Consider the following 144,179-nt stretch of genomic DNA (forward strand, 5'->3'; position numbering starts at 1 on the left):
GAATGGGATTCTGCATCAGATGACTGTTAAATGAGAATACACACAGTACACACAGGTAACACACACAGTAGACTATATAATGTATGTTGTAAATTACACTGTCCAACACAGTGATAACATTTGATGTTTCTTACACAAGTAGCTGTCAGTAGAATGTAGGCATATTGTATATAGTGGAAGATGTATAGTAATGTCTGCATCTGTGTCCAGTCTCCTGTACATCTCAGCAGCAGCTCATGGTATTCAATCTCCTGTACATCTCAGCAGCAGCTCATGGTATTCAATCTCCTGTACATCTCAGCAGCAGCTCACGGTATTCAATCTCCTGTACATCTCAGCAGCAGCTCACGGTATTCAATCTCCTGTACATCTCAGCAGCAGCTCATGGTATTCAATCTCCTGTACATCTCAGCAGCAGCTCACGGTATTCAATCTCCTGTACATCTCAGCAGCAGCTCATGGTATTCAATCTCCTGTACATCTCAGCAGCAGCTCATGGTATTCAATCTCCTGTACATCTCAGCAGCAGCTCACGGTATCCAATCTCCTGTACATCTCAGCAGCAGCTCACGGTATTCAATCTCCTGTACATCTCAGCAGCAGCTCACGGTATTCAATCTCCTGTACATCTCAGCAGCAGCTCACGGTATTCAATCTCCTGTACATCTCAGCAGCAGCTCACGGTATTCAATCTCCTGTACATCTCAGCAGCAGCTCACGGTATTCAATCTCCTGTACATCTCAGCAGCAGCTCACGGTATCCAATCTCCTGTACATCTCAGCAGCAGCTCACGGTATTCAATCTCCTGTACATCTCAGCAGCAGCTCACGGTATTCAATCTCCTGTACATCTCAGCAGCAGCTCATGGTATTCAATCTCCTGTACATCTCAGCAGCAGCTCACGGTATTCAATCTCCTGTACATCTCAGCAGCAGCTCACGGTATTCAATCTCCTGTACATCTCAGCAGCAGCTCACGGTATTCAATCTCCTGTACATCTCAGCAGCAGCTCACGGTATCCAAGTGTGTGTGTGTGTGTGTGTGTGTGTGTGTGTGTGTGTGTGTGTGTGTGTGTGTGTGTGTGTGTGTGTGTGTGTGTGTCTGTTTCCTCTCCTGTGTGTAGGGTAAATGTGCAGAGACAGCCTCTGGCAGAACAATACAAACTATTTTAAGAAGAACAGAGTCACACACACTGGAAAATCTGTAGACCTCCTTTCCAGTGGGCACAAACTGGTGGAATCAACGTTGTTTCAACGTCATTTGTCAACATACTGTGATGTGGAATCAGCGTGGAAAATACACTGTATTTTAAAAGTCATCAACCATTACTGTTTTCATTTCATTTCAACCAGTGTTGTAAACATTGAAATTAGGGTAAAACTTTAACTTAAAACATTAACTCCTAAGTCAAAGGGTGTTTATAGTTTCTGATGGCACCTTACATGTCTAATTAAAGCTAGCACAACCAGTCAGCTCTCCATATACATGTAGGAGTGTATGGAGGGGAGGACGGAATAGAATGAAGCTCTCTGTGGTTTGAACCACGAGTAAGTATCCTTGCCTGTGAAATGGAGATTCAGAGTTAGAGCTCAGCAGGGTAGCACAAACTCCCTGCAAACCTCAAGAGCCACAATGGTCTGTCCCTAGGCTGAACCCTAACACCAGATGAACCATAAACACAGCTAATGCACACATCACTTCACAGTTAACCTTATAGTATACACTGCTAGAGGGGCTGGAGAGATAGCTTATGGCTGCATCTGTCTGGGGATACTGTAGATATTAGAAGGGTCTCCACCAGATTACAGAGAGAGATCCACATTATACATGGCATCAGTGGATTGGATAGATTCCCCGCCGAGGTTTGGTCGGGGGGGGGCGGGTTCCATGCTCTCTGCGGTCAAGGATCAGGATGAACGCAGGGGTCATAGGGGTCGTGATAAAACATAGGTGTGGTGCGACAATCATAAATCAACACAGGGATCACGCCAATCGAGCGGAGTGGACGGACAGCAACTACTCACGTCAAAACTCAAACGGGGAGATATACGACCAGTCTTGCTGTTTTAGAAGCTCAACCATTAGCCATGGATGCATCCCAAGGTTTACACATGGTTTTACGGGCTGTGTGTCAAGTTGCGTAATGGCCACCATGGATGTTTTAAATCGCCACTTTTCCCCGCATTCACTCAGGCCACTCTCAAACTTAACTTCGATAGTGAGGGAAGCGTTTGGGGAATTCGGTCAAAGGCACAGAGTAGAGTAACAAATCTCACTTTGCCAGAGAGCTTTCCCATCCCAATCCACCGTGCAAGAGGTCTTGATAATTATTTTAACACAACCCTCACCTTTTATACAGTACGACGCAAATCAAGATTTATGGACTTCAAGACCAATCTGAACAGCCAGCTCAACCTGCCCCGGTTATCAAACCATATGTTTTTCGCCTCTCTATAAAAAATCATAATTCACAGGAAATTATGAAACATTTACTGTCCTGTGCAGAAAGTTCAGAGAGCATTCATAAAATATTTTTTATGAAACCTTTGTGATCATTTCATTATAGAAAAAGACACACACACACACACACACACACACACACACACACACACACACACACACACACACACACACACACACACACACACACACACACACACACACACACACACACACACACACACACACACACACTGTAAAAGTCCTCTGTGCACATCTGTGAGGCACAGAAAGAGCAGTTTCTGTCATGAATGTCACTAATCACCAATACTGGAGATTTATACTCTCTTGGCCGAGCTACACAAAAATACTAATTTAAACCATGGTCCACAGATGAGCTACAGACACAGTTGTATACATGTGCACATGCCCACACACACTCAAAATGCTTGATTCAAAACCAGGTTTATGAAGGCTATTTTCTACATACAGTACCATTAAGAAGTTTGGACACACCTACTCATTCTAGGGTTTTTCTTTATTTTTACTAATTTCAACATTGTAGAATAATAGTGAAGACATCAAACCTATGAAATAACACATATGGAATCATGTAGTAACCAAAAAAGTATATTTTAAAAATATATTTTAAAGTTGAGATTCTTCAAAGTAGCCGCCCTTTGCCTTGATGACAGCTTTGCACACTCTTGACATTCTCTCAATCAGCTTCATGAGTTAGTCGTCTGGAATGCATTTCAATTAACATTCTTTCCTTCATAATGCGTTTGAGCCAATCAGTTGTGTTGTGACAAGGTAGGGGTCGTATACAGAAGATAGCCCTATTTGGTAAAAGGCCAAGTCCATATTATGTCAAGAACAGCTCAAATAAGCAAAGAGAAATGACAGTCCATCATTACTTTATCAAATAAAATAAAATTGTATTTGTCACATGCGCCGAATACAACAGTTCACCTTACAGTGAAATGCTTAGTTACAAGCCCTTAACCAACAATGCAGTTTTAAGAAAATACCTACAAAAAAAGAAGAGAGATAAGAATAACAAATAATTAGAGTAGCAGTAAATAATGATAGCAGGACTATTTTTTATTTGTTTTATTTCACCTTTATTTTACCAGGTAGGCTAGTTGAGAACAAGTTCTCATTTGCAACTGCGACCTGGCCAAGATAAAGCAAAGCAGTTCGACACATACAACAACACAGAGTTACACATGGAATAAACAAACATACAGTCAATAATACAGTAGAAAAAGTCTATATACAGTATGTGCAAATGAGGTAGGATAAGGGAGGTAAGGCAATAAATAGGCCATGGTGGCGAAGTAATAACAAAATAGCAATTAAATACTGGAATGGTAGATGTGCAGAAGATGAATGTGCAAGTAGAGATACTGGGGTGCAAAGGAGCAAGATAAATAAATACAGTATGGGGATGAGGTAGTTGGATGGGCTATTTACAGATGGGCTATGTACAGGTGCAGTAATCTGTGAGCTGCTCTGACAGTTGGTGCTTAAAGCTAGTGAGGGAGATATGAGTCTCCAGCTTCAGTGATTTTTGCAGTTCGTTCCAGGGGGTACCGGTACAGAGTCAATGTGTGGGGGCACCGGTGTCGAGGTAATTGAGGTAATATTTTATAGTTATAAAAGTGACTATGCATAAATAATAACAGAGAGTAGCAGCAGCGTCTCAGAGGGGATGGAAATGCAAAAAGTCTGGGTATCCATTTGATTAGCTGTTCAGGAGTCTTATGGCTTGGGGGTAGAAGCTATTTAGGAGCCTCTTAGACCTAGACTTGGTGCTCGGCTACCGCTTGCCGTGCGGTAGCAAAGAGAACAGTCTATGACTAGAGTGGCTGGAGTCTTTGACCATTTTTAGGGCCTTCCTCTGACACCACCTGGTATAGAAGTCCTGGATGGCAGGAAGCTTGGCCCCGGTGATGTACTGGGCCGTTTGCACTACCCTCTGTAGTGCCTTGCGGTCGGAGGTCGAGCAGTTGCCATACCAGGCAGTGAAGAGACCAGTCAGGATGCTCTCCATAGTGCCAGCTGTAGAACCTTTTGAGGATCTGAGGATCCATGCCAAATCTTTTCAGTCTCCTGAGGGGGAATAGGTTTTGTCGTGCCCTTTTCACGACTGTCTTGGTGTGCTTGGACCATGTCAGTTTGTTGGTGATGTGGACGCCTAGGAACTTGAAGCTCTAAACCTGCTCCACTACAGTCTCGTCAAAGAGAATGGGCACATGCTCAGTCCTCCTTTTCCTGTAGTCCACACTCATCTCCTTTGTCTTGATCACGTTGAGGAAGAGGTTGTTGTCCTTGCACCACATGGGCAGGTCTCTGACCTCCTCCCTATAGGCGGTCTCATCATTGTCGGTGATCAGGCCTACCACTGTTGTGTCATCGGCAAATCTCATGATGGTGTTGGAGTCGTGTCTGACCATGCTGTCATGAGTGAACAGGGAGTACAGGAGGGGGCTGAGCACGCACCGCTAAGGGGCCCCCATGTTGAGGATCAGCGTTGCGGATGTGTTGTTACCTACCCTTACCACCTGGGGGCGGCCCGTCAGGAAGTCCAGGATCCAGTTGCAGAGGGAGGTGTTTTGTTACAGGGTTCTTAGCTTAGTGATGAGCTTTGGGGGCACTATGATGTTGAACGCTGAGCTGTAGTCAATGAACAGCATTCTCACATAGGTGTTACATTTGTCCAGGTAGGAAAGGGCAGCGTGGAGTGCAATAGAGATTGCATCATCTGTGGATCTGTCGGTGCGGTATGCAAATTGGAGTGGGTCTAGGGTTTCTGGGATAATGGTGTTGATGTGAGCCATGACCAGCCTTTCAAAGCATTTCATGGCTACAGACGTGAGTGCTAAGGGTCGGTAGTCATTTAGGCAGGTTACCTTAGTGTTCTTGGGCACAGGGACTATGGTGATCTGCTTGAAACATGTTGGTATTATAGACTCAGAGAGAGGTTGAAAATGTCAGTGAAGACACTTGCCAGTTGGTCAGCACATGGTCGGAGTACACGTCTTGGTAATCCGTCTGGCTCCGGTTTGAAGGTCTTACTCACATCGGCTGCGGAGAGCGTGATCACACAGTCACCCATGCATGTTTCAGTATTACTTGCCTCGAAGCAAGCATAGAAGTCATTTAGCTCGTCTGGTAGGCTCGTGTCACTGTGCAGCTCTCAGCAGTGCTTCCCTTTGTACTCTGTAATAGTTTGCAAGCCCTGCCACATCTGACGAGAGTCAGAGCTGGTGTAGTACAATTTGATCTTAGTCCTGTATTGATGATTTGCCTGTTTGATGGTTCCTCAGAGCGTGATTTCTTATTAGCTTCTGGGTTAGAATCCCGCTCCTTGAAAGCGGCAGCTCTACCCTTTAGCTCAGTGCAAATGTTGCCTGTAATCCATGGCTTCTGGTTGGGGTATGTACGTACAGCCACTGTGGGGACGACGTCCTCAATGTACTTATTGATAAAGCCAGTGACTGATGTGGTGTACTCCTCAATGTTATCGGAAGAATCCCAGAACATATTCCAGTCTGTGCTAGCAAAGCAGTCCTGTAGTTTGGCATCTGCTTCATCTGACCACTTTATTATAGACTGAGTCACTGGTGCTTCCTGCTTTAATCTTTTCTTGTAAGCAGGAATCTGTGTGTTGTAAAGGTGGTCTGGAATTTTTTCCCCCTCTGGTTGCACATTGAACATGCTGATAGAAATGAGGTAAAACTGATTTAATTTTCCCTGCATTAAAGTCCCCGGCCGCTAGGAGCGCCACCTCAGGATGACCGTTTTCCTGTTTGCTCATGGCGGTTTTAGTGCCAGCGTCAGTCTATGGTGGTATGTAGACTGCTACGAAAAATACAGATGATAACTCTCTAGTAGTGTGGTCTACAGCTTATCATGAGATACTCTATCTCAGGCGAGCAAAACCTCAAGACTTCCTTAGATATTGTACAGCAGCGGTTGTTCACATATATGCATAGGCCCCCGCCCCGTGTCTTACCAGAGGCTGCTGTTCTGTTCTGCCGATGGAGTGTTTAACCCACCAGCTGTATGTTCTTAATTTTGTCGTTCAGCCACGACTCTGTGAAACATAAGATATTACAGTTTTTAATGTCCCGCTGGTAGGATATACGTGCTTTCAGCTCGTCCCATTCATTTTCAAGCGATTAGCAGGACGGAAGGCAAGGGCAGATTAGCCACTCGTCGCCTGATCCTCGCAAGGCACCCTGATCTTTTTCCACAAAATATCTGTTTCCTTCTCCAGCGAATCACGGGGATCTGGGCCTGGTCGGGTGTCTGTGGTAGTATATCCCTCCCATCTGACTCATTGAAGAAAAACTCTTTGTCCAGTTTGAGTTGAGCAACTGCAGTTCAGATGTCCAGAAGCTCTTTTCGGTCATAAGAGACAGTAGCAGCAACATTATTTATTTTATTTATTTTATTTCACCTTTATTTAACCAGGTAGGCTAGTTGAGAACAAGTTCTCATTTGCAACTGCGACCTGGCCAAGATAAAGCATAGCAGTGTGAACAGACAACAACACAGAGTTACACATGGAGTAAACAATAAACAAGTCAATAACATGGTAGAAAAAAAGAGAATCTATATACAAATTGTGCAAAAGGCATGATGAGGTAGGCAATAAATCGAATAATTACAATTTAGCAGATTAACACTGGAGTGATAAATCATCAGATGATCATGTGCAAGTAGAGATACTGGTGTGCAAAAGAGCAGAAAAGTAAATAAATAAAAGCAGTATGGGGGTGAGGTAGGTAAATTGGGTGGGCTATATACCGATGGACTATGTACAGCTGCAGCGATCGGTTAGCTGCTCAGATAGCAGATGTTTAAAGTTGTTGAGGGAGATAAAAGTCTCCAACTTCCGAGATTTTTGCAATTCGTTCCAGTCGTAGGCAGCAGAGAACTGGAAGGAAAGGCGGCCAAATGAGGTTTTGGCTTTAGGGATGATCAGTGAGATACACCTGCTGGAGCGCGTGCTACGGGTGGGTGTAGCCATCGTGACCAGTGAACTGAGATAAGGCGGCACTTTACCTAGCATAGCCTTGTAGATGACCTGGAGCCAGTGGGTCTGACGACGAACATGTAGCGAGGGCCAGCCGACTAGGGCATACAGGTCGCAGTGGTGGGTAGTATATGGGGCTTTGGTGACAAAACGGATGGCACTGTGATAAACTGCATCCAGTTTGCTGAGTAGAGTATTGGAAGCTATTTTGTAGATGACATCGCCGAAGTCGAGGATCGGTAGGATAGTCAGTTTTACTAGGGTAAGTTTTGCGGCGTGAGTGAAGGAGGCTTTGTTGCGAAATAGAAAGCCGACTCTAGATTTGATTTTGGATTGGAGATGTTTGATATGAGTCTGGAAGGAGCAAAACAAGTTATGAACAACACGAAAAAACAAACAAAATAGCATGGTTGGTTAAGAGCCGATAAGACGGCAGCACTCCCCTCCGGTGCCATCACACAGGAAGGCCAGTCAATCCGGAAAATGTCAAGAACTTTTGAAGTTTCTTCAAATGCAGTCACAAAAACCATCAAGCGCTATGATGAAACTGGCTCTCATGAGGACCGCCACAGGAAAGGAAGACCCAGAGTTACCTCTGCTGCAGAGGACAAGTTCATTAAAGTTATCTGCAAAACAGATTGCAGCACAAATAAATGCTTCACAGAGTTCAAGTAACAGACACATCTCAACATCAACTGTTCAGAGAAGACTATGTGAATCAGGCATTCATGGTCAAATTGCTGCAAAGAAACCACTACTAAAGGACACCAATAATAAGAAGAGACTTGCTTGGGCCAAGAAACACAAGCAGTGGACATTAGACTAGTGGAAATCTGTCCTTTGTTCTGATGAGTCCAAATGTGAGATTTTTAGTTCCAACTGCTGTCTTTGTGAGACGCAGAGTAGGTGAACGGATGATCTCCACGTTTGAGGGAGGAGGTGTGATGGTTCTTTGCTGGTGACACTGTCAGTGATTTATTTAGAATTCAAGGCACACTTAACCAGCATGGCTACCACAGCATTCTGCAGGGATACACCATCCCATCTGGTTTGCGCTTAGTGGGACTATCATTTGTTTTTCAACAGGACAATGACCCTACACACCTCCAGGCTGTGTAAGGACTATTTGACCAAGAAGGAGAGTGATGCAGTGCTGCATCAGATGACCTGGCCTCCACAATCACCCGATGGTTTGTGATGAATTGGACCGCAGAGTGAAGGAAAAGCAGCCAACAAATGCTCAGCATATGTGAGAACTCCTTCAAGACTGTTGGAATAGCATTCCAGGTGAAGCTGGTTGAGAGAATGCCATGCGTGTGCAAAGCTGTCATGAAGGCAAAGGCTGGCTACTTTGAAGAATCTAAAATATAAACTATATTTTGATTTGTTTAACAATTTTGTGGTTACTACATGATTCCATTTGTGTTATTTCATAGTTTTGATGTCTTCACTATTATTCTACAACGTAGAAAATAGTCAAATAAAGAAAAAACCTTGAATGAGTAGGTGTGTCCAAACTTTTGACTGGTACTGTTTGTGAGAATGAATCGCTCCCTCCATTGACACTGCTGTCCTCTCTAACCAGGTACCATTGCACAGGTGTGTTTGACAGAGAACGACACAGTATGTGGGTGTTATGAGAGAATGACATGGGCCTTGACCAACACTAACACTTACCTGGACACCACGCTCAAATTGTCTCAATCGAAATGTAGACGATGCCATTCATTTAGGTCAAAGTCCCATAATAAGACCGATCAAACATTTATCTGTGTTTATGATGTTTATTTATTCATAAAATACTGAAGGAAATATGTGTGATAAGGAATTACATATCAAATGTAGACCTATTGAGACACCACTTTGTTGAGTCCTCGTACCACCGTAGATGTATTTTAAATAGCACTGCCCTCTGGAGGATAATAGTGAGAGTGAATGACAGAGTACTCAGCAATCTCTAACATGCAGACCACACAGCCTGCGTCGCAAAATAAATGTACACATACATGTTATTCAATCATTGCACACACACTGCTCGCTCGCATCAACGAGTGTCTGCGTAGCCAGGCGTTAAAATAGAACTTGGTTTTATTTGTGACGCTTGAGGCACTGCAAGTCCCGCCTCTCCCATCTCCTCGTTGGTTTTTAGGAGCATATACCCACGTGGGTGATTGAAAGATGAACTGAGGTCCACACTCCAGTCCAGTTAGTGGTGGTAATGCACCTTAAAGTTGATTACCAACCACCATATAAAGTCCAAAGAAGAAGAAGAAGCCTGAAGGAGGAGAGATTACTAGAAACTAACTCGGTTTACCCTTTTATCTGTGGATTCATTGTCGGAGTAGAGGACCTTGTGCATTTCAGGTAAAATAACAACCCAATGTTTATATCCCAGGACAAATTAGCCTGCAACAGTAAGCTAGCTAAATAGGACAAATTAGCCTGCAACAGTAAGCTAGCTAGCTAAATTTCCATAAATGTTTAATACTTTTCGACCTGTCCCCCAAATTAATATAGTTGGTTCAGAGTTCGTTTTGATATTTCAACCTGCGTGTCCTGATCGGTTTGGTGTGGGTGGACAAAATCCACATGTGCGCGGACGCAGGCGGCGCCTGGTCTAGTCAGCATGTAAGAAATCTTCAATTAAAAAGAGTCATGACAAGTTGGTTGTAAAATACATGTCTATTACAAAATGTTACATACAGTGCATAGTTACTGCAATATCAAACTTCAATATTTCAAATTCATGAATCTTTCTACTTGGTCTTCACCAAGTCTCCCGAGCCAAATATACTTGTCATTAACTTAACCTTTACAAGTGTTCCCATTTTGTCAACGCAAAACCTCATACCGTTTTTTCATCTTGGTGACAAACCACACATGCGCATAATTGTTGACCACATGTCCCGGATTGTGCGGAACAGTCCCACATTTTGGCATTTTGTCCCACTTCCCGCAAACAATCATGTCCCGCATTTTATCAACAAATTAAAACCCCACTAATTTACTAAAGGTAGATTTGTCCCCGTATTTCACTCAGACGTCCTATTAATTTGATACGAATTGATTCCAACCTGTCTTTTGCAGTCACGTTGCGTTTATGAACGAGATTTAGGCCAATGTCATATCGTCAACCAATCACATTTGTCAAATCTTTTCGGGCTAAATTCTAGTTACTTGGAGAGGACAGTTACTACTTACAATATGTGTGCTTCTAACGAAGAGCTACAAAACTAAGTAAAAAAACTTGTGATGCTCATTAGTTGCTCATTCTAGATATTTGCTGCTACTTCACTCAATCCCGTTTTAAGTCTCCCATCCTAACTGTTTTACATTCCCTGAGACCAACAAGAAACGTTTTCTTGGCCAAATATTTGCAGATTTTCATAAAACAGCCACAAAAGTGGTCTCTCGTTTCTGTATCACCAAATTTTGCGCGAGGCAAAAGACTATGCTACGTGCTATTCAATTAGCTCTGTTGGTGCAGCGGGAGGGGGATTTGTGTGTAGGCTACATTGTCACTCGAATATCGCGCAAATCATACCGCTGTCCCGCATTTTCGATTTTTTTTATGTGGTCAACCTAACATGATGTATATACCAAAATAATGTAGTTCCTCCTTTCGAATATACCAAATCAAGATGTATTTGCTGTATAATAACTGCTAAAGTTTAAAAACGAGCATACAGAAGAAGAAAAAAATCCACCCAAATATGTTGTGGTCAGCAACATTTAGCCAAGCAGGGAGAATGACGGTAGCACCAATAGTGTCAATATTGACCAACTGTACATAAATGTGGCATGTCTCTTAAATCTGTCTTGTTGAGAATTGTGAAATGCACTGTAAATTAAATGTGCTTGATTTGACTTGCCTGGTCTTTGGTTTGGACAGTCCTATACACTATTCCCTTTAACCTGAATGAGGGCAGAGTAGGACGATTCTGTGTAGAACTGAAGATAATCAGTTAGAACAGGTCAAACCTGGTCAGAACCAGTCAGAACTGGTCAGAGGTTCTTGCAGCAGGTACTGCGTTTCTCCTGGGTGTCGCTAGCTGGTCCAATAGTACTGGACAGGGTCACGGCAGTGATGGACACGCGGGGCACCTCTCGACTGGCCACCTTCTTGTGGATCGCTGGGGGTAACAGATATCATCACGTCAAAAAGTGATGCTGGTCTTACACACACACGTCACAGAAAAGGTGCATGGCAGAAAAGTGCACCAAGTACAATAGTAGAGATCCACATGACATGGTGTTGTCTAACGTTTTCTAGATAAAGGTATGAAGTACAAGAGCAACATAATAAGAACCTGTGAGAACTTCCTGGAAAGCAGCTTCAACGTTGGTAGAATCCAGAGCTGACGTCTCCATAAACAAGAGGCCATTCTTTTCTGCATGAGAAGGAATACCTTGTTGACTATATTCTTACGGACATCATACTCAAAACCAACCTTAGAATTCCTTTTCATTGATGCAAAGTTGGTCATTTCTTTTACATTACCATCAGACATTGATATTCTATTCAATGGAAAAGCAATATGAAACATTTTGCAATATTCTGCCACTTTCTGTCATTGACTGCATATTGCACACTTGTGTAACTAGTAACTAAGTTACAGGTAACTGGTAAGTAACTGGTAACTAACTAGTAGCTAAGTAACTCATAACTGGTAAATAACTAGTAAGTAACTTTTAACTAACTGGTAAGTAAATTATTACCTGTGAAGTCCTTGGCCTCCTCGGTGGGCACGGTCCTCAGGGTATCCAGATCACACTTGTTGCCCACCAGCATGACCACCATGTGGGGCTCAGTGTGGTCGTACAGCTCCTTCAGCCAACGCTCCACACTCTCATAGGTTAGGTGCTTGGTGATGTCATACACCAGCAGAGCCCCCACCGCCCCTCTGTAGTACCTGGAGAGAGAAAGAGAGAGAAACGGAGAGAGGGAGAGAAAGAGAGAGAAACAGAGAGAGAGATCGACAGAGAGAAACAGAGAGCAAGAGAGACCGAGAAACAGAGAGAGAGCGAGAAAGAGAGAGATCGACAGAGGGAGAACCAGAGAGAGAGAGAACCAGAGAGAGGGACATCTAAAGTGAAGTCAGATGTTCACTTGGTGGGGGGGTTGTGTTTGCATAAACAGTGCATTCGTGAAGTATTCAGACTCTTTCATTTTTTTCACATTTTGTTACATTACAGCCTTATTCTAAAATGTATTAAATTGTTTCCCCCCCCTCCCCAATCTACACACAATACCCCATAATGACAAAGCAAAAAAACTGGTTAATATACATTTTTGCAAATTGATATAAAAAAGAGTGAAATATGACATTTACATAAGTTTTCAGACCCTTTACTCAGTACTTTGTTGAAGAACCTTGGCAGCGATTACAGCCTCAAGTCTTTTTGGGTATGACGCTAAAAGCTTGGCACATCTGTATTTAGGGAGTTTCTCCCATTCTTCTCTGCAGATCCTCTCAAGCTCTGTCAGGTTGGATGGGGAGCATCGCTGCACAGCTATTTTCAGGTCTCTCCAGCGATGTTCGATCAGGGTCAAGTCTGGGCTCCGGCTGGGCCACTCAAGGACATTCAGAGACTTGTCCCGAAGCCACTCCTTCGTTGTCTTGGCTGTGTGTTTAGCGTCGTTGTCCTGTTGGAGGGTGAAACTTCACCCTAGTCTGAGGTCCTGAGCACTCTGGAGCAGGTTTTCATCAAGGACCTCTGTACTTTGTTCCGTTCATCTTTCATCGATCCTGACTAGTCTCCCATTCCCTGCCGTTGAAAAACATCCCTACAGCATGATGCTGCCACCACCATGCTTCACCGTAGGGATGGTGCCAGGTTTCCTCCAGACTTGACGCTTGGCATTCAGGCCAAAGAGTTCAATCTTGGTTTCATCAGACCAGAGAATCTTGTTTCTCATGGTCTGAGAGTCCTTTAGGTGCCTTTTGGCAAACTGGCGGGCTGTCATGTGCCTTTTACTGAGGAGTGGCTTCCGTCTGGCCACTCTACCATAAAGCCCTGATTGGTGGAGTGTTGCAGAGATGGTTGCCCTTCTGGAAGGTTCTCCACAGGGGAACTCTAGAGCTCTGTCAGAGTGACCATCGGGTTATTGGTTACCTCCCTTTCCAAGGCCCTTCTTCCCTAATTGCTCAGTTTGTCCGGCCAGCCAGCTGTAAGAAGAGTCTCGGTGGTTCCAAACTTCTTCCATTTAAGAATGATAGAGGCCACTGTGTTCTTGGGGACCTTCAATGCTGCAGAATTTTTTTGGTACCCTTCCCCAGATCTGTGCCTCGACACAATCATGTCTCTGAGCTCTACGGAGAATTCCTTCGACCTCATGGTTTGGTTTTTGCATTGTCAAGCATTGTCAACTGTGGGACCTTATATAGACTGGTGTGTTCCTTTCCAAATCATGTCCAATCAATTGAATTTACCACAGGTGGACTGCAATAAAGTAGTAGAAACATCTCAAGGATGATCAATGGAAACAGGATGCACCTGATCTCAATTTCGAGTCTCATAGCAAGGGGCTGAATACTTATGTAAATAAGTTATTTCTGTTTTTATAATTTTTTTATACATTTGCAAAAACCTAAAAACCTGTTCTTGCTTTGTCATTATGAGGTATTCTGTGTAGATTAATTAGGGAAAAAATTATTTCATAAATTCTAGAATAAGGCTGTAACGTAACAAAATGTGGAAAAAATCAAGTGGTCTGAATACTTTCTGAACACATTGTATGTGTGTATCTATCCACACTGAGGTGATTGGCTCTCTAGCACTCTAATGTATGTGTTGTGTACAAGGAGTGTGTGTGTATGTCCATGCATGCGTTCTGGTGTGTGCACGTATGTGTGTGTTGAGTGCACGTGTGTCCTGATGTGTGTACCCACGCGGAGGTGTTGGCTCTGTATCTCTCCAGCCCTGCCGTGTCCCAGATCTGAGCCTTGATGGCGAAGTTATCCAGCTGAACAGTGCGGGTGCTGAACTCCACTCCGATGGTGGTGCGGCTGTCGTGGTTAAACTCATTCTGGGTGAAGCGAGACAGCAGGTTGCTTTTCCCAACACCAGACTCACCAATCAGAACCACTAAAGGATGACAGATATCATGGAAACACTTGAGTAAATGAGGGATACAAAGTATATTGAAAGCAAGTGCTGCCATACAAGTGTGGTTCCTGTGTTAATTAAGCAATTAACATCCCATCATGCTTAGGGTCATATATAAAAATGCTGGGCAGGCCATTATTTTAGTCATTATTTTGGCTACCATGGTTATGCTCCCATAGGATGATAATGCCCCCATCCACCGGTCACGAATGTTCACTTAATGGTTTAATGAGCATGAAACGATGTAAGTCATGTGCCATGGCCGTCTCAGTCACCAGATCTCAACCCATATGAACACTTATGGGAGATTCTGGAGCGGTGCCTGAGACACCGTTTTCTATCTCCATCAACAAAACACAAAATTATGGAATTTCTTGTGGAAGAATGGTGTCGTATCCATCCAATAGAGTTCCAGGAACTTGTAGAATCTTGTTGCTGTTTCCTTTATTTAGTCAGTTACTTATATCATTATTACGTTTCTTGGGTGCAATGTTAGATGTTTCAGGTACAACAGTACCATCTACACTGAGTTTATAAAACATTAAGAACACCTGCTCGTTCCATGACGTAGACTGACCAGGTGAATCTAGGTGAAAGCTATGATCCCCTTATTGATGTCACTTGTTAAATCCACTTCAATCAGTGTAGATGAAGGGGGGGAGAAAGGTTAAAGAAGGATTTATAAGCATGGATTGTGTATGTGTGCCATTCAGAGGGTGAATGGGCAAGACAACATATTTAAGTGCCTTTGAACGGGGTATGGAAGTAGGTGCCAGGTGCACCAGTTTGTGTCAAGAACTGGAATGCTGCAGGGTTTTTCACACACTTTCCCGTGTTTTTCAAGAATGGTTTCAAGAATGGTTCACCACCCAAAGGACATCCCGGGGGATTTGTTTACATATAGAATCAGCTTCTTTGACAAACAAGACTCACCTTTGAAGACAAAGTTGTAGCTTTCGTCACCCATACTGTGCCGTTGTTGAGCCCTGGTGGGTTCCTCCTCCGCCTGGTAGAGGAGTGCTACTGCATTAGGTCCCAGGAGAGGGAGAACGAGAGAAAAAAAGAGAGAACAGCAGAGACAAGCGCCTCTCTTGTCTCCCAAGGCGCCAACGTAGTGAGACAGTGTAACAGAAGTGAAAATGAAGGAGAAAGAGAGAGAACAGGTTAGAGCTAGGCTAACACTGACACTCCTCTTTCTTTATCTGTAGATGGGGGCAGTTTGTCTATGGACAGACAGAGAGACGATCCCTGCTACTGCCGATTCCTCCTGTGGCTCAGCTGACACATGGGAGAGGCAGAGGCGGAGGGGGGAAGTTGATGTCAGAGCAGGTGTAACAGGTAGAACCACTAGCATGTACAGTTATCACAAGAGAATAGACTCCACCCTCCCTCCCTCCCCATCTAGTCTGTCTATTTCGTCTGACAGGTGCATCTTCAGTGTATGATAGGTGAAGCAGTGCTATGGTGAATAGGAGAAACTTGTCCTTAGACACTGATCTAAGATCATTTTTGGTTTCCTCCTCAGGTTATGATTTGTGGAGGGTAATTGGGTCCTAGATCAGCTGATCCTGAGGGCAACTCTTACCTCTGGTTGTTACTACAGACGTGCACAGATAGGGCTATGCCCCTTTGCCTTTCCACTCTCTAAAGTGTCCTTTTGGGTGGTGGTATAATTTCCCCCAAATTGTATACATTTGTCATTAACTGTGTTTTCATTAACTTGTCTAGTAATTTTTGTTGTTGTTGACATTTAGAAAGTTTGCATAGAAAATAGATGACATTTGCCTGCTAGGGTGCGTTTCCATTTAACTACTGTATCTTGTATTTGTATTTATTGTGGATCTCCATTAGCTACTCTTCCTGGGGCCTGGCAAAATTAAGGTAGTTATACAATTTTAAAAACATTACAATACATTCATAACAGATTTCACAACACATTAAGTGTGTGCCCTCAGGCCCCTACTCCACTAGCACATATCTACAACACTAAATCCATGTGTACATGTGTGTATAGTGTGTATGTTATCATGTGTGTGTATGCATGTGTCTGTGCTTATGTTTGTGTTGCTTCACAGTCCCCGCTGTTCCATAAGGTGTATTTTTTATCAGTAAAAAAAAAAATCTGATTCTACTGCTTGCATCAGTTACCTGATGTGGAATAGAGTTCTATGTAGTCATTGCTCTATGTAGTACTGTGCACCTCCCGTAGTCTGTTCTAGACTTGGGGACTGTGAAGAGACCTCTGATGGCATGTCTTGTGGGGTATGTGTAACAGTATAACTTTAAACCGTCCCCTCGCCCCGACACGGGCGCGAACCAGGGACCTTCTGCACACATCAACAACGGTCGCCCACGAAGCATCGTTACCCATCGCGCCACAAAGGCCGCAGCCCTTGCAGAGCAAGGTGCAACACTACTTCTAGGTTTCAGAGCAAGTGACGTAACTGATTGAAACGCTACTAGCGCGTACCCGCTAACTAGCTGGCCATTTCACATCCGTTACACTCACCCCCCTTTCAACCTCCTCCTTTTCCGCAGCAACCAGTGATCCGGGTCAACAGCATCAATGTAACAGTATAACTTTAAACCGTCCCCTCGCCCCGACACGGGCGCGAACCAGGGACCTTCTGCACACATCAACAACGGTCGCCCACGAAGCATCGTTACCCATCGCGCCACAAAGGCCGCGGCCCTTGCAGAGCAAGGTGCAACACTACTTCTAGGTTTCAGAGCAAGTGACGTAACTGATTGAAACGCTACTAGCGCGTACCCGCTAACTAGCTAGCCATTTCACATCCGTTACATATGCATGGGTGTCTGAGCACGCAAGGTCCCCCTGCTCAAGCCAGCGCATGTTCAGGCCTGTCTAAAGTTTGCCAATGACCATCTGGATGATCTAGAGGAGGAATGGGAGAAGGTAATGTGGTCTGATGAGACAAAAATAGAGCTTTTTGGTCTAAACTCCACTCGCCGTGTTTGGAGGAAGAAGAAGGATGAGTACAACCCCAAGAACACCATCCCAACCGTGAAGCATGGAGGTGGAAACATCATTCTTTGGGGATGCTTTTCTGCAAAGGGGACAGGACGACTGCACCGTATTGAGGGGAGGATGGATGGGGCCATGTATCGCGAGATCTTGGCCAACAACCTCCTTCCCTCAGTAAGAGCATTGAAGATGGGTCGTGGCTGGGTCTTCCAGCATGACAATGACCCGAAACACACAGCCAGGGCAACTAAGGAGTGGCTCCGTAAGAAGCATCTCAAGGTCCTGGAGTGGCCTAGCCAGTCTCCAGACCTGAACCCAATAGAAAATCTTTGGAGGGAGCTGAAAGTCCGTATTGCCCAGCGACAGCCCCGAAACCTGAAGGATCTGGAGAAGGTCTGTATGGAGGAGTGGGCCAAAATCCCTGCTGCAGTGTGTGCGAACCTGGTCAAGAACTACAGGAAACATATGATCTCTGTAATTGCAAACAAAGGTTTCTGTACCAAATATTAAGTTCTGCTTTTCTGATGTATCAAATACTTATGTCATGCAATAAAATGCAAATTAATTACTTAAAAATCATACAATGTGATTTTCTGGATTTTTGTTTTAGATTCCGTCTCTCACAGTTGAAGTGTACCTACGATAAAAATTACAGACCTCTACATGCTTTGTAAGTAGGAAAACCTGCAAAATCGGCAGTGTGTCAAATACTTGTTCTCCCCACTGTACATCCAAGGGACAGCCGTGCTGCCCTGTTCTGAACAATTGCAAGTCCCTCTTTGTGGCACCTGACCACGCGACTAAACAGTAGTCCAGGTGCGACAAAACTAGAGCCTCTAGGACCTGCATTGTTGAAGGTAGAGCAGCGCTTTATTGTAGACAGACTTGTCCCCATCTTAGCTACTGTATCAATATGTTTTGACCATGACAGTTTACAATCCAGGGTTACTCAAAGCAATTTAGTCACATCAATTTGCTAAATTTCCACATTATTTATTACAAGATTTAATTTAGGTTTAGGGTTTAGCGAATGATTTTGTCCCAAATACAATGCTTTAGTTTTTGAAATATTTAGGACTAACTTATACCTTGCCACCCATTCTGAAACTAACTGCAGCTCTTTGTTAAGTGTTGGAGTCATTTTAGTCGCTGTAGTAGCTGACGTGTATAACACACCCAAAGCCAGTAGCATGTTGTTAGTAAATATTGAAAAAAGTAAGGGGCCTAGACAGCTGCCCTGGGGAATTCCTGATTCTACCTGGAGTATGTTGGAAGAAGAACACTCTTTGTGTTCTGTTAGACAGGTAACTCTTCATACACAATATAGCAGGGGTTGTAAAGCCATAACACATACGTTTTTCCAGCAGCAGACTATGATCGATAATGTCAAAAGCCGCAATGAAGTCTAGCAAAACAGACCCCCCCCACAATCTTTTTATCATACATTTCTCTCAGCCAATCATCAGTCATTTGTGTAAGTGCTGTGCTTGTTGAATGTACTTCCATATAAGTGTGCTGAAAGTCTTGTCAATTTGTTTAATGTAAAATATCATTGTATCTGGTCAAACACCATTTTTCCCCATGGAAACAGCTGGATGTAATGTCACACCCCCCAAAAAAATTACATTTTAAGTGGTTGAAGTGTTTCCATTATCCATTTAGGAAAGTTTCTAGTTAATATGAGGCTTAAAAGTTAGTTAGACAGAAGAAAAATGTACCCCTGTCGAACGGATGAAAATATTGTCGATCTTTAGAACATTTCTCCTATTGACCTATCTGCCGTTTCCATTACACATGTCACAACATTGATTTTATCGAATAAACCTGGGTCAATGGAAACCTGCCTCGTGTTGTTCGAAACCCACTGCACGCAAGTTGTCAAGTTTGCCACTCCACACACGGTCCGTTGGTTGCCAAGGCCAGGGACCGTGGCAAAGTCTCAGCTCAGTCAACAAATAGCTGCAGATGACCATTTGCCTGTTAGCTCTTATGGGAATGATCTGAATACCCCCTCTGACTTTAAATCTCATAGGGGGCTTGGACTAATGCACCTAAATGTGTGAAGTATGATTAAAAAAATTGACACAATTGACATTTGGGTACAGGACTCATATCCTGACATTCTGGTTCTCTTGGAATGTATTTAGATGTGACAGATTACAGAAAGGGGGAGGAGTGGCCATATATGTAAAATCTCATTTCATGGCATCTCAATCTTTAAATATTTCTGATCCTAAGAAATTTCAGCTCCTGGTTGTAGATGTGTCCATAAATCAGAATACACATTTATTTGTTACTGGGATTTCCTGCCCCCCTGCCGCCATGGTGGATGCTATTGGTGCTATATCGGAGTGTTTAACACCTTTTCTGTTCTCGAAGTTGGTCATTTTAGGGGATTTGACTCTGGATTGGCTATCTCCGGCCTCAGATCAATTTAAAAGTATATGCATTAATTTGAATCTGACTCAAGTGATCTGAAAACCCTGTTCTCTTTTCATTAATTAATTTAATTATTTAAAAAAACAAATATTTGTCTAGTGGAGTATTTGCATATGATCTCAGTGATCATTGTCCCATAGTATGTATTAGAGCTGGTGTACTCAACTCTTACCCTATGAGATCCGGAGCCTGCTGGTTTTCTGTTCTACCTGATAATGAATTGCACACACCTGGCATCCCAGGTCTAACTCAGTACCTGATTAGAGGGGAACAATAAAAAAAATCCAGTAGAACTGGTTTCGAGGTCCAGAATTGAGTTTGAGGGCATTAGAGTCACAAAACACCAAAACACTTATCTACGTTTAAGAAAATACATTTTTAAATGTTTTCTGCTCAAGGGTTTTTACATGACATAGTCTGCTTTGATTTAGCCACGGTCTCTTGTATTTCTGACCCTGAGTTGGCTACAAAAAATGTCTAATCCATATTTATTCCTCTGACAGATAAGCACGGCCCTTTTAAACAATTAACTTTTACTGCCTCAGAAACCCGGATCCGGGAGCACCCCCCACCCCCCCCCCCACTGACTAGCATAGCTAGCATAGCGTCACAAGTAAATTGTAGCATCTAAATATCATTAAATCACAAGTCCAAGACACCAGATGAAAGATACACTTCTTGTGAATCTAGCCACCATTTCTGATTTTTAAAATGTTTTACAGGGAAGACACAATATGTAAATCTATTAGCTAACCACGTTAGCAAAAGACACCATTTTTTTTACTCCACTATTTTTCCACTCCATCACTAGCTATCACCAATTCGACCAAATAAAGAAATAAATAGCCACTAACCAAGAAAAAACCTCATCAGATGACAGTCTGATAACATATTTATTGTATAGCATAGGTTTTGTTAGAAAAATGTGCATATTTCAGGTATAAATCATAGTTTGCCATTGCAGCCACCATCACAAATCTCCCCAAAGCGACTAGAATTACTACAGAGAGCAACGTGTATTACCAATTTACTCATCATAAAACATTTCATAAAAATAGACAAAGCATAGCAATGGAAAGACACAGATCTTGTGAATTCAGACAATATTTCAGATTTTCTAAGCGTTTTACAGCGAAAACACAATAAATCGTTATATTAGCATACCACATGTGCAAACGTTACCCCAGCATGAATTCAAGGCAAAGGGAGCGATAACGTTATCATCACCAAAATATATTAATTTTTTCACTAACCTTCTCAGAATTCTTCCGATGACACTCCTGTAACATCATATTACAACATACATATAGAGTTTGTTCGAAAATGTGCATATTTAGCCACAAAAAAACGTGGTTATACAATGAGAATAGTAGCAAAACTGGCCTGAAAATGTCGGGCGCCATCTTTGAGAGTGATCTAGTCTAATCGATAACTAATCATAAACTTGACTAAAAAATACAGGGTTGACAGGAATCGAAAGACAAATGAGTTCTTAATGCAATCGCTGAATTACATTTCTAAAATTATCCTTACTGTGCAATACCGGGTCCGCCAAAGCGAAGCTACACAAAACAAAATGGCGATATATGCGTTTAACATTTTTCAACAGAACAGCGATTTATCATCATAAATAGTTCTTACTATGAGCTGTTCTTCCATCAGAATCTTGGGCAATGTATCCTTTCTCCGGTCTAATCGTCTTTTGGTCGAAAGATGTCCTCTTGTCCCGTCGAAATGGCCACTAACGTTCGGTATGTACAGGAAAAGTGCCCAGCTCATGGAAGGACGTCACAAATAAATGCCTCAAAATCGCACTAAACGGATATAAATTGCTATAAAACGGTTTAAATTAACTACCGTATGATGTTTTTAACACCTATAACGAGTAAAAACATGACCGGCGATATATTACTGGCTAAACCAAGGCTTGGAAAGAGGCCAGTCCGACGTCCATCGTGCGTCGAGCGCAGGGTCCAAAAGAAAGCTCCTTCCGGTCTTTGGTGTTTTATACAGGCCCTGATTGCGCAATCGACTCCATTCAAATTGTCACCACTTACTGACATCTAGAGGAAGGCGTAGGCAGTGTTTGTATCCTCATAGCATTCACAGGGACATTAAAACTGACCTGGGACCAGAGGCCAAAATTTCTGAAATCTCACTCCCTGTCAGGAAAAGTGCTGTAGAATGAGTTCTGTTCCACTCAGAGACATAATTCCAACGGTTATAGAAACTAGAGAGTGTTTTCTATCCAATAATAACAATAATATGCATATTGTACGAGCAAGAATTGAGTACTAGGCAGTTTAATTTGGCAACGTCAAAAAAAAAAAAGTGCTAACAGCTCCCCCTATTGACAAAAGGTTTTAACAGTCAGAGATAGATCGAAGCCTTGGTTTTCTTCAAAGTTATCTAAGCTCATTCAGACGAGAAATCAGGCCTGGGACAAAGCAAGGAAAACTGACTCCGTAGTGGACTGGCAATTTTTCAGACAATTGAGAAACAGATGTACTATCTCGATTATAAAAGCTAAATCAAGCTACTTTTTAAGCTCTCTCTCTGACTGCTGGTGATCCTTCAAAATGTTGGAAAACAGTAAATGCACTGAAGCTTACAAATTCCTCATATTCCCTGCCTAAGCAAGTTCTGTCTGACTCTGGCATCATAACTGAGATGAATGGGATAAGTTATGCTTTTAATCATCATTTTTATCTCGGCAGGCTTTTATTTGAGAGAAACGGTGATGTAGTTGACCCCGGTCAGTCAATCAACTGCTCTTTTCTCTGCCAGCCTCTAGCTGACTCCACAGTTAACCCTTCAACTTCAAGTGAATCTTTTGTTTATATTTCAACAATTTACTTGACAGACATTTTATTGATCAGCATTTGCAATAATGTGTATCCATATCCACTCGCACTGATATGATTCATCCATTTTTGCTGCAGCTCTCTGCCCCCCGATTGCTGAATCATTAACTCATATTTTTATATCCCCAAGAACCTGATGGTACTTTCCCCAAGATTTGAAAGGCGGCCCGTGTGCTCCCCCTTCACAAAGGTGGTGACCCTTGTGACCTAAATAATTATCCGCCTTTTTAAAAACTTTCTTTCCTAGCTAAAATATTTGAATCCTTGATTCTTTCTCAGCTAAGATCTTTCTTACCTTTGAAATGTATTCTAAATGTACATCAGTCGGGTTTTAGACCAGGTCATAGCACTGCTGCATCCTTAGTTATAAATTATGTGGTTAACAGTATGGATAAAAGGCAACATTTTGTTGCTCTCTTCATTGACCTGACAAAGGTTTTCCATACTGTTGATCACTCAATGTACAGTGCATTCGGAAAGTATTCAGACCCCTTGACTTATTCCACATTTTGTTACGTTATTCAAAAATGGATTAAATAAAACAATTCCTCAGCAATCTACACACAATAACCCATAATGACAAAGCAAAAATAGGTTGAGAAATTTGCCATTATATATCTTTATAAAAAATAAAAGAAACTGAAATCACTTATTTACGTAAGTATTCTGCCCCTTTACTATGAGACTCGAAATTGAGCTCAGATGCATCATGTTTCCATTGATCATCCTTGAGATGTTTCTACAACTTGATTGAAGTCGACCTGTGGTAAATTCAATTGATGGGACATGATTTGGAAAGGCACACACCTGTCTAAATAATGTCCCACAGTTGACAGTGTATGTCAGAGCAAAAACCAAGCTATGAGGTCGAAGGAATTGTCCATAGAGCTCAGAGACAGGATTGTGTCGAGGCACAGCTCTGGGGAAGAGTATCAAACATTTTCTGCAGCATTAAAGGTCCCCAAGAACCTGATGGTCACTCTGGAGATGGGAGAACCTTCCAGAAGGACAACCATCTCTGCAGCACTCCACCAATCAAGCCTTTATGGTAGAGTGGCCAGACGGAAGTCACTACTCAGCGGCAGGGACTGGGAGACTAGTCAGGATAAGGGGAAAGATGAACAGAGCAAAGTAGAGAGAGACCCTTGATGAAAACCTGCTCCAGAGCGCTCAAGACCTCAGACTGGGGCGAAGATTCACCTTCCAACAGGACAATGACCCTAAGCACACAGCCAAGACAACGCTTCGGGACAAGTCTCTGAATGTCCTTGAGTGGCCCAGCCAGAGCCCGGACTTGAACCCGATTGAACATCTCTGGAGAGACCTGAAAATAGCTGTGCAGCAACGCTCTCCATCCCACCTGACAGAGCTTGAGAGGATCTGCAGAGAAGAATGGGAGAAACTCCCCAAATACAGGTGTGCCAAGCTTATAGCGTCATACCCAAGAAGACTCGATGCTGTAATAACTGCCAAAGGTGCTTCAACAAAGTACTGAGTAAAGGGTCTGAATACTTATGTAAATGTATTTTTTTCAGTTTTTTATTTTTTGCTTTGTCATTTCGGGCTATTGTGTGTAGCTTGATGAGGGAAAAAAACACATTTAATACATTTTAGAATAAGGCCGTAACGTAACAAAATGTGGAAAAAGTCAACTGGGTCTGATGGGCTATCTTCTGTATACCACCCCTACCATGTCACAACACAACTGATTTGTTTCAAACGCTTTAAGGAAAGAAATTCCACAAATTTACTTTTTAATAAGGCACACCTGTTAATTGAAATGCATTCCAGGTGACTACCTCATGAAGCTGGTTGAGAGAATGCCAAGTGTGTGCAAAGCTGTCATCAAGGCAAAGGGTAGCTACTTTGAAGAATCTTTTAACACTTTTTTGGTTACTTCTGTACATGATCCATGTGTTATTTCATAGTTTTGATGTTTTCACTATTATTCTACAATGTAGAAAATAGTAAAAATAATGAAAAACCTTGTAGGTGTGCCCAAACTTTTGACTGGTACTGTTCATAATATCTATGCCACAAGAGCATTAGTGACGTGGGGCACTTATGTTGGGGGTTGAGGCCTGGCTCGCAGTCGGCGTTCCAATTAATCTCAACTGTGTTCGATGGGGTTGAGGTCAGGGCTCGGTACAGGCCAGTCAAGTTCTTCCACACCGATCTCGACAAACCATTTCTGTATGGACCTCGCTTTCTACACGGGGGCATTGTCATGCAAAAACAGATTTCCCTTCATACTACAAGTCAGGATGGTCACAATTTGAAATAGGGTTCTTATTGACCAACTTAGTTTTATTTTGTAGTACAGTACTGTTAAAAGTTAGTTCAAACATGTTGAATTGGGTATGGATTTTCAGCTGAGGCCAACAGACAAATCACAGCTATGGAAGCCATTGCCAAGGTTACCACAACTACAATGCTAAAATAAAAGCAAAAAGCAAGAACCTAATTTACAACAACGTATGGTGCCACACCATACCAAAAATGTAAAGCCTTTTTTCATAATATTTTATTCATACATTTTCCAGGAAGAGTTTTGTTTAACGATGAGACAAAACAGATTATCTATAGGTAGGTACGACTTACACCTCAAATTAAAAAACATAATGAATCAGATTAAAACGAAAAGGAAATCTGTCTCGTCTTTCTGTGTCTTCCTCAGAACCACACATTTCTTCCTTCATTAACGATTATCATGACATTTCTCAAAGGTCTCAATCTTGTGGCACCGCCTGTGTGAAGTCAATCTACACCGGCAGACTCATTTGATTTGACTAGCCAGGGTTTGATCAAATCCATCCATTTGATGGGAGTGGTTGTTGTTAAAGGGGTTTATTGAAAACAAGGCACCGTGCGTGGAGCCTGGGGGGAACAACTCACGGCTGAGAAGAGATGGATATATCCTATCTGGAATGACAATTTTGCAATTTTAGGGAAGTGTGGGGGATCTTTTCTTTTCAGCAATAGCAATAAATAGAAAGGGTTTTGGACGGTTAAAGTCGTGGAAAGAGGGGGAAGGGATTGGGGCCTGATATCCGTGTGAGATTGACAAAATAGTTTTGTCATTCTCTCTTCCTCCCCTCTCCATATACCCTGCACATCAGGGGTTTGGTCAAAATGGTGGATTGTTCACATCACTGTAGACAGAAATGCAACATATAGACAGGAAACAAATGCGTCATAACAGCTCTATGCAATGCAGTGAATGCATTTCTATCTGGCGCACTCTGAACTCTCATCTCATTGAATAAACCCCTCAGATTTATTAGAGAGGAAGACGGATGAGTGAATCTTGTAGGATAAAGCATCTCTGTTTAAGAGAGGGTGCCTTTCGCCCCCTTCCCTTTCGCACCCCTCTGTTGAGATGGTCTGGTCAGTCTGGTTCTGCTGGGCAGAGCTCTGTGGATGAGGCTAAGAACAGGGGATATGGGGGTGGGGCATGATCTGACAGGAGGCTGCGGTGGATGTTTAGAATGGTACATATCCTGACCGGGTCTCATCTGTGTCGGTTTGGGACGGTTCATTTCACTTCTTGGTTCTCTGTAGACAGTATGTGTGTGTGTGTTTATCCCTTGCTACCCAGAGCTGGATAGTGTGTATGCGTGTGTCTGTATTGACGTATGCTTATATACGTAACTGTGTGTGTGTGAGTGTGTCTTTATGAGGGCTGAGAGCCCAGCAGTCTCTCGATGGCAGCGTTGACATCTCCTCCTGTAGCGATGAGGGCCTGCAGGTTGGCCTCTCGGTTGATGAAGCCCATAGCACCCAGCTGCTCCAGCTGCTGCTGGAACTGCACCTCCGGGGTCTGGCTCTGTAGGGGGAGGATCAGTCACAATCACTCAATCAAATCAGTCAACCAATCATCAACTAATCAATCAACAGTAAAACAGAATGAGGGAAAACAGGATATGTGTGGTAAGTACCGAGGCATTCCCTCCTGCGAACATTTGGAGCATCTGCTGCATCATCAGCTGCTGGGCGGGGTTTGTCCCAGCGCTCGGCGAAGAGGCGGGGTTCTCTGGAGCCACACCCCCTCCTACGGACAGGGGGGTTGTGGGTATTCCACCTGGTAATCCACCTACTAGCCCCCCTGGTAGACCACCTGGCAGCCCACCCGGTGCCAAACTGGGAGACACAAAGGGGTTAGTACAGACTCCGAGAACATATTGCCTAACAGAGTATTTAGGCTACTACCCAAAGTGTGTCTCAGTGTGTGTGTGTGTGTGTGTGTCAGTGTGTGTGTTCGTCAGCGGAGGCTTCTGAGGGGAGGACGGCTCACAATAATGTCTGGAACAGAGCGTTTGTTGTATTTGATACCATTCCGCTCCAGCCATTACCACGAGCCCATCCTCCCCAATTAAGGTGCCACCAACCTCCTGTGGTGTGTGTGTGTGTATATGTCAGTGTGAGTGTGTGCATCAGTGTGTGGGTGTGTGTACATCAGTGTGTGTGTACCTGGGCATGAGTCCTGGTGCTTCTGTCTGCAGCGTCTGTAGGCCCTGTTGTATCTGGAGGAGAGCCTGCATGGCTCGGGGGTTGGTCATGACAGAGAGCGCCTCTGGGTTCTGCATCTAAACAACAGTCACAATCAAACTAACAATGAATCAATTAACATTCTGAAACAAATCATCCAGTCCAGACTCAAACAATTCAATCAAGTCCTTGGGACAGGTTCAGCTCTGTTATACATTTGTCTGTTAGAGTGTGTGTGTGTGTGTGTGTGTGTGTGTGTGTGTGTGTGTGTGTGTGTGTGTGTGTGTGTATACCTGCTGCAGGAAGACAGGCAGCTGGCTCCTGAACTGTTCCTGCAGTTGGGGATTTCCAGCAAACAGGGGATTATTCATCAACACCTGCGGGAGACACAGAAGGTGAGAGAAGATCAGGGTCCTGTCAGTCACCCTCTTCCTCACATCGGTCTATCTATATGGAGATAGGTACCGCACCGCCAGCCAGCTGGACCTCTTCTAGATACCTCGAGGTACAGCACTGCCAGCCAGCTGGACCTGTTCTAGATACCTCGAGGTACAGCACTGCCAGCCAGCTGGACCTGTTCTAGATACCTCGAGGTACAGCACTGCCAGCTGGATCTGTTCTGTACAGCTGCCAATTAATTACAGACAACCCATTCCCATCGATTCCTATGGATCCCCCTGCGTTCAGATTATTTGTGTCCCAAATGTCACCCTATTTATAGTGCACTACTTTTAACCATGGCCCCCATGGGTAGTAGTGTACTATAAAGGGAATAGGGTGCCATATGACACACTTAAAGTGACTTTATGAACCATGATAACCCCCACTACTCTGTTGCTACAGACCTGAGAGGCCATGTCTGGGTTCTGGGCCAGAGACTGCATCATACTGCGCATGTAGGGAGCAGACAGCATGTTCTGCATCAGCTGGGGGTTCTCTGAAATCTGCTGCATCAGACTCTGCATGCCTGGACTGCTGAACATGCCTGGGACACACACACACACACACACACAGAGAGAGAGAGGTTGATGGGGGGTGGGTAAGTGCAGTTGTGTGTGTGTGTGTGTGTGTGTGTGTTTACAATCCCCAACTTGACATACAGCGCATTCGGAAGTATGCAGACCCCCCTTGACTTTTTCCACAATCTGTTAGGATACAGCCTTATTCTAAAACTGATTAAATAAAAACAAATCCTCATCAATCTACACACAATACCCCATAATGACAAAGCGAAAACAGGTTTAGACATTTTAGCAAATGTATTAAAAATAAAACAGATACCTTATTTACATAAGTATTGAGACCCTTTGCTATGAGACTTGAAATTGAGCTCAGGTGCATCCTGTTTCCATTGATTCCATCCATCCTTGAGATGTTTCTACAACTTGACTGGAGTCCACCTGTGGTAAATTCAATTGATTGGACATGATTTGTAAAGGCACACACCAATTTCTGCAGCATTGAAGGTCACCAAGAACACATTGGCGTCCATCATTCTTAAATGGAAGAAGTTTGGAACCACCAAGACTCTTCCTAGAGCTGGCCGCCCTGACAAACTGAGCAATCGGGGGAGAAGGGCCTTGGTCAGGGAGGTGGCCAAGAACCCGATGGTCACTCTGACAGAGCTCCAGAGTTCTTCTGTGGAGATGGGAGAAACTTCCAGAAGGACAACCATCTCTGCAATACTCCACCAATCAGGCCTTTATGGTAGAGTGGCCAGACGGAAGCCACTCAGTAAAAGGCACATGACAGCCCGCTTGGAGTTTTCTAAAAGGCAACTAAAGGACTCTCAGACCATGAGAAACAAGATTCTCTGGTCGGATAAAACCAAGAGTGAACTCTTTGGCCTGAATGCCAAACGTCACGTCTAGAGGAAACCTGGCCCCATCCCTACGGTGAAGCATGGTGGTGGCAGCATCATGCTGTGGGGATTTTTTTTCCAGAGGCAGGGACTGGGAGACTAGTCAGGATCAAGGGAAAGATAACTGAGCAAAGTAGAGAGAGATCCTTGATGAAAACCTGCTCCAGAGTGCTGAAGAACTCAGACTGGGGCGAAGATTCACTTTCCAACAGGACAACGACCCTAAGCACACAGCCAAGACAACGCAGGAGTGGCTTCGGTCTCTGAATGTCCTTGAGTGGCCCAGCCAGAGCCCAGACTTGAACCCGATCGAACATCTCTGGAGAGACCTGAAAATAGCTGTGTAGCGATGCTCCCCATCCAACCTGACAGAGCTTGAGAGGATCTGCAGAGAAGAAAGGGAGAAACTCCCCAAATACAGTTGTGCCAAGCTTGAAGAAGACTTGAGGCTGTAATCGCTTCCAAAGGTGCTATAACAAAGTACAGAGTAAAGGGTCTGAATACTTACGTAAATGTGATATTTCCGTTTTTAATTTTAATACATTTTCAAAAATGTCTACACTTGTTTTTTTTCTTTGTCATTGTGGGGTATTTGTCATTATGGGGTATTGAGGAAAAATATATATTTAATCCATTTTAGAATAAGGCTGTTACGTAACAAAATGTGGAAAAACTCAAGGGGTCTGAATGCACTGTATGTATGGGTGTCAAGAATTGATAAGTATGCATTTAAGAATTCACGTCCACATGTGCTATTACAGTATGTGAAGCTGTAGTATATCAACTGAATGCTGTCACTTCAACAGGAAGTCAGTCTATGTATTACCGTACCATTTCCCAGACTGGCAGAGTTGACACCCAGAGGGTTGGAGACACTGGGGTTGGTGCTGCCAGTGGTAGACGAGCCTGTGGTGCCCGTGCCCCCTCCACCCTCAGAGGGGGTGGTGGAGCTGGGGGGGCCCCATGGGTTGGGCAGCGGTTCCCGGTTCTCTGTCCTCGACGGCTGCACCCCCCCATCAGAGTTGCCCCCCAGGGCTGAGAAAGGGTTGTTTCCAAACTGGGAGAGAGGAGAGAAATAAGTCATTATCAACTTGTTGAATACCATTGGAGTTTATGTTCAGCACTCTCCATGGGATAGCTTAGAGTTTGTTTCTGAGGCTGAAAAACCTTTCAAAAATGGGTGAATCCCTGGTTTGAATTTTAACTTAGTCGTGATGTCAATTGATTTGAATTAACTGTCATCAGTGGGTACCTGGTCTCGTGCGGCGCTGAACATGGGTTCCTGGATGTCTGTGTACATCCTTCGCAGGGCGTTGTAGCCCCCCGGGATGCTCTCCAGGTTGCTAAGTGCCCGGTCCTGGTTACGCATCATCTCCTGCATCATAGCAGGGTTCCTGGCCAGCTCCATGGTCTGAGGAGAAGGGAACAGGAAGGTGTTGACAGGAATTTTTCAGCTAGGCTGGGTTCTGGGGTACAGGGACTCAAGAGGGGTAAGCTAGACCAAACATATTTTCCAGACACAGATAAGGCTAAACCTTATTATGGACAAAAATTATTAAAATTTTTCTCACTTTCTTATTAGTCCAGGACTAAACTTAATCTGTGTCTGAGAAACCTATTTCTTTAAATAATTTAGAATGCAGCTAAATGTAAAGATGCCTCTCAAAAAGCAGTAGACTTCCCAAAGTTAGAAAAAAAAATTGAAAAAAAGCAGCTGCTAAATTATTAGCCAAATCTAACTTCTGTGTACACTCCAGCCAATCCCAACCTGTCAGTAACACAGTACACTCCAGCCAATCCCAACCTGTCAGTAACACAGTAAACTCCAGCCAATCCCAACCTGTCAGTAACACAGTAAACTCCAGCCAATCCCAACCTGTCAGTAACACAGTACACTCCAGCCAATCCCAACCTGTCAGTAACACAGTACACTCCAGCCAATCCCAACCTGTCAGTAACACAGTACACTCCAGCCAATCCCAACCTGTCAGTAACACAGTAAACTCCAGCCAATCCCAACCTGTCAGTAACACAGTAAACTCCAGCCAATCCCAACCTGTCAGTAACACAGTAAACTCCAGCCAATCCCAACCTGTCAGTAACACAGTACACTCCAGCCAATCCCAACCCGTCAGAAACACAGTACACTCCAGCCAATCCCAACCCGTCAGTAACACAGTACACTCCAGCCAATCCCAACCTGTCAGTAACACAGTACACTCCAGCCAATCCCAACCTGTCAGTAACACAGTACACTCCAGCCAATCCCAACCCGTCAGTAACACAGTACACTCCAGCCAATCCCAACCTGTCAGTAACACAGTACACTCCAGCCAATCCCAACCTGTCAGTAACACAGTACACTCCAGCCAATCCCAACCTGTCAGTAACACAGTAAACTCCAGCCAATCCCAACCTGTCAGTGATCCAGTACACTCCGGCCAATCCCAACCTGTTAGTGACACAGTACACTCCAGCCAATCCCAACCTGTCAGTAACACAGTAAACTCCAGCCAATCCCAACCTGTTAGTGACACAGTACACTTCAGCCAATCCCAACCCGTCAATGATCCAGTACACTCCAGCCAATCCCAACCCGTCAGTGACCCAGTACACTCCAGCCAATCCCAACCCGTCAGTAACACAGTAAACTCCAGCCAATCCCAAGCCGTCAGTAACAGTACACTCTAGCCAATCCCAACCCGTCAGTAACACAGTACACTCCAGCCAATCCCAACCCGTCAGTAACACAGTACACTCCAGCCAATCCCAACCCGTCAGTGATCCAGTACACTCCAGCCAATCCCAACCCGTCAGTGATCCAGTACACTCCAGCCAATCCCAACCCGTCAGTAACACAGTACACTCCAGCCAATCCCAACCCGTCAGTAACACAGTACACTCCAGCCAATCCCAACCTGTCAGTAACACAGTAAACTCCAGCCAATCCCAAGCCGTCAGTAACAGTACACTCCAGCCAATCCCAACCTGTCAGTAACACAGTACACCTCCAGCCAATCCCAACCCGTCAGTAACACAGTACACCTCCAGCCAATCCCAACCTGTCAGCAACACAGTACACTCCAGCCAATCCCAACCTGACAGTGATCCAGCAACCTCCAGCCAATCCCAACCTGTCAGTGATCCAGCAACCTCCAGCCAATCCCAACCTGTCAGCAACACAGTATACTCCGGCCAATCCCAACCTGTGTGTGACACAGTACACTCTAGCCAATCCCAACCTGCCAGTGTACTGTGTCTCCAGCGCAATTAAAATGGCCTTCCATTCTGTCTACATACCACCACAGACTGAGACTGGCACTAAGACAGCATTGAATGAGCTGTATTCCGCCATAAGCAAACAAGAAAATGCTCACTAGTAGCCAGGGACTTTAATGCAGGGAAACTTAACCCGTCTGGCACCAGTGGGACGGTAGCGTCAGACCTCAACAACAGCAAGTGAAATTGCAGGGCGCCAAAAAAAAAAAAAACAGAAATCCCATAATTAAAATTGCTCAAACATACAAGTATTATACACCATTTTAAAGAAACTTCTTGTAAATTCAACCACAGTGTCCGATTTCAAAAAGGCTTTACAGCAAAAGCACACCACGCAATTATGTTAGGTCAGCGCCTAGTCACAGAAAACCATACAGCCATTTTCCAGCCAAGGAGAGGGCTCACAAAAGTCAGAAATAGCGATTAAATTAATCACTAACCTTTGATGATCTTCATCAGATGGCACTCACAGGACTTCATGTTACACAATAAATGTGTGTTTTATTTGATAAAGTTCATCTTTATGTCCAAAAACCTCAGTTGAAATTGGCGCGTTATCTACAGTAATCATTGTCTCAAACAAACATCCGGTGAAATTTCAGAGAGCCACATCAAATTACAGAAATACTCATCATAAACATTGATGAAAAATACAAGTTTTATACATAGGATTAAAGATAAACGTCTTGTTAATCCAGCCGCTGTGTCAGATTTCAAAAAGGCTTTACGGCAAAAGCACACCATGCGATTAAGTTAGGTCAGCGCCCAGTCACAGAAAACCAGTCACAGAAAACCATAATCATTTTCCAACCAAGGAGAGGTGTCACAAAAGTCAGAAATAGAGTTAAAATTAATCACTTACCTTTGATGATCTTCATCTGGTGGCACTCCCAGGTCTCCATGTTAGACAATAAATGTTTGTTTTGTTCGATAATGTCCCTCTTTATGTCCAAAAACCTTTTTGTTGGTGCGTTTAGTTCAGTAATCCAAAGGCACAATGCGCGCCCTCAACATCCAGACGAAAAGTCAAAAAAAGTACAGTAAAGGTTCGTAGAAACATGTCAAACGGTGTTTAAAATTAATCCTCAGGTTGTTTTTGTCATAAATAATATTTCAACAGGACAAAAGCTTCGTCAATAGAAAAAGAGAAACAAGAAAGGCGAGCTCCCGATCACACGCTTGGCTCATGTCTGGAAATGTCCACTGTCCACTCATTGAAAGTGCTGTATCTCCCTAATTTTTCAGAGTAAAAGCCTGAAACAATGCCTAAAGACTGGCCACATGTAGATGAAGCCATAGAGATCGTGAACTGGGTCCTAAGTCTTTGTATGGTGGATAGGCTTTCAATGGAAAAACAGCCTTTCAAAATAATAGTTCTTCCTGGATGGATTTTCCTCAGGTTTTCACCTGCCATATCAGTTCTGTTATACTCAGACATTATTTTAACAGTTATGGAAACTTTAGAGTGTTTTCTATCCAAACTAATTATATGCATATCCTAGCTTCTGGGCCTGAGTAGCAGGCAGTTTAATTTGGGCACGCTTTTCATCCAAAATTCAGAGTGCTGCCCCCTACCCTAGTGAAGTTAAATCCGTTTTACCAAATTTCTATCAGCATGTTAAATGTGCAACCAGAGGGTAAAAAAAAAAAAACTCTGGACAACCTTTTCTCCACACACCGAGACGCATACAAAGCTCTCCCTCGCCCTCCATTTGGCAAATCTGACCATAATTCTATCCTCCTAATTCCTGTTTACAAGGGAAAATTAAAGCAGGAAGCACCAGTGACTAGATCAATAAAACAGTGGTCAGATGAAGCAGATGCTAAGCTACAGGACTGTTTTGCTAGCACAGACTGGAATATGTTCCGAGATTCCTCCGATGGCATTGAGGATTACACAACATCAGTCATTGGCTACATCAATAAGTGCATCAATGACGTCGTCCCCACAGTGACTGTACGTACTAACCCCAAACAGAAGCCATGGATTATAAGCAACATCCGCACTGAAATAAAGGCTAGAGCAGCCGCTTTCAAGGAGCGGGACTCTATCCCGGAAGCTTATAAGAAATCCCGCTATGCCCTCCAACAAACAGGCAAAACGTTAATAAGATTGAATCGTACTACATCGGCTCTGACGCTCGTCGGATGTGGCAGGGCTCGCAAACCATTACAGACTACAAAGGGAAACACAGCCGAGAGCTGCCCAGTGACACAAGCCTACCAGACGAGCTAAACTACTTCTATGCTCGCTTCAAGGCAAATAACACTGAAATATGCATGAGAGCACATGCATGAGATCACCAGCACGCTCTCCGCAGCCAATGTGAGTAAGACCTTTAAACGGGTCAACATTCACAAGGTTGCAGGGCCAGACGGATTACCAGGACGTGTACTGCGAGCATGCTTAACTAGGCAAGTCAGTTAAGAACAAATTCTTATTTACAATGACAGCCTACCCCAGCCAAATCCGGTAGACGCTGGGCCAATTGTGTGCTGCCCTATGGGACTTCCAATCACGGCCGGATGTGATGCACCCTGGACATGAACCAGGTACTGCCTGGTTTGCATACCACCCCAACAGATCATGCAATCTCTATTAGAGGTCAACCGATTATGATTTCTCAACACCAATACCGATTACTGGAGGACCAAAAATAGCCGATACCGATTAAATCGAACGATTTTTATATATATATATTGTTGTCATTTATTTCATAAATATATATACAGTGGGGAGAACAAGTATTTGATACACTGTCAATTTTGCAGGTTTTCCTACTTACAAAGCATGTAGAGGTCTGTACTTTTTATCATAGGTACACTTCAACTGTGAGAGACGGAATCTAAAACAAAAATCCAGAAAATCACATTGTATGATTTTTAAGTAATTCATTTGCATTTTATTGCATGACATAAGTATTTGATCACCTACCAACCAGTAAGAATTCCGGCTCTCACAGACCTGTTAGTTTTTCTTTAAGAAGCCCTCCTGTTCTCCACTCATTACCTGTATTAACTGCACCTGTTTGAACTCGTTACCTGTATAAAAGACACCTGTCCACACACTCAATCAAACAGACTCCAATCTCTCCACAATGGCCAAGACCAGAGAGCTGTGTAAGGACATCAGGAATAAAATTGTAGACCTGCACAAGGCTGGGATGGGCTACAGGACAATAGGCAAGCAGCTTGGTGAGAAGGCAACAACTGTTGGCGCAATTATTAGAAAATGGAAGAAGTTCAAGATGACGGTCAATCACCCTCGGTCTGGGGCTCCATGCAAGATCTCACCTCCTGGGGCATCAATGATCATAAGGAAGGTGAGACGATCAGCCCAGAACTACACGGCAGGACCTGGTCAATGACCTGAAGAGAGCTGGGACCACAGTCTCAAAGAAAACCATTAGTAACACACTACGCTGTCATGGACTAAAATCCTGCAGCACACGCAAGGTCCCCCTGCTCAAGCCAGCGCATGTCCAGGCCCGTCTGAAGTTTGCCAATGACCATCTGGATGATCCAGAGGAGGAATGGGAGAAGGTCATGTGGTCTGATGAGACAAAAATAGAGCTTTTTGGTCTAAACTCCACTCGCCGTGTTTGGAGGAAGAAGAAGGATGAGTACAACCCCAAGAACACCATCCCAACCGTGAAGCATGGAGGTGGAAACATCATTCTTTGGGGATGCTTTTCTGCAAAGGGGACAGGACGACTGCACCGTATTGAGGGGAGGATGGATGGGGCCATGTATCGCGAGATCTTAGCCAACAACCTCCTTCCAACAGTAAGAGCATTGAAGATGGGTCGTGGCTGGGTCTTCCAGCATGACAACGAACCGAAATACACAGCCAGGGCAACTAAGGACTGGCTCCGTAAGAAGCATCTCAAGGTCCTGGAGTGGCCTAGCCAGTCTCCAGACCTGAACCCAATAGAAAATCTTTGGAGGCAGCTGAAAGTCCGTATTGCCCAGCGACAGCCCCGGAACCTGAAGGATCTGGAGAAGGTCTGTATGGAGGAGTGGGGCCAAAATCCCTGCTGCAGTGTGTGCAAACCTTGTCAAGAACTACAGGAAACGTATGATCTCTATAATTGCAAACAAAGGTTTTTGTACCAAATATTAAGTTCTGCTTTTCTGATGTATCAAATACTTATGTCATGCAATAAAATGCAAATGAATTACTTAAAAATCATACAATGTGATTTTCTGGATTTTTGTTTTAGATTCCGTCTCTCACAGTTGAAGTGTACCTATGATAAAAAATGACAGACCTCTACATGCTTTGTAAGTAGGAAAACCTGCAAAATCGGCAGTGTATCAAATACTTCTTCTCCCCACTGTATATATTTGAATGAATGCTTACGAGCCTGCTGCTGCCTATCACCGCTCAGTCAGACTGCTCTATCAAATCATATACTTAATTATAATATAATAAACACACAGAAATACGAGCCTTTGGTCATTAATATGGTCAAATTCGGAAACTATAATTTCGAAAAACAAAACGTTTAATCTCAGTGAAATACGGCACCGTTCCGTATTTTATCGAATGGATGGCAACCCTAAGTCTAAATATTACTGTTACATTGCACAACCTTCAATGTTAAGTAGTAATTATGTAAAATCCAGGAACATTTATTACGGTCTTTGTTAGGAATAAATGGCCCTTCAACAGTTCGCAACGAGCCAGGCGGCCCAAACTGCTGCAAATACCCTGATTCTGCTTGCACTGAACGCAAAAGAAATGACAATTTTCCTAGTTAATATTGCCTTCTAACATTAATTTACTTTAACTGCATATGCAGGTTTAAAAAATATATACTTGTGTATTGATTTTAAGAAAGGCATTGATGTTTATGGTTAGGTACATTATTGCAACAATTGTGTTTTTTTTCACGAATGAGCTTTTGTTAAATCATCATGTTGAAGTAGGCTGTGATTCGATAATAAATGAACAGGCACGGCATTGATTACATGCAACGCAGAACAAGCTAGTTAACCTAGTAATATCGTCAACCATGTGTAGTTAACTAGTGATTATGTGAAGATTGATTGTTTTTTATAAGATAAGTTTAATGCTAGCTAGCAACTTACCTTGGCTCCTTGCAGCCACAAGGTCATTTTGATGCAGCACTCGTGTAACAGGTGGTCAGCCTGCCACGCAGTCTGCTCGTGGATTGCAATGTAATCGTCGTCCAAAAAGGCAGATTACCAATTGTTATGAAAACTTGAAATCGGCCCTAATCAATCTGCCATGTCGATTAATTGGTCAACCTCTAATCTCTATTGCACTCCACACTGCCCTTTACCACCTGGACAAAAGGAACACCTATGTGAGAATGCTATACATTGACTACAGCTCAGCGTTCAACACCATAGTGCCCTGAAAGCTCATCAATAAGCTAAGGACTCTGGGACTAAACACCTCACTCTGCAACTGGATCCTGGACTTCCTGACGGGCCGCCCCCAGGTGGTAAGGGTAGGTAACAACACATCCGCCACGCTGATCCTCAACACAGGGGCCTCTCAGAGGTACGTGCTCGGTCCCCTCCTGTACTCCCTGTTCACTCATGACTGCACGGCCAGGCACGACTCCAACACCATCATTAAGTTTGCCGATGACACAACAGTGGTAGGCCTGATCACCGACAACGACGAGACAGCCTATAGGGAGGAGGTCAGAGACCTGGCCGTGTGGTCCCAGGACAACATTCTCTCCCTCAACGTGATCAAGACAAAGGAGATGATTGTGGATAACAGGAAAAAGAGGACCTAGCACGCCCCCATTCTCATCGACGGGGCTGCAGTGGAGCAGGTTGAGAGCTTCAAGTTCCTTGGTGTCCACATCACCAACAAACTAACATGGTCCAAGCACACCAAGACAGTCGTGAAGAGGGCACGACAAAACCTATTCCCCCTCAGGAGACTGAAAAGATATGGCATGGGTCCTCAGATCCTCAAAAGGTTCTACAGATGCACCATCGAGAGCATCCTGACTGGTACACATCACTGCCTGGTATGGACACTGCTCGACCTCCGACCGCAAGGCACTACAGAGGGTAGTGTGAACGGCCCAGTGCATCACTGGGGCCAAGCTTCCTGCCATCCAGGACCTCTATATCAGGCAGTGTCAGAGAAAGGCCCTAAAAATTGTCAAAGCCTCCAGCCACTCTAGTCAGACTGTTCTCTCTGCTACCGCACTGCAAGCGGTACCGCAGCGTCAAGTCTAGGTCCAAGAGGCTTCTAAACAGCTTCTACCCCCAAGCCATGACTCCTGAACATTAATCAAATGACTACCCAGACTACTTGCATTGCCCCCCCCCCCCCCCTCTTTTACACCACTGCTACTCTCTGTTGTTATCATCTATGCATAGTCACTTTAATAACTCTACCCACATGTACATACTACCTCAACTAACTGGTGCCCCCGCACATTGACTCTGTACCGGTACCCCCCTGTATATAGTCTTGCTATCGTTATTTTAATGCTGCTCTTTAATTACTTGTTACTTTTATTTCTTATTCTTATCTGTATTTTTTTTAAACTGCATTGGTGGTTAGGGGCTCGTAAGTAAGCATTTCACTGTAAGGTCCCTCACCTGTCTCATAAGCTCGGGGTTGTTGAGCATGTGGGAGATCTCGGGGTTGCGCTCCATCAGCTGCTGCATCTGAGGGTTGGCCACAATCATCTGCCTCATCAGGTCTGGGTTGGACATCATGTTCTGCACCAGGGGGTTCTCCATGATCTGAGACAGCATCTCTGGGTTGGACATCAGCTGGCTCTGCATTTGCTGCTGCAGCTCCATGAAGTTAGCTGAGCCCATGCCCATGCTGCTCAGACTGGACAGGTCACCGAACCCGGCTAGAAGGGAGGGAGAGGGGCATGGTCAGAGGGTGTGATGGTGATAGTAATGATCTTTGGAAATTGTTGTCGATGTCTTTTTCAGTATAAACTGTTGGGTGTGTGTGAGGGGGTGGGTAGATAAGATTAGAAGTGTGTACTTATTTAGCTTTGTAAACTCACTCAGTATGTTGGGGGTCTGTGGGGGTGCCGAGGCAGGGCCTCCAGTGGTCCCTACTGTGGAGGTGTGGACTGCAGAACTGGGGCCCGAGGAGCTGCCACTACTGCTGCCCACCTGGGAGGTGCAGGAACTAGCGCCATCTCCTGCCCTGGAGGGACAATGCACTGATCAGTAATTTTTCCATAACCCCATTAAAGCTACAATATGCAATATGAATTTGGCGACCCGACCAAATTCACATAGAAATGTCAGTTATAGATCTGTCGGCTCAAACTAGTAATACTATTCTGCAAAAACACGTGACCGCCCGCTTTAATACATCCTAACCAGTTGCGTCACCGAAAGCTATTCGACGATGCAAGTGGAGACACTACATATAGCCTATTCACCTATTCAAAAGTTGACCAAGCAATTCCTTTTCCAATTCCAATTCCCATTTTCCCTTTCTGCCAAAAGTCCGAAGAAGACGACAGTATCCAACTAAAACACAATATCCATTTTGCATCATCTTACTTGTGTGCCGTCTTTATGACCAGGTGGACTGTCAGGCCGTCCTTGATGCCGTGTTGGTTGAGCGAGTCCCCGTCCTTCAGGATCTTCCCTGCAAAGATCAGAACCAACTGATCCTGCTTGGCTTTGAACCTCCGCGAGATCTCCTCCTTAAACTGGGAAAGGAGAAAGATATATAGAGAGAGAGGAGGGATGGACAGCAAGAGAAAGAGGGCGGCAGATGAGGGAAGAAAGGGAAACAAAGAGACGTAGTCAAACAATTCTCAATTAACTGATTTTAATTCTAAAGTCTTGTTTCTGGGTAAATCCTCATTGCTCATCTCTGGGTAAATGCTCATTGCTCATCTCTGGGTAAATGCTCATTGCTCATCTCTGGGTAAATGCTCATTGCTCATCTCTGGGTAAATGCTCATTGCTCATCTCTGGGTAAATGCTCATTGCTCATCTCTGGGTAAATGCTCATTGCTCATCTCTGGGTAAATGCTCATTGCTCATCTCTGGGTAAATGCTCATTGCTCATCTCTGGGTAAATGCTCATTGCTCATCTCTGGGTAAATGCTCATTGCTCATCTCTGGGTAAATGCTCATTGCTCATCTCTGGGTAAATGCTCATTGCTCATCTCTGGGTAAATGCTCATTGCTCATCTCTGGGTAAATGCTCATTGCTCATCTCTGGGTAAATGCTCATTGCTCATCTCTGGGTAAATGCTCATTGCTCATCTCTGGGTAAATGCTCATTGCTCATCTCTGGGTAAATGCTCATTGCTCATCTCTGGGTAAATGCTCATTGCTCATCTCTGGGTAAATGCTCATTGCTCATCTCTGGGTAAATGCTCATTGCTCATCTCTGGGTAAATGCTCATTGCTCATCTCTGGGTAAATGCTCATTGCTCATCTCTGGGTAAATGCTCATTGCTCATCTCTGGGTAAATGCTCATTGCTCATCTCTGGGTAAATGCTCATTGCTCATCTCTGGGTAAATGCTCATTGCTCATCTCTGGGTAAATGCTCATTGCTCATCTCTGGGTAAATCCTCATTGCTCATCTCTGGGTAAATGCTCATTGCTTATCCTATTACAGGAATCATACTACCCTATCACAAATACCAAATCACTCTTAGTGTTGTGCCTCCAGTGATCAACAAGAATACTACACATATGAGAGGCACATTAAACAGGAGTAAAATAAGCTGTAGGCCATTAAGCTGTTCAGGATATCAATCAGGACTGGAGTGACAGGACAGGAAGAAAAGAGACATTAGCTGACAGATTCATAACACATCAGCTTGAATGTAACAGGGGGACTTGTGTATGGGAGAGATGATTCACATGGACAGAAATCTAAAGTCCAGTAACTGATATTCAGAACAATGAGGTGCCGTTACATTCTGAAGAAAAAGACTGTTTATAGAGTACCAAGGCCAGCACAAAGTTGTTTCTGGAGAAACAGCTAAGAAACTAGATAGCTAACGTTAGCATTTAGCTAACAACATTTATTCAACGTTAACTAACAATTTACCTAGTTAGCTAACTACTTAGTTAAAATATTGTTTTTTTTATGACTAACATACAGAAGTCACACGACACATTGCCTTGACTGTGCAGGGAATCAGCTGTCATATGTTGAGTTGGAAAGCCGGTTAGCTAACGTTAGCTAGGCTACATAAAACAACTAAGCACCTAACAATATGGAGGACTAGAGTAGTTGAGAGTGGTATTATAACAAAGTTAGTGAATAGTTTGCTATAAATATCGCTACACCGTCCAATTCTATAATGTTAGCTCGCTAACTAACAACATGCTTAACCCCACACACACACACACACACACACAAGTGGGCAGGGGCATGATGATGATGTAGCAAAGCAGCTAACGTTTGTGGCCGCTCGCTAGCAAGCTACGGATTAACAAAATGAACGAACCTGAGTGACCGAGGCATCTTCCGAGATGGCGATTTCTTCCTTATCTTTCGGGGTTTTGACTGTAACCTTAATAATAGATCCCTCAGAAGATACCGTTGTATTATTGTTGTTATTAACAGGATCTTCACCGCCGTTGTCCTCCATGTTTACTCCTCCGATAGAATCGCTCGGATTTGGCGTCCAATTCCGGGTCAATATAGGTCACCACTTCCTTTCCAGAAAAATTGCCTCATGATGACGGATAATTTGAACCAAACACAGACCGATTGCCTTTGCACAGAGACGATAAAGCCGGTGCCTTAGCATTGTCGTCTATGGTAGGCTAGTGAAATATGCCAATGCACAACATTTAATATATACACTACACTTGGCAACAGGGGCCTGTTGCACAAAACTAGGATAAGGGATTAAGCCAGGATATCTTGGTGATCCTGGCTCAATTGATCCGTAATCCGGTTGCACTAAAGATGGATAGGGGGCAGGAGGATATGTTATGGTATAAATTACCATGATTTATTCTGTGGAGCTAGCCTGCTCCAGACCAGGCTAAATTCCAGGATCTATTTAATCTCATCCCTAATGTCAGTCAGCAGTCACCACAAATGGAAACCAATAGTTATTTCACTGCTCACTATACATTGTTATCACATATAACTAGACCCACTGTTATTATTTAAACGTTTGTGATCATTAATTTCAATGATTTTGGATAAAAAATTATTTTTAGATGATGTTGCTATCATTAGATAATTTAGTTTCCCATAGACTATAAGGCTATATATAAAATGATAGAATATTAGGGCCACAGAGGGGAAAAAAACACAAGTCATAATATTGTAACCAGTTGTTTTAAAGGAGGACAGTTGTTAAAATGACAGATGTGGGGCATTTCGTGAAATTGTACTTCAGTATGGTTTCATAAACAAAGACATGCTGATGTGCCAGAATATTAAGTATCACATTGTCATAAGTATCAAAACTGTAAAAACAATATGTAGCTTTTCTGCAGAAAGAACCAGCCTCATAAATTTATGACTTTATCCTTTTTCTTCAGTGTGGCCCTAGTACTCTGTCATATAAACAAATACACATTCCATATGAATATAAAAACACAATGTGTAACATTATGTTCCTTTATTGAATAAGGACAAAACAAAGCAGGTAAACCATCAGCTCCTTTCGAAACTGAAGTCACAGTGACTCTACAAGATGGAAAGCACAGAATCCAAGCATATTATACAAAATGATACATACACATTCAAAGGTCTGTATATAACACACCCTGCATGTCTGCACACTAAAATAAATGCAGGACAAATCCATACACATCAACTGAACAGACAAATGAATGGATGCAGTAGCCTCCCTGCAGCCTTGTATTACACACAGTATACCGCACAAACATCATAAGAGGCCAAATTCGTCAAAAAACGAACCCAAAAAAACCCAAATTCCTCTGCCACCGCAGGACATATTTAACCAAAATTGAAAGCACACATACTAACTAAAATAATTCAACACATATTGGTCCCTCAGCAGCCGACCACTGTCGTCATCAGGGAAGATTGCCGGATTGTCCCAGTCCATGGCTGGTGGCACTCTGGGGGCCCTCTCCTTCCTCAGGCAGGCCACATTGTGGAGGACAGCACAAGCCACAGTAATATCACATGCCCTAACAGGGCTGACCCTTAATTTGTGAAGGCAGTGAAAGCGTGCCTTCAGGAGGCCAAAGGTCATTTCAACTCTGGCCCTGGTCCTGGCATGGGCATGGTTGTAGGCCTGCTGTGCTTCCTGGGGGTTTGTGAAAGGTGTCAGGAGAAAAGGCTGGCAGCCATACCCCCTGTCTCCCAGCAACACACCAGAGAATTCACCTGTCAACACAAAATCTCATCATTACTACCTCATAAACACAGTGATATTCTTGACACAGCCATGATGGTTATAAATAGGGGTTGTGTGGCTTACCTTGTGATAGGCACTGATATATTTCAGAGGCCCGAAAGATTCTGGAGTCATGGACTGAGCCAGGCCATTTTGCCACAACATTGCTGATCACACAGTCAGCATTGCAGACCATCTGAAATCATAAGATGAGGAATATTACACCAATCAATGCACATCACTGGCAATGCAGAGTGTTCGTCAATGGACAATATCAAAAAGTTATGTTCACCTGAACATTAATGCTGTGAAAGGATTTCCTATTCACAAAATCGGCCTCATGGGCACCTGAGGGGGCTTTTATCCTTATGTGTGTGCAGTCCACTGCACCAATGACATTGGGGAAACCTGTCACACAAAGTAATGAGTATCCTACTATGTGTTAACAGTTGTCCTGTAATTTGTAGATCCTCTTACCTGCAATCCTATAGAACTCCTCTTTGATGTCACAGAGTCTTCTGTGGCCAGGGAAGGAGATGAAGACATCTGCTAATGCTTTGATAGCCAGACACACACTCCTTATTGTGCGGCAAATTGTGGCCTTGTTCAGCTGTTCTGCATCCCCCACTGAGTACAGGAAGGCTCCACTAGCAAAAAAGCGCAAGGCCACACAAACCATTTGCTCCACACTCAGTGCATGGCTCCGTGCAGTGCGGTGCTTAATCCTGGGACCCAGTAGTCTGCATAGATACCTGATGCCATCTGCAGAAAACCTGTATCTTTCATATAGATGGTCATCAGGGAAGGCCAGTGGGTCCAACCGGTCCCTGAAGACCCTTTCTCGCCTGAAGGCTCTCCTCAGCACAAGTGCTTCTTCATCCACCACATCTCGCACGAATGGGCATGCCATTGTCAGAGCAGAAAGGAACACACAATTTTGGGCCTTCATATAGGCTAGTGGCCACACCTGGTGCTGGGGGGGTGGGCAAAAGAGGGCGATGCCTTATAACGATGACTTGGTTGTACTGATTGCTGGGAAAATAAAAAAAACCTTAGAAAGATGCCACCGTCCTGTGTGCTCACAATAAGAGCTCATATGTCATGGCTCACTTGACTTTACGAGAATATACCTAATTTTTATTTTGAGCTGTGTCATCTTCTTGGAGCTGGGGGAGGAAAGAAAAATAATGATTAATACATTTGTGTTACAGTTAGCATACAGTGTACATTGAAGGCATATCTCACCTCCCTCTCAAGTTTTTTTATTTCAAGGTCCAGTTTCCTAATTGTCCTCTTTTTTATTTCGGACTCCAGTGCAAGATTTTCCATCTTTTTCTTCTTGTACTGAATGTCTATGTCTGCCAGTTCTATTTGGCGCCGGAGGTGGTTGCCATACAACTTTCTGATAGCTTGTGAGCTCTGTGAACACAATACAATTAGCGCAGCTGGAATTTGGCAGGATGTGGTGTCCTTTTATTAATACGCACTATGTTGCCAGGCTGGTTTTCCCACTGTATAGCATCTGGGTCCTGTAAAAGAAATTAGATTTTTTGATTTTGATGAGGACTCCTCACCATTGTAGAGTAAATAGTACTTTCACAGTCTTAACATGATACCTCATGCCTTCTGGAATCCAGAGAGATGGTCTCCTCCTCATCATCGTCTCCATCATGTGCTGTTGCTGCTGCACTGGGGCCTTCACCCTATCACATTTAATCGGATTCATATTGAAGCTAGTAGACAAGACATGCCAGGCCTACAGTATGCCTTTGATGGAGTACTCACTGGATCAGCATCGTCTGGTGCTTGTGCTGGTGGCTCTAACAGGAACACAGTGCTGCCAGACACTGCAAGGCAATAGGTAAACCAAAGTCAGACAGTCCAAATTGATTCAATATGAATGTGGTTGTATCCCATGTAGAGATGGAAGGACATACCTTGAATGAAGCGGGTGGCATCTTGGGAGGAACCTATGCTCGTCTCTTTCCCCCCAGGGATCCCCTCTAAGACGGGCCTGCCTTTATTTAGCTCCAAGGCCATGTCCTCTGCTGGGGTAAGGTCAGCCTTTGGTGACCCACCACCCGTGCCTTGTCTGTGGGTATTCTTTTTCACTGCTAAAACAGTACAGACAATGTGTGAGCAGGCACCTTCTGGGTACAATATATGCTTGTGCTTTGTTAAATATTAGTCAGGGACCATACCATTCTGCAGAATGTTCTTGTATTTGATTTTGACCTGCTGCCATGTCCGTTTTGGCCCGTTCATGTTTAATCTACACACACACACACACACACACACACATTTAATGGAGTCACACTGCAAAAAATTACTTGGTATTTTTGTCTTGTTTTCAGTAAAAATATCAAAAAATGTATCATAGCTTTATACAGTGTGATGGAGTTACTTTACACAATTTCACTCATATCTGCAGTGCATTTCAATTAAAAATTTAACCGTTTCATAATTACAGTACAACTGCATTTTTGGAGATGTGAATTAAATATTTGAATTGTAATTGTGATGTTTCAGCGGAGCGGTGAGTGTGTAATTGTGCACTACTTACGCATTCAGGCGGTCTGCAATACTTTGCCACGCTTTTTCTCTTTGCTTTATCACTGTGGCGGTGTTGCCTTTCTTCTTAATTATATCTTTTACCTCCTCGTATGCCTCCATGAGGATTTGTGCTTCCGACGGGGAAAAGTACGCGGCTCTAGTTGCCATGGTAAATCAGTTAATCTGTGATCTGTGGCGGGGTCTATTTGAGTGAGCCGTGAGCGCGCACCTATCCAGGATTGGTTTCACCTGGCTTAATGAATCCGTGTCTGCTCATCCTGGCTTGGTCTTTGTGCAACCAATTAAGCCTGGACGCACATGTTTTGGCTTCATTGAGCTCAGCTGAGTCATTTATCCCGGATGTCTTAATTCTACTTTTGTGCAACAGGCCCCAGGTGGTAAGCCATCCTCAAACAAAAATATACAATTGCAGGTTGACAGCAATGATGTATACCGTGCAAAGGCTCCCTAAATGCACCAGACCGGATGACAAAGCACTAATGTAATAACTTTTTCACTCCACAAGGGGGCTGTACCTGGTCCTGATGACTATCTTACCTGTTGATTTGACTGGCAAAGTTTTCTTTGTGTTCCAAACTTATTCAAATCAATATTTTGAAGTTGTATATGTCAATATAATCAATATATAACTGTTATAATATAAACATGTATTCTTGTGCTAATCTCTTTCCACAGCTGCTGACACAACAAGTGCCCCTGGAGGAGCGCCATGAGTCTGTCTAGCAAACAAGAAGACTATGGTGTCTGTAGCCTACCATACAAACCAAGCGTGATTTGGAGTTCCAGTTTGAAAAAGCTGTTGTAGCCTAATTTTTTCAAGAAAAATGCCAAAATGCCAAGCAGATAGCATATGTACCTCCATATGCACAGCCTTAAAAAAAAAAAAAATCACACCACTTTTCACACCGTCAAAACATGTCCGGAAATTGTCAACCAGCGCTTTTACTTTAAATTATCCCCACCACTCACCTCCTTGCATAATGAAGCAGTCATAAACAGAACCTCATCTGCATGTTTGGCGTCTGCATCCTCTGGACATAAATGCTAATACTGATGTATTGGGAAATTAAATGGCAGTCATAATTGCTATGTTTTGATCCACTGATTCCGTTAAATGACACATTGATGTTGGCTTTTGATGAAGGGTATGACATTTCTGTCACTGGAAGATGGCCTATCCCTTAATCAGACCTCACAGACTGTAGCTGTCTTTAGATGGCAGTTTGTGAGCGTGTGTGTGTGTCTCTAAAAAATTCACTGTATAAATACTGTCATGGAAAACTATGATCACAGAGTATTCAACTTACAGTGTATTTAAAAACAGTATTATGAGGAAGCAGGTGAGCAACATATTACAGATGTATTCTGTATATTAGAGAGAGGACAACCAGATAGACAGAGGGGCCATCCCTCCCTATACTGTATGTGTGTCTAACTGTCTATCCATGCCGCCACAGCCACACATCCATTGAAAGAAAAAATGTTGGCTTCAGCATGTTGCATTGACTCCAACAGTACTGCATACCTATGCACATCCACAATTCTAGAACATACCAAATACAAACCAGCCAAAGCCCCTACCCTAACCCCCTGACCCCCTCCCAGCCGCCTACACTGAAAGGGCTGTGGGGGTCACATGATCCCGTGCCACTAGCGATGGCTTGTTCAATTGCATCCGTTACATGGGGACTGATTGTTTAAGGATTTTGCTTCCATCAACAGAGGGGATAGCCCAGTGGAGTTCTCTTCCACTCTCCTATCTCTCCTCCTAGGCTTGCAACGTCTCTCCTCTCTCTCTTTCCCTCTATCCCTTTCTCCCCAGAAAGGTAAACGGTTAAGAGGGTGTTTTTACTGAAGAAACAAGGTAAGGGGCATCCTAAATACAGTATATCTATATAATGTTCCCTTAATAAAAATGTATAGTTGTGCCAAAGACACAGTTACGCAGTAAACTGAAGTCTGAAAAGAAGACAATAGTGAACTAGTGGTTGAATAAACACTGATCAAACTCAATTAAGTGCTTGGCAAAAGAGCTGTTTAGGAATACTAGTTGTAAACGTGCATTCTATGACAATGTAAAAACTACATGCGTGTTTGTTTATGCTATATGGAGCAAATGTTCATATATGTTAACAGGTGTCGTATAAAGCTTAGATTGTATCTGACTTATTGTCTGTGCCATAGCATTATATGAAGTAGTGCTTATGAGTGAGCTCAACTGATAATTATAAACTCTGTAATATATATGATACCAAAATTACCAGTATTTTGAGACTACTGTGATTCAGCAATTTGTACTTTAGCTTTCAAATATTGCTGTCCATGTAACAGTTATATCCGGTGTCAAGAATCGTACTGAACTTATTCCTGTTTCTATTACATTCTAAACAGTATGGAATAATTATTATTAAAACTGAGTGTGTTCTACATACGTAGATCATACCAGATAGGTACAGGTGTGTGTGTCTAACTTCATCATCTCCCTCCCCAGTATGAGGAGCTACGAAGTGGCCAGAGCAAACTGAGTGTGTGTCATACAAAACATTGTATAATCCAGGTGTGTTTACCCACCCTCCCTCGTCTTCCCATGCAGTATCAGGTACCACACAGTGGCCACAGCAGCATCTCTTAGGATGTACAGCTTCATGGGAGGGGGCCTGTTCTGTGCCATGGTGGGGAACATCCTGCTGGTGGTCTCCACAGCAACAGACTACTGGATGCAGTACCGTCTGTCGGGCAGCTTCGCCCACCAGGGCCTGTGGAGGTACTGCATGTCGGGAAAGTGTTACATGCAGACGGACAGCATCGGTGAGAACACACGTCAAGCAAAACCTCCCAAATGGCACCCTATTCCCTATGCCCATAGGGCTCTGGTCTAAAGTAGTGCACTATATAGGGAATAGGGTACCATTTGGGACACAGCCTAAGAGATCAATAGTATTTAAAACTATGTTTACCACTCCTGTACATGGCCCAAGAGAATAGGCTACCAGCAGCATCTCAGTAGTTAATAGAGGCTTCCTCCTAGTCTATTTAAAGTCATTTGTCAGAGACATCTCATCAATGGCTGCTTTGTTTCATGTTACAATCCTGTTGTCACAAACCTGTTACTGGAATGTATTTTAGAGTAATGTTGCACATGAGGAGAAATATGGCGCCACCTAGAGGCTGAGAATGGTACTAGGTTTAGTTGTCAAACTTCCTGAAGGAGGGATGCTGGGGCTCTGTTGTTGTCATCCTGCTCACTACTCTGTCTGTCCCCTTCTAGCATATTGGAATGCCACCCGGGCCTTTATGATCCTGTCAGGGATGTCGTGCTTTGCGGGCATCATCGCAGGCATCCTCTCCTTCGCCCACTTCTCCGCCTTCGAGAGGTTCAACCGCTCCTTCGCTGCAGGGATCATGTTTTTCGTCTCCAGTGAGTCTCACACATGCACACACGCACACATACACACACGCACACATGTTTAGTACAGCATATTTACCTATTATATTCCCCTGCCTTCTCCCAGCCTTATTTGTTCTTCTGGCAATGGCCATCTACACGGGTGTGACAGTGAACTTCCTGGGCAAGCGTTTCGGTGACTGGCGTTTCTCTTGGTCCTACATATTGGGCTGGGTGGCACTGCTCATGACCTTCTTTGCAGGTAAGAACTGACATACAGGGTCAATCACAGTACTCAAAACTGGCTCCATACCAACATGCCCAATATTTCTATTGCCCGGTCCAAAAACAACTCACAAGCCATTAGTCCCCCAGCGTTAGCAGATCTGAAGAGTTTGATGAAAGCAATATGGTGATGATTTTCCCTAGCCTTCCAATGGGTTAGGGGGACCTTGCTCCATCATAGTGCTGAACCTTCAGACCTGATAGATAGTGTAGGTGCTGAAGGGAGGCTTGTGGTTTTTTGGGTGTCTACAGCTGGTTTCTAATGTCCATTGTCCAGTAACCTGTGTGTGTTCTGTGTGTTCCAGGGATATTTTACATGTGTGCCTACAGAATGCATGAATGTAGGAGAGGAGGCGGCCCTACACGCTAGAGAGAAAGACACAGCAAATCGCACAAACTGTTTAAAAAAAATAAAACATTTAACACTGAATGAATGACCTTAACATATGACAGAAAGCCTTCGTGCCTACATGGGCCTCCATCCCCTGATGCTTCCAATGGATTTCCTGGATAAATAAAGACTTGATAGAAAAATATACAATAGCTTTCTGCCATTCACATGAAAAGAAGAATGATAACAACTTTATTTAGAAAGACAATTCCACTAGCTTCTTTATCTATGTACAGTAAACAGGAAAATATGTTTCAAAATGGCTGGCACTGCAATGGTTATGATATCTCCTTAGTGCCCTTTTCAAGCATATATGCGAGATGAGAACAGGCATGTTGTACATGCAAATGTAGCCTATTGTAGTCTTGGTTAGGAATATGGGCAGGTGGAGCCATTCTGACTAGGCAAGTTCTCATATTTTCCAATAAAGTTCCTCTCTAAATGTTCTGTTGTCTCTATGTTGATACTCAGTGCACAGTCCACCTTTTTAGGGTGTATTTTCCTTATGTACATCCCTTTCTGAGAAGGGGTTTTAGTTATGGGTTGTGTTAGTGATGGCTGTCTTATACATGATGCACACAAAGTTTTACCACAAGATGGCGGCCCTAAACCAGCTTTTATTAGCAGGGCTTCTTTGCACATACTGCTAGACAAGTTGCTGGGATGCTTCTGTTGCCTGGCAAATCCCAAAGCCAAAGCAACTGCCTGGAGGTGAGAGTGCCACATCTTGCAAAAGGTAAAGATTTGTCATACAGCTTCTGTAAGATTGACTGGTATTGTGCAGATTTTTCCTGTTCAATATATACCACAATTAATCATGTTTTACTTTCCCCGAGGCGAAAAGCTAAGAAGTGGACCCAAGGTGGCCCCAGTCACAAGCTAATACATGAGACCTCCAGGACATGTTTTTGCATTGTTATGTATAGTCTGTAATGAAGAAACTACTGCACAACCAAGTGGAAAACAATTCCCTAGGGCTACATTAACTGGCATGATGTCAACACTAATAGGAGATAAGAGTCCCACACGTTAAGGGAAACCAGTCTCCTTTATTTCACAACTTAGTTTTTTGTGAGAAAAGGCTTCCACCGAACCCCAACCCTCGTCCTGTGGAAACTCCTATTGTCTTTTACAGTTGTTGACATCTTCAAGAATAGTCTAGGTTTCACATAACTACTGAAGGAACCCATGGAGGGTTTTAGAAAACCCTGTAGACAATGAGAGAAGAATTGGACAGAATGTGATGGATAATTCCTGGACCACTGAGGTGGGGTGGCGATGTGTTTGTTGCAATGCCTATGTCTACAGTCACAGCTTACACCTCGATTGAGATATTTGGCAGTTGTCATAATCTGGAAGGTTAAAGAAACAGTAGGCGTTGAGGTAATGGGTGATTGGGCTATTCCTGAACCAGGAACAATGGGAGAAATGTAAATATGTTGTTATCGAATGCATGCCTCTGTACACATTTCCTTATGCGGTACCTTTGGCATCCTTACTTGGCCCCCTTGGTCCACACGGTGTACTGTTCTGGACAGATTTATTAATTGCCAAAAACAGGAAATCTAAATAAGCAAAAATGTAATGTGTCCGCACTGAAAAATACGTTACATAAAGCTTACTTTTATTAAATTAATTTCAATGTATCATGGATAGCATATCTGTTGTTTTGTCTTAACAGCCATCTCAGCGTGAAGGTCTTCATAACACCAATAACAGTCAGTTCCCTAGCTACATATGAGAAAAAAATAAACAAATATACAGTATCAGTTAAAAGTTTGGACACACCTACTCATTCAAGGGTTTTTCTTTATTTTGACTATTTTCTACATTGTAGAATAATAGTGAATACATCAAACCATGAAATAACACATGGAATCATGTAGTAACCAAAAAAGTGTTAAACAAATCCAAATATAATTTATATTTGAGATTATTCACAGGAGACACCGTTTGCCTTGATGAAAGCTTTGCACACTCTTGGTATTCTCTCAACCAGATTCACCTGGAATGCTTTTCCAACAGTCTCGAAGGAGTTCTCACATATGCTGAGCACTTGTTGGCTGCTTTTCCTTCACTATGGGGTCCGACTCATCCCAAACCATCTCAATTGGGTTGAGGTCAGGGGATTGTGGGGCCCAGGTCATCTGATGCAGCACTCCATCCCTCTCCTCCTTTGTCAAATAGCCCTTACACAGCCTGCAGGTGTGTTGGGTCATTGTCCTGTTGAAAAACAAATGATAGTCCCACTAAGCCCAAACCAGATGGAATGGTGTATCGCTGTGGAATGCTATGGTAGCCATGCTGGTTAAGTGTGCCTTGAATTCTAAATAAATTACAGACAGTGTCACCAGCAAAGCACCCCCACACCATCACACCTCCTCCTCCATGCTTTACAGTGGGAAATACACATGCAGAGATCATCCGTTCACCCCCACTGCATCTCACAAAGACACAGCATTTGGAACCAAAAATCTCAAATTTGGACTCCAATTTCCACCAGTCTAATGTCCATTGCTTGTGTTTCATGCCCCAAGCAAGTCTCTTCTTATTATTGGTGTCCTTTAGTAGTGGTTTCTTTGCAGCAATTCGACCATGAAGGCCTGATTCACAGTCTCCTCTGAACAGTTGATGTTGAGATGTATCTGTTACTTGAACTCCGTGAAGCATTTATTTGGGCTGCAATTTCTGAGACTGGTAACTCTAATGAACGAACTTATCCTCTGCAGCAGAGGTAACACTGGGTCTTCCATTCCTGTGGCGGTCCTCATGAGAGCCAGTTTCATCATAGCGCTTGATGGTTTTTGCGATTGCACTTGAAGAAACTTTCAAAGTTATTGAAATTTTCCATTTTGACTGACCTTCATGTATTAAAGTAAAGATGGACTGTCATTTCTCTTTGTTTATTTGAGCTGTTCTTGCCATAATATGGACTTGGTCTTTTACCCCCACCACCTTGTCACAACACAACTGATTGGCTCAAATGCCTTAAGAAGGAAATACATTCCTCAAATTAACTTTTAACAAGGCACACCTGTTAATTGAAATGAATTCCAGGTGACTACCTCATGAAGCTGGATGAGAGAATTTCAAGTGTGCAAAGCTGTCATCAAGGCAAAGGGTGGCTACTTGAAGAATCTCAAATATTTGTTTAACACTTTTTTGGTTACTACATGATTCCATACGTGTTATTTCATAGTTTTGATGTCTTCACTATTAGTCTACAATGTACAAAATAGTAAAAATAAAGAAAAACCCTTGAATGAGTAGGTGTTCTAAAACTTTTGACTGGGAGTGTATGCAAATGAACTCACACCCTCGTTCCCTGTTCCTTGGTCTGTCTGTCTGTCTGAGTTATGACTCTCAGTGGTGGAAAGAGCTGCTACAGCACTGTCCTATTCAAACTGTCCTCATCCCACCCTCGCCCGTCCCATGAGCCACTCTGTGTCGATACCCCCCTTACCTTTGTATTATCTCGGTATTGTCTTCCATTATTAGACAATGAGTCAGACAGGGATGGTTGTTTTAAGAGACTTTATTGTGCCACACAGGTAAAAACTATGGGGGGGGGGTTTCATTTAGTGCACACAATACAAGAGACAGATCATAATAATAATAAACATTGCACAGAAAATAAAATATATCATTTATACATCTTGTCATAAATAAAGTCTATGTATCAATGAATATGAAGTGGGTCTTTGACTTTGAATACACAACTTCTGACTGGGGTTCTGTGGTTTTGAAGGAGTCCTATAGTATAAAATACATGTTTGGTTGAGTGAGTGATTGGCTCTTTAATCTCAGAGTAACTTTAACCTCTGAATACCATCCAAATAGTTTTTTAAGACTGACAGACAAAACTCTCATTGTTTGTCAACTGGAGAGTGTCTTCTACAGATCTTGGCACCTTGAATGGCCAGACTAAAGATGGAACCCAGTGAATCACACTCAGGATTCACTCAAACTCAAAAAGAACAGTCAGACCAACTTGGATCCAGCTTTGGCCAAATTCCTTTCCTCCGCATGACTTGGATCCAAACGCCTTCTCCTCCCGTCCCATTGATCCAGACAGGCTTATCTGTCTATCACTGGTTTATCCCTATAAGGACATAACTATCTGGATGACTGCATGGGAATGAGGATCCATCTGATTAGCCAACAGATTGACAATAACCTTATACAGTAGGCCTAGCTGTGTCCCAGGACACTGGTCAAAGTAGTGCACTACTGTATATGGAATAGGGTATCATTTAGGACAGAGCCCTGGGGTTTTTCATTGGCTAGGGGCTGTATCTCAGACTAATGGGATAGTACTATAACATTATTTTAAAGGATAAAACTGATTTGACTTGCACCAATAAACTACTAGGTCTATGAACAGTTATGGTAGCTTATAACGGTAATGTAAAATCTAGAATAAATTAATAATGCGGAAACACCTCCCAATTCTACTTGTTAATATTTAGCAAAATGTAAGAAATTATGACACAATGACATGTAGCCTTCTTTATTGCCTAGCAACGCATAAGCAGATTCCTTTCGTATTGCTTTTAGAACTCACGCAATTTTAACAATTGATTTGTTTTTATTAAACCAAAAAGGGTGACATTTTATGAACGCAAGAAAATTATGTAATGTCTACCAAAAAACTAAAGGATGTTGCACATCAGCTTTCGCTTGTTGATTTGTTGCATAGCTATGGCAGTGGAGGCTGCTGAGGGGAGAACGGCTCATAATAATGGCAGGAACGGCGCAAATAGAATGGCATCAAACACTTGGAAACCATGTGTTTGTATTTAATACCATTCATCTGATTCCGCTTCAGTCATTACCACAAGCCTGTACTCCCCAACTAAGTTGCCACCAACCTCCTGTGAACTGTGGCTATGTTTGGCATGAGTCCGTCCATCGTGTGACTATTGAAGCCTCAGGGGTTAGAACCTATAAAGGATTAAAAGGCAAGTGAAAAACACAACTAAGGGCTCTATTCAATACATATTGCAGAAAACAGCGCGTTCTATAACGCTTCAACGATACTGGCTTAACAAAGCCCTAAATAGTGCTAAAGTTTTCTGTTGTACTCATTTCTAAACAACACGATGTCATCGTATCCGTTTTCAGCTCTGTTGACTCCCTCCCCACCTCAACCCCCACCTCCATTCTTTCTGCACTGTCATGCCTCGTGAACCCATGATGCACCTCACCATCCCCCCATTTGATCATACTCATCCTCTCTCGCTCCGTTTGAAGTGAAAGTAAATATTCTGTAGACCGCATGGTTCACATAACATGCGGCTATGTCTGCCCTACTCCTATAGCCTAACCTTCCTCCACATTGAACATTGCTTGTCCATCCACACATGTCTGTTTTCTTGCGTCTCTGTCCTTTTCTCAGAGGTGATGGTTGTAATGGGGGTTTAAAACTAAAGGCCTACTTGAAATGTATGAAATGGTGTAGGCTTATAGGAGCCTTGGCTGAGTTACAGTAACAATGTAACAACTGTAAGCCATATAGGAACGGTGGCACAGTTGAAAATACATCACTTCTAGGAAGCCATGCAGTTTATTGTGGAGTGAGACTGTATATGATGTGGTCTCAAAGGACAGTTGGCGCCTCTGGAAACTGATACATTGAAAACTAATGACAAACTATATTTCAAATTTGAACAAAATTGCCAAAATTAGAGAGACAGTATAAAAAGAGCACCTAGGGCAACATTACATAAGGTAGTTATATCAAGTTAAATCAGTATATCAGAACCTGTGTGTTCACTGGCTTCAGTTGAGGCTTGAGCTACCTACTTAAAAGTTTTGGGGAGACGCACAACCTTTGAAACGTCACAATGAGTCTGTTGTATATGCCTACACATGCCTACTGCTAAATACTGAAGTGTTAGTGGCATGTTGTGTTAGGCTAATACCATCAAACTGACAAAAATACAACAATGAAACAGCACTGAACAGACTTTGGCAGCTGAGTGTGAACTCCTCCTCACCTTTTGATTTGTGTGTGTTCACCTTGCAAAAGAAGAATACGCACCTCTTGAGCACCCTTTAAAGCTCCTCCCTTGTACTTGATTGATTAATTAAGTTCACTAATTAATTAGTAATTAGTAACTCCCCTCACCTGGTCATCTAGGTCTTTATTGAAAGAAAAAAAAAAACAGCAGACAGTATGGCCTCTTATGGAATGGGTTTGACACCCCTGCTTTAAAGCAACTGGTCAGGGGAGGGGGCAGTTTGTGTGCGAGACAAACACATCTCTCAAAGCAACTAATACACAACAGCAACAATAAGAATATTTTCAGCATAACCATAACACTGTGTACAGGAGGCCTAGTGGTTAAGAGCATTGGGCAGTAACCCGAAAGGCTGCCGGTTCGAATCCCCGACATGAAAAATCTGCCGGTGTGCCCTTGAGCAAGGCACCTAACCCTAATTGCTCCTATAAGTTGCTCTGGATAAGAGCGTCTTCCAAATGAATAAAATGTAAATACACAGAATGAAATAGATTAAGACTATAATACACAATGGGTCCTTTCAACCAGAGGACCTAAAAAAAAAAAGCATATATTTCATTAAGGCATTTGATAACCCATAAGGTTGTCACGTTGAAGCATCATCAAAGATAGTGGATAACTAAGATGGTTTCCTCAGGCTGTTTACCATTGAAAAAAAATTGTCACGGTTCCCTCTCTTGCGTGAATATGCTTTCCTGTGTGAGCTCACAGCTTCTCCATAATGTCTGGCATGCTCAAGTGAGCGAGGGAAGAGCTGGCTCTGGTCTACTTAGTGTCCACTATTGCTCGTCCCACCCACCCAACCAGAAAAAGTGAGACGGGCCAATAAGTAGCCCAGTGGCCCCGCCCTGACCAGAAAAAAGGAGCCAGTGAGATGTCTCTCTCTGGGGCATCCCCTCTGTGGGCGGGACCAATAAGTAGACCAGAGTGGCTCTACCCCGATCAGAAACAAATGAGGGAGTCAAGTGTCTCTCTTCCTCTGGCTTCATCTGGTGGTGACCATTTCACCTTCTTCAAACCAAAAGGACAACACTGTTATTTCAATCAATCTCATATTTTTCCAAGATATGTTTTTATCAACCAGTTGATTTAATAAATGGAATGTGTTTTTCAAAGGCTGTTTTTTTAAGCTCCGCGCTTGCTACAAATCACATCTACACATATTATACATGCTTCATCTCTGCTTTTATACATACTGTATAAATAGTAATAAGGGAGATTTATAAACGGCTGATACACTAATATTATTTCTAATGAAAAGTTGTGTTCAAGCAGTTAGTTTCAGTCAAGAGCTGTCATGGTCATGAGATTGAAGTTGATTTGATATCTCTTCCATAAACCGATAGATTATGTGGTACTAAAAACTCAAGAGAAATTTGGCATTGAGTTTCACTTCCAGAGCTTGCTGAAATGCAATACTGTACTGTGCATTCAATGCAATTAACCTAAAAAGAAAACAGCAATTTTTGGTAAATGAGGGAAATTAATTATTGGTCAAACGGACAGCTCACTAAACCCTCAACCCCACCTACCACCAAGCTTCTAGCCCAACACCCTTTCCAGTGTAAGATTCTGCATTTTTGGAACATGTGAAGATATGTGTGGCTACTGCAACTGCACTAGATCTGCTGACAGTAATAGAAATACATTAATCAGCGACGTAAGTAGCTAGACAAAGTTAGTGATAACATTAAACTAAACTGTAGTAGATTGTTAGTTTCTCTCGTCTCTTGTTGTGGGAACTGCCCAGTCTGGTGCCTGTATCATCTACCCCTCTATCTCTCTGGTTCTCTCCATCCCAATCTGTCCCTAAGGGGTTGGCTTTCAAAATACACAACAACAGAGAAACACAGAGAGGGTTAACCAAGACCAGAGATAGATAGCCACCTGTCATGGCAGCCAAATGGATAGCCACCTGTCATGGCATCCAAATGGATAGCCACCTGTCATGGCAGCCAAATGGATAGCCACCTGTCATGGCAGCCAAATGGATAGCCACCTGTCATGGCAGCCAAATGGATAGCCACCTGTCATGGCAGCCAAATGGATAGCCACCTGTCATGGCAGCCAAATGGATAGCCACCTGTCATGGCAGCCAAATGGATAGCCACCTGTCATGGCAGCCAAATGAAGAGCTACACAATGAGAAAGAGGAGAGTGAGAGAAATCAGATTAAGACAGTTCTTTCATCATTATAGCAGTAGAAGTGAAGACTTAAGAACAGAAGTAGGAAGTAGACAGTCTATGCCAGGCCGAAGCCGAGAAGTCTGGGAAGGATGGTCTTTGGAATAATGAGTCCTGAGGTGCTTATTGCTGTGTCCTGAAGCCAGAGGAAGCTGTATGGAGAAGCCTCTCTCAGCCTGCAGGCCTGGAGCCTGTTTTGGTGCCATCAACTTTGAGTTGGGTTGGGGGGCGGTTGGGGTTTCAAAACCCCTAGGCTGCCGTAAGGGGATATGGGTGCAAGGGGGTAAGGGGTTAAGAGTTGGAGTTCTTAGGGCAGTTGTTGCTGGTTCCCCCAAAGGTCAGAGTGGGAACTGGTTGAGTTTTCCCCCAAAGTTTAGCGTGGGAGAAGGGAGTAAGAGCAAGGTCTCAGGGGCTGGTTGGGTTGCTCCCCCAGGGTAGGGAGGGGAAGAGGGTATGGGATGAAGGGTAGGCACTCTGGGGCTAGTTGAGTTGCTCCCTCAGGGTAGGGAGGGGAAGAGGGATGGGCTGAAGAGTGGGCACTCTGGGGCTAGTTGAGTTGCTCCCTCAGGGTAGGGAGGGGAAGAGGGATGGGCTGAAGAGTAGGCACTCTGGGGCTAGTTGAGTTGCTCCCTCAGGGTAGGGAGGGGAAGAGGGTGCTGGGTTCCTGGAGTGTATGCCTCTACTTGCGTCGGCGGTGATGGTGGCTCTGCATGTCTTCCATAGTGACCCTGCCCCACGCGCCGATCACGAACGCCTCGATCTCACACTCGTTCTCACCGCGAGCGATACGGAAGTAGCCATTCTCCCCCCAGTTCTTCCCCCACGAGTTGGCAGCGATCTGGAAAAGTCAAGCGTTATTAGGAAGAGTGGCATGGGTTAGAATGTACTGTAGATATAGTTGATACATAATAGACAAGAGAGAGAATATGTGATGAGATAGGAGTCCTTACTTACCCAGAACTTCTTTGTTGTCCCATCATAGTTCCTCTCCTCTCCCCACCTGGAACAGAACACACAGAGATGGATTACGGACATGATTGTTTTCCACTAAAGGGCACAAACTGGAACTAAAAACAATCGGACAATGAAGATGTGTGAGAACACAAACACACAAGGGGACGAAAAAATATTATCTTCGATCTTCATAATATGCATGCAGGTTGTTCCACCAAATAGGTGCCCTTTGAATAGTGTATTTTTATTTATTTTTATTTTACCTAATTTTAACATTTTGTCATATAGAGCACATGTTTAACTTCATTAAAAACCAGTTTTTCCATCTCAAGAGGTTAAATAAAAAATGACAATAGAAAGTGCCCATTAAGTGCAAAATAAAGTAACAGGGTCGACCGTAAAAGTGTTGACGAATGCATCTTAAATCCGCCATAAATCCCCTTGTGACAGGGGGAATGGAAGTTTCTTGTGTGAACAGGGAGGGGAAATTGAATACAAGCTTCACAAAAAAAAATCAATTGTGAAAACATTTCTAGTCTATCTATAGGTAACAGGGTTGGCGTGTTATGTTTGACTCGCTCAGTTTTCCACCACAAAACACCAGAAAATTGTCAGAAAGAGTAGAACCAGCTCACCTGCATTTACAATATGATTTTACTATTAGATGTGTAATGTTTCTTTTGAAAAAATGATTTAGAAAGGAATAGTTTCACTTTATAAAAATGAGAGTTCAATTCACGTAAAGTGGTTGATCTTAAAATGAGGGGACAGGTTATTTTTTTTACCTTAAAATGAGTCACTAATCAGATTAAATAAATATGAATCTTTAGAAATGACTTTGTGAAAGCATCAAAATAAGTAGGGCTTCACAATGATGGTGAAATGTTGGGGTTAAGTGGGTTCAAATCTTTCTACACTCTAAGAAAAAAAGGGTTCCAAAAGGTTCTTTGGCTGTTCCATAGGAGAACCATTGGTTCCAGGTAGAACTATTTTCGGTTCCAGGCAGAACCCTTTTGGGTTCCAATGTAGAACCCTCTGTGGAAATGGGACAGCCAATGAACCCTTTTAGGTTCTAGATGGCACTTTGTTTCTAAGAGCGTAGAAGACACAGGGGATGCAGAGAGGGACATATCAATTTTCCATATGGTCTATATTAAAGGGCACTCATTTAATATAAAATGTCATATAAGTGCACAATTTCTACTTAAATATGAAGGGGACGCAAAAGGCACTCATTTCATGGAACGACCCATGCACTGATTTTCAATCATGCCATTTTTTTTAATTTTTTTTTACATATACAGTGGGGAGAACAAGTATTTGATACACTGCCGATTTTGCAGGTTTTCCTACTTACAAAGCATGTAGAGGTCTGTAATTTTTATCATAGGTACACTTCAACTGTGAGAGACGGAATCTAAAACAAAAATCCAGAAAATCACATTGTATGATTTTTAAATAATTAATTTGCATTTTATTGCATGACATAAGTATTTGATCACCTACCAACCAGTAAGAATTCCGGCTCTCACAGACCTGTTAGTTTTTCTTTAAGAAGCCCTCCTGTTCTCCACTCATTACCTGTATTAACTGCACCTGTTTGAACTCGTTACCTGTATAAAAGACACCTGTCCACACACTCAATCAAACAGATTCCAACCTCTCCACAATGGCCAAGACCAGAGAGCTGTGTAAGGACATCAGGGATAAAATTGTAGACCTGCACAAGGCTGGGATGGGCTACAGGACAATAGGCAAGCAGCTTGGTGAGAAGGAAACAACTGTTGGCGCAATTATTAGAAAATGGAAGAAGTTCAAGATGACGGGCAATCACCCTCGGTCTGGGGCTCCATGCAAGATTTCACCTCGTGGGGCATCAATGATCATGAGGAAGGTGAGGGATCAGCCCAGAACTACACGGCAGGACCTGGTCAATGACCTGAAGAGAGCTGGGACCACAGTCTCAAAGAAAACCATTAGTAACACACTACGCCGTCATGGATTAAAATCCTGCAGCGCACGCAAGGTCCCCCTGCTTAAGCCAGTGCATGTCCAGGCCTGTCTGAAGTTTGCCAATGACCATCTGGATGATCCAGAGGAGGAATGGGAGAAGGTCATGTGGTCTGATGAGACAAAAATAGAGCTTTTTGGTCTAACTCCACTCGCCGTGTTTGGAGGAAGAAGAAGTATGAGTACAACCCCAAGAACACCATCCCAACCGTGAAGCATGGAGGTGGAAACATCATTCTTTGGGGATGCTTTTCTGCAAAGGGGACAGGACGACTGCACCGTATTGAGGGGAGGATGGATGGGGCCATGTATCGCGAGATTTTGGCCAACAACCTCCTTCCCTCAGTAAGAGCATTGAAGATGGGTCGTGGCTGGGTCTTCCAGCATGACAACGACACAAAGCACACAGCCATGGCAACTAAGGAGTGGCTCCGTAAGAAGCATCTCAAGGTCCTGGAGTGGCCTAGCCAGTCTCCAGACCTGAACCCAATAGAAAATCTTTGGAGGGAGCTGAAACTCCGTATTGCCCAGCGACAGCCCCGAAACCTGAAGGATCTGGAGAAGATCTGTAGGGAGGAGTGGGCCAAAATCCCTGCTGCAGTGTGTGCAAACCTAGTCAAGAACTACAGGAAACGTATGATCTCTGTAATTACAAACAAAGGTTTCTGTACCAAATATTAAGTTCTGCTTTTCTGATGTATCAAATACTTATGTCATGCAATAAAATGCAAATTAATTACTTAAAAATCATACAATGTGATTTTCTGGATTTTTGTTTTAGATTCCGTCTCTCATAGTTGAAGTGTACCTATGATAAAAATTACAGACCTCTACATGCTTTGTAAGTAGGAAAACCTGCAAAATCGGCAGTGTATCAAATACTTGTTCTCCCCACTGTATAGTTAAAATGTTGTGTATTTTTACAAATAGCTTTTTAAATATATCCCACCCCATAGGAATGTTAAACCTGAGAGTGTTTTGACACAACTGACGGTGAATTCTAGGAAGAGCTAAGTAGAGCTGATGTACTGGGTACAAAACAATTTTCATCTCTTAAATAGTATCCTGAAAACAAGAGGTTATTTATGACCATGGCTAAGAAACACCAGAGCAGTTATATTACCCACACACATGCACACGTACACACACGTCTCCCCTGCATCCCACATCATTCAGATTCCTCAGCAGCACATGGAATTCCCCCCTCTGCCACTTCCCCCTCGCAGCACAGGAAACAGGAAGGAGAGGGACGGCCAGGGAGGAAGTGGTCACCGCCCGACTCCGGTCATCTCACAGACAACAACATTGCTGAAGGTCGAGCGAGGCTCTCATAAATAAACCTTACCCCTGCAGAGGAATCTCTTACTCTCTCCCTGTCTCTCTCGCTCCTTCCCTAACCAGCATGCTTTGATCTCAAGAAGTCAAAGGCCCATACATTCCCATCATCCTTAGCTTCTGGTCCTATCTGGTAGTTACCCCCAGTTGGAGGCGGCCCAGCGTCTCAGACCGACCTTCCCTCCCCCCTTCCTCACTCCAGTTCTATTCCCATCCTGTTTCGTGAACACCATGCCCTAGGGCCTCTAGGAGCCTCCAAGGGCGACTTTGTCCTTTTATAAAAGAAAAGGAATGCTGGGAAAGAGATGTGATATTTTCAGTCGTTTCCAAAACATTGGCGAATAATGCCAACCTTCAATCAGCAAGTTTCTTTATTAGTCGAGTCTGGTTCGGACAAGAGTTCAAGGGTCATCATGCTCTGAATAGGCAAATACAAACACCTGTACACACTGAGGGTCAAAGATTTGGGGCTGTGTGTGTGTGTGCACGTGCATGCGCCTACTTGTGGGTGTGGGTGCTTATGTGTGTGTGTGTGTATACAGGCAAAGCCAGAGAGTCAGACAGAAACGGACCACAACGGAGCCCTTATCTCCCTCAGTTAGCATTGCTCCTCCAGGACAATGAGGGACATACCAGCCCTCCCCTCCCCTACCCCTGACCTCCTCCATGGGCCTGATCCTCTCTCTGTCCCGTACAGTTGGGATCAACGCCCCAGACAATGCCTTTTCCACCAGAGTGGACCTCTATGCACTAAACACAAACTTTCCCAGGCCCTTGGCTTAATAGAATGCACTGCAGCGGGATTTCGGCTGTAAAAACAGTGATTGGTGTGATGGTCAGGCGTAGAGCACCCTGGCCCTCCTTTCTTTCCCCCAGCCCATCCCTAAATCCATACCCTCGGTGCCCCCCGAGCCTCACGTTCGCAGCCCAAACCAGCGAAAGAACCGCAGTGTCAGCGGAGGAGGGGGGAGACAAGCTTCAACCGTCATCATCATCAGTGGAGCATGCTGCTCAGACCAGACACCAGCAACGTGCCAGGACAGACCAGACACCAGCAACGTGCCAGGACAGACCAGACACCAGCAACGTGCCAGGACAGACCAGACACCAGCAACGTGCCAGGACAGACCAGACGCCAGCAACGTACCAGGACAGACCAGACGCCAGCAGTGTGCCAGGACAGACCGGACGCCAGCAGTGTGCCAGGACAGACCGGACACCAGCAGTGTGCCAGGACAGACCAGACACCAGCAGTGTGCCAGGACAGACCAGACACCAGCAGTGTGCCAGGACAGACCAGACACCAGCAGTATGCCAGGACAGACCAGACACCAGCAGTATGCCAGGACAGACCAGATTCAATGTGCATCCCAAATGGCACTGTATTCCCTATATAGTGCACTACTTTTGCACCAAACCCTATAAAGGGGATATGGTACTATTTGGGACTCAGCCTTATGCTATTGGCATCGATATACCAAGACCCTAGACCAGGGGTTCTTAAACCTTTTCAGCCTGGGACCCAAATTAGAAATTCTGTGTTTTCCTGGGACCCAAGCTTAGGAAAAAATGCAACTATACGTAAATATCGGTACATTTCATTGCCTTTATGCCAAAAAAAAAATGCAATATAGACAAAAGCAAATAATGAAATATCCATAAATATATTTTCATGTTTATTTTTCCCCATTACAAACACTCTTACATACCTGTCTAAGTTGGAACTGTTGCTGTTAAAATAGAATAAATAATTTCATTCTGAACTGGAATAAACTGATTGATCACATCACACAGATGTATAACAGAACACACACACACAGGCTTTTTGATTGTGCAACGCTAAGTAACAGTACAGATGAATTCAGGCCTACTGTACATCTTACTGTACATCTTACTGTAGAAATGATTGTTGATAGAAAGTCTAGGTTGAAACTGTTGCTGTTAAAATAAACATCACACCACACAGATGTAGACCAGAAAACACACACACACACAGTCCTAATGAGAGGTGTGTGGCTGGTTGAAGTTTACAACAAGCATGCATAGGTATGTGGTGCCAAACTGGATCAGAACATCTACTGCTTTCTCAGTCAGGCAGGAGACTGCTTCCTGCTGCAGATGAGCAACCCAGAACTGTGTGAGTGTTTGCCTCAAAAAGCATCTTGCTTCAATCAGTTTATTCCAGTTCAGAATAAAAATTATTAATTGTATTTTAACAGCAACAGTTCCAACCTAGACTTGTTTTTAACAATACTTTCTACAGTAAAATGTACAGTAGGCCTGATCATTTTTCATATTCATCTGTACTGTTTCTTAGAGTTGCACTATCAGTAGCTAGTTAACTTGCTTTGGCTAACGTTAGCTATTAGCTGTGTAACGTTACAAGGCCAGGGGATTGTTTGAGTTTCTCTTTCACATCTACTACTGTGAGAGATAGTACTCCTTTATTTCTGCATATCATCACCTGTTAGAAAATGACAACAATGCCTTCTAGTTGACTTACTTTTCCACTTTCGAAGCAGTTTCCTGAAGCATTCTGCCCTGTTCTGAAAGAACTCCCTGGGTTTACCGTCATGTTGTGCCTGGATGTTTGGTCAGGACGTGTCGTTTTATTAATTTGTTCGTTTTGAGAGACTCATTACTAAGCACTTCCCCACACAAAACACATTGTGGGCGCCCCTCGTTATTTCTCAAAGTTTGTATGAAAGAGACAAAAAGTAATCACTGTATTTGCGTTTCATGACGATTGAGCTCAGTCAGAATTTGTGGCTAGCATGAATCCATTTCATGATGTCGAGTGGGACTAACAAGGCAGTGCCTTGAACGACAGCGCTGCAGCGTGTGGGTCGTGGAGTGATCATCAACACAACTTCAGAAAAAAGATCCGGTAAACCGCAAAGCACACGGGCATCTCCCTCTACCTTTTACCTCTGCCACTAGCGCAGCTGCCAAACTGAGCAGAGACCGCTGCTAAACAGAGAGCGCACTGAACCGAGAGCACAGTTGCCACAGTTGGCCAAATAAATCCCAGTAATTAATGAAATAATTATACATTTACAACCCACCATTAACAATTAATGAGAAAGTGAAAACATGTTTTTTGAATCTTTTTCAAATGTATTGAAAATAATTTACATAAGTATTCACATCCCTCAGTCAATACATGTTAGAATGGGTAAGTCACTAAGAGCTTTGTACACCTCGATTGTACAATATGTGCACGTTATTATTTTAAAAATTCTTCAAGCTCTGTCAAATCATTACTAGATAGCCATTTTCAGGTTTTTCCATAGATTTTCAAGCCGCTTTAAGTTTAAACTGTAACCAGGCCACTTACCCATACCCATATACACCTGGTAAGTAACTCCAGTGTATATGTGGCCTTCTGTTTTAGGTTATTGTCCTGCTGAATGGTGAATTTGTCTCCCTGTGTCTGTTGGAAAGCAGACAGAACCAGACTGAACCAGGTTTTCCTCACTGATTCTGCCTGTGCTTAGTTCTATTCTGTTTATTTTTATTCTAAAAAACACCCTAGTCCTTCCCGAAGACAAGCATACCCATAACATGATGCAGCCTCCACTGAGTGGTACTCAGTGTTGTGTTGTATTTGTATTCAGGACATAAAGTTAATTTCTTTGCCACATTTTTTGCAGTTTTACTTTAGTGCCTTATTGCAAACAGGATGCATGTTTTGGAATATTTTTATTCTGTAAAGGCTTCCTTCTTTTTACTCTGTCATTTAGGTTAGTCTTGTGGAGTAACTACAATGTTGTTGATCCATCCTCAGTTTTCTCTTATCACAGCCATTAAACTCTAACTGTTTAAAAGTCACGATTCGCCTCGGTGAAATCCCTGAGCGGTTTCCTTCCACTCCGCCAACTAAGTTTGGAAGGATGCCTCTATCTTTGTAGTGACTGGGTCTATTGATACACCACCCAAAGTGTAATTAATAACTTAATCATGCTCAAAGGGATATTCAAGGTTCCCTTCTTTGAGAAGCATTGGAAAACCTCCCTGGGGTTTGTGGTTGAATATGTGTTTGAAATTCACTGCTCAACTGAGGGACCTTACAGGTAATTACAGGTATGTGTGGGGTACAGAGATGAGGAAGCCATTAAAAAATCATGTTAAACACTATTATTGCACACAGAGTGAGTCCATGTAACTTATTATGTGACTTGTTAAGTACATTTTTACTCCTGAACTTATTTAGACTTCCCATAACAAAGGGGTTAAATATTTATTGACTCAATTGACATTTCAGCTTTTCATTTTTTATTAATTTGTAAAAATGTCTAAAACATAATTCCACTTTGACCTTATACTCACAGACAAACACACACATTATCATATGAGACCCAAACTGAACCAGAAGAACAGGGCCGGAAGTGGATCCCTCATTGCTCTGTTTCTCTTGATCAATGGTCGATCAGATAAACTGCCTCAATAACAGCTCTCAGCAGCTCTGCTTAGAGTTGTTCAAGCCAACGACAGCAAACCCTCCAACTCCAGTTTTTATTATGTGGCTTTAGCATTATAAATAGGGTTAAGTGCCTTGCTCAAGGGCACATTGACAGATTTTTCACTTTGTAGGCTCAGGTATTCAAACCACTGACCTTCCGGGATACTGGCCCAATGCTCTAACCGCTAGGCTACCTGCTGCCTTTACAAGGGGAAGGTGTGTTCATAAACCTTAGCATTCCTAATCCTAGTCACACATGTTTTCATGTCTAGAATAGACAGCCCAGTCAGACAGTACTCAACGAATACCTGATGGCTCAGAGTAGACTAAACAATAGAGTATTTGGCCGGGACAGGGTGTAGGGATTTAGAGAGGGATGGGGTGTTGAGGGTTGGGAGAGAGAGGGACGGGGTGTTGGGGGTTGAGGGTTGGGAGTTAGAGAAGGATGGGGTGTTGGGTGTTGAGGGTTGGGAGAGAGAGGGATGGGGTGTTGGGTGTTGAGGGTTGGGAGTTAGAGAGGGATGGGGTGTTGGGGGTTGAGGGTTGGGATTTAGAGAGGGATGGGGTGTTGGGGGTTGAGGGGTAGAGAGGGATGGGGTGTTGGGGGTTGGGTGTCAGAGGGAAGGAGTGTTGGGGGTTGGGAGTCAGAGAGAGATGGGGTGTTGGGGGTTGGGAGTCAGAGAGAGATGGGGTGTTGGGGGTTGGGAGTCAGAGAGGGAAGGGGGTTGGCGGTTGGGAGTCAGAGGGGTTGTGAGTCAGAGATGGGGGCGAAGCAGCAGGAGCTGGGAAGAGGGAAAAGTGATGAATGAAGATGAAGAGAACAATGTCTGTGAGGAAGTGGGCGCTCCTCATAGAAATTGCCCTTTGGCACAGATCTAAGATCAGCTTACCCTCCCCAAAACCTACCCTCACATCTATTGACCTCTAAACATCTAAACTGACCTTTCATCAGCGTCTAGGGACAACTTCATTCTTCTTCTAGGGAGACAGAAGAGTTGGGGTGGGGGTGGGGAGATAAAAGGATTGGGGGTGGGGAGCCAGAAGAATTAGGGTGGGGGTGAGGAAATAGAAGGATTGGGGGTGGGGATGGGGAGCCAGAAGAATTGGGGTGGGGAGATAGGGCAGGAGAGGGGTGGGTAGCTAGGCAATCCAGGTGTGTAGTGTCTGCCAGGCTACATTTTTGTGGTCTCCGCGGTCTGTCTGCGTGACAGAGGACTGGAGCCAAGGTGTGTCTCAGAGTCTCAGAGCGACCGACAGACCGCCAGAGAGGGAATCTCTTACTCACACTGAACACAACACACCTGTGGTAGTATGCAGGTCTGGGAATGTTTACGGGTTGATGTTTTTTTATTTGATCATTTGGTATATGTTAACAAATACTAGACTTAGATATTGATCATCTAAAAATGTTAAAATATAATAAAATATGAATGCATTGATTTATTCCAGAATTTAGAAAGGTTAACACTGAATCCATGAGATACATTCATTTTCCTATAAGTGCTGCCTCTAACATACTGTACAATGGATAAAAGACATTACAAAGCTCTATCAGATGGGAGATGATTGACAGCCTTACCCTGTGATTCTGACGGAGTGTGTGTTGTGTTCGCGGTAGTGTGGTGGTTTGGTGAAGCTGACGTCTGTGTGTTTGTAGATTCCACTGTTATAGACGAAGAAGTCCTCATGAACCTCCAGGATGGCTGCAGGATACACAGGGGAAAAAACATTATCAATGGACTGGATACACAAGAAGAAAAACAGATTATAGATTAACTTGACACACAGATACACACACTTTTTACAGCCAAACCAATCTATAGCTTTGCAGATGGTAATAAAAGGACCAACCAAAGGCAGTGTCATGCCTCAATATTGTTGAAAAACATAGATAGAATCAACTTGACCATTAATCCTAGTCAGGTAGGGCCTAATTCAGACTTGAGATAAGGAGACTCAACATGTACTCCATGTTAAGTCTACTTATCTCAAGTCTGAATAGGGCCCATAAAGCATAGCTGTAGTTTGAAGGTAACCAATTTAGACTCCAACCTTGTACATCAGGCAAAGAGTTTCTATGCTTGACTGATAGCAAAGAGAGCTCAACCATATAATTAATTACCTTCTTGCACTAAACTGAAATTAATACACCACTAGGAAAAAACAAACTCAAAAGCTAATTCAATTTCCTAATTTCTTTACTTTTTCCGAGCACAGTTTCCCATTTCCCCCTGAGAAGAACACACCCAAAAATCAGAGTGCAGCTGTGGTGTTGGGCCACTTTGAACCGTTGCCTTATAAACCCTGAACTCCCTGTGACTTTCTCATTAGAAACGCAACTGGGATAAACAATCTGGAACGCTCACTGAGTAATTTCCACATTTGGAAGGACTACCTGTTCTTACTGGGCTACCGTTCTCTTTGTCTCCTACTGACAAACAAGGACACACACTGCTCTCTGGCAAAGGTAACGACAGAAATTGAAGGGAGAAGAAAAGAGGAAAACTTGACGCAAGGCCAATGTTTCAGTCCTGCTGTTTGGAACAATACAACAAGGCTGGCACAGGCTCACAGACTGTCTCTGCACAACCACACGTACACACACACAAATATAGTTTTTATTTGATTTAACCTTTATTTATAAAGGTTTTTCTCATTGCGATAAAACAAAACAACTTACATACACAACATTGAACAAAACTATAAACACACATACAGAACAACAATTACATATTACGTAAAGAAACACAAATGTCATGACTAAAAACAGTTGTCCTAAAGACAATTATACTGTTCTATGATATTTACATCAACCAAGTGTTAAAACTCCACCAACGTGACTAGATCATACAATTTTAAAATGTTCAGGAGAGAATTCCAGGACCACGGCGTTGAGTAACTAAAACTATTTCTACCATGACCTGTTCTAATTCTTGGTACTGTTAAAAGCAAATGAGAATGAAATTATATTTATTTACTGACCTGATTAAAAAAGAACAGAGATAGTGGCATTTTACCCAATATGGTCTTATAAATCAGTGTATACCAGTGTTTAAGCCAATCCAAGGTCAATGACGACCAGCCAACGGCGCTGTAGAGATCACAACCTGAGGGCCACATGATATACTGAATCAAGTGCTCTCGGGGTGGTGGTTGAGGTCTGCATATATATAACATCACTAAAATCTAAAGCCGCCAGTAATGTACATCGTACCAGCTCCTTCCTGGCCTCCAGAGAAAAACAAGCCTTAGGCCGGTAATAAAAACCTATTCTCAGCCTGAGCTCTCCATATGAACAGTGAAGCTCAGCTTGTCATCCACCCAAACTCCCAAATATTTGTACACTTTGACTTGCTCTATAGTATGTCCATCCAATATAGCAATGACATGATTAGTAACATGCCTGGCATTTGAAAATACCATGCATTTTGTTTTACCTGAATTCAGAACCAGCTTCAAATAATACAGATTCTGTTGTATGATGTTAAATGCTCTTTGGGCATTTTCAAAAGATAAAGATAAACTGCTACCACTTGAATAAAGAACAGTATCATCTGCATAAAAATGAACCTCCGCTGTTTTAATAAGATCCCCAATGTTGTTGATATACAAAATGAACAACAGTGGGCCCAAAATAGATCCTTGCGGAACACCTGAGCACAACTCTATGGACTCAGATTTACAACCATCTACTATTACACATTGTGTACGATTTGAAAGGTAATTTATAAACCAATCTAGAGCATGACCAACAATTCCACAACATTTTAACCTTTGCACCAACACAGCATGGTCCACGGTGTCAAATGCCTTCGACAAATCAATAAAGACAGACACACAATATAACTTCTTGTCAAGAGCACAGTGGATGTCATTTAAAACCTTCAATGTTGCTGAAACAGTGCCGTAGCCAGACCTAAAACCTGATTGCATTCCATTTAAGATGTTGTTTCTTGGAGGTAGACCTTTAGCTGCCTACTAACTAAGGACTCTAGTACCTTAGACAGTACAGACAATTTTGATATGGGTCGATAGTTGTCAAGTAGCGAAGGATCTCCACCTTCCAGGAGAGGCAGTACAAAAGCAGATTTCCATAACTTCAGGGATCTCCTTAAATTCAAGTGTGAGGTTAAAAATACATGTTAAGGGGAAGCAATGATGTCTGCAGCTAGGTGTAGGAGACGGAGGACTAGTTCATCAGGGCCAGCGGATTTCCTTTCTATCAATTTCTTTCAGGGCTTTGCACACTTCTGAAACAGAGAAGGATGAGAAGGAGAACCTGGCAACGGATAAATTCAGGTAAATTCACAGGGGGCTCATTTATACCTTTAACCTTTTCAAATAAACTGCCTGCATCTAGAAAATGATGATTTCAGGCTTTCAGAATAGAGGTTCTCTCAGCTACAATCTGTGTGTCTACCAACAATTGTTTGGGAAGCTGCGCATCTTTTTTGCACTCCAAAGCAATTTGGAGGGATTATTTAAATGATCCAAAGTAGATTTAAGGTAGTGGTCTGCTTTCAGTTTTCGGGTCATAGCCACACCCAGATTTAAAAGCCATCCAATCATCCGCCGAACCAGACCCTCTTGCTTTGGCCCACATAGCATTTAGTTCCTTTATGATTTTAGTAAGTTCATCAGTAAACCAAGGGTTCTCTCTCTGTAAGAAAAGGCTAATTCAACATCAGGGATTAATTCAATTCTATTCCATTTTATGCTAAATACATAATGTAAAAAACCTTTAATATCAAACTGCTTCCCGTTTCTTTTCGTAATGACACGTGGAGATCGCATAGGAATTTTACCATCTCTTATACAGGCAATAGCCCAGTGATCACTTTGCAAAAATACCAGAATGAGGACTATTGGTTAAGATCGAATCAATCAAAGAAGATTTCAGAAGATACTTTATATTCAACCTCATTACACTGTTGACAATCTGAGTGAGATTATAGGTATTGAATATAATTTTGAGTTGATCAGAGCTAGATGTTAACCAATCCTGATTCAGATCCCCTTCAGGACAATCTCAGAGTTGACATGCTGTGATAACAATTCGAAAATACAACCCAGGGATCCAGCATTAGCAGATTGAGGTCTATAACAACAAGATACAACAATATTTAAAGATGAGGTTTAGGTTCAAAGACAAATATACATAGAACCGAAAATGTGTCTTTTAGGTATATAGCAACACCACCCCCTTAGATTGACCATCTGCACAAAAAACATTGTAACCATTTATGCCAATATTTTTGTCTCTAATCTATTTTTTGAGCCAGGTTTCAAAAAGCATAAATATGTCAGGGTCGGCAGTTATAATCCATATATTCACAAAATCAAGCTTCAGCAGAAGACTTCTTACATTCATATGCAGACACTTCAGGCCGCTCTGACTACTTAATTGGGCTGGGGTAAAAATGTCAGGACCTGGGTTATATTGCACATATTACAGGAGATGTGTAAAGTCCAGAGACATGGTTAAGTACCAAGAAAACAGTCCTGAAGAGTCCGATTTCTCCCATGTTGATTGGGAGAAAAGTTTAAAGTTCTCGGGTGAATTTACAGAGCAACCGTGTGGTTTCTCCCAAGGCACGTGGGAGAAACAGTCATAAACTCAGCAAAAAAAGAAACGTCCCTTTTTCAGGACCCTGTCTTTCAAAGACAATTCGTAAAAATCCAAATAACTTCACAGATCTTCATTGTAAAGGCTTTAAACACTGTTTCCCATGCTTGTTCAATGAACCATAAACAATTAATGAACATGCACCTGTGGAATGGTCGTTAAGACACTAACAGCTTACAGACGGTAGGCAATTAAGGTCACAGTTTTGAAAACTTAGGACACTAAAGAGGCCTTTCTACTGACTCTGAAAAACACCAAAAGAAAGATGCCGAGGGTCTCTGCTCATCTGCGTGAACGTGCCTTAGGCATGCTGCAAGGAGGCATGAGGACTGCAGATGTGGCCAGGGCAATAAATTGCAATGTCCGTACTGTGAGATGCCTAAGACAGCGCTACAGGGAGACAGAACGGACAGCTGATCGTCCTCGCAGTGGCAGACCACGTGTAACAACACCTGCACAGGATCAGTACACCTGAATATCACACTTGCGGGACAGGTACAGGATGGCAACAACAACTGCCCGAGTTACAGCAGGAATGCACAATCCCTCCATCAGTGCTCAGACTGTCCTCAATAGGCTGAGAGAGGCTGGAATGAGAGCTTGTAGGCCTGTTGTAAGGCAGGTCCTCACCAGACCTCACCGGCAACAACATCACCAATGGGCACAAACCCACCGTCGCTGGACCAGACAGGACTGGCAAAAAGTGCTCTTCACTGACGAGTCGCGGTTTTGTCTCACCAGGGGTGATGCTCGGATTCGTGTTTATCGTCGAAGGAATGCGCCTTACACCGAGTCCTGTACTTTGGAGGTGGAGGGATCGATTTGGAGGTGGAGGGTCCGTCATGGTCTGGGGCGGTGTGTCACAGCATCATTGGACTGAGCTTGTTGTCATTGCAGACAATCTCAACGCTGTGCGTTACAGGGAAGACATCCTCCTCCCTCATGTGGTACCCTTCCTGCAGGCTCATCCTGACATGACCCTCCAGCATGACAATGCCACCAGCCATACTGCTCGTTCTGTGCATGATTTCCTGCAAGACAGGAATGTCAGTGTTCTGCCAGGGCCAGCGAAGAGCCCAGATCTCAATCCCATTGAGCACGTCTGGGACCTGTTGGATCGGAGGGTGAGGGCTAGGGCCATTCCCCCCAGAAATGTCTGGGAACTTGCAGGTGCCTTGGTGGAAGAGTGGGGTAACATCTCACAGCAAGAACTGGCAAATCTGGTGCAGTCCATGAGGAGGAGATGCACTGCAGTACTTAATGCAGCTGGTGGCCACACCAGATACTGACTGTTACTTGTGATTTTGACCCCCCCTTTGTTCAGGGACACAATATTCAATTTCTGTTGGTCACATGTCTGTGGAACTTGTTCAGTTTATGTCTCAGTTGTTGAATCTTATGTTCATTCAAATACTTGCACATGTTAAGTTTGCTGAAAATAAACGCAGTTGACAGTGAGAGGATGTTTCTTTTTTTGCTGAGTTTTTTTCCTCCTCCACAGATCAACGGGCTCTAAAAGTATCGCCAACAATGTAAAAGCCAAGGGTAGACAACAGCAAAATGAGCAACAGCAGCATGTTCGTTTATTGCCCTATCAATTAACATGAGAGAAAACACAGTGCTAAGCACATGCAAAGTTAACAGAACAATCTAAGATATGTAGCCAACACAACGCTTAACAATAATATTACATGAGCTACGACTTAATATATAAGCTTTGCTAAATAATAATACAAACATAACAAGAATCACTATTCAAATAGTCCAACAGCAGATCAGAACAAGTCTGTGGTGTATGCCTATGATGTAAGCCAGCAAAGCTGAGAGAGAGAGAGATAGAGAGAGAGAGAGAGAGAGAGAGAGAGAGAGAGAGAGAGAGAGAGAGAGAGAGAAGCCCGTGTTTAGAAGACAACGTGAAGCCCGTGTTTAGAAGACAACGTGAAGCCCGTGTTTAGAAGACAACGTGAAGCCCGTGTTTAGAAGACAACGTGAAGCCCGTGTTTAGAAGACAACGTGAAGCCCGTGTTTAGAAGACAACGTGAAGCCCGTGTTTAGAAGACAACGTGAAGCCCGTGTTTAGAAGACAACGTGAAGCCCGTGTTTAGAAGACAACGTGAAGCCCGTGTTTAGAAGACAACGTGAAGCCCGTGTTTAGAAGACAACGTGAAGCCCGTGTTTAGAAGACAACGTGAAGCCCGTGTTTAGAAGACAACGTGAAGCCCGTGTTTAGAAGAAGGCTATTCCATGCAAGAAATTGCCAAGAAACTGAAGATCTCGTACAACGCTGTGTGCTACTCCCTTCACAGAACAGCACAAACTGTCTCTAACCAGAATAGAAAGAGGAGTGGGAGGTCCCGGTGCACAACTGAGCAAGAGGACAAGTACATTAGAATGTCTAGTTTGAGAAACAGACGCCTCACAAGTCCTCAACTGGCAGCTATATTAAATAGTACCCGCAAAACACCAGTCTCAACGTCAACAGTAAAGAGGCGACTCCGGGATGTTGACCTTTGCTAGTTGAACTACATGTAGTTCACTACTCCCCAACACTGACCACAGTGCAATACTAAATATAATACATTTAATATATCATACTATATATAATATTATAAACTGGGTGGTTTGAGACCTGAATGCTGACTGACTGACACCCGTGGTATATCAGACTGTATGACAAAACATTGCTTTGTACTGCTCTAATTAAGTTGGTAGACAGTTTATAATAGCAATAAGGCACCTCTGGGTTTGTGGTATATGGCCAATATACCAAGGCGACGGGCTGTATTCAGGCACTCCGCGTTGCGTTGTGCATAAGAACAGCCCTTAGCCGTGGTTTAATGACCATACCTGCTTAATTAAATTCCACTATAATATAAAATCAGACACGTTCTGTATCCAACCTGGTGATAATAACCTGACTCTGATCCTCCGCCCAATCACTGGCAAAGGATCTCTCTTACCCAATCCTGCTCTTTAAGCAAAACCCAAGGCTTTGTTGCCCTTCTGAATTCATTCCTAAAACCAAGAGATTGCTCTGAACGCAACAGCAAACACACATGGTTCCAGTAGCTCATTCTTTTACAGCTGCTGATGGCAATAACACACACACACACACACACACACACACACACACACACACACACACACACACACACACACACACACACACACACACACACACACACACACACACACACACACACACACACACACACACACACACACACACACACACACACACACACACACACACACACACACACACACACACAATCTAAATCATCCTACCTTGCACTGGGCCGTTATCCATAATCTCCTTCATGATCTCCTTCTCCTGTGAAGAAACAAAATGTACAGAACTGTGATTAGATTAAATGAAAGAGATGGACAGAACTGTGATTAGATGAAAGGAAAGAGAACGACAGAACTGTGATTAGATGAAAGGAAAGAGAACGACAGAACTGTGATTAGATGAAAGGAAAGAGATGGACAGAACTGTGATTAGATGAAAGGAAAGAGATGGACAGAACTGTGATTAGATGAAAGGAAAGAGAACGACAGAACTGTGATTAGATGAAAGGAAAGAGAACGACAGAACTGTGATTAGATGAAAGGAAAGAGAACGACAGAACTGTGATTAGATGAAAGGAAAGAGAACGACAGAACTGTGATTAGATGAAAGGAAAGAGAAAGACAGAACTGTGATTAGATGAAAGGAAAGAGAACGACAGAACTGTGATTAGATGAAAGGAAAGAGATGGACAGAACTGTGATTAGATGAAAGGAAAGAGAACGACAGAACTGTGATTAGATGAAAGGAAAGAGAACGACAGAACTGTGATTAGATGAAAGGAAAGAGAACGACAGAACTGTGATTAGATGAAAGGAAAGAGAACGACAGAACTGTGATTAGATGAAAGGAAAGAGAACGACAGAACTGTGATTAGATGAAAGGAAAGAGAACGACAGAACTGTGATTAGATGAAATGAAAGAGATGGACAGAACTGTGATTAGATGAAAGGAAAGAGAACGACAGAACTGTGATTAGATGAAAGGAAAGAGAACGACAGAACTGTGATTAGATGAAAGGAAAGAGATGGACAGAACTGTGATTAGATGAAAGGAAAGAGATGGACAGAACTGTGATTAGATGAAAGGAAAGAGAACGACAGAACTGTGATTAAATAAAAGGACAGAGAAAGTGGAGAGGATAGCAACATAAATTGTTTGACCATGTTGTAGAACAGCTCCACATCTCTAGATGCATGGCTTGGTGACTTGAGAGGTTATAGAGGAAGATAGACATGCTGTAATGATTTCCAACATTAAGCATCATTTAGAATGCTTGATAATAAGAGGTAATAAAGCCTACGCTGTAACTCAGTGGGTATCCTTTGATTAGGATATAAAACAAGTGGATGCATGTGGATTCTCTTACTGCTCATGGCCTCTGGAAATAGTTGGGGGAGTCCCAAATGGTCCCCTATTCCCTATATAGTGCACTAGTTTGACTAGGGCCCATAGGGCTCTGGTCAAAAGTAGTGTACTTTGTAGGGAAAATGGTGCCATTTGGGACACAGACTTAATGTAATAGCTACAGGTTTTCCAGTTGATCTACTGTAGATTACTTCAGAGAAGGAGTTATAACATTCTCTACTGCTACCCCCTCTTGTGTCTTAGATCAGGCTTTCCCAAACTCGGTCCTGGGACCGCCCCTGGGTACACGTTTTGTTTCTTCCCTAGCTCTAGACAGCTGATTCAAATAATCAAAGCTTGACGACTAGTTGGTCATTTGAATCAGCAGTGTAGTGCTAGGACAAAAACCAAAACATGCCCCCAGAGGGGGCCCCAGGACCAAGTTTGGGAAACCCTAGCTGTGTTCGAATACTCATACTAACTGTACTATTTGTGATGTGAATTGAGTATATAGTATGTGTAACAGTTTAACTTTATGTCGGTCCTCTCGCCCATACCCGGGCGCGAACTTATGTTGCTATCCCCTCCACTTTCTCTGTCCTTTTGCACACATCAACAACAGTCACCCACGAAGCATCGTTACCCATCGCTCCACAAAGGCCGCGGCCCTTGCAGAGCAAGGGGAACCACTACTTCAAGGTCTCAGAGCCAGTGACGTAACCGATTGAAAGGCTATTAGCGCGCACCACCGCTAACTAGCTAGCCATTTCACATCCGTTACATATGCTTATTGGTCATAGTATGGATATAGTTAGTATGCTAAAAGTTCCCGGATGACGTACTAAATTCATCAAAATTCGATGTATGCAAGCAGTGGACAATATTCCCGTACTTTTAGGGCCCATAATGCAATTCTTCCGAAAATGGGCGTGGCTTCATAACTTTTCAGATTTGATGAAAATTGCGCAAAATGTGCAGCCAAAGTCTGACGAAAGCGGATACAAATTCATTGCTTTAACTAATTATGACAAATGTTAAGAAAATTTTGAAAAATGTAATAAAGTAATGCCTTTTCAAATAAGTTACGTTACACGTTATGTTGGCTAAAAGTTTGTTAGCTACGCTATCCTTACAAACCGCATAGCATTACAGCAGTATGTACTGGTATGTTAGCTAGTTACCTAACTTTAGTTGGCTATTAATACATTGAACTTGCCAGGCAGTATTTTTTCAGTCTCCTGAGGGGGAATAGGCTTTGTCGTGCCCTCTTCACAACTGTCTGTGCAAAGCTGTCATTAAGGCAAAGGGTGGCTACTTTGACGAATCTCAAATATAAAATATATTTTGATTTGTTTAACACTTTTTCGGTTACTACATGAGTCCATAGGTGTTATTTCACAGTGTTGATGTCTTCACTATTATTCTACAATGTTGAAAATAGTAAAAATAAAGAAAAAACTTTTGACTGGTCCTGTATGTCAGGCTGGGATTCACCATGTCAAAATATTTTTCCCCAGGTGCATGAACAATGAGGATATTTACTGCGACTTGGATGAGAACCTATGTCCAAATGCTCAAGACCGGTTTGATGCAAACTAGTGTCGGCTAAACGTTATGTTTCTTTCATTTCTTTCATTTGATTACATTGTGAAAGATTTCTTCAGTTATTACACCTTTGATCACACATAGGATAGAAATTATGGACATTTTATGATCAGTACATTTTAATGGGGGTAGTGCAAGTGTATTGCCTAATGTGAAAACAGTGTAATGTACTGTAATATACAGTACTGTAGCATACTACATTTTGAAAGATGTATCTAAAAATGCTTGCTATTGGATTGACTGGTTGTTAAAATGTGTAAATTGAGAGCACATCATTATGTTGGGTTTTGGTGATTAAATCAATGTACTCATTATATTTCATAGCAAAGTTATATTTTGGATCAATGATTGTGTGGTGAAAAATGTCGACAAACAAAATGAATGCACAATGAAAGGTTTTGAGTGTAAGACTGGCTGCGTTACAATTGTTACCAGTTTGGAGTTTTGTACTAAGAGTTTTTAAAATTCACCACCTACTTGGGAAAATAGTACCAAAGTGATAAAAAACTGTATATGTGTGTGTGTGTGTGTGTGTGTATGTGTGTGTACATACGTTTGATGAAAGCCTGTAGGGAGGTGTAGACTGGTAGATGTCATTGTGGTAGGTGTGTGTGTGTACATACGTTTGATGAGAGCCTGTAGGGAGGTGTAGACTGGTAGATGTCATTGTGGTAGGTGTGTGTGTGTACATACGTTTGATGAGAGCCTGTAGGGAGGTGTAGACTGGTAGATGTCATTGTGGTAGGTGTGTGTGCTGGGGCAGCGTGCAGTAGCCTGTCTCTTTCCACGGCCCACAGAGCGACTCTGCATCATACAGCGGCCCACCTCTGCTGGTGTCTGATGGGGGGCAGAGAACGGGTAGCACTCTTCTGTCACCACACTGAGAGAAAGACAGAAAGACAGAAAGAGAGAGAGGTGGAGAGTAGAGAGAGAGAGAGAGAGAGAGAGAGAGATGGAGAGTAGAGAGAGAGAGAGAGAGAGATGGAGAGTAGAGAGAGAGAGAGAGAGAGATGGAGAGTAGAGAGAGAGAGAGAGAGAGAGAGTAGAGAGAGAGAGATGGAGAGTAGAGAGAGAGAGATGGAGAGTAGAGAGAGCGAGATGGAGAGTAGAGAGAGAGAGATGGAGAGTAGAGAGAGCGAGATGGAGAGTAGAGAGAGAGAGATGGAGAGTAGAGAGAGAGAGATGGAGAGGAGAGGAGAGGAGAGGAGAGGAGAGGAGAGGAGAGGAGAGGAGAGGAGAGGAGAGGAGAGGAGAGGAGAGGAGAGGAGAGGAGAGGAGAGGAGAGGTAATCATCAATTCACAGCTAAAGAACCGAAAATTCATTCTTCATTTGATCATTTAAAAAGCTCCTAATATTGTGCCTGGTGTCGCAATAAAATATGTCCTACCCTATGCGCCTCATGTACCACCAGGCTCCGTCGATACGTCCTCCAGCACAGCCCCCTTGGTTGCGTGTATCACAGGAAATTAGGTTCTGGGGCGACAGTTGAGGGGTCATGTGACCCATCGACTGGATGGAGATTCGATCAGATGCCACCGCTGAGCGAGGGAAATAGAGATGGAGGGAAAGAGAGATGGAGAGAAAGAGAGATGGAGGGAAAGAGAGATGGGGGGAAATAGAGATGAGAGAAAAAAAGATGGAGGGAAATAGAGATGGAGAGAGAGAGATGGAGGGAAAGAGAGATGGAGAGAAAGAGAGATGAGAGAAAGAGAGATGGAGGGAAAGAGAGATGGAGAGACGGAGCGAAAGAGAGAGAGATTGAACTTCTGGGAAATGTTCTAAGAGATGTTAAAGAAATTATAAAGGGACGTTCTGGTACGTAAATGATAAGGGGACGTTCTGGTACGTAAATGATAAGGGGACGTTCTGGTACGTAAATGATAAGGGGGCGTTCTGGTACGTAAATGATAAGGGGACGTTCTGGTACGTAAATGATAAAGGGACGTTCTGGTACGTAAATGATAAGGGGACGTTCTGGTACGTAAATGATAAGGGGGCGTTTTGGTACGTAAATGATAAGGAGACGTTCTGGTACGTAAATGATAAGGGGATGTTCTGGTACTTAAATGATAAGGGGACGTTCTGGTACTTAACCTATTTAATCCCGGTCACAATAGTGACCGTAAAAAACTTTTTAGTTATAAGGCTCTAAATCTTTTACTGAATGACGTATCAATGCATTTACAGCAAATATTGAAATAATAAAGGGTCTCAATGAAAGATGTGTAGTGTCACATGTTTAGTGTAAATTGTCACATGACCAGAGCTGTTTACTTCCTGGTTGCACCATGAGAAGAGGATGGCTGCATCAAAGCTCCCAAACAAAAGGTTAGTAAAGTATGTTAACATAAAGATAGGACAAAGATTTTTGGTACACATCATCTTTAAGGTGTCTAGTATTGATACATGCATTTGCAATTACTCAACTTTGTTCAGTGTGGTCATAGAATGTGTAAACATGTTGACGGCAACAATAGTGACCCGTGGGATATCACAGTGCATCTAGGTATACACATACTGATACACATACATAGGTCTTGTTCTACCTAACTTTCTACTCTGTTCTTTCTTTTAGTTTCACTTTGAGTCAAGTTCGGGATATGTTGGATCTAGGTGACTGCCCAGACAAGGCATGCAACATTGCAGTTATCCCTCAAAATGAGAAAGATGCTGTCCTGAGTGATTGTGATAGCGATGGGTCAGATATGGACTATGGACAGGCCATTTGCCAGCCAGGCTGTTGAATGCATATGCTGAACCTATGCTAACAGATCATGACAGGAACAATGTTATCAGTGATGAAGACCTACCCCTCACCCCCCATCCACAACCTCCCCCACCCCCCTCCATTGTTGATAATGAAGAGCCAAGGGCCTCTACCCGCCAGAGGGTCCAGTCAGAAGAGCCAAGGGCCTCTACAAGCCATAGGGGTCAGCCAGAAGAGCCAAGGGAAAAGCTGCAGGTGGCCAAAAATAAAGATTGAGTGTTCAAACGATCGAAGAGGCCTGCCACCGCTGTGATTCCAAAACACATAGTATACAGCCCAAATATGCAAAAGTTTTGCACGATACCACTGAGCCACGGAAGGAGGTCTTTACTGGCTGCTACTGTTGAAGATCAGGCAAGATATGACAAAGCTTCTCACTGGCCAATCAACACGATGCACCGGTTCCAGAGAAGTCGTCATTGTGACAAACGTACTACCTATGCATGTGAGAAATGCAAAGCGCCACTGCACATTGAGTGCTTCAAGATATACCATGGACAGTAGAAAAGGAGATAAGAGCGAATGAAAAAGGGCTGAAAAAGACAATAAAAGAAAAATTGAAAAGTCGATAAAGGGTGAGGAGAAGCAGTACAACGGACTCTAGGAAGAAAGGAAAAGTCGACAAAAAAGACAATCAAAATGACTGAAATGTTTTTGGAAAAGAAGGTCAATTGATTCAAGACATACTGTATGACAGTAGGTCTGACTCATCACAGTTTAAAATAGTTATGCACAAACTAATCTTGCACTTGGTTCTGAAGCCTACCTCTATGATGTGTATATATATATATATATATATAAGCACTCATTGTGCAGTGGCGCTTTTTATATAAATAATTGTATTTTGTTCAGTGTAGGCCTCTACTTGAATGCATATTCTACAGGCTACCTCTATCCTAAACGTTACCTTTATGTTCAGTGTAGGTCTCTACTTGAATGCATATTCTACAGGCTACCTCTATCCTAAATGTTACCTTTATGTTCAGTGGGAATGAATCACACGACTGCTATACAGTTGTTAGTGAATGTTTCACTAAAATGTCACAATGACAATGTTACAATGAATATTGCACTAAAGTAACAGTGTTACAATGTATGTTACAATAAATTAACAATGTTGAAATACGCTGATGGTTGTTTTTTTGTCTTTGCTCTCAGTGTTCATATCGTGTTGTATAAGGGTTTTTGATGTGTAAAATAGTCACACTAGAACGTGACGGGGCATTCTAGAGGCAATGCTGGGGACTGCCAGTGACAGAGTTTTAAATGTGTTAATAACTGGGTTGGGATTTATAAGAACTTTGATAACTGCATAGGAGAGATATGTTAATTTAGTATACGTAACATTATCCCACCGGTCACAATTGTGACCGACCATAAAACACACTTTTTCACCTACTTTTCCATTAAAATTTCAAAAAAGAATGATTGATTACTTCAAAGGGTTACTAATGACACTTGATTTGGATATTTTCATGTCTGGGAAAAATTTGGGATTAAATGGGTTAAATGATAAGGGGACGTTCTGGTACTTAAATGTCGTTTTGAAAGCATTTGACAATTTTCTCAATATTTGCAATATTGCGGGAAAAAATGTAACCCACATTTACCAGTATTTTACCAAAATGCCAGTACTTTATAAAAATACCTGTATTTTACCAGTATTCTGCCAGTATTTTACTACCATGTAGTGTCTCACCTGCAGTGGAGAAGGCCCAGGAGGCAGCGCAGTTGCCCTGGTCCAGAGGTTCGTGGATCTTTCCAGGCCACTTCTCTGCTGCGTTGAAGTACTGAGGCAGACGGTCATTCTGAGGGTCCATATTCAGCTGAGCAGGGGGATAGAGAGAAGGAGGAAAACAGGAATTAGCTACTACACAATTTCAATCCTGTTTTAATGTACTTGACCACCTTGATATTTTATTTTGAAGTATTAAAATACAATTTCTTATTACTCTCAAAAACATACAGTAGGTGTTCCAACAGCCAGAGAGCAAGAGGAGACGGACAAACCAACAGCAAGAGGAGACTGACAAACCAACAGCAATAGGAGACTGACAAACCAACAGCAAGAGGAGACTGACAAACCAACAGCAAGAGGAGACTGACAAACCAACAGCAAGAGGAGACTGACAAACCAACAGCAAGAGGAGACTGACAAACCAACAGCAAGAGGAGACTGACAAACCAACAGCAAGAGGAGACTGACAAACCAACAGCAAGAAGAGACTGACAAACCAACAGCAAGAGGAGACTGACAAACCAACAGCAAGAGGAGACTGACAAACCAACAGCAAGAGGAGACTGACAAACCAACAGCAAGAGGAGACTGACAAACCAACAGCAAGAGGAGACTGACAAACCAACAGCAAGAGGAGACTGACAAACCAACAGCAAGAGGAGACTGACAAATCAACAGCAAGAGGAGACTGACAAACCAACAGCAAGAGGAGACTGACAAATCAACAGCAAGAGACTGAGAAACCAACAGCAAGAGACTGACAAACCAACAGCAACAAGTTCCTAATGATACTTTTGTACGGAACGTGCAATGTTGATTATTTATCCACAATAGAACATTGCATGTAATACAGTGAGATGGTCTAATCAGAGTGTCTGTTAAGTTATTCTATTATAGAGGACTTATTCACAGATGATTAGTACCATTTGGCCCAATGAGTTAGAATGGAAACAGAATCTTTGATCAGTCTCCAGACCATAGAGCTGATTGAACTGACTGAGGGAAGCTACACTAACAGACAACCTCAGTGTAACAAAGACATTGAAAGCGGGGAAGGAAAAATATCTGCTCTCACTGGAAATAATATGCAACTATGTGATTAATCTACAAACAGCCGAGATTGAAAGGGGAGCCTGATCTAGCTTTAAACGCCTAATATGGACTCATTGGAGAAGCCTCCAACTCCAGAATGAAATCACTATGATAATACCTCAGACAAATACCTGGTATAGCAAGCTTATCATAATGCTTATCACATTAATTAATGAGGGGGAATATCTATGCTGCCTCACATATTCCTCACCAGTCCAAGAGGTTCTGCTGTATGTGTCATGAGTCATCTAACCAAAAGGGCTGCATCCCAAATTGAACCCTATTCCCTACATAGTGCACTACGTTTCACCAGAGCACTACAGTATATAGGGAATATGGTGTAATTTGGGACGTAGACAGGCCAGGTCTGGAGGTGGGAGGCATGCTTAACCCTGCCGTTGTGTAGCATTAGCATGTAACTCTATCTTTGTTTAGACAGAGCACAGCGGCTGATACGTCCTCCTCACATTCCTCCCCGCTAATGTCTATGTGTGTGTGTGGCTCCAACCCCCCAGGATTTAGGAGTGGAGTGGGAGTGAGTTAGGGAGTTAGGAGTGGGCCTATCCATTACCCAGTATGACTGTTAGACGTGTGGGGACTGAGCTGGGAGACAGACAACAGACAGAGAGATCTATGAATAAGCTCTCCTGCTTAGATCTGGCTCCTGGTACAGGTAGGGGCATGTTGGGCTGGGGGAGTGGGGGATTGGAGAGAAACAAGTTGAAGGGAGGAGGAGTGGGAGAGTTAAGTTTGGAGGATGTAGGGGGGAGAGGTGGGGATGGTGTCTGGGAAGGGTAGGTGGAGAGAGGAAGGCTAGTCAATTGTGTTGTCTGAAATGGGGATGGCTCCACCCCATCCTCCCCTACCCTCCTCCCCCTCCACCTCTATCCTCTGCCGCATCTTCTACCCCTATCCTATCTCCCTTCCTCTCTCTCCTAAACCTGTCTCTGATTGGCTCTTACGTAATCTGTCTGGTTAGATGTAAACAAAGCTAAAGATGGCACATAGCAGAGAGTAGGCTTCCAAGATCCAGACAGACAAAGAATTATCAACAGACCAATAACAGGCTTCACCTGGTAGCCATAGCTAGTAATGACACAGGCCAGGCCAGCAGAATCTTTATATAAAATGTTATGTCATGTGTCCCTCTTGATGCACACGCAATTTAAAAAGCAGACTGGACTGTCCCTCACTCTCAAGGCCGTGTCAGCATATCTGCATCCCATGTATGGGCCCCGGTAAAAGTAGTGCATTATATAAGGAATAATTTCCCATTCGAGATGTATCCCATGAATCACCCAGCCCAACCCTTTCTCTACCCAGCAGACAGGTCTTCTCACCTGCATCTCGTTCATGCTCATGATAGTCCTGGAGGGCCTCTGTGTCCCCAGGCGATATCTCAGGCCTTCATCCAGAGACATGCCATAGAACTGGCTGTAGTTTGCTGCCCGCCAGCTAGGGACACAGAGGAGAGGAAAGTCCAAACAGTGAGTGTGAGAAACCTGTGTGTGTGCGCATTAAGGCAGCCAAACAGTTTACGTAAACGGAGCCGACTGAGTGTTGCAGTGTCCTTTTACGTATTACGTACAAGAACGCCCCATGAAATTGGGAACGCAACGTGTAGTTCCTTGCGCAGACTTGAGGGGCAGTATTGAGGGAGTGGTGAACGGGTCAGCTGTTTGTTTACCTGCACCCACCCGCAATTGCTAATAACCCATCCGCAACCACCCGGCTATATGTGAGAAAGTGAAAATCTGAGGCCCGCACCCAACACTAACCCGCTAACATAGAAAATGCACAGTAGTCTACAGTCAGACAGCAGAAGGATTTTTTGAGAGGCTGTTTGTTAGTCAACTTGTCTATAATTAGACCCATGCAGCTTCTCTTCTGTCATTATACAGTATGCTGCCCTGGAGGACCGAAATAAACCCTTGCTCACTAGAATAATGTAATAAATTGATTAAATGAATGCTTCAATCTAGTTGACATCGGCAAAGTTTTCTCTGTCATCTCTGCTTCTTTCAGGGAGCAAAGAAGTTTAGGGACCGGGGAAAGAATGTAGCAACAACAAATAATACTAAGGGAAAGAGTTCCTGTGCAAAATGTCCAAATGACATCAGTTTGACTGGTTGTAAGGAAATAGGAAGCTGTGAAAATGACCCAACATGTTTCTGATAAGATTTCAGTTCTGCTTGGATGCATATTTTATGTGGTTGAAATACTATCAGCTTTTATGATGCTGATAAAGACAGTACCTCTACAGACGGTATCTAACTGCACATTCACATTCTCTCAAGATGCTGAAAGAAAGAAATCATGTTTCTCCACTCTTGTTCCTGAGTAAAAATGTAGCCTACAATTGGTGTATCATTTTACTGCAGGAGTTAATATTAAGGTTATGTGAGAGGTTATAGACCTACAGTCAGTGTCCAGTTTTCAGTTTCCATTGAACCCATCTGAACAGTACGCTACAGTTCCCTTCATGTGCCATAGGCCTATTTGAAGTCCCCGTCTTGTACGGCTCTTCACAATCATCCTTTGCTAGATATTACTGTACAGTTGGAACTAGAAGCACAAGCATTTCGCTACACTTGCATTAACATCTGCTAACCATGTGTATGTGACCAATAAAATTTGATTTGGATCACATATAACATAACCAGCACTGCTATCATCCTCTATTACCACTCATGGGTGGCAGGTAGCAATGCGGTTAAGAGCATTTGGCCAGTAACTGAAAGGTCGCTGGTTCGAATCACCGAGCCGACTAGGTGAAAAAATCTGCCGATGTGCCTTTGAGCAAGGCACTTAACCCTAAATGCTCTAGTAAGTCTCTCTGGAGAAGAGCATCTTCCAAATGTAAAAAAGGTACTTTTCTGGTCTTCCTTATATTTATGTTCAAGAGTCGAATTAGCAGCTTCTCCCTTATTGAATTCAACTCTGACATTGTCCTTTGTACCTCCGTGGATTGATGTTAACTTTTTCTGCCTATTCCCGAAAGCATTTGGCGATTGGCGTGTAGGCTATTTGACACTCGTACAGTTAGGCCCTGAAGTTTAGGCTTACGCATTAATGCCAGATAATGAAGGAAAAACATCACTGTAGACTATAGATATAAATTGCACAAGAGTTACCTCTTTATTCAACCCGCCCCCAACCACCCGCCCTTGATCCACACAATATTTCATGACCGTAAACACGCCCGCAGGTTATGAGTCAACCCGTGCATCACTAGCGTGCATGTGTATGTTTGTGTGTGTGTGCATACGTGTGTGTGTGTGTTTAAGTGCTCTTACCCATAATTTCCTCTGTTGACAGCCTGGATCATGTCATTCTCTATCAGACAGGCATGCTGCTCACACTCCCAACGCCCAGTTGTTCCACATGTACTGTAGGAGGTAGAGGAGGGAGGGGGAGAAGAGCAGAGAGGGAGAGAGAGCAGAGAGGTAGAGGAGGGGGAGAAGAGCAGAGAGGTAGTGGAGGGGGGGAGAGAGAGCAGAGAGGTAGAGGAGGAGAAGGGGAGAGAGAGCAGGGAGGTAGAGGAGGGGAGGGGGAGAGAGAGCAGAGCGGTAGAGGAGGGGAGAGGAGAGGAGGGGGAGAGAACAGAGAGGTAGAGGAGGGGGAGAGAGAGCCGAAAGGTAGAGGAGGGGGAGAGAGAGCCGAAAGGTAGAGGAGGGGAGTGGGAGAGAGAGCAGAGAGGTAGAGGAGGGGAGAGAGCAGAGAGGTAGAGGAGGGGAGAGAGAGCAGAGAGGTAGAGGATGGGAGGGGGAGAGCAGAGAGGTAGAGGATGGGAGGGGGAGAGCAGAGAGGTAGAGGATGGGAGGGGGAGAGCAGAGAGGTAGAGTGGGGCAGAGAGGTAGAGGAGGGAGTGGGAGAAGAGCAGAGAGGTAGAGGAGGGGAGAGAGCAGAGAGGTATAGGAGGGGGAGAGAGAGCAGAGCGGTAGAGGAGGGATGGGGAAAAGGTAGAGGGGAGGGATAGAGAGCAGAGAGGTAGAGGAGGGGAGGGGAGAAGAGCAGAGAGGTAGATGAGGGGAGGGGGAGAGAGCAGAGAGTTAGAGGAGTTGAGGGGAGAGAGAGGAAAGATGGGAATGGAATAGATAGAAAGAAGAATGAGAGTGTGACAGAGAGAGAGAGAAACAGACACAGAGAGAGAGACAGAGATGAGAGAGACAGAGAGAGAAAGAGAGAGAGAGAGAGACAGAGAGACACAGAGATAGACACAGAGAGAGACACAGAGACACAGACAACGAGAGAGACACAGACAACGAGAGAGACACAGAGACACAGACAACGAGAGAGACACAGACAACGAGAGAGCGAAAGGTAAAAAGGACAGAGAAACGGGCAGATAAAGAGGGGGAAGATAAAAGAAGAGGGCAGCAGAGGGAGGATACAGGAGATATAAAGTTAGAATGGACAGGGGTCAGAACTGAGAACATTGCTTTAGATTCATGACTAATGGTGACACATTTTTTGGCCTTAATTATAATAATTGGAAGTGTATTAATGTACTGCACAAACTGAAGTTCAAGTGATCAATGTAATTTACTAATTGTTGTCCACCGTTGTGAAGAAATTTTTCTAAATTACAAAAGGGACAAGGAAGCCAACAGTCAACAGAGAACGTTTGAAGAATAACAAATAAGTAAGAAGCTATACTGTATACTCTAATTCCCTGGGAGAGACTGAACAAGTGGAACAAGAGACTTGGCAAAGAGAAAGGGAAAAGAAAGAGAAAGAGAGAGAGGGGGCAGAAGGAGAGAGAGAGATGGGGCAGAAGGAGAGAGTGAGAGAGAGAGCGAGAGAGGGGGGAGGCAGAAGGAGTGAGAGAGAGGGGGGCAGAAGGAGAGAGAGAGAGGGGGGCAGAAGGAGAGAGAGAGAGGGGGGCAGAAGGAGCGAGCGAGGGGGAATGAAGGGGAGGAACAAGAGACCTTTTAAGGCTACAGAGCACTGAAACATATCCATTTTTAGTCAGGAGGAACCAGGGGAAGTGAATACTAACCAGTCTGAATGGACTCGTTAAGTGGATATTAAAACATGACGACATTAAAATGTTTGAGAGCCACTGATATAGAGCATTCCTACTGTCTGTGTTGTGCTGTGGGGATGTGTGTGTGTGCCAAGACCCCCGGAAAGAACTAGCAGCCACACATAGTACAGTACAGTAATACGCTGTGCCCCAAATGGCACGCTATTCCCCATATAGTTCACTATTGGTCCGTAGAGTTCTGGTCAAAAGTAGTGCACTATGTAGGGAATAGGGTGCCATTTGGGCCATAGATTCCGATAGGCCTACTGTACAACATACTGTATGGAAGAGTGTGTGATGTAGCTATACATTGCCATGGTAACACCTCTTTAAGCCAACTGTGTATAATATGTTTAGGGCCTGCCAGCCATAGTTCAATAGAAGACTTGTTGTAAACATTCATTATAGCAATCTATGCATTCATAATGAGTGACATAATCACACAGGTGGGTCACATACAGTGCTATCTAAAGGAAGATGATGACTTAACTTCTTATCCTCAACCTGAGATACTATGAACCCTAATGACTCTCTCTCTCACACAGCTCTACCTATAAACCTCAGACCTCAGAGAGTCTGCTGTATCTGTGGTCCTGTTTTAGGGACTCCCTGTCAACGCCCCAGTCAGACAGAAAATAACCACCAAAACACGCAGAGCAATGAGACGACCCCAGCCAGATCTACAGGAAGACGACCCCAGCCAGATCTACAGGAAGACGACCCCAGCCAGATCGATAGGAAGACGACCCCAGCCAGATCGATAGGAAGACGACCCCAGCCAGATTTACAGGAAGACGACCCCAGCCAGATCTACAGGAAGACGACCCCAGCCAGATCTACAGGAAGACGACCCCAGCCAGATTTACAGGAAGACGACCCCAGCCAGATCGATAGGAAGACGACCCCAGCCAGATCGATAGGAAGACGACCCCAGCCAGATCGATAGGAAGACGACCCCAGCCAGATCGATAGGAAGACGACTCCAGCCAGATCGATAGGAAGATGACCCTAGCCAGATCGATAGGAAGACGACCCCAGCCAGATCGATAGGAAGACGACCCCAGCCAGATCGATAGGAAGACGACCCTAGCCAGATCGATAGGAAGACGACCCCAGCCAGATCGATAGGAAGACGACCCCAGCCAGATCGATAGGAAGACGACCCCAGCCAGATCGATAGGAAGACGACCCCAGCCAGATCGATAGGAAGATGACCCTAGCCAGATCGATAGGAAGATGACCCTAGCCAGATCGATAGGAAGACGACCCTAGCCAGATCGATAGGAAGACGACCCTAGCCAGATCGATAGGAAGACGACCCTAGCCAGATCGATAGGAAGACGACCCCAGCCAGATCGATAGGAAGACGACCCCAGCCAGATCGATAGGAAGACGACCCTAGCCAGATCGATAGGAAGACGACCCCAGCCAGATCGATAGGAAGACGACCCCAGCAAGATCGATAGGAAGACGACTCCAGCCAGATCGATAGGAAGATGACCCCAGCCAGATCTACAGGAAGACGACCCTAGCCAGATCGATAGGAAGACGACCCCAGCCAGATCGATAGGAAGACGACCCCAGCCAGATCGATAGGAAGACGACCCCAGCCAGATCGATAGGAAGACGACCCCAGCCAGATCGATAGGAAGACGACCCCAGCCAGATCGATAGGAAGACGACCCCAGCAAGATCGATAGGAAGACGACTCCAGCCAGATCGATAGGAAGATGACCCTAGCCAGATCGATAGGAAGATGACCCTAGCCAGATCGATAGGAAGACGACCCCAGCCAGATCGATAGGAAGATGACCCCAGCCAGATCTACAGGAAGACGACCCTAGCCAGATCGATAGGAAGATGACCCCAGCCAGATCTACAGTCTACAGGAAGATGACCCCAGCCAGATCTACAGGAAGACGACCCCAGCCAGATCGATAGGAAGACGACCCCAGCCAGATCAATAGGAAGACGACTCCAGCCAGATCAATAGGAAGACAACACCAGAGCCAAATAAATGAGATAGCTACTGAAAGAGTGAGGTGTCAGCAACAGACATGGCCTCGACTAGGCAAAGAGTTATCAGGAGTTATCACGGTCAACTGCTTAATTACCCAAAGCCTCCGCAGCAGATCTTATCATGACCACAAAAGCCTGGACTTATCAGACACGAACGCTTCTCACACACATGGTGATAGATAAATAAACATTAACAAACACACATGCAGATATTCACAGACCGCAGGCGGCTGGTGAGTGTAGGACGTCTCATAATAATGGCTGAAATGTAGTGGTATCAAACACATGGTTTTACCATTCCAGTCATTCCGCTCTAACAATTACTATGAGCCTGTCCTACCCAGTTAAGATGCCACTAGCCACCTGTGCCACAGACACATCACACACACTTACACATTGAAAAGAAAAGGATGCACGTGTAACCAATGTGAAATGGCTAACTAGTTAGCGGAGTGCTCGCTAATAGCATTTCAATTGGTGATGTCACTTGCTCTAAGACCTTGAAGTAGTTGTTCCCCTTGCACTGCAAGGGCCGTGGCTTTTGTGGAGCGATGAGTAACGATGCTTCGTGGCAGACAGTTCTTGATGTGTGCAGAGGGTCCCTGGTTCGAGCCCAGGTAGGGGTGAGGAGAGGGACGGAAGCTATACTGTTACACACGGACAAAGCTTTCGCAGATACTCAAGCAGATGTTGAACTGCATGTTAGTACTGTGGTGTTAGCCATGACTGCTATGATATAGTAGCCTACTGTTGTAAGGAGATCACAATGGGGAGGAGGAAGAGATCAGGACAGTTGGGGCTGACCAGAGCAGAGAGGGGAGAGGGGGGCACACTGAGGGAGAGGGACAAGGAGAGTGTTTGGTTATCTAGGAACAGAAGTACTGTCCTCCACCCAAAACCCTGTGTGTTACTGTTTTTTTAATCACTTTGGTACTATTTTCACAAGTATGTGGTAAAATATCTTAGTACAAAAGTATGTGGTAAAATATCTTAGTACAAAACTGAAAACAGATCATGAAAAAGGCTTCTTTTTTTTACATTTTTTTAAAACTTTAAGCACATTTTCAACAATCAAAATCCCTCAGTAACATTTCCACCAAACCTAATCAGTGTTTCATCTATAAATACCTTCCATATAAAGTAATTGTCTTTCACAATGCAATGCTCACAATACTTTTCACATAATTCTCTTCTCATTTATTTAAATACATTTGACAATCAAATAATCCAACTGCGCTTACTCACTAAACCGTTTGGTAAACTTATAGGTTTTAAACTGGTTTGTCTACTATATATGGATTTGAGAACTACACAAATAAAATGTGTGTTTGTAAATTATAAACGTCTAAATGACATGTATGATACATGATAACCATACATAATGACTACTGGTTATTGCTAATGGATTTCACATAGTGGTAACCACAATTGGGGTGAACACTTGTAATTTCTTTCAACATGGAGCAGGATAGACAGCAAGGGAGAGAAAGAAATCAAAGAACTCGTAGACAAGGGGCCTGTCAGAGAGGTGGGCATGGCCCCTGTCAAAGAGGTCAAAGAGGTGGACATGGGCCCCGTTAGAGGTTGACATCAGAGAAAGGGAGGCAGACGGCAGGGAACTGTTGTGTCTAATGAAGTCCGGGCCATCATCGGTGACCATGTGGTTAACAGAGGCCTTACCATGGCAGAGGCTGATTAGTTAGGTTAGTTCAACCCAATCTGAAAGATCAACTGTCAATTCGCCAAGAAAACCGTTAAGTCTGCAGGATATGGACTATGCTTTACCATTACATCTACAGTAAATGACATTTTGTAATGCATGTAAATTCACAAAACATGTTACACTATTTTTCCAGTATGATCTATTGACAGTAGACTCTGTTCTACCCTCAGAAGACCCCATGGTGGTGGCCGTGTGCTGACCGACCAGCAGGAGTGGGCTGTGGTGGAAATGGTGAGGGCCAGGAATGACATACGTCTGTCTGAAATAAAGCAGGACATTGAGGAGAATGATGACACCTTTGCCAATGTGGCATCCATCAGCCTGCCAACACCTTTTGAAGAGTCACCAGGTATCTATGAAACACATTTACCTGGTGCCTTTTGAGAGAAACAACGACCGGGTGAAACAATTGCAGGCTGAGTATGTTCAGTTACAGCACTATATACTGTATTACTGTCACTATTAATGTACATGCTACTTCACAATATCATATTGGAACTATACTGTAAAAACAACTACCCAAAATATATTTTTAGAGGGTGATGGTACTTGATAATGATGTGAACCATCACAAGTATATCTTCGTTGATAAAGCAGGCTTCAATCTGGCAATAACTCGGCACCATGGGTGGAACCTCATCGGCCAACAGGCGACCGTCCAAGCGCCTGGACAACGGGGGGGGGGAAACATCTCCATGTGCACAGCTATCTCTGAATAGTATGGTGTGGTAGGATGTAGGCCTACCATCATGGTATGGTAGGACGTAGGCCATTACTTGGATCCTACAACGCTGCACACCTCATTGTGTTCTCAATGAAATTGAGCAGACATGTCAAAGTGAAGGGGTCACCTATAGTATGTAATTGTGTGGGACAATGGTTTCGGACCCATCCCCAATTTGTGACCCTATACCTGCCCCCATACTCTCCTTTCCTCAACCCTATTGGAGATTTGTTTTCAGCATGGAGGTGGAAGGTGTACAATCGCCATCCCTATGAGCGTGACACCCTCCTTCTGGCCATGGATGAGGCATGCGACGACATCAATGCAGACCATTGTCAAGCTTGGATTCGCCATGCCAAAAGGTTTTTCCCGCGGTGGATGAACAATGAGGACATTTAATGAGGAATTTAAGGCAAAATGCTTAAGACGGGCTTGATGAAAATGAATACGTGTTAGAACTGTAGTGCATAAAATGTGGTGAGTAGTTGACTCAGAGAGAGAAAGACAATAGTTGAACAGTTTTGAACAAATTCCTTTTTTTCAAAAATGAAGAAGCGAGAGAGAGCGAACACTAGCTATATATATTTATTTTTTCCACTTTCACTCACTTAGCTAGTGAATGCAGCTAGCTAGTTTAGCCTACTCAAACACCCGGCTCAGAGAGGGATGTTATGTTAGCTAGCTGGCTATGGCTGTCCAACACTGGAACTCTTCCATGTCAACATAAGCTTTAGTTTTATTAATTTATTGCCACAAGGCCCGCCGGTGTAACTGCTAAACTAGTTGCTGACTGTATAACATACTGCATGATTGTAGCAGGTTTACTAATGTGTAAGTTCTAGTAGCTATGTTAACTATAACGTTACTAACATCGTTAGCTAATATGGTGACAACGATGTAGGCTGTGTGTAGCGGTTAGTGGTCATGATATGAAGGTTTTGCATCATCTTCCTTTAGACATCAGACAGCTGATGCATTGAAGTCAACAAGTGAAGGGAAATTCTGAGAGGAGGAGAGAGCGTAGATGCGAGACGGAGTTATACAACAATCAAAGGGATCATGCTATTTGTATGTGTCTGCTTTGAAAGTGAACTGTGTTTGCGTGAGATCAGGGGTGTATTCATTCCGCCGATTCTGATGAAAAACGTTTCTTAAACGGAAGCAAACGGAACGAAACAGGGATAAGCATATCTGAATATATCCAATAGAAGCTCTCGTTTGCAACTGTTGGACTAATGATTACACCCTAGACAGCAAATCACTTCCTCATTTACTCAAATGTTTCCTTTATTTTGGCAGTTAACTGTAGAACAGAGCTATCGCTCGAGCCGCAGCAAAATGGAATATAACGTTGCGAATAAGTTCAGAATGACACAATTTAGGTGTACAACATCTAAAGCCCTGCATCACTATACTGAGAGCTTTGCCGTTTAAAATGACGTATCTGGGTGTTTTTGGAGCTTTGTTCATGTTTTTTCAGGGCCCTCATTATTCTTAACGAAGATGAAGTGATTTGCTGTTTGGGGTAAGTTTTTCAAAAACAAGTGAAATCACAAAAAGGCATCAGGACCCTTCTATAACATGCCATACATTTTCCCCCCAAAATTATATTTCTTTGTAAAAAAAAGAAAACTCTTCCTTTAAATGCTGCACCGTGCTGTACTGGAAGCAGGGTCTATTTTTGCCATGGCTGTGTTTATTTAACTTCCAAATGTTTCTCTCAAAGGAGAGGAAGAGAGTGGGAGACACATCCGGTTAGACCGGACATCTATAGGCTCCCCTTTACTAACTCTGCTCCTCTCTGACCCATAGGTCTCCACCACACCCATCCACCACTCCAGGCAGGCTAAAGCAAACACTCAAAGTCTTTGAAAGATGTGTACCAGTATTTGAGCCCAGGTGTGTTATTTAGCCTACAGGATGGACCAGATCAGAGGTCAGTAGGAATAGACTGGAGTTAGACTGGATTAGAGAAACAGCCACAGGATACTTTGCATGAGTGTGAAAATAAATATGATATGGATACATGAATGGTGGCAGACGCCAACCAGACACTCGCCTTTGCATCGCAAGTACACACGCATGCACGCACACACACACACACACACACACACACACACACACACACACACACACACACACACACACACACACACACACACACACACACACACACACACACACACACACACACACACACACACACACACACACACACACACACACACACACACACACACACACACACACACACACACACTCTCTGAGAAACAATCCATGGCGGGGATGTGAGAAACCGTTCTGGCAGATAGGTGAGGAATTCTACCTCCCCTCATCACGGAAACTGTCCTCGAGCCCTCACCGCCAGCCCACTACCTCATTTGTTATTTTCAGCTATTGTAATACCCCAGACAGGAAAACCATCCATACCATACATACAAAAGTGATCAGGACTTGAATAGTCCGTCTCGTAACACAAAAAGCCTAACGCTAATAATGAAGATCGCTCAATGCAATTATTTAGTCCAATTGAAAAGCTACAGGTGAGAAGAAGTCAATGTATAAGTCAAATCAAAGAGTTAGGGGTCTGTGAGATAGCCTGGCATTGTCGTTCTACATATTCTTGTGTTAGAAAGAGGTTATCAGGTGTATTTGTGTACTAGACATGATTTTGTAGATCAAAGTTCCTGCACACTTGGGCAGTTAGAGGAATTTCTGTCCCAATTATCTTTCATTTCAGCCGTCTTACTCAGTGGGTGGTGTGGAGACACTGTTGGAGAGCTTGACACCAACACACACACCAACACACACACACACACACACACACACACACACACACACACACACACACACACACACACACACACACACACACACACACACACACACACACACACACACACACACACACACACACACACACACACACACACACACACACACACACACACACACACACACACACACACACAGTATGGGGCCTGGGCCAAATAAACTTTCAACTGTATGTCATGCTGCTTTTCAAGAGCCAAATTGTCTTCAGTCTTAATCTGTATCACAGACCAACCTACAGGTATTCTGCTATCAATAGAACAGAGTATAGTAGTAGTAGTAAGGTACTAGTATAGTGGTACTAAAACAGAACCAAAAAGACTAGAATGAGATATTCCACTAGGTCACTAGGTCTATGCTCTAGATATAACCTAGTGGAATATCTCATTCTGGTCTTTTTAGATCTATTTCGAGTGATTTATCAATAAGGTCAACTATATTTCTGCTCTGGCATATAGAAATATATTTTCTAGAAACAAGCACAAAACCCTGAATAAGTCATAATTTTACTTTTTTTTTTACCTTCAGTTAAGAACAAATTCTTATTTACAATGACGGCCTACCAAAAGGCAAAAGGCCTCCTGCAGAGACGTGGGCCTGGGATTAAAATAAATAAATACAATATAAATATAGGACAAAACACACATCACAACAAGAGAGACAACACAACACTACATAAAGAGAGACCTAAGACAACAACATAGCAAGTGTCATGACGTTGGCCTGGGGGTAGGTTTATGACAGTTATAAATACCTCTCCCCCCCTTTTTCCTCTCTCTACCCTACTGATGTGACATTTGAAATCCGACCAGTTGAACATATGGGTTGGTACTTAATGAATATGATGTCTGTTCGGTTGTCATCTGAGACATTCTCATCAATGATAGGATGACATAAACTCTACAGTGGAAAGTCTACACATTAGAGTTATCAGATTCACATGGAATTGTTGGGCAATTTAAATGTTTGAATATAAAATTATTGGTGAAAAGATTAAATGTAATTTTAGCTTCCAAATGAGAGATTTGGGTTTTCATAAGATTAGGGCTCTGCTCAATCAGTGGCCCGCCCCTGTGAAGAGACATGGGTTATAAAACTATGAAAACACACCCTTCTCCCTCCACTATATAAAGCCTTGACGAAAATGTAACCTCCTGTTCCGGGTACATTAGGATGACGTTCCGATGTCAGAATGGTTCAGATAATATATACAGAACGAAGCCAACCTCAGCGTGAGCTTTGGTTGCGAATGGTAGGAACTTTGAACTCTTATTCCCTACAGAAGTGATAACTCCTAGCTGTTGAGTTAGCAACAGCAGCTGCAAACGTGGGCTAGGAAAGAACACACATAGTATTCCGTCTACCACTCAACGACGTTACTACAACGTATCCAATTTACCAGCAGAGACATTCTTCAAAGGACAAAGGACTCTGTTGGGAAACACGGCCTTCCATCTACCACCAACCTATTGAAGCGCAGCTCAGAGTAAATATTAATGGCATTTTCCTTTTCCAAATGGGTAATTTAGAATGCATAAGATACTGTATTTACGATAGCATGGCTTCTCCCTTTGTTCCTCAAGTCTTCCCGCCCTTTCACTCGAACCCAGCCCCCTTTTCTTTTGTGTAACCAGCTGTCATATCTGTTCCGTCCGCTAGGGATGTTTTCCTTTATGACGTCATTTGTAATCAAGGTATGATTCGTTCTGTGTATATGTAATTCTGTGTGATTAGTTAGGTATTTAGTAAATAAATAATTAAACCCAATTTTGTATTGCTGTGCTGATTCAACTTGTTAGCCAGGGTTCGTGAAGATAACCAAGAATTTACAACTTTCAGATGAGACTGAAATAAGGTGACGATTAATATTGACTGCTATTGATGTAAAATATTACTAGGTCTTTAAGAGTTTATTCGGAAGATAACTGCTCTATAAATATTATTTCGTGGTGCCACGACTTTCTAGTTAATTACATTTACATGATTAGCTCAATCAGGTAATATTAATTACAGAGAAAGGATTTTATAGAATAGCATGTCATATCACTTAATCCGGCATAGCCAAAGACACGACACAAGGCAGCAACACATGACAACACAGCATGATAGCAACACAACATAACAACAACATGGTAGCAACACAACATGGTAGCAGCACAAAACATGGTACAAACATTATTGGGCACAGACAACAGCACAAAGGTCAAGAAGGTAGAGACAACAATACATCACACAAAGCAGTCACAACTGTCAGTAAGAGTGTCCATGATTGAGTCTTTGAATGAAGAGATTGAGATAAAACTGTCTAGTTTGAGTGTTTGTTGCAGCTCGTTCCAGTCGCTAGCAGCGAACTGAAAAGACGAGCGACCCAGGGATGTGTGCGCTTTGGGGACCTTTAACAGAATGTGACTGGCAGAACGGGTGTTGTATGTGGAGGATGAGGGCTGCAGTAGATATCTAAGATAGGAGGGAGTGAGGCCTAAGAGGGTTTTATAAATAAGCATCAACCAGTGGGTCTTGCGACGGGTATACAGAGATTACCAGTTTACAGAGTATAGAGTGCAGTGATGTGTCCTATAAAGAGCATTGGTGGCAAATCTGATGGCCGAATGGTAAAGATCGTCTAGCCGCTCGAGGGCACCCTTACCTGCCAATCTATAAATGATGTCTCCGTAATCTAGCATGGGTAGAATGGTCATCTGAATCAGGGTTAGTTTGGCAACTAGGGTGAGAGAGGAGCAATTTCGATAGAGGAAACCAAGTTTAGATTTAACTTTAGCCTGCAGCTTTGATATGTGCTGAGAGAAGGACAGTGCACCGTCTAGCCATACTCCCAAGTACTTGTATGAGGTGACTACCTCAAACTCTAAACCCTCAGAGGTAGTAGCAGGAGCGGAATAGATACTCTGAATAATCGGCTATGAAAAGCCAACTGACATTTACTCCTGAGGTGTTGACCTGTTGCACCCTCTACAACTACTGTGATTATTATTATTTGACCCTGCTGGTCATCTATGAACATTTGAACATCTTGGCCATGTTCTGTTATAATCTCCACCCGGCAGTCAGAAGAGGACTGGCCACCCCTCAGCCTGGTTCCTCTCTAGGTTTCTTCCTAGGTTCTGGCCTTTCTAGGGAGTTTTTCCTAGCCACCATGCTTCTACACCTGCATTGCTTGCTGTTTGGTGTTTTAGGCTGGGTTTCTGTACAGCACTTTGTGACATCAGCTGATGTAAGAAGGGCTTTTTCAATACATTTGATTGATTGATTGATAGTAACACCTGTGGAAAGAGGGACATTCTTCTTACCAAACCACATGACCATTTGTTTTGGAGGTGTTCAGAACAAGGTTAAGGGTAGAGAAAGCTTGTTGGACACTAAGAAAGCTTTGTTGTAGTGCGTTTAACACAAAATCCGAGGAGGGGCCACCTGAGTATAAGACTGTATCGTCTGCATATAAATGGATGAGAGAGCTTCCTACTGCCTGAGCTATGTTGTTGATATAAATTGAGAAGAGCGTGGGGCCTAGGCTTGAGCCTTTGGGTACTCCCTTGGTGACAGGCGGTGGCTGAGACAGCAGATGTTCTGACTTTATACACTGCACTCTTTTGAGAGGTAGTTAGCAAACCAGGCCAAAGACCCCTCAGAGACACCAATACTCCTTAGCCAGCCCACAAGAATGGAATGGTCTACCGTATCAAAATCTTTGGCCAAGTCTATAAAAATAGCAACACAATATTGCTTAGAATGAAGGGCCATAGTGACATCATTGAGGACCTTTAAGGTTGCAGTGACACATCCATAACCTGAGCGGAAACCAGATTGCATACCAGAGAGAATACTACAGGCATCAAGAAAACCAGTCAGTTGATTATTGACATGTTTTTCCAACACTTTTGATAAACAGGGCACAACCAGTGCTGCTATAGCATTAGGTTAGAGTGATGCACAGCTGAACGTTGATTATCTTCTGTAAGGTTTATACAGCATTGGGTCTCTAATGCCTATCAAACACATACGCCACAGTCTGAATCGGCTTGGCCTGTGCAGTATATTGGTTAACTAAATCTTAGCTGGGATGTAATTGTAGTTTAGCCTGAATTAGTTAACTAAACCATAACTGGGATGTTACTGTATTTTAGCCTGTATTAGTTAACTAAATCATACCTGGGATGTTACTGTAGTTTAGCCCGTACTGGTTAACTAAATCCTAGCTGGGATGTTACTGTAGTTTAGCCTGTATTAGTTAACTAAACCCTAACTGGGATGTTACTGTAGTTTATCCTGTACTGGTTAACTAAATCCTAGCTGGGATGTTACTGTAATTTATCCTGTATTAATGAACTAAATCCTAACTGGGATGTTACTGTAGTTTAGCCTCTATTAGTTAACTAAACCCTAACTGGGATGCTACTGTAGTTTAGCCTGTACTGGTTAACTAAATCCTAACTGGGATGCTACTGTAGTTTAGCCTGTACTGGTTAACTAAATCCTAGCTGGGGTGTTACTGTAGTTTATCCTGTATTAATGAACTAAATCCTAGCTGGGGTGTTACTGTAGTTTAGCCGGCATTACTATCTGTATAACTATCACCAAGCTTCTGAACTACTACATGTAGTTCACTACTCCTCAATACTGGGAGAGCAGACGGAGAGGAACAGATGGAGGAAGGGAGGAGAAGAGGAGGAGAGTTGCTGGGGATTTGAATGTGTTGTTCCCATCTAGCCCTTGTAGAGGTAACCCATCCTACCCCTGTCCCTAGCCCCAAAAGGCCCACTGTTACCCAATATTGTGCAATGTTTCCCAACGTTGCCAAATGCTCAGTGTTGTTTTGCAGGATGATGTGCAACCATATGTAGCTGTTGCTTTTCTTCTGCTGCTTGTTTGATAAGATGCAAGACTCTTCCATTTCATGAAGGCGATAGCTACATTAAACCAAATGAATAGGTTCCCAAAACTCTCCATGGATAATGTGGGTCTGTCTGTGGTACAACCAGAAAGGTCACGTCATCAGATCAAAGTGTTTGAAGGAGTGATCACTGTTTGGACAGAGAGATGTAAAGAAAGGTAGTGAGAGGGGAGAGGTAGAGACAGAGATATACAGTGCCTTAGGAAAGTACTCAGACCCCTTGACTTTTTCCACATTTTGTTATCTTACAGTCTTATTCTAAAATGAGTTTCCCACCCCCCTCAATCTACACACAATTACCCATACTGACGAAGCAAAAACAGGTTTTTAGAAATTGTTGCTAATTTATAACAAATAAAAAACTTAAATATCACATAAGTATTCAGACCCTTTAGTCAATACTTTGTTGAAGCACCTTTGGCAGCGATTATAGTATTGAGTCTTCTTGGGTATGACGCTACAAGCTTGCCACACCTGTATTTGGGGAGTTTCTCCCATTCTTCTCTGCAGATCCTCTCAAGCTCTGCCAGGTTGGATGGGGAGCGTTGCTGCACAGCTATTTTCAGGTCTCTCCAGAGATGTTCGATCGGGTTCAAGTCCGGGGTCTGGCTGGCCCACTGAAAGACGTTCAGAGACTTGTCCCGAAGCCACTCCTGCGTTGTCTTGGCTGTGTGCTTAAGGTCATTGTCCTGTTGGAAGGTGAACCATCGCCCCAGTCTGAGGTCCTGAGCGCTCTGGAGCAGGTTTTCATCAAGGATCTCTCTGTACTTTGATCCATTCATCTTTTCATCATCCTGACTCCTGCTGAAAAACATCCCCACAGCATGATGCTGCCACCACCATGCTTCCCCGTAGGGATGGTGCCAGGTTTCCTCCAGACGTGACGCTTGGCATTCTTGGTTTCATCAGACCAGAGAATCTGGTTTCTCATGGTCTGAGAGTCTTTAGATGCCTTTTGGAAAACTCCAAGCGGGCTGTCATGTGCCTTTTACTGAGGAGTGGCTTCCGTCTGGCCACTCTACCATAAAAGCCTGATTGGTGGAGTGCTGCAGAGATGGTTGTCCTTCTGGAAGGTTCTCCCATCTCGACAGAGGAACTCTGGAGATCTGTCAGAGTGACCATCGGGTTCTTGGTCACCTCCCTGACCAAGGCCCTTCTCCCCCGATTGCTCAGTTTGTCAGGGCGGCCAGCTCTAGAAAGAGTCTTGGTGGTTCCAAACTTCTTCCATTTAAGAATGATGGAGTCCACTGTGTTCTTGGGGATCTTCAATGCTGCATAAATCTTTTGCACCCTTCCCCAGATCTGTGCTTTGACATAATCCTGTCTCGGAGCTCTACGGACAATTACTTCAACCTCATGGCTTGGTTTTTGCTCTGACATGCATTGTCAACTGTGGGACCTTATATAGACAGGTGTATGCCTTTCCAAATCATGTTCAATCAATTGAATTTACCACAGATGGACTCCAATCAAGTTGTAGAAACATCTCAAGGATGATCAATGGAAACAGGATGCACCTGAGCTCAATTTCGAGTCTCATAGCAAAGGGTCTGAATACTTATTTAAAGAAGGTATTTCTGTTTTAGGGGTCTGAATACTTTCTGAATGCACTGTACAGGGAGAAAAGAGAGGAAGAGGTTAGAGACACGTACCATAAGTTGCAGTTCTCTTTGTATGTTTGTCCTGAGAGGAATTTGTGGCTGTTTCTTTCACAGGTGCCTGGAAGGAAACAAAGGGAGGAAATTCAAAAAGATGCTGACAGCCGATAGGATCACATTAATGATAACTTTTTGGTCCAGTTGTGGCGGAATATCTGAGAGGCTTACTCATACAGATTCCTCCACTATATCTTCTCACAACACTCCCATGTATACACACACACACACTCTACACACACTCTACACTACAGAGACACACTCTACATTACACACTACAAACACACACACTTTTTAAAATTAAATTTTAGTAGTGAGTGGATACATTTTCACAGACACACACACACACAGACACACACTCCACACTATTGACACAGACACTCCAAACAGACACACACTCTACACTCCAGGCACAGACCTACACTTCAGGCACAGACCCACACTCTACACTCCAGACACACAAAAGCACGCAGGCATGAGGGGCACACACGGGCATGCTCAAACGCCAGCGGGAGAGGGAAAGCACCCAAGCTACCAGCCTGGCTGTGAGGTGTAGTGAGAGAGTTAACAGTAACATCCTGGCTGTGAGGTGTAGTGAGAGAGTTAACAGTAACATCCTGGCTGTGAGGTGTAGTAGTGTGTGGGGTCTGGGGAACCCTGAGCTGCAGTAATCTTCTGTTGGAATGTCCTGTTGGCTTCTGTCCTCTGTTTCCCAGGGCTAACAGGTCCTCATCATGCCTTAACAAGCTTAATTACACACACACTTAATGAAAACCCTGCCACCTCCAGGGGGTTCCAGGGGACAGGGGCGCCACTCTACCTCACACATCCCACCCCTCACTGGGCAAAGACAAAACCACACACACCCGTGTGGCCTCCGGGGGTGGGGTCAATTTAAATTCCATCTAGACCTCATCAGTATAGGATTAGACATTCCATGGAGTTAGAATCAAAAACGTATAATCCATGTATTATCCTCATGGTCCTTTTTTCAAAGTTTTCTCAGCACTATTTCCTTTCCAATGTCTTTTGTCATTTTCAAAGGTTTACAGGGTCATTCCAATGTTCAGTTGAAGTCCTGGACCGACTGGGACAGATATCTACACCATCTCTGCTGACCTCTTCCCTCCAACACTCCCCTTGTGTAGGAGGAGGGTCAGAAGCTAACGCTGTGTTGGGCCGTGCCCTGCAGGAGACTGCTGTGTGATTTATGGTAGTAACACAGTAACACTCCAGCAGCTACTCCTCCTTCAGCTAGCTAGCTAGCTAGCTAGCTAGCTGTCTGTCTGTCTGTCTCATTACCTCTAAAAGTCTAAGCCGTTGGGGGGGTGCTAACATATGGAATTGTTTTAAGATGGTGATACCATGGATCATTTACACTACACTACACACTCCAGACACAGACACACAGACACACAAAGGCACGCAGGCATGAGGGTCACACACAGGCGTGCTCAAACGCCAGCAGGAGAGGGAAAGCACCCAAGCTACCAGCCATGCAGGCACCCACGTGTCCACAAACACACACCCACACACAGTGTGTAGTGAGAGAGTTAACATTAACACCCTGGCTGTGAGGTGTGTAGTGAGAGAGTTAACAGTAACATCCTGGCTGTGAGGTGTGTAGTGAGAGAGTTAACAGTAACACCCTGGCTGTGAGGTGTGTAGTGAGAGATTTAACAGTAACATCCTGGCTGTGAGGTGTGTAGTGAGATAGTTAACAGTAACATCCTGGCTGTGAGGTGTGTAGTGAGAGAGTTAACAGTAACACCCTGGCTGTGAGGTGTGTAGTGAGAGAGTTAACAGTAACACCCTGGCTGTGAGGTGTGTAGTGAGAGAGTTAACAGTAACACCCTGGCTGTGAGGTGTGTAGTGAGAGAGTTAACAGTAACACCCTGGCTGTGAGGTGTGTAGTGAGAGAGTTAACAGTAACATCCTGGCTGTGAGGTGTGTAGTGAGAGAGTTAACAGTAACACCCTGGCTGTGAGGTGTGTAGTGAGAGAGTTAACAGTAACATCCTGGTTGTGAGGTGTGTAGTGAGAGAGTTAACATTAACACCCTGGCTGTGAGGTGTGTAGTGAGAGATTTAACAGTAACACCCTGGCTGTGAGGTGTGTAGTGAGAGATTTAACAGTAACACCCTGGCTGTGAGGTGTGTAGTGAGAGAGTTAACAGTAACATCCTGGCTGTGAGGTGTGTAGTGAGAGAGTTAACAGTAACACCCTGGCTGTGAGATGTGTAGTGAGAGAGTTAACAGTAACATCCTGGCTGTGAGGTGTGTAGTGAGAGATTTAACAGTAACACCCTGGCTGTGAGGTGTGTAGTGAGAGAGTTAACAAAAGGTTTTGAAGTGTCTGTCCTATATCTAGGAGACATAAGAAAGGACACATATTTAACCCTTTATTTTTGTTGGCACAAAACGACCTCCATACCTCCATTGATTTGTATGGGTTACCTTCAGACGAGTCCCGTGGCACGTAGAGCAAAATATTGGTTTGTAGCCTACATGGTGTCGGACGCTACAGTACAGACAGTTGGCACATCAGCATTACCGACTTCAGACGAGTCCCATGACACTACAGACGTTTTCGTGAGAAGAACAATTTTCGGGATGTCTCATAGTCTGACAAACACAGCCGTAGCTGCAGATACGGTGGGCCGACATCGGCAGATGTGGTGGATTGAGACGCAGCCCATGCAAAAAATAGATATCTCTAGCTTAAACTGAATGGATTTTGATGGGGATTTTTTTGTTATGTTTCTTACAGTATATTAACTCACGAGTGTATCGATAAACTCTTCTTAACTCCATCACTACTCCATAGTGGTTCTGTGGAGTGGGAACTAGGAGAGGTGAACCTAAACCGAACCCTAATCCTTAACTTCAGCTAATGGTTCTGTGGAGTTGGACCTAGGAGAGGTTAACCTAACCCTAACCCTTAAGCTAATGGTTCTGTGGAGTTGGACCTAGGAGAGGTTAACCTAACCCTAACCCTTAAGCTAATGGTTCTGTGGAGTTGGACCTAGGAGAGGTTAACCTAACCCTAACCCTTAAGCTAATGGTTCTGTGGAGTTGGACCTAGGAGAGGTTAACCTAACCCTAACCCTTAAGCTAATGGTTCTGTGGAGTTGGACCTAGGAGAGGTTAACCTAACCCTAACCCTTAAGCTAATGGTTCTGTGGAGTGGGAACTAGTGTAACCGATGTGAAATGGCTAGCTAGTTAGCTGTGGTGCGCGCTAATAGCGTTTCAATCGGTGACGTCACTCGCTCTGAGACCTTGAAGTAGTTGTTCCCCTTGCTCTGCAAGGGGAGGCTTTTGTGGCGCGATGGGTAACGATGCTTCGTGGGTGGCTGTTGTTGATGTGTGCACAGGGTCCCTGGTTCGAGCCCAGGTTGGGGCGAGGAGAGGGACGGAAGCTATACTGTTACATTGATGCTGTTGACCCGGATCACTTGTTGCTGCAGAAAAGGAGGAGGTCAAAAGGGGGGTGAGTGTATGATTTGTCTTGATTTGAATGAATAGGTTTTGGAATTTATCCTACAGTTTGTCTGAGCTGCTCTCTGATAAGGGGAGCTGAGAGATGGGAAAGAGCAAGTGAGGTAGAGAGAGTGAGAAATGAAGGTGTCACTCCTTTCTCTTTCCCCCATCTCCCATAGGCTAAGGTGTGTTAATCTCTTTTGGGAAACGCAACCTCCCTGTCATCTAGCGAGCACATACCTACCTCGACCTCTCCCTACCTCCTGTCCCGTTCCCGTCGCCTATCTCTCCCTCTCTCTGCATAGTGTGCATTCTTTCTCCTGACCTCCCCCCTCCCTCTGTCTCAGACTAATAAGAAGACTACTGTAGTTCCTGGTCTCTTCTCAGGTTGGGCCCTGCTGCCAGCAGAACATTTTACACCTCCACAACAACTAGCAGAGTTATAGTGTATGTGAAGCATGTTTATACTGTGAAAGCAGAGAAAGTGAACCAGTGAACCCTTGTTGCACTAATCTCTTTTGACTCATCACATACACTGCTGCTACTGTCTATTGTCTATCCTGTTAACTAGTCACTTTATCCATACCTATATGTACACATCTACCTTAATTACCTCGTACCCCTGCACATCGACTCGGTACTGGTCCCCTGTGTATATAGCCAAGTTATCGCTACTCATGTGTATTTATTCTTTGAGTTAATAGAAAAATAATATTTCTCTTTTTTTCTTTCTGCATTTTTGGGAAGCGTCCGTAAGCACTTCCCTGTTAGTCTACACCTGTTGTTTGTGAAGCATGTGACAAATAACATTTTATTTTACCACAGTGTGCTAAGGTTTCACAGGCCAATGGGACCTCCTACCTAATGTACTGTGACAGTTGAACACATAACTTTGCCTGTGCGTAGGATTAGCAGTTGGTAGTTGTCATTCATTCAGTAGTCCCATACTAGCCACTCAGTGTGGGACCTGTATACTTTGGCTACTCTACAGGTCTGCCACTATACTGGGCCTTTCTGTTTGAATCCTAAGTGGCAGGCCCATACACACACCATACAACCCCCCACCCCCCCAGCCGCCCCACACCCCCCTCCCCACACACACCCTCTCACTTACCAATGAAAGGGGGTGAGATGCCCAGACAGTGGCCCCAGAAGTCAGGGCAGCAGTCGGAGACGGTGCGGTTACAGAACAGGTCACAGTAACAGATGGTGTCCAGGTAGGGCACCGTACACTGGTCGTCCCGGCCCGGGCAGCAGCCCCCTCTCCGCTCGCAGTACGACCCAAACGGGTCCCTGATTCCCCCCATGTGCAGCGGGCTCATCAGCTCCCTCTTGGTCCTCCTGGATGCGCCTCTGGCCACCATACTCTCCGCCACCACCAGGAGGAGCACCACTGCTATGGCCGCTAGAAGCTTCATTTCTACCCTGACAGAAGGGACAAAGAAGAACATCTGTTAGGATGCTGTGAGCAGGTCAGAAGTTGTTATGTAGACACTGATAGAGTGTCAGGTCAGACATTTGTCAAAATCCAAATAGATTATTTTGGAATAAGATGACAGGCCACCAAAAATTCTGAGATTTCCATACCCAACTATAACACTTTCCGTCAAGATAGAACTGCCAAAGGGGGAGGAGTTGCAATCTACTGCAGAGATAGCCTGCAAAGTTCTGTCATACTTTCTAGGTCTATGCCCAAACAGTTCGAACTTCTAATTTTAAAAATTAATCTCTCCAGAAATAAGTCTCTCACTGTTGCCGCCTGCTACCGACCCCCCTCAGCTCCCAGCTGTGCCCTGGACACCATCTGTGAATTGATCGCTCCCCATCTAGCTTCAGAGTTTGTTCTGTTAGGTGACCTAAACTGGGATATGCTTAACACCCCGGCAGTCCTACAATCCAAGCTTGATGCCCTCAATCTCACACAAATCATCAAGGAACCCACCAGGTACAACCCTAAATCCGTAAACATGGGCACCCTAATAGACATTATCCTGACCAACCTGCCCTCCAAATACACCTCTGCTGTCTTCAATCAAGATCTCAGCGATCACTGCCTCATTGCCTGTATCCGCCACGGGTCCGCGGTCAAACGACCACCCCTCATCACTGTCAAACGCTCCCTAAAACACTTCTGCGAGCAGGCCTTTCTAATCGACCTGGCCCGGGTACCCTGGAAGGATATTGACCTCATCCCGTCAGTTGAGGATGCCTGGTCATTCTTTAAATGTTACTTCCTCACCATATTAGACAAGCATGCTCCGTTCAAAAAATGCAGAACCAAGAACAGATATAGCCCTTGGTTCACTCCAGACCTGACTGCCCTCGACCAGCACAAAAACATCCTGTGGCGAACTGCAATAGCATCGAAGAGCCCCCGCGATATGCAACTGTTCAGGGAAGTCAGGAACCAATACACACAGTCAGTCAGGAAAGCAAAGGCCAGCTTTTTCAAGCAGAAATTTGCATCCTGTAGCTCTAACTCCAAAAAGTTCTGGGATACTGTAAAGTCCATGGAGAACAAGAGCACCTCCTCCCAGCTGCCCACTGCACTGAGGCTAGGTAACACGGTCACCACCGATAAATCCGTGATAATCGAAGACTTCAACAAGCATTTCTCAATGGCTGGCCATGCCTTCCTCCTGGCGACTCCAACCTTGGCCAACAGCCCCGCCCCCCCCGCTGCTACTCGCCCAAGCCTCCCCAGCTTCTCCTTTACCCAAATCCAGATAGCAGATGTTCTGAAAGAGCTGAAAAACCTGGACCCATACAAATCAGCTGGGCTTGACAATCTGGACCCCCTATTTCTGAAACTGTCCGCCGCCATTGTCGCACCCCCTATCACCAGCCTGTTCAACCTCTCCTTCGTATCATCTGAGATCCCCAAGGATTGGAAAGCTGCCGCGGTCATCCCCCTCTTCAAAGGGGGAGACACCCTGGACCCAAACTGTTACAGACCTATATCCATCCTGCCCTGCCTATCTAAGGTCTTCGAAAGCCAAGTCAACAAACAGATCACTGACCATCTCGAATCCCACCGTACCTTCTCCGCTGTGCAATCCGGTTTCCGAGCCGGTCATGGGTGCACCTCAGCCACGCTCAAGGTACTAAACGATATCATAACCGCCATCGATAAAAGACATTACTGTGCAGCCGTCTTCATCGACCTGGCCAAGGCTTTCGACTCTGTCAATCACCATATTCTTATCGGCAGACTCAGTAGCCTCGGTTTTTCTAATGACTGCCTTGCCTGGTTCACCAACTACTTTGCAGACAGAAATCAGTGTGTCAAATCGGAGGGCATGTTGTCCGGTCCTCTGGCAGTCTCTATGGGGGTACCACAGGGTTCAATTCTCGGGCCGACTCTTTTCTCTGTATACATCAATGATGTTGCTCTTGCTGCGGGCGATTCCCTGATCCACCTCTACGTAGACGACACCATTCTATATACTTCCGGCCCTTCCTTGGACACTGTGCTATCTAACCTCCAAACGAGCTTCAATGCCATACAACACTCCTTCCGTGGCCTCCAACTGCTCTTAAACGCTAGTAAAACCAAATGCATGCTTTTCAACCGTTCGCTGCCTGCACCCGCACGCCCGACTAGCATCACCACCCTGGACGGTTCCGACCTAGAATATGTGGACATCTATAAGTACCTAGGTGTCTGGCTAGACTGCAAACTCTCCTTCCAGACTCATATCAAACATCTCCAATCCAAAATCAAATCAAGAATCGGCTTTCTATTCCGCAACAAAGCCTCCTTCACTCACGCCGCCAAACTTACCCTAGTAAAACTGACTATCCTACCGATCCTCGACTTCGGCGATGTCATCTACAAAATAGCTTCCAATACTCTACTCAGCAAACTGGATGCAGTTTATCACAGTGCCATTCGTTTTGTTACTAAAGCACCTTATACGACCCACCACTGCGACCTGTATGCCCTAGTCGGCTGGCCCTCGCTACATGTTCGTCGTCAGACCCACTGGCTCCAGGTCATCTACAAGGCTATGCTAGGTAAAGTGCCGCCTTATCTCAGTTCACTGGTCACGATGGCTACACCCACCCGCAACACGCGCTCCAGCAGGTGTATCTCACTGATCATCCCTAAAGCCAAAACCTCATTTGGACGCCTTTCCTTCCAGTTCTCTGCTGCCTGCGACTGGAACGAATTGCAAAAATCTCTGAAGTTGGAGACTTTTATCTCCCTCAACAACTTTAAAAATCTGCTATCCGAGCAGCTAACCGATCGCTGCAGCTGTACATAGTCCATCTGTAAACTACCCACCCAATTTACCTACCTCACCCCCCATACTGCTTTTATTTATTTACTTTTCTGCTCTTTTGCACACCAGTATCTCTTCTTGCACATGATCATCTGATGATTTATCACTCCAGTGTTAATCTGCTAAATTATAATTATTCGATTTATTGCCTACCTCATGCCTTTTGCACACATTGTATATAGATTCTCTTTTTTTTTCTACCATGTTATTGACTTGTTTATTGTTTACTCCATGTGTAACTCTGTGTTGTCTGTTCACACTGCTATGCTTTATCTTGGCCAGGTCGCAGTTGCAAATGAGAACTTGTTCTCAACTAGCCTACCTGGTTAAATAAAGGTGAAATAAAAAAAATAAAAAATAAAGGCCTAGTCCTGCTTAGAGATCAACAAGTGAGATATGTAGGTCTAACAGTAGGAGAATATATTCAAATCTAACAGCAGGCCCAAAAGTCATACTCAGTGGGTCATTTAACAGCTGGAGAGAGTTCTTAGGAAGATGGAAGGAGGAGGAGCTGGAGAAGAAGCTGGAGAAGGAGGAGGATGAGGAGAAGGAGGTGGAGGAGGAGGAGGAGGAGGAAGCCTGAGCTGCATGCCTACTCTGCAAGGTTTCCCTTCACAGTGGACTGAAATATCAACCCGTGATAACACCCACGTTCATCTGGTTCCTTTATGAAACAATCCACTCACAACCTTTAACAGGGTCATACAGTGTATCAAAAGCATCAACTAACTGTAATAACATACAAACATAAATTTGATTTGATTTAAAGGGTGAACCTAGTGTAAGCAACTGATGATTAAAGTACTGTATTTGTTTAAACCGCTTCCTATGAGAGGTCTCAAGACAACAGAATACCTCTTGTTTCAGAACTTTTTTAATACGGCCTGTCATTTGGGTTTAGATTATTTCAACATAACTAGTAAGAATAGTAACATAGCACCTTTTTATGTAATAAGCGTTTATAATCAACAAGTATGGAACATATCACTTTGTATATTATGTAGTTTTGACATACCTTGGATGATGATGGCAAAATGTAGATTTTCGCCTAAATAGACATACCCAAAGGTAATGAGAGGTCCATCAACAATAACTAGGAATGCTGCATACTCCAAAACAGATTAAAATCACCTTTCTGGTAAAAATAGCTATAAATTGTTGAGGTGTATACTCACTTTCGAAATTGGGGCGTTTACATCTAACAGGTTAGGTCAAGATTTTAAGGGACCTCTCCACAAAGCCTTACGCTACTCTTCAAAGAACTCTATAGCATTCACAGAATGTTCTACTGTATTTGAACAGTGCAAATCTACACTTTTGATGAAGAGAAAGGTAAAGCTGCAAAGAATGAACTGCCCAATACTGTTACTGTATTTCAATGGTTTCAGGTCTGAGACTAGACTGTGTCAATGTCTCAAATGACACCTTTTTCCCTATAAAGTGCACTACTTTTGACCAGGGACCATAGTACTCTGGTCAAAAGTAGTGCACTTTATAGGGAATAGGGTGCAGCCCTGGTCAAAAGTAGTGCACTTTATAGGGAATAGGGTGCAGCCCTGGTCAAAAGTAGTGCACTATGTAGAGAATAGGGTTACATTTGGGACAAAGCCTGTAAGTGCTATAAATATGGCCCTCTGGGGTCTCTTTGCATAATACGTTGTTCGATGCGGCCACACTAAAATAGCACTCAATGCAATACTTCACTGTTTATTAAAAAAGGGACATTCCACCACCGCTCAGTCAAAAACGGGGGTTGTGACATTATTATCATCAACATGAGAGTATAAGGCTATCACGTCATCATGGAAACAAACTTCCTGCTGTCTGTCAGAGCTAATCTGTCACGCTTCAGGAAATGTCCCAAAGAGCATGCCTCTTTCTCTCTCTCTCCATCCTGTCCTATACAGACCACGCCTCTCTCTATCCTGTCCTATATAGACCACGCCTCTCTCTATCCTGTCCTACAAACCACACCTCTCTCTATCCTATCCTACAGACCACACCTCTCTCTATCCTGTCCTACAGACCAGGCCTCTCTCTCCATCCTGTCCTACAGACCAGGCCTCTCTCTCTATCCTGTCCTACAGACCAGGCCTCTCTCTCTCTCTCTACAAGCCGGCTCATAGCCTGTGACAAAAATGAGGGGACACGAACAACAGGTATAGGCCAATTTAAAAGTGTTCTTTATTATAAACAAACTATTAACTTAAACTAAGAAAAAGGAATGAGGTGTGGAAGTATCATGATGTAAGGTGTATGTAAAGTGCATGGATGCGTGAATATGTGTGTGTGAACATGACTGAGTGAAAACTATGCAAAACTACAAAGGAACAAACAAATCATGAGCATACCTGGAGGAGCAGAGAGCGAGAGAGAGAGAAGTGATTTTAAATACTTAGAGCCCAGGTGACTCCAATCACTAACGACCCTCCTCTGCCTGCAGGAGGAACCGCCCCCTGCACTGCAGAGGAGGAGCCGTGACATGTCCTACAAACCACGCCTCTCTCTCTATCCTGTCCTACAAACCACGCCTTTCTCTCTATCCTGTCCTATAGACCACGCCTCTATCCTGTCCTACAAACCAGGCCTCCCTCTATCCTGTCCTACAGACCAGGCCTCTCTCTATCCTGTCCTACAGACCAGGCCTCTCTCTGTCCTGTCCTACAGACCATGCCTCTCTCTGTCCTGTCCTACAGACCACGCCTCTCTCTGTCCTGTCCTACAGAGCACATGTACTATATATACAGTTGAAGTCGGAAGTTTACATACACCTTAGCCAAATACATTTAAACTCAGTTTTTCACAATTCCTGACATTTAATCCAAGTAAAAATTCCCTGTCTTAGGTCAATTAGGATCACCACTTTATTTTAAGAATGTGAAATGTCAGAATAATAGTAGAGAGGATGATTTATTTCAGCTTTTATTTCTTTCATCACATTCCCATGGGGTCAAACGTTCCCATACCCTCAATTAGTATTTGGTAACATTGCCTTTAAATTGTTTATTTACTTGGTGACTTTCACTTTTACTTGAGTTATTTTCTATTAAGGTATCTTTACTTTTACTCAAGTATGACAATTGAGTACTTTTTCCACCACTGCCAATAAGACACCTTTTGTCCAGCACTTGGACTGTTGTTGCATTGCATGCGCTATCACAACAGTCACTTGGCTGTTATTTGGAAAATTCCTACCTGGATCAGATGATCATGTGTGAAAATATCACAGTATAATTAAACAGCTCGACAGTCAACAAATTAGCATCCAACAAGTATTGAAGAACCACCTTAAAACCCATTTCTTCAATTTTCACCTAAAATGACATACCCAAATCTAACTGCCTGTAGCTGTCACGGCCGTCGTAGGGAGGAGACCAAGGTGCAGCGTGGTATGCGTACATTCTCTTTATTATAAGAATGAACACTGAACAAAACACCGAACCGCTATACAAAGAGTGCTGAACAGGCATAGACAAGACAAGACATAGACAACAACCCACAAATACCCAAGGGAAAATGGCAACCTAAATATGGTCCCCAATCAGAGACAACGATAAACAGCTGCCTCTGATTGGGAACCAATTCAGGCCACCATAGACCTACATATGCCTAGAATTACAAACATCCCTAGACATACAAAAACCCTAGATAATACAAAACAAGCATACCCACCCTCGTCACACCCTGACCTAACCAAAATAATAAAGAAAACATAGATAACTAAGGTCAGGGCGTGACAGTAGCTCAGGCCCTGAAGCAAGGATATGCATATTCTTTGTACCATTTGAAAGGAAACACTTTCACGTTTATGGAAATGTGAAAGGAATGTAGTAGAATATCACACAGTATATATCTGGTAAAAGATAATACAAAGAAAAAAACAACCGTTCTTTTATGTTTTTTTGTACCGTCATCTTTGAAATGCAAGAGAAAGGCCATAATGTAAAGTCAGCAGAAAAAGAAACGTCCTCTCAATGTCAACTGCGTTTATTCTCAGCAAACTTAACATGTGTAAATATGTGTATGAACATAACAAGATTCAACAACTGAGACATAAACTGAACAAGTTCCACAGACATGTGATCAACAGAAATGGAATATTGTGTCCCTGAACAAAGGGGGGGTCAAAATCAAAAGTAACAGTCAGTATCTGGTGTGGCCACCAACTGCATTAAGTACTGCAGTGCATCTCCTCCTCTTGGACTGCATCAGATTTGCCAGTTCTTGCTGTGAGATGTTAACCCACTCTTCCACCAAGGCACCTGCAAGTTCCTGGACATTTCTGGGGGGAATGGCCCTAGCCCTCACCCTCCGATCCAACAGGTCCCGGACGTGCTCAATGGGATTGAGATCCGGGCTTTTCACTGGCCATGGCAGATCACTGACATTCCTGTCTCGCAGGAAATCACGCGCAGTATGGCTGGTGGCATTGTCATGCTGGAGGGTCCCGTCATAATGAGCCTGCAGGAAGGGTACCACGTGAGGGAGGAGGATGTCTTCCCTGAAACGCACAGCATTGAGATTATCTGCAATGACAACAAGCTCAGTCCAATGATGCTGTGACACATCACCCCAGATCATAACGGACCCTCCACCATACGGACCCTCCACCTCCAGAGTACAGGCCTCAGTGTAAGGGTCATTCCTTTGACGATAAACGCGAATCCGACCATCACCCCTGGTGAGACAAAACCGCAACTCGTCAGTGAAGAGCAGTTTTTGCCAGTCCTGTCTGGTACAGCAACGGTGGGTTTGTGCCCAAAGGCAACATTGTTGCCGGTGATGTCTGCTGAGGACCTGCCTTACAACAGGCCTACAAGCCCTCAGTCCAGCCTCTCTCAGCCTATTGCAGACAGTCTGAGCACTGATGGAGGGATTGGACATTCCTGCTGTAACTCGGGCAGTTGTTGTTGCCATCCTGTACCTGTCCCGCAGGTGTGATGTTCTGATGTACCGATCCTGTGCAGGTGTTGTTACACGTGGTCTGCCACTGTCTTAGGCGTCTCACAGTACGGACATTGCAATTTATTGACCTGGCCACATCTGCAGTCCTCATGCCTCCTTGCGGCATGCCTAAGGCACGTTCACGCAGATGAGCAGGAACCCTCGGCATCTTTCTTTTGGTGTTTTTCAGAGTCAGTAGAAAGGCCTCTTTAGTGTCCTAAGTTTTCATAACTGTGACCTTAATTGCCTACCGTCTGTAAGCTGTTAGTGTATTAACGACCGTTAATTAATTGTTTATGGGTCATTGAAGAAGCATGGGAAACAGTGTTTAAACCCTTTACAATGAAGATCTGTGAAGCTATTTGGATTTTTACGAATTTTCTTTGAAAGACAGGGTCCTGAAAAATTACGTTTTGGGCCACTAGATGGCATCATTGTTTGTGAAAAGTTTTAGACTGATCGAATGAACCATTGCATTTCTGTTCAAAATTTTGTGCCAAGACTGCCCAAATGTGCCGAATTTGTTTATTAATAACTTTTCATGTTAAAAATTGTGCACTCTCCTCAAACAATAGCATGATATTCTTTAACTGTAACAGTTACTGTAAATTGGACAATTCAGGTAGATTAACAAGAATTTAAGTCTATGTCCTGGGAAATGTTGCCAGGTTTCCTCCAGATGTGACGCTTGGCATTCAGGCCAAAGAGTTCAATCTTGGTTTCATCAGACCAGAGAATCTTGTTTCTCATGGTCTGAGAGTCTTTCGGTCCCTTTTTGGCAAACTCCAAGTAGACTGTCATGTGCCTTTTACTGAGGAGTGGCTTCCGTTTGGCCATTCTACCATAAAGGCCTGATTGGTGGAGGGCTCCAGAGATGGTTGTCCTTCTGGAAGTTTCTCCCATCTCCATAGAGGAACTCTAGAGCTCTGTCAGAGTGACCATCGGGTTCTTGGTCACCTGCCTGACCAAGGCCCTTCTCCCCTGATTGCTCAATTTGGCCGGGCGGCCAGCTCTAGGAAGAGTCTTGGTGGTTCCAAACTTCTTCCATTTAAGAATGATGGAGGCCACTGTGTTCTTGGTGACATTCAATGCTGCAGACATGTTTTGGTTCCCTTCCCCAGATCTGTGCCTCGACACATCCTGTCTCAGAGCTCTACGGACAATTCCTTCGACCTCATTGCTTGGTTTTTGCTCTGACATGCACGGTTGACCAAGAAGGGCCTTGGTCAACCGTGGGACCATATATAGTCGGTTTGGTGCCTTTCCAAATCATGTCCAATCAATTGAATTTAGCACAGGTAGACTCCAATCAAGTTGAAGAAACATCTCAATGATGATCAATGTAAACAGGATGCACCTGAGCTCAATTTCGAGTCTAATAACAAAGGGTCTGAATTCTTATGTTAATAAGGTATTTCTGTTTTGTATTTTTAATACATTTAAAAAACTGTTTTTGCTTTGTCAGTATGGGGTATTGTGTGTAGATTACTGAGGATATTTATTTAATAGATACATTTTAGAATAAGGCTCTAACGTAACAAAATGTGGAAAAAGTCAAGGAGTCTGAATACTTTCCAAAGGCACTGTACATAGACATAGAATCCCTGGTCACTTTAATACTGCTTTACTCATTTCATATGTTTATACTGTATTCTATTTTATTGTATTTTAGTCAATGCCACTCCGACATGGAGAGAATCTTGACCACACCTTAACACAGCAGTATATATATATATATATATATATATATATATATATATATATATTTGCTATCCCTGATTGCCATGTTTTTTAGCTGGTGTGTGAACTCTCACTCTCTGCACAGCCATGGGACGGACATACAATGGCCCCCAGCCACATCTTATTGTGTGTGTTTGTGTGTGTGTGTATCATCAACACCACCATTACAAACACCATTACCAACAACCATCAGCACCAACCACCATCAGCACCAAATATCATCACCACCATCATCAACCATCACCAACTACCATCACCAGCCCCAAACACCATCACCACCATGACCAACCACCATCAACACATCACCAAATACCATTAACACCATTACCAACCTCCACCATGACCAAGCACCATCACCAACTACCAATAACACCATCATTAACACTATGACCAACTACCAATAACACCACCATCAACACCATGACCAAACACCATCATCAACTACCATTAACACCACCATCAACACCATGACCAACTACCATTAACACCACCATTAACACCATGACCAACTACCATTAACACCACCATCAACACCATGACCAAACACCATCATCAACTACCATTAACACCACCATCAACACCATGACCAACTACCATTAACACCACCATTAACACCATGACCAAACACCATCATCAACTACCATTAACACCATGACCAACTACCATTAACACCACCATCAACACCATGACCAAACACCATCATCAACTACCATTAACACCACCATCAACACCATGACCAACTACCATTAACACCACCATCAACACCATGACCAACTACCATTAACACCACCGGCAACACCATGACCAAACACCATCATCAACAACACCATGACCAAACACCATCACCAACTACCGAAAGGTTGCTAGATCGAATCCCCGAGCTGACAAGGTAAAAATCTGTTGCTCTGCCCCTGAACAAGGCAGTTAACCAAAATAAGAAATTGTTCTTAACTGACTTGCCTAGTTAAATAAAGGTGCAATTAAAATCTAATCCCTGTGAATATGATACGGCCTGCTGGGTCCAGTCTCGTTCCAGTTTCGTTCCACGGTAGCGCCTCAGACATACAGAATGGCACAGTACTGTAGTCAGCTGTAGCCTTGCTTTGGTTCCATGGTAGCGCCTCAGACATACAGAATGGCACAGTACTGTTGTCAGCTGTAGCCTTGCTTTGGTTCCATGGTAGCGCCTCAGACATACAGAATGGCACAGTACTGTAGTCAGCTGTAGCCTTGCTTTGGTTCCATGGTAGCGCCTCAGACATACAGAATGGCACAGTACTGTAGTCAGCTGTAGCCTTGCTTTGGTTCCATGGTAGCGCCTCAGACATACAGAATGGCACAGTACTGTTGTCAGCTGTAGCCTTGCTTTGGTTCCATGGTAGCGCCTCAGACATACAGAATGGCACAGTACTGTTGTCAGCTGTAGCCTTGCTTTGGTTCCACGGTAACGCCTCAGACATACAGAATGGCACAGTACTGTAGTCAGCTGTAGCCTTGCTTTGGTTCCACGGTAACGCCTCAGACATACAGAATGGCACAGTACTGTTGTCAGCTGTAGCCTTGCTTTGGTTCCATGGTAGCGCCTCAGACATACAGAATGGCACAGTACTGTTGTCAGCTGTAGCCTTGCTTTGGTTCCACGGTAACGCCTCAGACATACAGAATGGCACAGTACTGTAGTCAGCTGTAGCCTTGCTTTGGTTCCACGGTAACGCCTCAGACATACAGAATGGTACAGTACTGTTGTCAGCTGTAGCCTTGCTTTGGTTCCATGGTAGCGCCTCAGACATACAGAATGGCACAGTACTGTAGTCAGCTGTAGCCTTGCTTTGGTTCCATGGTAGCGCCTCAGACATACAGAATGGCACAGTACTGTTGTCAGCTGTAGCCTTGCTGTTGATCCCTCCAGCACAGTAAAACAGGCATATGCAAGCCACCATAGCCTCATCGCACAACCAACTTATAGACATTCCACAGTTATTATAACCCATAACGACTGCAAATCAGAGGGATGCAGTGCCCTAGAACCAGCTGCTCAACAACTTCCAGAGTCCATTGCCGGCTGCCTGTCTGCCTCATATTGTATGGAGTCATGAGGGTAGAACACTGAACAAGCACAACACACCCTGGTTTCATCTCACCTGGGCAGTATCATTCACCTGTGCTGAGACAGCCAGACAAACAAACACATGCACGCAAGCAAACACACACACACACGCACACGCATAGACACACACACCAACTCTCTTTTCTCTCTCACCTCTCTTCACATACAGACAAATAGGATCAGCTGAACTTTGAAACATTGCTTCACAACCCACTAGGTAACTCAATCACTCACAGTCAGAATCAGTCTAAAAGCATTTCAATGGAGTGAGGTATTTCTAGAGAGTTCTAAGAGTGTGTCATGGAGTCCTTGAGTTCTGTTTACTTTTATTCTCAACTCAAGGATACACTAAACAAAGCAACCATTTATTTTACAGGTGTCACACAAACCTCCCTTGGTATAAAACAGGAGACACAGTACAAAAACAAAATGAGCAATAATCTTAGTATCTAGAATACATAACAAGATGTACACTACACTTTCAGACATTTTTATGTCACTTGTTCCACATATCAAGTCTAATTTCGTAGTATTATATGTGGGTTAAATTATTGTTTTTTTAATTAAACCTTTATTTAACTAGAAAACTAGTCAAACTCTGAAAACAAACTTTCCTAAGAATCTGATTAGGAAGCCTGAACATAACTGAAACTAGTCACAGTAAATGCTAATTACAATCACATTATAACAAAACTAGCATAGCCAAGGAAATCTAACTAGCTTTATTTATTTCGTTGTTTACCATCAAAACTATTTCCAAAATGTTTGTTAAAAAATGTTGATAATAATGTGAATCCTGGACCTGTCTGATCTGGCTCAGAGAGAGGGAAAGAGGTAATCCATTTTACCTTGTATGTGTGTTCTGTGGAAATCTCTCTTCTTGTTTGTAATCCAATAGAAAAACCCAGTCCTGTAAAAGATGATATTATTTTCTGCTGCTTTCTCTGTAATTCATACACAGAGAGAAAGTCTGTCTCCCTTTCTCCCTCACTCTCTTCTCATTCACTGCACTGTCAGGCTAAACAACTGAGTTATATATACTGTACAGCCGCTAAGTATGAAGAAACCACTCCTCCCACTCCCTCCTTCACACTCTCTCTGCCCTATCCCCCTCACTCCTAGCCTAATCCTTCTTTTCTCTCTCTCTCTCTCTCTCTTGAATAAACCTAAAACAGTTATTTTCAAAAGCAACTGCCATTTAGCTCTTTCTTTCTATTTTGTCTATTTTTCTATGATTTAGCTTTTTTAGTTTGTGACATCACCACGGGGTCATCCACTTGTTTCCCTTTGGCACAGTGACCACCTCGCTACCCCCTAGTGGTCACTAGAAAAACTTGAAAGGGTGGTTTGAAAAGACTCACTTACCGTGGTTAGCACAGCTGCAGTAAAAACAGTAGCATTACTGTTACAAAATTATTCCACTGCTCTGTCGTTCGCTAAACTAACGTCCGTTGGCATGGTGTAGCGTTTGGTCAGAGCAAGGAGTCTGGGTAGCCAGGCAAAATGAACACACCTTTACAATATGTCCACTATCTAAATGGTTTACTTTTCATCTCTTCTCTATAGTAGTTCCTAGGTAGCTTCGTCACCCCAAAACATCACTGATCCAAAAATCTGTCCCCAGCTTGAGATGGGTGGAGCAGAGGTCTGTCAGTGAAGACGGTATATTGGAGGTGACAAAGGATCAGACAGAGAGGAGAGAGAGAGATATAAATATATATATATTTTGTGTATATATATACATATATATTTTATTTAAATTTTTCGATATGTATACTTTGACAATGTAAGTAATAATAACTTGCCATGTCAATAAAGTCAATTGAATTGAATTGAATTGAATTGAGAGAGAGAGAGAGAGAGAGAGAGAGAGAGAGAGATCTCCAGACACACAGATGTTTCCGTAGTTGCCGCCTAGTGTAACCAAAAAGTATTGTTAAAGACACAATCAATACCACACACAGCAGGGGGAGAGGGCTATCCCCGATAGAGTGATAACACAAGTTAGAGGCAGTGCCACGAAAACTGAATTCAAAGAAAGGTAAACCGATAAAAGAAAAAACGTATGTTGAAACTGCAATTTCAACACACAAGGAATGTCCCAACCCACTTTTCTAAATAAACAGTACACTACTAGATACAGTGCCTTGCAAAAATATTAATTCCACTTGGCGTTTTTCCTATTTTGTTGCATTTCAACCTGTCATTTAAATAGATTTTTATTTGGATTTCATGTAATGGACACACACAAAATAGTCCAAATTGTTTCAAAAAATTCTAAATTAAATATAAATGGAAAAGTGGTGCGTGCATATGTATTCACCCCCTTTGCTATAAAGCCCCTAAATAAGATCTGGTGCAAACAATTACCTTCAGAAGTCACATAATTAGTTAAACAAAGTCCACCTGTGTGCAATCTAAGTGTCACATGATCTGTCACATGATCTCAGTATATATACACCTGTTCTGAAAGGCCCCAGGGTTTGCAACACCACTAAGCAAGGGGCACCACCAAGCAAGTGACACCATGAAGACCAAGGAGCTCTCCAAACAGGTCAGGGATAAAGTTGTGGAGAAGTACAGATCAGGGTTGGGTTATAAAAAAATATCAGAAACTTTGAACATCCCACGGAGCAACATTAAATCCATTATAAAAAAATGGAAAGAATATGGCACCACAACAAACCTGCCAAGAGAGGGCCACCTACCAAAACTCACAGACCAGGCAAGGAGGGCATTAATCAGAGAGGCAACAAGGAGACCAAAGATAACCCTGAAGGATCTGCAAAGCTCCACAGCGGAGATTGGAGTATCTGTCCATAGGACCACTTTAAGCCATACACTCCACAGAGCTGGGCTTTATGGAAGAATGGCCCAAAAAAAAACATTGCTTAGAGAAAAAAATAAGCAAACACGTTTGGTGTTCGCCAAAAGGCATGTGGGAGACTCCCCAAACGTGGAAGATGGTACTCTGGTCAGATGAGACTAAAATTTAGCTTTTTGGCCATCAAGGAAAACACAATGTCTGGCGCAAGTCATCTATGTCAAATGTCACATTTTCAACCTGTTCAATGTGTCAGTCATCAGGGGTCTAGTAAATTATCCATATATCATGAGTTTTGTTTCCAGTGAACACTGATTCCTACCCAGTCACACTTATGCATTTCTCTATAATATGGGGTCGCAGTGAGTCATCAATGTAGTACAATACAGTAGTGACATTCTTTCAGTAAAGGAGAGTGATTGTAGCCACACGTGAGGGCCCGGGTGTGTCCCAAGGGGCCTCCGATAACCTCCCCCGAATTAGGCCCCTGAATCAGAGGAGGAAGTCACACGATTGGTGTGATTCACGAAATATGCGTCAGCAGAGGAACCGAGGAGGAATCACTGAATGTACAAACAAGACGAGTTGTGAAAGAGGGAGCTATATGTTTCACAAGACTTTTGTGTGTGTGTGTGTGTGTGTGTGTGTGTGTGTGTTTGTGTGTTTGTGTGTTTGTGTGAGAGAGGCTGGGCCTGTTCTATAATGACTCAGGGCTGAGCAGGGCCCTCCAGATGCTCAACATTAGACCGTCCACCGGAGCCATGGCAACAATAGAGGGTCTATACATACTGTACACACACACACACACACACACACACACACACACACACACACACACACACACACACACACACACACACACACACACACACACACACACACACACACACACACACACACACACACACACACAGATAGTATGCTCCATTGTTTATCTACTGGCAGCATATGGATCTGACTGGAAGATCCAAGTTGACGGGAGCCAGCGTGGGCGGTAGTCCCTCAGTCTGAACACAACCCAACACAACACTACAACTGAACAAAAACAATCCTTGTATTTCTCCCCCCAGGACTGGAGCGGCTCCCAACAACGGTAAACCTCCCAGGCCTTGACGCACCAAGATCGTAAATCCCAGATGGAGACTCTGTGTGTCAGTCTAGAATAGGGTGACCAGACGTCCCCATTTTCCAGGGACAGCTCCAGCCGGGCACAGGCCACCAAAAACAGGGACTGTCCCCGGAAAACGGGGACGTCTGGTCACCCTATTCTAGACTGACACAGCAGAGTCTCGGAAATGTCCCCGTTTTTAACTGTGCGTTAAAAACAGACCGCAAAGTGAAATATTTTACTTGGCAAGAAAGACCCGGCAGCAGAGCCTACCGGTTGACATCTCAATCGCGTTGTGCTTGTTTAGGCCAACAGAGGGGGCTGCTCGCTATAGCAGCTTCATTCACTCTTCTTCTACTAACTACTTGCTCGCGATAGTTTTAGAGAAAACTGCTGTGGAAAACTCGGCCAGAAGCTAGCAAGTATCAAGTGAATCCACAACATCACCACACACGTCTTTTCAAGCCAGGTAAGTTACAATCGTTTGAGATACTAGCTAGTGATGTTATGTCACAATTTATTATATAGATAGATTATCTGCTCTATACGGTTTTAATTAGGTTATGCTAGCTAACGTTAGCTATGTAGACTAAGTTAGCTAGCTACTGTTATGGTAGCTAGGTTAAAAAACGTTCACATGTAAACATGCAGTGGACGGGCTATTTTGAAAATATGATTATATTAAATGAATGCACAATTCATTCTGAGAATATTTCTGTAGATTACAATTTTAATGGTTTGGCATTATAATAAGTAGTGTGAAAATATATTTAGAAATGTTCATGGATAACATTAGTAGTGGAGAGGAGGAAGACTGGATAGGAAGAAGAGTGAAGGAGACAGAGGAGGAAAGGTAAAGATATGGTTACAGAACTTGCCAATTTATTATTCCAAACAATGTTTTCGAGATAAAATACAAAAATGAGGCAAGCAATGGGAATCTGTTAACCAAAGTATTTTATCTAATAGTATACTGTTTATTAATACAGATTGGAGAGAAAGGAGAAGGAAAAATTAAGAGAGTAAAAAGAGTGAAGCAAGGAGAGTGTAGAAGAGTGAGGTGGAAAGGTGAAGAGAAGGAAAGGAAGACGAGTGAAGAAAAGAGGAGGAGAAAGATTGGAGAAGAAGAAAAAGTTAAGAGAGTAAGAAGAGTGACACAAGGAGAGTGAAGAAGAACAGACAGAGGAGATACAATGACTCTTTTCAAGAAGCGGAAATGCACGTTTTATGAAAAACATGATGAGAGAATTTCCATTTATACGCTCAGGTCAAGACGATAGAATTGTTCACTGCACCCTTTGTAATTCCTCTCTTTCAATTGACAGCCGGAGAAGAACGGCAGTGGTAGAACATCAGCAGATGAAAAAGCATAAAGCCTCTCTGATTGGCCGTGTTGGTATGCCCTCTGTCACCACATTCTTCAAGAAGGTAGAGCCTTCCCAAGAAGAATATGGTTTAGCTGTGCAGGAGGGTGTCTTTGCATACCACACTATGTGACACAATCATAGTTACAGATCTATGGACTGCACAGCACAACTGACACGGAAGCTTTGTGAGCCAAAGTTTACATGTGCTTGGACAAAATGTGACACCATAGTGAGTAACGTATTAGCAACATGGACAACTACTTTGGTAACACAGGACCTAGACCAGGTTGAATTTGTGTCCCTGTCCATTGATGTGTCCAATCATGGACATGTAAAGCTGCTGCCAATAGTAGTCAGATATGTAAGATATATGATGGCAGCACATCTGTGGAAACAAAACTGATTGATTTTGTTGAATTGAATGGAGAAACAGCAGAGGAAATTGCAGCTGAGGTCCTGGTGGTCATCCAAAAATGTAACCTGGAAAACATTCTCTGCCGACATCAAATACCAACTTTGGAGGACTGAATAGGCTGGGGAGGGTCAATGTCCATACCAAAGTTAAAAATGCTCTGCAGCGGGAGGTGATTGGCTTAGGTTGTCCTGCCCACATCATTCATAACACGGCCAGAACAGCGTTGGATATGATGTTGAGTACCTGCTCACATCATTCATAACACGGCCAGAACAGCGTTGGATATGATGTTGAGTACCTGCTCACATCATTCATAACACGGCCAGAACAGCGTTGGATATGATGTTGAGTACCTGCTCACATCATTCATAACACGGCCAGAACAGCGTTGGATATGATGTTGAGTACCTGTCCACATCATTCATAACACGGCCAGAACAGCGTTGGATATGATGTTGAGTACCTGCTCACATCATTCATAACACGGCCAGAACAGCGTTGGATATGATGTTGAGTACCTGCTCACATCATTCATAACACGGCCAGAACAGCGTTGGATATGATGTTGAGTACCTGCTCACATCATTCATAACACGGCCAGAACAGCGTTGGATATGATGTTGAGTACCTGTCCACATCATTCATAACACGGCCAGAACAGCGTTGGATATGATGTTGAGTACCTGCTCACATCATTCATAACACGGCCAGAACAGCGTTGGATATGATGTTGAGTACCTGCTCACATCATTCATAACACGGCCAGAACAGCGTTGGATATGATGTTGAGTACCTGTCCACATCATTCATAACACGGCCAGAACAGCGTTGGATATGATGTTGAGTACCTGCTCACATCATTCATAACACGGCCAGAACAGCGTTGGATATGATGTTGAGTACCTGTCCACATCATTCATAACACGGCCAGAACAGCGTTGGATATGATGTTGAGTACCTGCTCACATCATTCATAACACGGCCAGAACAGCGTTGGATATGATGTTGAGTACCTGCCCACATCATTCATAACACGGCCAGAACAGCGTTGGATATGATGTTGAGTACCTGCTCACATCATTCATAACACGGCCAGAACAGCGTTGGATATGATGTTGAGTACCTGCTCACATCATTCATAACACGGCCAGAACAGCGTTGGATATGATGTTGAGTACCTGCTCACATCATTCATAACACGGCCAGAACAGCGTTGGATATGATGTTGAGTACCTGCCCACATCATTCATAACACGGCCAGAACAGCGTTGGATATGATGTTGAGTACCTGCTCACATCATTCATAACACGGCCAGAACAGCGTTGGATATGATGTTGAGTACCTGCTCACATCATTCATAACACGGCCAGAACAGCGTTGGATATGATGTTGAGTACCTGCTCACATCATTCATAACACGGCCAGAACAGCGTTGGATATGATGTTGAGTACCTGCTCACATCATTCATAACACGGCCAGAACAGCGTTGGATATGATGTTGAGTACCTGCCCACATCATTCATAACACGGCCAGAACAGCGTTGGATATGATGTTGAGTACCTGCTCACATCATTCATAACACGGCCAGAACAGCGTTGGATATGATGTTGAGTACCTGCTCACATCATTCATAACACGGCCAGAACAGCGTTGGATATGATGTTGAGTACCTGCCCACATCATTCATAACACGGCCAGAACAGCGTTGGATATGATGTTGAGTACCTGCTCACATCATTCATAACACGGCCAGAACAGCGTTGGATATGATGTTGAGTACCTGCTCACATCATTTATAACACGGCCAGAACAGCGTTGGATATGATGTTGAGTACCTGCTCACATCATTCATAACACGGCCAGAACAGCGTTGGATATGATGTTGAGTACCTGTCCACATCATTCATAACACGGCCAGAACATCTTTGGATATGATGTTGAGTACCTGCTCACATCATTCATAACACGGCCAGAACAGCGTTGGATATGATGTTGAGTACCTGCTCACATCATTCATAACACGGCCAGAACAGCGTTGGATATGATGTTGAGTACCTGCTCACATCATTCATAACACGGCCAGAACAGCGTTGGATATGATGTTGAGTACCTGCTCACATCATTCATAACACGGCCAGAACAGCGTTGGATATGATGTTGAGTACCTGCTCACATCATTCATAACACGGCCAGAACAGCGTTGGATATGATGTTGAGTACCTGCTCACATCATTCATAACACGGCCAGAACAGCGTTGGATATGATGTTGAGTACCTGCTCACATCATTCATAACACGGCCAGAACAGCGTTGGATATGATGTTGAGTACCTGCTCACAAAGATATTTGGATATGTTCATATTTTCACCGTCACAGTAGAAAGACTGAAGGGCTTTTGTGAGTTTGTTGGCCAGGAGTACCATAACATTTTAGGACACAGCAATGTTCGCTGGTTGTCCATGCTCCCTGCTCTAGAAAGAGTGCTGAAAATGTATGTGCCATTGAAATCCTTTTTTCTTTCTGAAGACAAATGCCCTGTTGTCCTGTGAACAATGTTCGAAGATCCACTGACTGAACTTTAGCTGGCCTTTGTCCATGGAAACTTGACCGTATTCAGTGACACGATCAAGATGCTTGAAGGCCAGGACCGCTGTGCTGTGGAGTCAGCTGCAATTCTGAGAAACATTGAGGCAAAATTCACTGCAAGACGTGATGACAACTTCATTCCAGTTTTGGTCAGACGACTTCTGAGAGAGCTGGAGGAAAATGGAGCCATGTCTAAAGAGAGCTTTCTCAAAACATCACAATCATTCTTCACTATGGCTGTGAACTACTTGCAAGCATGGGGAAAGCACACAGATAATGTAAAAGATTTACATTGTCTCCTTTTAAAAAGGCAACCTCTGCGTGAAGAGAGAAGGCAGCAGGCACACTGCAGGAAAAATGTCCCAATGTGACCATCAATGAGGATGCATTGTGTGACGAGGTTACTGGCCTGCAAGAGTTCCTAAAGGGGGATCGCTTGAAGAATGGAAAACATCTGAGACACCACTTAGTCAGAGATGGAGCACGGTGGTTACCCTCTTCAAAGAGAATGACATCCCACACACTAACCTGGCTAGATTAGCGCCTGTTGTCATGTGCTTACCTGGAAGTAATGCACCAGTCGAGAGTGTTCTCCCAAATGAATGATCTATGAACAGCAGCAAGAAATAGGTTCACTGTTCCTGCCATGAAGGCCATGCTTATTGTGAAGACAAACTTCAACCTCCCCTGGCAGGAGTTCATGGAGAAGCTGGCCAAAGACAGAGCAATCCTGAAGAAAATACATTCTTCTGAGAAATATACAGATTAGGTTGGTATAAGTATATTATGTATTTACCAATCTCATCATCGTCTTATTTCTTTATTATGTTGTTAAGTATTTCACATATACTATTGTCTGTTTTTTCAATATTGCTCATGTTCTCTTCTGCTCTTATTCTACCAGGACCACTGAATAGCTGTTCAGATCGGACAGTTCTGTCTTGTCTGTAGTGTTTCTGTAATATAGTTGTTTTCTCTGTATCACAGTGTGCCTGTTAGACTAAATACATGAAACCGGAAATGTCCCCCTTTTATTTCATAGATAATATAACATTGGCTATTTTAATTATATATTGACCACCGAACTGGAGATGTCCCCGGTTTTCATTTCAGAAACGACTATGCAACCTCTTCCTAGCTTCTTAGCATAACAAATTAGTAGCTAGAACTTATACGACTTCGGGCGTGTTCTTAAATTCAATCTGGAGTGCCAGAGTGTGCTCTGAGTGTTTGTAAATTCAGAGCATTGTCAGATTGTCCGTTTGTACATTCAGAGTGTTTCGCTCTCGGGGCGTTCAGAGCGCACACTGGACGCTCTGGCCGAGGAGTAGGGTGCATTAGTAAATTCAATCTGGAGTGCCAGAGTGCACTCAGAGCGCCCTCTGGGTGTTTGTAAATTCAGAGCGTTGTCAGATTGTCCGTTAGTAAATTCAGAGTGTTTAGCTCTTGGACACACTGGCCGAGGAGTAGGGTTGATCCAAGCGTTCTGACCTCACAACGGCCATCAAACACCCAAGTTAACTGGTTAATATACTGGCAAGTTTGATGTATTAGTAGCCAACTAACATTAGGTAGCTCAAATCAAATTGTATTTGTCTCGTACATGTGTTTAGCAGATGTTATTGCGGGTGTAGCGAAATGCTTGTGTTTCTAGCTCCAACAGTGCAGTAATATCTAACAAGTAATATCTAACAATACACACAATCTAAAGTAAAGGAATGGAATTAAGAATATATAAATATTTGGATGAGCAATGTCAGTGCGGCATAGAGTAAGATACAGTAGAATAGGATAGAATACAGTATATGCAAAATATGTAAACATTATTAAAGTGACTAGTGATCCAATTATGAAAGTGGCCAGGGATTTCAAGTCCATGTATATAGGGTAGCAGCCTCTAATGTGCTAGTGATGGCTATTTAACAGTCTGATGGCCTTCAGATAGAAATCTCTCGGTCCCAGCTTTGATGCACCTGTACTGACCTCGCCTTCTGGATGATAGTGGGGTGAACAGGCAGTGGCTCGGGTGGTTGTTGTCCTTGATTATCTTTTTAGCCTTCCTGTGACATTGGGTGCTGTAGGTGTCCTGAAGGGCAGGTAGTTTGCCCCCGGTGATGCGTTGGGCAGACCGCACCACCCTCTGGAGAGCCCTGCTATTGCAGGGGGTGCAGTTGCCATACCAGGCGATGATACAGCCCAACAGGATGCTCTCAATTGTAAATCTGCAAAAGTTTCAGGATTTTAGGTGCCAAGCCACATTTTTTTCAGCCTCCTGAGGTTGAAGAGGTGCTGTTGTGCCTTCTTCACCACACTGTCTGTGTGGGTGGACCATTTCAGTTCGTCAGTGATGTGTACGCTGAGGAACTTGAAGCTTTCCATCTTTTCCACTACAGTCCCGACAATGTGGATGGGGGTGCTCTCTCTGCTGTTTCCTGAAGTCCACGATCAGTTCCTTTGTTTTGTTGACGTTGGGTGAGAGGTTATTTTCCTGGCACCACACTCCCAGGGCCCTCACTTCCTCCCTGTAGGCCGTCTCATCATTGTTGGTAATCAGGCATTCTACTGTTGTGTCATCTGCAAACTTGATGATTGCGTTGGAGGCGTGCGTGGCCCCCAGTGTTGCGGATCAGCGAAGTGGAGTTGTTGTTTCTTATCTTCACCACCTGGGGTCGGCCCATCAGGAAGTCCAAGACCCAGTTGCAAAGAGCAGGGTTCAGACCCAGGGCTTTGAGCTTAATAATGAGTTTGGAAGGTACTATGGTGTTGAATGCTGAGCTATAGTCAATGAACAGCATTCTAACATAGGTATTCCTCTTGTCCAGATGGGATAGGGCAGTGTGCAGTGTGATGGTGATTGCATCGTCTGTGGATCTATTGGCGATGTAAACAAATTGCAGTTGGTCTAGGGTTTCAGGTAAGGTAAGGTAGAGGTGATATGATACTTCATGATGACAGAAGTGAGTGCTATGGGGCAATAGTAATTTTGTTCAGTTACCTTTGCTTTCTTGGGTACAGGAACAATGGTGGACATCTTGAAGCATGTGGGGACAACACACTGGGATAGGGAGAGATTGAATATGTCCGTAAACACTCCAGCCAGCTGGTCTGCGCGTGCTCTGAGGACACGGCTAGGGATGCCGTCTGGGCCGGCAGCCTTGCAAGGGTTAACACACTTAAACGTCTTACTCACGTCAGCCACGGAGAAGGAGAGCCCACAGTCCTTGGTAGCGGGCCGCATCGGTGGCACTGTGTTCTCCTCAAAGCAGGCGAAGAAGGTCCGGACATGGCTGGTTTCCCTTTGTAGTCCGTGATTGTCTGTAGACCCTGCCACATACGTCTCATGTCTGAGACGTTGAATTGCGACTCCACTTTGAATCTATACTGACGTTTTGCCTGTTTGATTGCCTTGCGGAGGGAATAACTACACTATTTGAATTAGGCCATATTCCGAGTCACGTTTCCATGGTTAAATGTGATGCTGCCATCTATCCATGGTTTCTGGTTAGGGTAGGTTTTAATAGTCACAGAGGGTACAACATCTCCTATGCACTTCCTGATAGACAAATACACTGATACGGTGACTGAGTTTATGTTGTTCTCGGAGGCTATCCAGAACATATCCCAGTCCGCGTGATCAAAACAATCTTGAAGCATGGATTCTGATTGGTCAGACCAGCGTTGAATAGTCCTTAGTGCGGGTACTTCCCGTTTGAGTTTCTGCCTTTAGGAAGGGAGGAGCAAAATGGAGTAGTGATCAGATTTGCCGAAGGGTTGGTGGGGAAGGGTTTTGTGGGAATCCCAGAAGTTGGAGTAGCAGTGGTCAAGTGTTATAGCAGCCCATGTAATACAGTCAATGTGTTGATAGAACTTCAGTAACGTTTTCCTCAAATTTGCTTTGTTAAAATCCCCAGCTACAATTAATGCGGCCTCAGAATATGTGGTTTCCAGGTTGCATAAAGTCCAGTGAAGTTCTTTGAGGGCCGTCGTGGTATCGGCTTGAGGAGGAATATACACAACTGTGACAATAACCAAAGAGAATTCTCTTGGGAGGTAATACGGTCGTCATTTGATTGTGAGGTATTCTAGGTCAGGTGAACAAAAGGACTTGAGTTCCTGTATGTTATCACAATCACACCATGAGTTGTTAATCATGAAACATACACCTCCGCCCTTCTACTTCCTGAAGAGATATATATTCCTGTCTGCGCAATGAACTGAGAACTCAACTGGCTGTACGGACACAGACAGTATATCCAGAGAGAGCCATGTTTCCGTGAAACAGAGTATGTTACAATCCATGATGTCTCTCTGGAAGGAAATCCTCTCCCTGAGCTCGTCAACTTTATAATTCAGAGACTGAACATTAGTGAGTAATATACTCGGAAGCGGTGGGTGATGTGCACGCATCCTGAGTCGGAATAAAAGTCCACTCGGAGTACCTCTTTTCCGCCGGCAGTGTTTTGGAACAGCCTCTGGAATCAGTTAAATTGCCCTGGGGGTTACGAACAAAGGAGCCGATTTGGGAAAGTCATATTCCTGGTCATAATGCAGGGAATGCTGGTCAGTTACCGCTGCTCTGATATCCAAAAGTTCTTCCCGGCTTAATGTAATAACACAAAACATTTCCTGGTCTAATAATGTAAGTAACACATAAAAAAACTAAATATTACAAAGTTTCCTAAGAGCTAGAAGAACGGCAGCCCTATCCTTCAGCTCCATTTAATCTAACATTTTAGCTAAAATACCTAGCTAAAATACCTAGCTAACAACCGGTACATACTGCTGTAATGATATGTAATGTGGTTCATAAGGATAGCGTAGCTAACAAATTGTCAGCCAGCATAATGTGTAAGGTAACTTGTTTGAAAAGTCTTTACTTTATTACACTGCTCAGCATTTTTGTAACATTTGTCATAATTAGTTAAAGCGATGAATTTGTATCCGCTCTCGTTGGACTTCGGCTGCATATTTTGCTCCATTTTCTTGAAATCTGAAAACAATGTGAAGCCATGCCCATTTTCGGAAGAATTGCATTATGGGCCCTAAAAGCACGGAAATAGTGTCCACTGCTTGTATACTTCCTATTTTGGCTAATGTAGTATGACATCAGGGACATTTTGGCATACTAACTATATCCATACTATGACCAATAAGCATACTATATACTCAATTTCCGTCACAAATCGTACAGTTTTATTCATTTATTTTTATTAACCTTAATTTAACTAGGCAAGTATTTTCAATGACGGCCTAGGAACAGTGGGTTAACTGCCTTGTTCAGGGGCAGAACGACAGATTTTTACCTTCTCAACTCTGGGATTCGATCTTGCAACCTTTCGGTTACTAGTCCAACGCTCTAACCAATAGGCTACCTGCCGCCCCAAATGTCCCAAATGGCACCATATTCTTTATATAGTGCATTCCATTCCTCTGGTGTATTATATCTAATGCCAGGAACATGAACTCTCTCTTTTTATCTCTCTCTTTACCTCTCTGTCTCCCTCCTTCTTATCCATTGAACCACACCTTGCTTTGATAGCAGGCTGATGTAGAGCCACAGACAAAACACCTCTATCACTCTGTCTCCATATGAAGGGCAGATAGTGAGGGTGTCGGAGATAGTGAAGGTGTCAGATGTGCTGTACAGGACGTGTTAGATATTTACTTCTCTTTCATCTTATATGTCAGAAAATGGAGGAACAACTTAATCGTTTAAAACCAGTACTTTTACTGATTCCTTTACTTAGCCTACTAACCCTGACAAGATCACAGAACATTCAGCAAACTCTCTCAGAACAATCCTCTGTCACCTTTGCCTCTCTCACATGTCTCATGTGTCTGACATACTATTTCCATTGATTGAGGAACCACAGATTGGTTTCTTGCTGACAGAGGAGGTAGCAAAGTGGTGAGTGTGAATCAGCCTCTGCTTTGCTAAAGAGAAAATATCCCTAGATCAGCTGTATCTGTCTATAGGATTCAATGTGACACTATCCTGGCATATGTTTAAAGGGACTTTAAAAATGACTTGTGAATGAGATAGTAATTACTGTGTAACAAAAAATGACAGTTTATTGTCCCAACACTGTAATGGCAGACAGGCCCCGTACACACACTCCCTCAAGGTATTTTTGGGTCTGTCAGACTCTATTGGTCATCTAAGTGCAAGCAGACTCATACTCTCCTTTCTCCCATCACTCAGAACGGGGAATGGGAGGACTCCACACACACACACACACACACACACACACACACACACACACACACACACACACACACACACACAGGCACACACAGGCACATACACGATCACCACCTGCCCTGCTACACCAACCTCTCCCTCCCATAACAATCAGATCCATTCAAGCAGTTTTTTTTGTCTGCATAGAGTAACTCATGCAACACTCAACATAGTTCTAACGTACAAAACAAGACTACAATAACAGCAGCATCCCTACATTTTGACATGTTCAAACGTTTCAACCAGTGTGACTGGAAGACTGGTCAACCATCAGTTGTTGAAGGTAGAATGTGACCAAACTAAATATAAAGGCTTTTATCTTTTCACTCTGAATGTCCCTTATATTACAGTTAATGGATAGGTGCCAGAGATTAACTCATTCATTCTGTGTGTGTTTAAAAGTATTTTCCTGTCCTATGTTTTGTGAGAGCAGTACAATACAGACTCATAGAACCAGAAAATATATTGTCTGGCGTGTAGAGACCTGCTGCTCGTTTGATATTACCTTCATGTTTGATCACAGCACTCAGGCTTCAAGTCTCTGATTACACTTAGTCTCTATGGCAGGCAGCTCCTTCATTTTGTTGTAATGCGCTTTGTTGATGCCAGTGGTGGAAAAAGTACCCAAGTCACCCAGTAAAATTCTACTTGAGTAAAAGTAAAAAAAAAAAAAATGGTTTTACATGTAAATATACTTAAGTATCAAAAGTAAATGTAATTGCTAAAATATACTTAAGTATCAAAAGTGAAAGTAAAAGTATAAATAATTTCAAATTCCTTATATTAAGCAAAGCCAGATAAGATGCAGTAGGGATGAACAGGAATTTCTCTTTAAGAGTGTGAATTAGACCATTTTCCTGTCCTCCTAAGCTTTCAAAATGTAACGAGTACTTTTGGGTATGGAGTAGAAAGTACATTATTTTCTTTAGGAATGTAGTGGAGTAAAAGTAGTCAAAAATATAAATAGTAAAGTACAGGGGGGAAAAAACTACTAAAGTATTTTTACTTAAGTACTTTACACCACTGGTTGATACTGTATGTGTGTGTGTGTGGTAATGGTTTGTTGACGCTGTGAGCGGGAGAGCACTTTCTGCCTTGGGGTTTGGCTATATTGCAATTACACAACAACATAATGCTCAGCCACAATAACCAAAGTGAATACAAACTACACGGTCTACGTTTTCTGTGGACACCAATGTAATGTACAGTGCTTTGAATGTATGAAAAGAGCTACATGAATCACATTTAATTCAATACACAACATTGAGTCTTGAAGACAGATGGTTGGTCCCTTTTGGGGAGAGAAGGGATGTTTTAACTTTAAGAGGGAAGTGGGACAAAAAATGAACTCCTATGATGACAGAAGAGGAGTGGCCAGATACATGTATGTTCTGGTGACGCAGTGTGTCTACAGGGAAGGAAGAAGACAGTCTCCTCCCCCCTCCTCCTTCACCCACCCTGTCCCCTAAGGATGTCATCCTTTCATCTTTGGATGAGTGTTGAGAGAGTGGGTCTCAGGTGGCTCACACCAGCCCTCTCCTCCCTCCATCCACTCCTCCACAGGGACTGACCCAGCCTTGGTGGTCTGTCACACCATCGCTCAATACCTGTCATCTACTCATCCTCCCTCCCCTCACTGGAGCCCAAAACATCCCACGCCACTTCACTAGACTCCTGAGAGCATCCCCATGTCTCAATCTTGTAAATCTTTCTCAGATACGTATGTTGTCATAAAGGTGGAATAACTCACCGGCTGTTACTTACTTTTGCACACTGTGTGATGTACTTACTTTTGCACACTGTGTGATGTATGTAAAATGTCTCAAACTCTCAGGCTAAGTAAGTTAAATATTATGAGTAAACATCAGAAAGTCAAACTTTTCACTTTCTTTTTGTGTAATTTTACCCCCTTTTTCCTCCCCAATTTCATGATATCCATTTTGGTAGTTGAGATCGTGTCTCATCGCTGCAACTCCCCAACGGGCTCTGGAGAGGCGAAGGTCGAGTCATGCGTCCTCCAAAACATGACCCACCAAGCCTCTCTGCTTCTTAACACCTCCGAAAGCTAGCCGCATCAATGTGTCGAAGAAGGAAAGCCCCCCCGGCCCCCCAGCCAAACCCTCCCCTAACCCAGACGACTACTGCAATGCAGTGCCTTAGACCGCTGTGCCACTCAGGAGGCCAGCTTTGCACTTTCATCATCATCTTATTGTTTCTAATATGTCTGAGGCTGCTGACTGAGGACTTTGATGCCTGAGGCTGCTGACTGAGGACTTTGATGATGCTTGAGGCTGCTGACTGACACTTTTATGATGCCTGACACTGCTGACTGAGGACTTTATGATGCCTGACGCTACTGACTGAGGACTTTATGATGGCTGAGGCTACTGACTGAGGACTTTATGATGGCTGAGGCTGCTGGCTGAGGACTTGTGATGCCTGATGCTGCTGACTGAGGACTTATGACGCTGCTGACTGAGGACTTGTATGATGACTGACGCTACTGACTGAGGACTTTATGATGCCTGACGCTGCTGACTGACAACTTTATGATGGCTGAGGCTACTGACTGAGGACTTTATGATGGCTGAGGCTGCTGGCTGAGGACTTGTGATGCCTGATGCTGCTGACTGAGGACTTATGACGCTGCTGACTGAGGACTTGTGATGCCTGATGCTGCTGACTGAGGACTTATGATGCCTGATGCTGCTGACTGACAACTTTATGATGGCTGAGGCTGCTGACTGAGGACTTGTGATGCCTGATGCTGCTGACTGAGGACTTGTGATGCCTGATGCTGCTGACTGAGGACTTGTGATGCCTGATGCTGCTGACTGACAACTTTATGATGGCTGAGGCTGCTGACTGAGGACTTTTCATTTAATCTCAGGAAAGATTGGGGCTTAATTCAATCAAACCCACATTGCAGTAATTACGCAGTAGCTCTTTTCCAATGGTCAAATGAACTCATGGATTGGTCTTGGGTACTGTATAAAAACCTACAACTACTACCAGGGCGACCACCCTCACAAGTATACTTTCACTTTTCAGAATTAAAAGTGTGTGGGCACGGGATGAATATTGTAAATAAAATACACTGCGTAAACATTGCTACAGTATTTGTGCTAAGCCACCTTTTACCAATACAGTGGCTTGGAAAAGTATTCACCCCCTTGGTATTTTTCCTATTTTGTTGCCTTACAACCTGGAATTAAAATACATTTTGGGGGGGGTTTGTATCATTTGATTTACACAACATGCCTACCACTTTGAAGATGCAAAATATTTCTTTTTTATTTAACAATAAAACATAAGACAAAAAATACAGAAAACTTGAACGTGCATAACTATTCACCCCCCCTAAAGTCTACAAATACTTTGTAGAGCCAACTTTTACAGCAATTACAGCTGCAAGTCTCTTGGGATATGTCTCTATAAGCTTGGCACATCTAGCCACTGGGATTTTTGCCCATTCTACAAGGCAAAACTGCTCCACCTCCTTCAAGTTGGATGGGTTCCGCTGGTGTACAGCAATTTTTAAGTCATACCACAGATTCTCAATTGGATTGACGTCTGGGCTTTGACTAGGCCATTCCAAGACATTTAAATGTTTCCCCTTAAACCACTCGAGTGTTGCTTTAGCAGTATGCTTAGGGTCATTGTCCTGCTGGAAGGTGAACCTCCGTCCCAGTCTCAAATATCTGGAGGACTGAAACAGGTTTCCCTCAAGAATTTCCCTGTAATTAGCTCCATCCATCATTCCCTCAATTCTGACCAGTTTCCCAGTCCCTGCCGATGAAAACCTTCCCCACAGCATGATGCTGCCACCACACTACACTGTGGGGATGGCGTTCTCGGGGTGATGAGGCGTTGGGTTTGCGCCAGACGTAGCGTTTTCCTTGATGGCCAAAAAGCTAAATTTTAGTCTCATCTGACCAAAGTACCATCTTTCATATGTTAGGGGAGTCTCCCACATGCCTTTTGGCGAACACCAAACGTGTTTGCTTATTTTTTTCTTTAAGCAATGGCTTTTTTTCTGTCCATTCCATAAAGCCCAGCTCTGTGGAGTGTACGGCTTAAAGTGGTTCTATGAACAGATACTCCAATCTCCGCTGTGGAGCTTTGCAGCTCCTTCAGGGTTATATTTGGTCTCTTTGTTGTGCCTCTGATTAATGCCCTCCTTGCCTGGTCTGTGAGTTTTGGTGGGCGGCCCGCTCTTGACAGGTTTGTTGTGGTGCCATATTCTTTCCCTTTTTTATAATGGATTTAATGGTGCTCCGTGGGATGTTCAAAGTTTCGGATATTTTTTTATAACCCAACCCTGATCTGTACTTCTCAACAACTTTGTCCATGACCTGTTTGGAGAGCGCCTTGGTCTTCATGGTGCCCCTTGCTTAGTGGTGTTGCAAACTCTGGGGCCTTTCAGAACAGGTGTATATATACTGAGATCATGTGACACTTAAATAAACTCCACCTGTGTGCAATCTAACTAATTATGTGACTTATAAAGGTAATTGGTTGCACCAGATCTTATTTAGGAGCTTCATAACAAAGGGGTGAATACATTTGCTCGCACCACTTTTCCATTTTTGGGCCTATGGGCCCTGGTCAACCTGTGGACCCTGTTCAAAAGTAGTGTACTATGTCATGAATAAGGTGACATTATGGCAAAGAAATGTTGAGGGACAAGTGGGGAAAATATGGGGGTGGCAGCAGCAGCATCCTTCAGGCCTGGGTTTTCCATACTAACTCTAATTGGTGATACAAACGACTGACTCTTAAATTAAGTCTACAATAAACTAGTGATGGGGAAAATGCTTATGTGAGGGTCAGTAAAGGGTACAATTTATTAGTATATGAAGGGTAGGTATTCTGTCAGTCATGATTGTTTAAGGCATACATCCTCATCCCTGGTAACGCCATCTTTCTTTTTCCTGGCTCTCTTTTTCTCCCGCTCACTCCCTCGTCCAAGAATTTGATGACCCACCACTTTACTATTCTTTAGTGTTTGTGTTCCTAAGCAGCGGGACATTTGAGAATGCTTTATTTCCCCCATCTTAGACCACTTGGTTGTTCAATCCATGAGAGGTGTTTCCCCCATCTTAGATCCCTTGGTTCAGTCCAGGAGTTGTGTTCCCCCCCAGTTGGGTTCAAGAGGTGGCAGCTGGAGTTGTGCTCTGTAGACTACATTCCTTGTTTTCAGGCCAGCAGTGTCACAGGAGCAGAATTGTCACAGTCAGGAACTCTGGCAGGCTGGGGCTGAACATGTTTGATTGTGGAACATCCAGTGCCATGTTCCATGTCAGGTTGCCATGGGGACTAGCTACAAACAGAATGTTCCTGATAAAAGGGGTTTAATGAGTGACTGAGAAGGGATGGGGCTGTATAACAGGGGTTTAATAAGTCAATGAGAGGCTAAAAGGCCTGTAAGCCTGTGTTCAGCAGTCTTCACATAATGAAGTCCAATAGGAACTAGAGGCATTAACACAAGGTGAAAATGAGATGTTTAAAAATACAGTCTAATCAGTCTCTTTGAAATACATTTAAAATATATTAAATATCAAATCATCAAAACATTTAGCTAACAAATGGCTGAATCTTGAATACCAGTCTTCAAAAAAGCAGATTCATAATTTTATTCTAAACCCATGACTCTTGTGTCACGGTCCCAGCCTCCTACCTGGTAAGACAAGAAGTCTGACTTGTTTCCATTGTGGTCCTCTATTGGTAGGCAAGTGGCTGCAGGGCAAAACAAGTGACATGGGCACGCTGTGCCATACATTCAATCATACACAATGTACACATATTTAGATACATACCCAAAAAAGTATATATACACATCTAACCAATCACTCGGCTAGCGCAAAGTGGCTTTCCACTTGGCAGTGGTTAAACCGGAGCTACCTGGAAGCGGGATCCTGCACCTTGGGTCAAATGAAGATGCAGGAGGAGCCGAGCTACAGGGCCTTATACGTCCAAAGAGAAAAGTATGATAGTAGTATGATAAACCAAGATTAGGGTTAGGGTTGATTATAAGGCTATGGAAAGGGTCAAGGTTTAGGATTAAGGACAATGTTAGGGTTGAACATACGGGTCAGCCATAGCACAACCCTTACCCTAGCTTCATGTCCGCACCCCGGCTCAACCATAATTATACCCCTAATCCCCCCAAATACTGTAGGCCTCCCTCATCTTCAAATTCCCAATGTAACCCCTGTAGAGAGGATGTCTAACTACATTTGCATTAAGGCGACAACAGTGGAATGTGGTGGCTCATCTCTACTCCTGAAACTCCCTGGCCCGCCAGTTATCTCTACTCCTGAAACTCCCTGGCCCGCCAGTCATCTCTACTCCTGAAACTCCCTGGCCCGCCAGTCATCTCTACTCCTGAAACTCCCTGGCCCGCAAATCATCTCTACTCCTGAAACTCCCTGGCCCGCCAGTCATCTCTACTCCTGAAACTCCCTGGCCCGCCAGTCATCTCTACTCCTGAAACTCCCTGGCCCGCCAGTCATCTCTACTCCTGAAACTCCCTGGAACACCAGTCATCTCCACGCCCCACCAGTCATCTCACCCCTGAAACTCCCTTTAAAAGGCCCTCCCTGTCAATACCATCGATCCCTGCTGAGGCCATCAATACTCAGCAACAGCACCTGCTTTTCTTCCCATTGATATGTTTGAACTTGTTTAGCCTTTGAAAGCATTGGGTTAAGGGGGAGTATCAATGGGTAGAAAACTAAGAAGTGGCATTGAGGTCTGGTCAGTACAACAATGAGGATACCTCATCTCTTAGACTCAGTAGACCAGTGGGAGGTGTGCAGACTTTTGTTCCGTCCCATAGTTAACACACAATAAAGGGAGTCCAAATGAAGGTGAGAAGGCTTTGTGATTGGTCCAGCCATACCTGTGCAGCTCCACCTGTCCCACTTCTCCCCCTCCCCAATGCTATTCTTGATTCCTACTCAGGCGTGTTCCTGCATGGTCCCTCTGTCTAGAATTCCCGGGATTCTTCAGATACTCTATCTCAAGGAGAGAAAACCAAAAGAGGGGAGCGAGCCAAGAGAAAGACATAATGTCCCTCCTGATGTTCCCTAATAGTGGTGGCATTGGTGGGTTTTAATCATCACACGCCAAAGTAAAAAAAAAAAACTGCACTGAGGAATTGAGCACAAACACCACATGCGCACAATTGCAGAGCACACTTACAACATAAAACACGTCTGGTTAAAAATGTTCTGGATCAACACAAAAGGTGCTAAAAAAGACAAGGTTTCAGAATGTAATATCAATACAGAGTAATGATGACATCATAAGGCAAGGTTTCAGAATGTAATATCAATACAGAGTAATGATGACATCATAAGGAAAGGTTTCAGAATGTAATATCAATACAGAGTAATGATGACATCATAAGGAAAGGTTTCAGAATGTAATATCAATACAGAGTAATGATGACATCATAAGGAAAGGTTTCAGAATGTAATATCAATACAGAGTAATGATGACATCATAAGGAAAGGTTTCAGAATGTAATATCAATACAGAGTAATGATGACATCATAAGGAAAGGTTTCAGAATGTAATATCAATACAGAGTAATGATGACATCATAAGGAAAGGTTTCTTCAAGTAAAAAGGTCCCTAATGGTGAGCCAATGATATAGCCCAACCCCAGGTTTTTCACCATCTACAACAATTTTTATTTATTCTGGTTGTGGAGACCAACTGGGTGTGCAGGCTTTGGTTCCAGCCCTAGTTCAACTTACCCAAGGCTTGATGATAAGTTCATTAGTTGAATCTGGTGCATTAGTGCACATCATGTGTCCCCAAGACCAGGATCGAGGAACACTTCTCTAGAACTGTCTGTGCCACTTAGAGAGTGCCTAAAAGACCTGCAGGAGCGGTGTTAACTGTTGTTAAAAACGGTGTTAAAAACTGGAGCCAAGTGAAGCATAATCCAATGAGGTGATTGACATTTGGGAAATGGGAACACTGCGAGTATCGACACTGCACCGTAGCAAGTAATGTCATTTAGGATGAGAGACGCAATCAATAGCTGCCTTCTTGGTATTGTGAACAGGGCCACTGACTGAGTCTCCCATTGCCTCAATCTGCCAGTGCAATGTTGTTCAGTCTCTCACAGGGTTGGGAAAGACTGCTCTCTAGTGGACACTCAATGTTCATACAATATCATTATTGTGCAGTCAGTGACCACCTTTAACATGCACACCAATATGCCATTATTATTTGGGATACTCAAGTATTCTGATTTTGAGATGACACAAACATATCCCATTTACAATTAACTGAAAAGGCTTGTATCCCGGTTATGAGATATGCTGATCTTAGACAGGTTACTGTGGCATGTAAACATCTTATCCCATTCAGGCTACTGTTGTTTTACCGGTCTGCGCAGGCTCAGTTTAGCATATCATGGGTGTTGTGTGATGATGTTTTCATCTGATTGTCAAACAAATCACTTCAAAAAGTAAGCTACCTGTGCAGTTCCATCCACCATAATACATTTTGCTGTTACTCCATACTGGAACATTAAGCCTACTGGTTACTTCCACCCCTAATTTAGACAACGTTTTGCTTATAATTTCTGACATTTGGTAGTCCATATTATAATTTCTGACATTTGGTAGTCCATATGATAATTTCTGACATTTGGTAAACCACTATATGTTATACATGCAGCTTCTCTCCTTTATAACTAAATAAAGCAGAACTCACCAGAATAATGTCTTACATTGATAGAATTAATGCACTAGTAATCTAGTTAACACCGGTAAAGTTGTCTGTTTAGTTCAGGGACCTGGGAGAAAAACGCAATAACTTCAAAACAGTGGAAAGATCGGTCCTGTGCAAAATGTCCAAATGTCATCAGTTTGACTGGTTTTGAGGAAATGAATAGCTGAGAAAACGATTCTGATAAGCCTCCCAGTTTATTTAACCTTTATTTAACCAGGCAAGTCAGTTAAGAACAAATTCTTATTTACAACCACGGCCAAGCACTAACCTGGACGACGCTGGGCCAATTGTGCTCTGCCCTATGGGACTCCCAATTACAGACGGTTGTGATACAGCCTGGAATTGAACCAGGTCTGTAGTGACACCTCTAGCACTGAGAGGCAGTGCCTTAGACTGCTGCGCCACTCGGGAGCCCAAAATCTTGGGTGCATATTGTATGTGGTTGAAATACTGTCTGCTTGCATGTCAAAGATAACACATTACACATGCATTTTCATAAGAGATGCTGAAAGAAAGAAATAACATTTCTCCGCCCCTGTTCCAAAATGCATAATTCTGCAGGAGTTAACATTATATTATCCTACATGTGAAGTTACAGCCCTACAGTCAGTGTCCATATTTCAGTTACAATTTAATTGAACCCATATGAACTTAAATGAGGAATATTATGTTTATTCATGTAAACAGTGAAACTCGTGAGCGGAATATCAAGGTGCATGTAAACAGTTTATCCCG

The 144,179-nt window shown here is 43.6% G+C and overlaps 5 protein-coding genes and 1 long non-coding RNA gene across 15 annotated transcripts; 2 read left to right on the top strand and 4 right to left on the bottom strand.

Annotated features, from left to right (window-relative positions):
• Positions 1 to 10,154: 10,154 nt before the first annotated feature.
• Positions 10,155 to 15,856, bottom strand: LOC139559248 (ras-related protein Rab-25-like). Its single transcript, XM_071375055.1, has 5 exons — positions 15,531 to 15,856; positions 14,381 to 14,576; positions 12,207 to 12,400; positions 11,798 to 11,878; positions 10,155 to 11,620 (listed from the first exon to the last, which is right to left on the bottom strand). Exons 1-5 carry the CDS (start codon positions 15,562 to 15,564, stop codon positions 11,493 to 11,495), a joined length of 633 nt encoding a protein of 210 aa, XP_071231156.1. The 5' UTR covers positions 15,565 to 15,856; the 3' UTR covers positions 10,155 to 11,492.
• Positions 15,857 to 25,167: 9,311 nt separating this feature from the next.
• Positions 25,168 to 42,161, bottom strand: LOC139559249 (ubiquilin-4-like). The gene is made up of 11 exons (XM_071375057.1): positions 41,969 to 42,161; positions 40,051 to 40,202; positions 39,540 to 39,685; positions 39,115 to 39,377; positions 30,488 to 30,646; positions 30,067 to 30,292; positions 28,220 to 28,359; positions 27,668 to 27,751; positions 27,357 to 27,472; positions 26,825 to 27,026; positions 25,168 to 26,712 (listed from the first exon to the last, which is right to left on the bottom strand). The coding sequence occupies exons 1-11, from the start codon at positions 42,110 to 42,112 to the stop codon at positions 26,560 to 26,562; spliced, it is 1,785 nt and encodes a 594-aa protein (XP_071231158.1). The 5' UTR covers positions 42,113 to 42,161; the 3' UTR covers positions 25,168 to 26,559.
• A 905-nt stretch (positions 42,162 to 43,066) lies between these two features.
• On the bottom strand, positions 43,067 to 46,874 carry LOC139559250 (putative nuclease HARBI1). Of its 9 annotated transcripts, none has more exons than XM_071375066.1 (10): positions 46,051 to 46,874; positions 45,787 to 45,963; positions 45,635 to 45,696; positions 45,466 to 45,552; positions 45,337 to 45,378; positions 45,095 to 45,268; positions 44,980 to 45,015; positions 44,327 to 44,881; positions 43,934 to 44,045; positions 43,067 to 43,839 (listed from the first exon to the last, which is right to left on the bottom strand). In XM_071375066.1, the coding sequence occupies exons 1-7, from the start codon at positions 46,112 to 46,114 to the stop codon at positions 44,980 to 44,982; spliced, it is 642 nt and encodes a 213-aa protein (XP_071231167.1). In that variant the 5' UTR covers positions 46,115 to 46,874; the 3' UTR covers positions 43,067 to 43,839; positions 43,934 to 44,045; positions 44,327 to 44,881. The 9 variants fall into 9 exon arrangements, with proteins under 9 accessions (XP_071231167.1, XP_071231161.1, XP_071231166.1 ...); XM_071375060.1 differs by adding an exon at positions 44,142 to 44,257 and having other exon boundaries at positions 45,095 to 45,378; positions 46,051 to 46,872; XM_071375065.1 differs by having other exon boundaries at positions 44,980 to 45,268.
• Positions 46,875 to 48,057: 1,183 nt separating this feature from the next.
• Positions 48,058 to 50,930, top strand: LOC139559252 (lens fiber membrane intrinsic protein-like). Its single transcript, XM_071375067.1, has 5 exons — positions 48,058 to 48,287; positions 49,017 to 49,231; positions 49,692 to 49,841; positions 49,936 to 50,070; positions 50,399 to 50,930. The coding sequence occupies exons 2-5, from the start codon at positions 49,057 to 49,059 to the stop codon at positions 50,461 to 50,463; spliced, it is 525 nt and encodes a 174-aa protein (XP_071231168.1). The 5' UTR covers positions 48,058 to 48,287; positions 49,017 to 49,056; the 3' UTR covers positions 50,464 to 50,930.
• Positions 50,931 to 54,003: 3,073 nt separating this feature from the next.
• LOC139559253 (tubulointerstitial nephritis antigen-like) lies at positions 54,004 to 121,183 on the bottom strand. Of its 2 annotated transcripts, none has more exons than XM_071375069.1 (12): positions 120,995 to 121,183; positions 108,184 to 108,489; positions 103,587 to 103,653; positions 87,995 to 88,087; positions 86,039 to 86,153; positions 83,568 to 83,694; positions 80,489 to 80,639; positions 79,794 to 79,980; positions 76,367 to 76,412; positions 69,032 to 69,155; positions 59,646 to 59,691; positions 54,004 to 59,529 (listed from the first exon to the last, which is right to left on the bottom strand). In XM_071375069.1, the coding sequence occupies exons 2-12, from the start codon at positions 108,485 to 108,487 to the stop codon at positions 59,371 to 59,373; spliced, it is 1,419 nt and encodes a 472-aa protein (XP_071231170.1). In that variant the 5' UTR covers positions 108,488 to 108,489; positions 120,995 to 121,183; the 3' UTR covers positions 54,004 to 59,370. The 2 variants fall into 2 exon arrangements, with proteins under 2 accessions (XP_071231170.1, XP_071231169.1); XM_071375068.1 differs by having other exon boundaries at positions 108,184 to 108,494.
• Positions 81,031 to 82,994, top strand: LOC139559254 (uncharacterized). Its single transcript, XR_011671723.1, has 2 exons — positions 81,031 to 81,429; positions 81,677 to 82,994. It is a non-coding gene; the product is annotated as an uncharacterized lncRNA (long non-coding RNA).
• Positions 121,184 to 144,179: the final 22,996 nt, after the last annotated feature.

The sequence above is a fragment of the Salvelinus alpinus genome, chromosome 29 (assembly GCF_045679555.1).
Source record: "Salvelinus alpinus chromosome 29, SLU_Salpinus.1, whole genome shotgun sequence".
NCBI lineage: Eukaryota > Metazoa > Chordata > Actinopteri > Salmoniformes > Salmonidae > Salvelinus > Salvelinus alpinus.

Excerpts from the sequence above, each read along its gene's own strand:
- LOC139559248 (XM_071375055.1), bottom strand. The coding sequence starts at position 15,564 with ATGGGTGACGAAAGCTACAACTTTGTCTTCAAAG. Across the intron at positions 14,577-15,530 it reads CTACAACTTTGTCTTCAAAG|TGGTTCTGATTGGTGAGTCT; the intron begins GTGAGTCTTGTT and ends GTCATCCTTTAG. Across the intron at positions 12,401-14,380 it reads TACAGAGCCAACACCTCCGC|GTACTACAGAGGGGCGGTGG; the intron begins GTGGGTACACAC and ends TTCTCTCTCCAG.
- LOC139559249 (XM_071375057.1), bottom strand. The coding sequence starts at position 42,112 with ATGGAGGACAACGGCGGTGAAGATCCTGTTAATAACAACAATAATACA. Across the intron at positions 39,378-39,539 it reads ACAGACCCCCAACATACTGA|CCGGGTTCGGTGACCTGTCC; the intron begins GTGAGTTTACAA and ends CCTCCCTTCTAG. Across the intron at positions 26,713-26,824 it reads TCGCAGGAGGGAATGCCTCG|AGCCAGACCCCGGAGGTGCA; the intron begins GTACTTACCACA and ends CTCCCCCTACAG.
- LOC139559252 (XM_071375067.1), top strand. The coding sequence starts at position 49,057 with ATGTACAGCTTCATGGGAGGGGGCCTGTTCTGTGCCATGGTGGGGAAC. Across the intron at positions 49,842-49,935 it reads GATCATGTTTTTCGTCTCCA|CCTTATTTGTTCTTCTGGCA; the intron begins GTGAGTCTCACA and ends GCCTTCTCCCAG. Across the intron at positions 50,071-50,398 it reads GCTCATGACCTTCTTTGCAG|GGATATTTTACATGTGTGCC; the intron begins GTAAGAACTGAC and ends TGTGTGTTCCAG.
- LOC139559250 (XM_071375062.1), bottom strand. The coding sequence starts at position 44,798 with ATGAAGGCCCAAAATTGTGTGTTCCTTTCTGCTCTGACAATGGCATGC. Across the intron at positions 44,258-44,326 it reads GGAGTTCTATAGGATTGCAG|GTTTCCCCAATGTCATTGGT; the intron begins GTAAGAGGATCT and ends TTTGTGTGACAG. Across the intron at positions 43,840-43,933 it reads ATATCAGTGCCTATCACAAG|GTGAATTCTCTGGTGTGTTG; the intron begins GTAAGCCACACA and ends TTGTGTTGACAG.
- LOC139559253 (XM_071375069.1), bottom strand. The coding sequence starts at position 108,487 with ATGAAGCTTCTAGCGGCCATAGCAGTGGTGCTCCTCCTGGTGGTGGCG. Across the intron at positions 88,088-103,586 it reads AAAGAGAACTGCAACTTATG|TACATGTGGAACAACTGGGC; the intron begins GTACGTGTCTCT and ends TACCTCCTACAG. Across the intron at positions 59,530-59,645 it reads GGACAACAAAGAAGTTCTGG|ATCGCTGCCAACTCGTGGGG; the intron begins GTAAGTAAGGAC and ends TGACTTTTCCAG.